The 144,179-nt window shown below is 44.0% G+C and overlaps 1 long non-coding RNA gene across 4 annotated transcripts; it reads left to right on the top strand.

The window, feature by feature from the left end:
• LOC110257857 lies at nt 32,592-105,711 on the top strand. Of its 4 annotated transcripts, XR_002340876.1 has the most exons (5): nt 32,592-33,818; nt 33,952-34,041; nt 103,357-103,529; nt 104,075-104,212; nt 105,043-105,711. It is a non-coding gene; the product is annotated as an uncharacterized LOC110257857 (long non-coding RNA). The 4 variants fall into 4 exon arrangements; XR_002340875.1 differs by having other exon boundaries at nt 32,594-33,818; nt 104,075-105,711; XR_002340877.1 differs by lacking the exons at nt 103,357-103,529; nt 104,075-104,212; nt 105,043-105,711 and adding an exon at nt 65,246-65,900 and having other exon boundaries at nt 32,600-33,818.

Raw genomic sequence — 144,179 nt, 5'->3', positions numbered from 1 at the left:
TACAAATATATGTCACCATTTTTTATTGATTTTGGACTTTTTTTTTTCTGTGAAGGAAATGGTGTTAAATTATAATAAATGGTGTCAACTAAAACAAATAGCACAAAACCCATTAAGAAGGCATTTGCTGCAGAACTTGGTTTGATTTGTTGGCATCAGTTGAAATCATGTCAAAATAATGTCTTTGGAAACCAAATAAAAATTTGTTTGCAAATTTGTCTGCAGCAAGCATTTCTAGAGCACAAAAATCCTTAAGAATCAATATGGTTTTATTCAGTATGCAAATGGACCGAAAAGCATTAGGGCAAAAATTCCATTGCTGAATTATATGATAGGGCTAGTGAATTAATAAATAATAATAGATGATAAATAATATAGTGACTGAATTAGATAATACATTTATGAAGAAGTAGAGGGAGAAAAAGATTAAGGGGAATAGTCTTGGGAGAAGATCAATTTTCAGATAAGCTAAACTAACATTTTATATTCAGAAAATTAATGGAGTTTAGTCCAGTAACTCACAAAGTCCAGTTCAACTAAATTTCACTGGGGCCTTTCAAAAAGGAAAGGAGATGCAAAATGCTTAGTTCTGAAGTGATCACTATTTGAGTTCTAATATTACTCAGCCTGCATCTATAATTTGCGTAACTGTGTTTGCCTTCCAGGTAATTGGGAATTTAATTGCTATCAGAATAAAGTTGGAGTCTTATTTGCAAATGATGTCAGTGCAGATGAGAGGCCTGTAGTTGCAGATGGGCTTCAACATATACCAAGGCCTCTTCTGCCTTCTACTCTCCACTTTCTCCTTTGACTGCCTTGCAGCAGGATTTAAAACAAAATGCCTCACCCGTGGTATTTAAGCTAAGCCTTCCCTTCTTGCCCCCGCCACCCACCCACTCTGCTTTCCACCTCCCACAGTTCCCTTTTCCCTCCTTACCCACTCCCACACACACCCACTTCCCAGGCCAGGGGGCCAACCTGTGCCATAGTAGTGACAACACCAGATCCTGAACTGCTAGGCCAACAGGGAACTCCCCTGGTATAGTTAAAGGAGCTAATTTGATAAACTAGTTAATGTCTTGATCTCTTATCTCTCTCTCCTAGGAAGTTTATTTTTGCAAAGTAAAAAAACAACACACAACCAAAAAACCAAAACAAAGCAACCCCCCTCCCAGCTGAATTTCAACCACCAATTACAGTCACTATAGTATTTAAGAAAATAAAAGGGCACTTTAATGCCCCCCTCTCCCTACAATGAAGTAAGAAGGATGGATTATGGAATAAAGGATGGTCATTTTAATTGCATGCAGTTAGTTTTATGACAAACTCACAGACCTTATTTTTCTAATTTTGTAAAAAAAAAAAAAAAAAATCACTGAAACTTCAGCATGGCCCAGCACTATTTTGAAAACTGGTGTTGGAAAGCTGTTATTTTAAACTGATGGCATTGCTGTGGTGTTCAGAAGTGAGGGCTTTGGTTCTTGTCACTCATTTTCTGTGGTGGAGTGAAGTGCCATGATGGAACAAAGCAGGAAGGGGCTGTGGGGCTCATCTTAGGGATCAGACAGTAACCACAGGCTCTGGGGTAAAGTACAAAGAACGAGTGGTGTACAGGAAAGACGAATAAGGCCTGATCGTTGGGGAAGAGTGGTAGAGGGGGGGACCCAAGGGCTTTACAAACCCGGCTGCTCAGGGGAAAATGCCTATAGGTTCTTTTCCTGGAGCTCACAACCACTCTGACATGAATGGTTGGAATTGCAGGGCTTTGTATATCGGGGCTGGCCTCTTGGTGTCCACATCACTGTGTGCCGTCCATTTCCGGACTGGATACTGCAATTCCCCTTCCTCTGTGGGGTACCACTGATATTATCCCGCTCCAGCTTGGCAAGACGGCATTTTAAAATTGATTTGAATTTTGCAAAGTGTTCTGTAAGCAAAGTCTTTTAGAATCAGGGAGAGGGAAGTTGCTAAATTATGCATGGTATATGTACATCGTATATTTGTGTGTGTGTGTTTTCCAACTTCCAATAGAGATCATAGCAGTTTCTTTCTTTTTTTTTTTCCTGTTTCCTTTGCCAAAAGAAGGACCAAAAGACCTAAATCAAAGCTCGAACTAAGTGCTGTCAGGGTTCTGGCTTTGGGGGTTGTTAGAAGCATTGCAAAGAAAAATCCAACAGCACAATGCCCTGTTGTTAGTTGTGAGTGAAACCTGAAGACCATCAGAGGGAGTACTTTAGCTGCTGTGGAAGGGCTCAGAGGGAGACAGATAATAAATGTACAACAAACAATCCAATGTCAGAAATGATCACTATTGCAAAATGAGGCTGAAAGCTTTTTTTTTTTTTTTTTTTTTTTTTAGCAATTTCTGCAGAAGAAGTCCCAACTCTGGCTATGGTCAATACTAGCTGGATAATTCTCTGAATCTGGCTAATGTGAAATCTTGCAAGGACAAAGAGGATTTGCTCGCTAACCGGTAAGAGAGGTACTGGTCATGCATGCTTAAATGTGCTAATAGTTTTGGTCTTTAATGGTACCAGTTTAATGAAGATAATGTTATGCATTTTTAATTGTTCGCTTATGATTTGACATTAACCATGTCTTTCTGAGGAATATGGTTTGTTGGCCAGCCCTGACATTAGCTGAAACCTGGATCTTTCAGTTGTCAGTTTCTCCCACATTCCCCTTGCCTTTGCCTTCCAGAGTGCCTTGGTCCTCTATTGATGGCCCCACTTGCAGCTCAGACTACTCCCTACCCCATTCCTAAAGCAAGTTTTTTTTTTTTGGCCGGAAGTTCCCGAGCCAGGGATTGAACCTATGCCACAGCAGTGGTCACAACAGTGACAATGCCAGATCCTTAACCTGCTAGGCCACCAGGGAACTCCTAGATCAATGTATAAAATGACAGAATATACCAGCAACCTCAGACCTCTTTAATGGAACTTGAAACACTGAGCCACGAGTGAGCTTTATGAATTAATCCCCCCCCCCGAATTACAGTATTCCTCACTCCTCTTTCTAGGTGACTTTTTTGGCCTCTCCACAGCATATGGAGTTCCCAGGCCAGGGATCAGATCTAAGCCACAGCAGCTGCAGCAGTGCTGGACCCTTTAATCCACTGTGCCAGACCAGACATCAAATCTGTGTCCTGGTGCTGCAGAGATGCCACGGTCCCATTGTGCCACAGCGGGAACTCCTCCTCCTTCTAGGTGACTTTTGCTTTGATCTCCCACTCTACAGTTTATCTAGTAATTCTGCCTTGTCTCCCTCTAGAACTGTGTCCCCACCCTGAACCTTGCCTCCCTTCGGCCAGTCTTCTCTCTCTCTAGACTCTGCCCCAGCCTACTCCTTGATATCTTATCAGCTGGCAAGACATGGACAAGTCATGATGTTGACAGGCACTGTGCTTGACTTCTGGGTTTTCTGGAATTTCTTGTTACTGGGTTGGATCACTTCCTTCTGATCACTGAAGCTGTGAACACTGCTCTGGAAATCCCAGCTGTCCTGGCTGAGGCCAATCTCCACGTTCCGATCCATTTCCCTCAGGACCTATCCTGGTTAATGGGTCTTTGCTTTGGTCCAGCTTCCTCTTCCAACATACTCTGTGGCCAAATCCATCTATGACTTGTCTTTGTAGATGATGTGATGGGTACCGCAAAAAGCTCCACCCCCAACTCTTCATCAGTGATACCTAAAATCTATTTTATTGCTATTAGGGATTCAGCTCTTCAAGTTAGGGGATTGTATATTCCAGGTGTCTTAGTAAGGGCAGGCTAGGCTAGTTTGTGGTAATGAGTAAAACCATATACGTAATGTCTCAACACAATGGTTTCTTTCTTGCTCACATTCTATGAGTTTTCAGGCTGGCAAAATTGTTCTCCTCCTCACAGTCATTTAGAAATTTGAATTTCCCCCATCTTGTGGCCCATCGATCTCCTAGGGCCTTACTGGCATCTCCATCCAGCTGGTGGAAGAGGGGCGTGAGCCTGAAAGGTCAAACCCTTTTCTTAAAAAGCTTTGGCCTAGAGGTGGTGCCTAGAAGTGATTCTCACATGTCATTGGTCAGATTCAATCACATGGTCACATCTAATTGTGAGGGAGGCTGAGGACTGTGGTATAGGCATGTTACCAGGAAAAAAAAATAGCAGAATAGATTTTGGAGCCTAGCTACAGTCTCTGCTATAGCAAATAGGATAGCACTAATTCATTTTCAGCCTTTGATACCTTAACACAGTTTTGTTCATTAAATTGCTAATACTTTAGGAAGTAGATTACAAAAGAATTAGGGCATAGGCTAGATTAGGGGAGCAAAATAGGAAGGAGTTGCAAATACATGCGTCAGAGATGGGGAAAGTCCAGTTTCTCTGAAATGACAAATTTGGGTGGGTGTGCAGGACTCTTAGAAAGCCAGGGATCAATATGAGGGCACTGGAAATATGAGAGACAAAGGGATGGAAACAAGGTAAAGATGAAAGGATGTCTCAATTTTGTTTCAGGTTAAACCTGGTTCTGTCTTTTTTTTTTTTTTTTTTTTTTTGTCTTTTTTGAGGCTGTACCCGAGGTGTACGGAGGTTCCCAGGCTAGGGGTCCAATCGGAGCTGTAGCCGGCCTACGCCATGGCAATGCCAGATCCGAACAGCATTTGCAGCCTACACCACAGCTCACGGCAACACTGGATCCTTAACCCACTGAGCAAGGCCAGGGATGGAACCTGCGTCCTCATGGATACTAGTGGGGATTGTTAACCACTGAGCCATGACGGGAACTCTTAAACCTGATTCTAATAGCTATATCCAAAATGATTGCCAAATAAGGGTCTTCAAAATGTGAATAACCCAGTTTTGTGCCTATTTCTGCCAGTCACCTGTCTTTGCCAAGGAGTGGGAATGAAATACTTGCAAAATCCTGGTTCTCAGTGTGCTCAATTAGGTTGCTGCTTCTCATAAGCTTCTCTAATTTGGTACCAAACCAAAAGAATTAGAATCCCATGAAATTCACCATCCTTTGATCTTTGCTCAGGTCACAATGAAGCAATAGTTTTCTTACAGCTATCCATTTGATGTCAGGCTGCCCACTGGGAGCCTTATTATGTATCAGGCAAAATCTTTTCATAGGACTAGGTTTTGTTTCCTGATGGATTAGTCACTTGATACAAACAAGGCCCATCCTTCCTTCCTCCACAGCCATACAGACTGTGAAAGATTGATCCATACTGATGACCTATCAATATATCCTTAACCACCTGGGTTGGAGCATGAGTTGATTCATCAGGAAATAGGGAGGTGAGTGGAAGTGTGGAGGTTGCCAAGCAATGAGCCTCAGCTGTTGTCTGCGGAGCTGTTAACAGGGCTGCATCTGATTTGTGTTTAGCTTGAAAGCACCTTGCAAAGGCAGACAAGAGGCAAAGGTCTAGAGATGCAGAGGCACAGAAACCATAGCTTTTGCTTTTTAGCTGGTGTCCTGGATGTGTTCACTGGATGGCAAAAGAGTCATTGAAAATGGATAGTAATGGGCAGTCAGTCCATCCTGGATGAATGGATTTGTAAGGATTTTAAGGCCTTGTTAGCGATAGATGGTTATCCATGCAGCATGACGTGAGGGGTGCTCCAAATATGCTTTTCTTACAGAGACTTTAACCCCATCGTTAAAGATCATCTTTTAAGAACTTTCAAAAGCAATTTAAAAATAGTTTTTAGGAGTTGCCGTTGTGGTGCAGTGGTTGGCGAATCCGACTAGGAACCATGAGGTTGTGGGTTTGATCCCTGCCCTTGCTCAGTGGGTTAACTAACGATTGGGCGTTGCCGTGAGCTGTGGTGTAGGTCGAAAACGCAGCTCGGATCCCGCGTTGCTGTGGCTCTGGTGTAGGCCGGCGGCTACAGCTCCGATTCGACCCCTAGCCTGGGAATCTCCATATGCCTCGGGATTGGCCCAAGAAATGGAAAAAAGACAAAAAAAAATTAGTTTTTAAGTTGAATTATACAATATTACGTTAGTTTTAGGTGTATAGCAAAGAGAGAGAGCAATTTTAATAAACTAAGATTATTTAATAAACACTTATGTAGCACTCACTGTATGCTAGGCACTAAGGACCTTATTAAGTATAGACAGTTATTTCTTATAACAACCCTCTGAGGTAGGTACTGATTTTAGTATCCCCATTTTAGAGATGAGCAAACAGAGAGAGGGGCCCAGCACCACACAGCTAGTGAATGGTGGAGCCAGGACTGCAAACCCAGGCAGTCTGGCTCGTATCTGTGCTCTCAACCATGAAACTATGCTGCTTCTCATAGCATAAGATGTGATCCTTATTTGCAGGATGGGTGACCCATTCTAGCAATTTTTAACCTAATCATACTCTCATCCCTTCCACGTGGTAGAGAGCAGGACTCTGAATATGCTTTGAAGTAAAGGGGCGTAAAAGGGCCCTGCTGAGACTGGTGGGGAAATGATGTGTCAGGATAAGCATCTTGTTAAAGGACTAGATCCACCAGCACCTCTTCTCCCTAAACTGATGTCCTTCAAGAAACTGTGTTTTTACCTCTTTTTTCTAATTCTTATGACCTTGATTCCAGTGATTGTTTTATGTTTATTTTATTTGACTCTATTTTATTTTATATACTCCGAGCAGGATTCCCATTCACCCAGGGAATCGAGAAGGGTTTGGGCTGATCAGAAAGCCCCGGGCGACCATCTTAAAATCAGTCCCTGGTTCTATATTGAGAGTCCGTGTACCCTGCCTTCCAGGAACAGCTCCAGAGGCTGCCTGACAGGATCCAGGATCCATTCCTCCTCCTTGGATACTTTGGTCCTGGATGCTGTGCTTTGATCGCTCAAGGCTCCCATTAGCTTCCTCCCATCTTTGCTTCGTCCTCACACTGTATTTTAGAGGTGATTGACTACCTCCACCATTGACATCACATGGCAAAGGGTCACTGCTGTCTCTCCAGAGTGTGTTCACCCGGTGTCATCGAGCCCATGATTTTCAGTCCACATTTGGCTCTTTCACACGCCCCTGCCTATGGTTTTCCAAAACCTCAATTTTCTATAGTCGATTTACATGTTTCACTAAATATTCCAGAGGATTAGGGGATGGAAAGGGGGAGTGGTGATGATTTTGGTAGGAATTACCTCACCGATCCCTGCCCCTGGAACATCCGCCCCCAGGCATTCAGTCAGTCCCCAGAAATCCAAGCACCTACTATGCACAGGACCCTGCACAAGCCACTGCTTGCCCCAGGCACCCTGAGCTGACCTCATCGACCATGACGTTCCCTGCTCCAAGAAAAAGAAAAGACATCTTGACTGACAAACAGACTTGTTCGTTGCCTGTGTGTAACTGGGGATTCAGCTCCTACTCTTTGGCGCTGAGCTCATCGGCTTCATAATTAATGCTAAAAAGAACAGATTTGGAAAGAACAAGGGAACAAGAGGCTAAGTCTCCAGAGGGAGCCTTAGAAGTAGACTCAGTGCATTTCTCCCACACCATTAATCCCCCACGGTCACACGTGGGGAATACAAATGCCCTTCTCAGGCCCTCGGGTTCAGTTTCACCGTAAGACAATTGACCTATCGCCACTGGGAGGAGCAAAGCCTTGAACAAAGCAGCTGCCGAGAGGACTCTGTCAAGCTGCAAATGAATTATTAATATGGCTCTGAAAGGGAACGGCACCGGAAACCAGGTTCTTTATTATTTACATTAATGAGCTGGAAGACGATGCAGTGAGCCAAAATCCCAAGTTTGGAGAATGAAGAAACAATGCAATCCAACAAGTGTAAATTCAGACTAATAGGTCTCTGAACAGAGCCCAAAGCGGGCAGAGCTTCAGAGCAGGAAAGGGCTAAAGCAGGGTGTCATGTCATTACTGAAATTCCCTACCGTCAGTTTGAGACTGAAGTTCAAACTTCGGAAGGAAGAAAAAGGCCCAGATTGCCTGCTGGATAGACACAAGATAGCACACCCATTAAAGGAGGCGGTATTACCTCTCTGAGAGATGCGTGCCCAGTACAATATGCCGTTCGCCTCTTATCTGGGTTGAACGGTAAATTATTCTAATACAATATCGTATTCTGCTCCTTAGAGAGACTCCACATCTTCACAGCTTGATTGGCAAAGGCGTGTGTGTCTGAGCAGGCTTCCTGTGTACTTCCTCTAATGCTAGATGCTTTCCTGTCGCTGTGCAGAGGGCCCTCTGTCCCGCTGATAGAATGGTCTTTTGTTTAACCCTCTCTGTCTTTGCATCACCCTGTATTCTGACTATTTCACCCTGTAAGCCCAGCCCCCATCCCCCGTGTGGCAATGCCAGCCGGAATCCATCCCCCTGCCTCACAACAACCCCTGCAAGCACCACAGTCACTTGACATGAGAGACGAGGCAACATTTCCACCCCATTAAATTAGATCTGCCTCCAAACTGACATTTCTATTTTTTTGTTGTTATTATTATTTTTTTTTTCTTTTTTGGCCGCCCTGCAGCATACGGATCCTGGGCCAGGGATCAGATCTGAGCCACAGTTGTGACCTACACTACAGCTGTGGCAACTCTCGATCCTTAACCCACTGGCCCCAGTTGGGGATCGATCCTGCATCTCAGTTCTCCCAAGACACCACCAATCCCTTTGTGCCACAGTGGGAACGCTGACATTTCTATTTTGTTTGAATCGTAATTTAGTCTATATTATATCTTTCAGTTTCTGGATATTTGACTACTTGTCTTCCTATGAATTTGTGCCTTTCGCAGAGCTCCCAGTTTCTGTCTTATTCCGGCTTGAAGCGTCTGTGGCCTCTTGGTTATTCTTCACTTATCAGGCTTCTGACCCACTACTTGCCCTCGCTGTCCCCCTTCCCTTTTGCTCTGACTGGCTTGCCTAGCCTGCTTGACCCAGACCCATTGCCGGCTGTGATTTCTAGAACCTGAATAACTGCTACTAAATTTCCTTACCTCGCTGGCCTGCCTTCTCACCTATGTAGTAGCTGAACTTGCTATAACTGATACTTCAAAGTGATGCCATTCTGGATACTTCTCCTTGTACAACCCTGTACTCTTTTTTTCCGATACAGTTTTGCGTCAATCAGAGGAGAAATAGGATAGCTGAGGGGGCGGGGTGTGTGCGCATGTGCATGTGTAAGGATCCCTTTGGAAATTACTTTGATCACTTTCTGTTAAATATCTACAGCAGTAAGGCAGGACTCGATTTTTTTTTTTTTTTTTTTTTTTTTTTTTGGCAATGGCCTCACCCGCGGCATATGGAAGTTCCCAGGCCAGGGATTAAATCGGAGCCTCAGCTATGGCAAGGCTGGATCCTTGAACTCACTGCACCAGTCTGGGATCAAACCCATGCCTCCGCAGCAACCCAAGCTGCTGCAGTTGGATTCCTAACCCACTGCTTCACGGCAGGAACTCCAGGCAGGACATTTTAAAATGATCTTCAATAGTATCAATAATATTGGTTTACAGTGATAGACCTGAGCTGTGACTATCCCAACCTTGAGTCTTGAGTCAGGAAGGCCTTTGGCAAAGCTTGAGAAAGAAGTTTCATTTGATTTAGTTGCTCTTATTAGTGGAGCATAATACAATATATACACATATTTTTGAAGTTGTACCGGTTATGACTGTTAAATGATCTTTGCCATTTTACAGTTTAAAAATTGCTTTAAAATATATTATTTGTTTGACTCCTGTGAACTGAAGTTTGGACTAAATAAGTTGCTGCAGCTGCCGACCCACAGCACCCCTGAGCAGAGCTCAGGGTGAAAATCAGAAGTGAAATAGGAGGATAGCTGAAGGGGGGTGTGGGCTCTGGGCAAATTGGAAGAACAGGTCTTCAGATAGATATTTTTAGGAGGAGATTTTATGTGCCCAATTCTTGCATCTCCTCATATCTAGAAAAACACTAAAATCCTTCAGGGTGCTGTCTGCTCCTTGCGAGTGGTAGTACCCTTCAGGAGATCAGCAGCAAACTGGCTGCATGCACCTCCCCCTCACCTTTATCATATCCTGATATTCCCCCTTTCCTCTTTGGGTGGTATTTCAGATTTGAAATACCTACGCCTGGGCGGTCATTGAGGACAAAGCAAAGAATGTCACGGTCGGTCGTCTGGGAATGCAGTCACCTCCAGGGGTGAGAGCTGCTGAGTCCTGCAGGCTGTGAAAACTCAGGATACTGGCCCTGATAGTGGAGGTGCATATCAAAGGAGTGCTTTCAGTGAGCCCAGGCCTCTTTCGCTCCTGCCACTTGCCCTTTGTTGTAAAAACCCTCGGAGCGGCTTCTCAGGGCTGCCTGAGATGCTATCTCCAGGGCTTAAGTCCTAGTTTTGCCTCAAATAATTTAACTCTCAGGTTGTGCATTTTTTAATCGACACTCCTTTTATTACATTGAAGCAGGTGAAATGGCTGATTTTGAACGTCTGGACCTTCAAAAAAGAAATGGCAATTGCCTAAGGTTCATCCTCATATTTACAGATGAGGAAACTGAGCCTTAGCAAGATCAATTGGCTTCTCCAAGATCACCCATTTACACACTAAGTAGTAGAGCTGGGATTCAAATTCCCCTGTCCCCCTCTCCTTTGCTCCGTTGCTTCCTGCCTGTTTAAGATTCTCTGAAAAAGCACGGGCTGGAGTTCCCGTCGTGGCACAGTGGTTAACGAATCCAACTAGGCACCATGAGGTTGCGGGTTCGATCCCCGGCCTTGCTCAGTGGGTTAACGATCCGGCGTTGCCGTGAGCTGTGGTGTAGGTTGCAGACGCGGCTCGGATCCCGCGTTGCTGTGGCTCTGGCGTAGGCCGGTGGCTACAGCTCCGATTCGACCCCTAGCCTGGGAACCTCCATATGCCGCAGGAGCGGCCCAAAGAAATAGCAACAACAACAACAAAAAAAGACAAAAGACAAAAAAAAAAAAGCACGGGCTATGTGTTCCAGAGCTCAACTATTTGTTTTTAATCTATAGTGCCCCCCCTGGAGTGAATGATTTTGAAATGTCTCAGAAACCTCACTCTGGCCAGGAAAAAAAAAAATTAGCAAAGCCTCACCTGTGTGCTCTCTGCTTTGGAATATGACAGTCTGGATATCTGTCTCACTTTTCTTTCTCCCTTGCTTGCTATTTTTTTTTCTTACTTTGCTTTCTCTCTCTCTCTTTTTTTGGTTACCTTCTCTTATGAGTCTCCATTTCTCTCCAGCCCCGATCTTTTGTCTTGAGCTTCCTTCTCTCTTTGGGGGTCTTTTTCTTGGCCAAGATCTTATTGTACCACCGATCGCAATTCAATTCATCTCACCAAGTAGCATCGCTGAACAGGAAAACTGGAGTGTGGAATCAGACGCCCCAGCAGGGGCTACAGCCCCTTGCTCTCTGAGAGCTTCCTGTTTTGTAACAGGAAGAGTTTCAGGAAGAGGCTGGTGGGTGCCCCGCCCTGCAATGCTGCTAATGCCATCCCAAGGGAACACCCTTCAGACCTGAACAGCCTCCTCTCTCTGCTGGACCACAATATTATCATCAAGTGGTGCTGCACTTAATTAAGTCAAACTGGCGAGCACCGTGCATATTAATGAGCACCCTAATGAGCATTAATTTTTGATGTTCTTCGTTAACAAGCATTATAAACTATGACAAATTTTGGTTTGACTTTGTGCCAAAATGAGGATGAGTGGTTGTTTAAAGCTGTAAATCCAAAAGACTCCCCTGGGACGTGCAGGGCTGCTTCTGAATACTTCTGGAGCTCCCAATGTCAAATAAGACAAATAAATGGCCCGATGTGATTCCCACTGGCCCTCCCCCCACCTGCCTTCATCACACCGTTCTTTTCTAAGCAGCCTCTCTCCTTAAAGCGTGCGCGCAGCACACACACACACACCCCCTCACACATTTACTGAAAACGACTTTTCGCTTTAGACTGTTGGAAAAATGCTCACATCTTGGGAGTTACTAGACCTAGTAATTGCCTGCAAATTTCAGATAATGAAACTTCCAGTTTCAAAACACAAATGCTTGGCAGGGATAAATAGATGGATGGAGAGATGTTTCTTTTAATTGAGAATTGGAAACTTCATTAGATATTTTTTTTTTTTTAAAGAAGCCACATTTTGTTCTACTGCTGGTTGTTGAATAACTGCAAGCAATGATGTGTTTAAGGGACGTGTCCAACCCAGAAGGAAGAATAGGCATGAGGGGAGGGGCAGGAAAATGTCTTTTGGCTCCAAACCTTTTTCCCCCTGTGGGCCTCCCAAGGTGTCCAAATTCCTGTCATTAGATTTCCTCTTTAGGGCTTTTCTCTTTTAATGGAGCTAATGCTTTATATTACCTGGGAGGGGTAACCCATTAGTTACCTAGTAACAGGATTTGATTATTTCATTACATTCATTGCCACCCCGCAGGCTGTGGAATTAAGGGCCTGAGATATAGAATGAGTACTTGTACTTTGTTGGGAGAATAAGGCTGGGATTTCTTCCCAGCCTGATGAGGTGCTCTGGGTAGCCAGAGGGAAGCTATGCGGCAGGAGGTTACCAGGTGTCTGGGTGGGGATGAGCGCTGAATAGCAACTTTTTCCTGCTTTCCAAATTTCCAGAATCTGCCACAAATCTTTCCATGCAAGGCCTACCATAATGGGCATAAAGGGTAGATTGAGAGTGTAGGGATAAGTATATGGCTTTTGGCTTCAGATAGTAATGGGTTCAAGTCCCAGCTCAAACAACTCCTAGCCGTGCCATCTTGGGGACATCCCTTAACTTTTCTGAGCCTCATCTTTCTCATCAGGGAAATGGGACTACCCATAGCAGCACCGATCTCATAGAGTTTATTGTGTGGATTAGTCTGTTGATTTCTTCTCTTTTCTTTTCTTTTTTTTTTTTTTTTTTTTTTTTTTAGGGCGGGACCTGCACCATATGGAAGTTCCCAGGCTAGGAGTCCAATCAGAGCTACAGCTGCTGGCCTATACCACAGCCACAGAAATGCAGGATCTGAGCTGAGTCTGCAACCGGATGGCACAGTTCATGGCAATACCGGATCCTTAACCTACTGAGCGAGGCCAGGGATCGAACCTGCGTCCTCATGGATACTAGTCAGGTGTGTAACCTGCTGAGCCACAACCAGAACTCCCATTGATTTTTGCAAAGAGTTTAGCACAATGGCTGACAGTAAACACTCAAAAAATAGTGGACTATCCTTTTGTAAACTGGTCTTTATGGTCTGATCTGTGGAATATGAAAAGCCTTGAGATTCTCTCTCTCCCTCCCTCCCTCTGTCTCCACTTCTTTTTTTCTTTCTTTGCTTTTTAGGGCCGTACCCATGGCATATAGAAGTTCCCAGGCCAGGGATCCAATCAGAGCTATAAATGACGACTTACACCACAGCCACAGCAACGCTGGATCCGAGCCCTGTCTGCGACCTACACCACAGTTCTGGGCAACGCCAGATCCCTGACCTACTAAGTGAGGCTAGGGATTGAATCCGTGACCTCATGGATACTAGTCAGATTCATTTCCACTAAGCCACTACAGTAACACTTTTTTTTTTTTTTCCCCCTCCACTTTTGTATTGCTCGGTTTTTTTTCATTACTTTGTCATGGATAATCTATGGAATATTTATCTTTCGCACATAGTCTTCCTTCATCAGCCCCTGTGTTCTCAGGTCTCCCCTGGCTCTTTGCTCACTGTGTTTTTATGGATGATTTCAACACTATGCAGGGAAACCCTAAGGAGTTCACAGTACATCTGCTTTCCTGATCATAGGAGGGATCTCAAATCCAAAATGAAATGGCTTTTGAATTAACTGTGACGTTCCTTCCTCTTTTGTTGCCGCCCATAATAAAAGTTGTTCTCACATTATGTTATCTTCTTACCTGCCAGTGATGTGGAACAAATAAACCAGACAGTAATTTGGTACAGAAGAATGAGGTGGGGAAGAAGGGATTGGATTTTGTGGAGATTCTCTCTGTTGCTCTAAAAGCCAAGGGTCCATTTTGGCAGGGCCTGTGGGTATGAAGCCACATTGAACGTGACAGGCACATTTGGTCAGTTGACACCTACTTCCTTTTTCTGTGTTCAGCACAAAGCCAGGTACCCTGGAGCTATTAAGACCTACATACCCTTGGAGTTCCCGTCATGGCACAGTAGAAATGAATCCGACTAGGAACCATGAGGTTGCGGGTTCGATCCCTGGCCTCGCTCAGTGGGTTAGGGATCCGGCATTGCCATGAGCTGTGGTGTAGGTCGCAGATGCAGCTCGGATCTGGCGTTGCTGTGGCTGTGGTGTAGGCCGGTGGCTACAGCTCCGATTAGACCCCTAGCCTGGGAACCTCCATATGCTGCGAGTGCGGCCCTAAAAGGACAAAAGACAACAACAACAACAACAAAAAGACTTATAGACCCTATTCCTGACCTCAAGTTGCTGCAAATCAAGCTTGGAAGTTGAGATTCTTTATTTATTTAATAAACAGTTAAATAATAGTTTATAAAACTATGTGATAAAGACGAAGGGGGGAAAGTTTTCCGGGGAAAATGGGACATGAGCTAGGCCTTCACTTTCCTTAGTTAGGGCAGTTAACCTTTTTTAGTGTGTGTGGTGAGAATGCTTGAGATCTACTCTCAGCGTCTTTCAAGTATACACCACTGTATCATTAACTATAGTCGCCATGCTCTGTATTAGATCTTTAGAACATATTCTTCTTATAACTGAAAATTTTCGACCCTTTGACTTGCATCACCCCATTTGCCCCTCCTGCAAGGCTCTGGCAACCACCATTCTCTTCTCTGTTTCTATGAAATCAGATTTTTTAAAAATATATTCTACATGTAAGTGATACCATATGGTATTTATACTTCTCTGTCTGGCTTATTTCCTTTAGCATAGGGCCCTCCAGATTCATCCATGTTGTTGAAAAAGACAGGATTTCTTTCTTTTTATGGCTGAATACTATTCCATTTCAATGAATAGCCAATGAATGGATAAAGAAAATGTGACATTTTGTTTATCACTTCATCTGATTCAGGTTGTTTTGTATATTGGCTGTAGCGAATGATGCTACAATGAACATGGGGTTATAGATGTCTCTTGAGGATACTGATTTCAATACCTTAGGGGATATACTAGATCATATGGGATTGCTAGAACATAAGGCAGTTCTATTTTTATTTTATTTTATTCTATTTTATTATTTATTATTTTTTTTATTTAGCTTTTTAGGGCTGTACCTGCAGCATTTGGAAGTTCCCAGGCTACAGATTGAATGCGAGCTTCAGCTGCTGGCCTATGTCACAGCCACAGCAACACCAGATCCTTAACCCACGGAGTGAGGTCAGAGATTGAACCCGCATCCTCATGGATACTAGTCAGGTTTTTAACCCTCTGAGCTACAACAGAAACTCCTGGTAGTTCTGGTGGGGATGGAGTAGGCACAGGAGTTTGAGTACCCCCCTAATGCTACACCATACCGGATACCAAGGAGGAGCTACTACTCCCAGAAAGGAAGAGGCGGTCTTTCCCAACCCCCACTCCCTTAGAATGAATGATAAAACTGTAGCCCACCGGATCCTGGGGCAGCACCTCCTTGCCTGCTCGCTTGCATCTCTCACAAGCGTCCTATCCTAATAACTCTATTTCTTGCCTATCACTTTGTCTCTCGCTGAATCCCTTCCTTGCAGAGACATGAAGAACCTGAACCTCAGTGAGTCCAGACACAGGGTGAGTGATTCTAATTTAAAACCGTGGGTTCAAGTCCCAATCTGGGTTTAGGCAGGGTTCGAGTTCCGGCACTTGTGTTCAAGTCCCAGTTTGTGTTCTGGCTAGGTTCAGGCCATTAGCGCTGTCAGTTTCAGTTCTATTTTTAATTTTTTGAGGAACCTCCATGCTATTTTCTACTTAGATCCACCAATTTACATTCCCACCAAGGGCACACAAGTGTTCCCTTTTCTCCATAGCCTCACCAACATTTGTCATTTCTGGTCTTTTTGATAATAGCCATTCTAAAAAGAGGGAGGTGATATTTCATGGTGGTTTTGACTTGCATTTCCTTGATGATTAGTGATGCAGAGCATCTTTTCATGTACCTGTTGACCCTCTGCACATCTTTTTTAGAACATCTCTTCAGTTTTTTGCTCATTTTTTAATTGGATTTATTGATGCTGTGTTGTTTTGTTTTGCTGTTGAGTTGTGTGAGTTCCTTATATAGTTTGGATATTAATATCTTAGCAGATAGATGGTTTGCAGGTATTTTCTCCCATTCTGTAGAATGCCTTTTCATTTTGTTGTTTCTTTCGTTGTGCAGAAGCTTCATTGTTTGATGTATTCCCACTTATTTATTTTTGCTTTTGTTGCTTTTGCTTTTGATGTCACATTCAAAAAACTGTCACTAATACTTGTGTCAACGAGATTGATACCTACGTTTTCTTCTAGGAATTTTTGGTATCGGATCTTACATTTGAGTCTTTAATCCATTCTGACTTAATTTTTGTATGTGGTGTAAGATAGTGGTACAGTTTAATTTTTTGCTGTGGCTGTCCAATTTTTCCCAACACCATTTATTTTTATTTTTAGTCTTTTTTTTTTTTTTTTTTTTTTTTTAAGGGTCAAACCTGTGGCATATGGAAGTTCCCAGGCTAGGGGTCGAATTGGAGCTGTAGCCACCAGCCTACGTCACAGCCACAGCAACTCCAGATCTGAGCCACATCTGTGACCTACGCCACAGCTCACGGCAATGCTGGATCCCTAACCCGCTGAGTGTGGCCAGGGATTGAACCTGTGTTCTCATGGATACTAGTCAGATTCGTTTCCACTGAGCCATGACGGGAACTCCCCCAACACCATTTACTGAAGAGACTGTCCTTTCCCCATTGCATGTTCTTGGCTCCTTTGTCATGAATTAATTGACCATAAGTGTGTGGGTTTATTTCTGGGCTCTCTATTCTATTCCCCTTATCTATGTGTCTGTTTTTTCTTGTGCCAATACCATGCTGTTTTGATTACTGTAGCTTTATAGAGTAGTATGAAGCTACATCTTTGCCAACACTTATCACCTCTTGTCTTTTTGATAGTATGCCGAGGACTTCGACTTTACATGGCAGATAACAGGGAATCATCCTACATTGGGAAACAGGGATGTAGTGGGATTAGAGAGAGAGATAATTGAGGTAGGGACTAGGTGAGAAGCTTTTACAAAAAAAATAATAAAATAAAAATAAAAATAGAACAACAAAAATTAAAAAAAAGAGAGAGAAGCTTTTACAATATCAGGCCTGCTACTAAAGCAAGGTCCAGCAACATCAACATTAGTATTCCCTGGGAATTTGTTAGAAATGCCTTATTTTTCAGGCCTTACACCAGACCTACTGTATAAGTTATCTACTGCTTCATAACAAATTACCTTGAAACTTGGCAGTTGAAAACAACAAACATTTGTCTCACACTTTTGTGGTCAAGAATCCAGGACTGGCTTAGCTAAGTGGTTCCTGCTCAGGGTCTCTCATGAGGTTGTAGTCAAGAATTTTGGCTGGAGCTGTAGTCATCTGAAGTTTTGACAGGAGCGGAAGGACCGGCTTCCAAGCTTACTCATGTGGCTGTTGGCAGGTTCATTATTCACTAGCCGTTGGTTGGACATCTCAACTTTTCACTGTGTTGGCTTCTACATAAGCTGCCTATGTGACTTCTCAACAGGTTAGATGCCTTTCCTCAGAGTGAAGGCTCTAAGATGGAAAGAGAACAACGAAGACAAAGGCCACATTGTCACTTTATTATCTAATCTGAGACATGATATACCATTACTTCTGTCCTATTTTGGGGTCATGTAGACCAACCCTGATTCAATATAGAAGGAGACAACACAGGAAGTGAATACAGGGAGATGGGGATCATTAGAGGTCATCTTGTAGGCTGGTTATCATACCTACTGATTTAGTATCTGCATTTTAACAAACTCTCCAGGTAATAAGTCCGCACATGTTATCCACATTGGCCCAGGCAATATGCCTACAATACCAAATGTAAGGCATATATATGTGGGAAAGGATACATTGATGCATTCAGTGGATCTAGGGGATAAAGTAGAGGGCAAAGTCAAGAGTCCAGTTTCTAGCTTGGGAGATGAAAAATAGGGAGGTTGAGATGAGAAGGGGATGACATGCTCACTTTGACATGCCGAGTTTGAGATCATGAGATATCTAGATTTGAAACTCTGGGGATGCATGGCTGGCATTTTGGTAAAAGACACCCTGGGGAGTCAGTAGCAGAAAGGTAGTGAAATCATGAATGAGTGTAGAAAGTTTGAGACAAATGAGAACACTGAGATGATGGAAAGGAAAGGGGTACTGAAGTTTGTGAGAAGCTAGAGTGGAAGGCATGGAGAATAGAACTTATGGGCCAAAGAAGAGAATAGGTGGGGTTGAGGCCGAGTAGTCTAAGATGCTGGGGAACAGACATCACTTATACCTAAAATCATTTAATTTTTAAAAATAGATATTACTTAAGTGTTCACTATGATATTCAAAAGGTATAAATGTAAGTCTTTGATTCTGTCCATTAGGTAGATATAACTTCTTATGTAACCTCCCAAGTGTATTCTCCGAACAGTTATTTTATTAACAAATTCATAAATAGTACTTATTATGTGTCAGGCACCGTTCTAAGACTTCGAGGAACATTAAGTAATTTAATCCTCAAAAGATAAAAATGCCCCACAAGGTAGGTAATATAATTATTCCCATTTTATAAATGAGGAGATTGAGGCACACAGTTATTAAGTGGTAGAACCAAGATTTAAATCCAAGCTGGTTGACTTCAGTCCACGCTCTTAACCACTATCCTTTGCTTGCTTTCACATACATACATTTCCCCCAGATTTTAGGCAAACTGTAACATACTATTTAATGTTGTTGTGTTCTTTCTTTTTTCACTTCAGTATATATTTTGGAGGGCATTTTCTACCAGTAACATATAGATGTCCAATGTTTGGTTCTACCAAAATTGATAAACAAGTTTCCTGCTGATAAACATTTAAAGTATTTGTAATCCGTTACTACTGCAAAAATACTCCAATTAATATCGTTATACATTTGTCACTTGTTATACCTGAACGTACCTGTAGGATGCATTCCTAAAAGTGGAATTTCTAGGTCCAAAGGTAAGTGCATTTCAAATTTGTTAGATTTGGGCAAATTGACCTTCATACAGGTTGTGTCCATTACTCTCCCTTCAGCAACTTATGGGAGTGCCTGTTTGCCCAACATCTGGACTTTGTAGTCTGTTCTATTGAGGAATTCTTTTTTTGGGGGGGGGGGTACCTGTGGCATGCAGAAGTTGTCGGACCAGAGATGGAACAACAGCCACAGCTGCAGCTGTCAGATCCTTAACCTCCTGAGCCACCAGGGAACACGGAGGAATCTCAATTTTTCAAAGCACTCTTCAGCTTATGAAAAGATTCCTAAGGGAGTTAGCTAAATATTGGGCTGCCTTTTGTATTTGTAAGTGTTTGTTTATACATCATTCAGTCCTTGACAGAGAAGACTGGGGAAGAGAGGGGAGGAGGCAGTGAAACTTAAGACTAATTTGTTAAGAGCAACTACATGTGAGAGTCCCTCTGAAATTGGACTAAAATTGAGTCCATCTGAAATCAGTGAGAAAATAGCAGTTGATTTACAGAAAGGGTAAGGAACCCCCTGTTACTCTAAAATGTGAGCTGCCTCTAGAAACTCACTCACCACTTGCCTTTCCAGAATACGTGCCGTGGATGAGACTGCTGGCTCTGAAGTCAGGCTGTTTGGGTTGAAATCCTAGCTATAAATACTATCAATAGTAATACTTTGAAGAAATGCTGGGGCTGTTCTCTGAGGGCCCCAGTGTACTGCCTAGCACATATATTCTTCCACAGTTCTTTTGGAACATAGCTTGATAGATTTACCTGCTCTAAGTCCAGTTAAATTTGGGCACTTAAACACTTGGTAGATTTGTGGTCTCACTATCACTCCTGCTCGATTGCTTAGAATTCTTCTAGAAGCAGGGCTCCGGACAACTACTGCCAGTAGGTCAAATCCAGCCTATGGTCTATTTTTCTACTCAGATAATATTTTTTTCTTTTTGCGGCCACACCTGTGGCATAGGGAAGGTCCCAGGCTAGGGATGGAATTAGAGTTGCAGCTGCCGGCCTACACCATTGCCATAGCCACAGCCATGTCAGATCTGAGCTGCATCCATGACCTACACCACAGCCTGTGGCAACACTGGATCCTTAACCTATTGAGCGAGGCCAGGGATCAAACTGGCATCCTCATGGATACTGGTGGGGTTCTTGACCCCTGAGCCACAATAGGAACTCCATCTACTCAGATTTTTTAAAAATTGTAAAAAACAAATCAGCCACCGTGAAGAAGATGTGACAGAGACAGTGTATAACATGTAAAACCTAACATATTAACTATTTGGCTTTTTGCGGAAAATGTTTACCAGCCCCTATTCTGAGTATACGTCTGTTCTTTGCTTTTTAAGAATCGTACAAATCTTGCCAGTAACAAAGCGAGATGCCTATTACACTCCAATGCCATATATGTATGGTATAGAAAGAGAGTCTTGTAAGTTTATTCCCCACCATGTAGCTCATCTTACCCTCCTTGTCAACCTGGCAGCTGATGGAGATTTAAAATCTCACCGGAGAATTTCCTTTGCATGACTTTGAGGCAGGATTTGTGTTGAAAATCTGTGTGTTCAAGACAGACTTTGCAGGTTGTGACCCATCCCTGTTGCAGACTCATTTAGAGTAAATCAAGGTAACTAGACATCAATTTATTTTTAAGCCATCTATTTTCTTCTGGTTGGTTTTCTCGTGCGCTCATGATGAATTCTTTCTTTCCTTGGCTCTTCCCCTCCCCCTCCTCCTCCGTGGGCGCGTGCGCGCACATACATGCTCGCCTCAGCTTATAATCTCTGGCGTCTGGAATTCTTTTTCTTGTGTACAGGGGATCACTGAATCATAGACTATTAAAGTAGTTATAATTTCATATAGTATTTGGATAATATTTAAGGAGCTTCGAGATATTTCACACAATTGCATTGTATATCCAATTACACGATTAAACCAAAGCTCTTATTTTACATATCAGATAGATGGAGTCCTAAGAAGTTTAGTGAAATGTCCGAGGTCACAGCCGGGAAGAGACAGAGCTGGACTAGAGGCTAGGTCTCCTGACTGCTGTTTCATTAGCAAAAAATACAGCACCTTTGGGAGTTCCCTGGCGGCTTAGTGGGTTAAGGATCCGATGTTGTCACTGCTGTGGCTCTGGTTACTGCTGTAGCGCTGGTTTGATCCCTGGCCCTGAGGACTTCGGCATGCCATGGGCGTGGCCAAAAAAAAAAAAAATACAGCATTTTCCCTGCTGTGTATGTCTCCTCTTTTCTCTGAGGAGTTGAAAGCAAGCTGGATTGGAAAGGAAATATAAAGGCAGAGGCTGGCATTCTAGCTTGTTCTCTCTTCCTTAGCATTCAGATTGGGCCTTTCCATGTTACAAGTTTCTCTCTCCATACTCCACAGTAAGGAGAAAATATTCCATTCGGTTCTATTCTTTTATTCTTACTTGCTTTATTGTCCTTGGATTGCTAAGACTGCTTACCTTATAGCTTATTTTCCAAACTAATGCTGTCATTGGTTATTAGGAGACAGACCCAGTTCTTTTTTTCTTCCCAAATATTTCCTCATTTCCAATCTCACCTGCAATACAATGAGTCAGATTATCTTTGCTAAAATAGAGAACCCCCTGGTTCTGCTAATCTCAACCTAGGTATATTTTGGCAAGTGGGGGCTGGAATTTCTAGCCTTCACAGTTTTATCTTAACTCCCAGATCTTCCTTGACCCTCATTCTCTCTCTCTGTCTTTCTCTGTCTCCCTCTCTCTCTCCAGGAATATGTCTTAAAGACTACTGTGCAAGTTCTTAGGAAAGGCTTCTTTGTCCATAAATGTGGAGATAAACAGTCTGGAGTGTCTGCTTCATTTTAGAAGCTACTTGGTTCATTCTTTCACATCTCTAGAGACCTAAAAATTGTTTGTTTTTTTCCCAAGGTAGGGCTGATCCTAGTGGTATTTAACAAGTGGAAAATGTGTGCAGAGTGGTAGAGTTTAACTGAAGTGGATAAAGGTTCTTTTAAAAGAAGAAATAAACTCATGAGAATATCTTTGTTCGAATTCAGAGAACTCTCCACATTTTTAGACCGTCTCTTAGGGCTTTTAGTGTCTCATCTCAAATTCCAAGCTTTTCAGGGACCACTTAGCATTAGCTATACCTGTGCAGCCAAATCACTCTGCAGATTTTGCAGACTAAGATAGATCATCAGGAGTTCCTGTTGTGGCTCAGCGGGTTAATAACCTAACATAGTGTCCATGAGGATGATGCAGGTTCGATCCCTGGCCTCACTCAGTGGGTTAAGGATCCGGCATTGCCCCAAGCTGCAGTGTAGGTCACAGAGGCAGTTCAGATCTGGCATGGCTGTGGCTGCGGTGTAGACTGGCAGCTGCAGCTCCAATTAGACCCCTAGCCTGGGAACTTCCGTATGCCATAGGTGCAGCCCTGAGAATGAACAAACAAAAAGATAGATCATCAGTGATTAGTCACAAGTGATGGAGATGTTGAGCAGAGACCAGCTTGAAATAATGAAGCATTTGAATGTTCTATTGCCTGGGATAGGGGTCTTTAGAAGAGCCACTTAAAATCTTAATAGGAATTATTCTTGTGATTTCCATAAATGGTTAGCTGAATATTTCTTTGACTAGATTAAGCAGTCCTCTGATTATCTTGTTTACTGTAGTCACTGGTTGAGTCATCACCAATTCCACGTGTGTGGAGTCCAACATAACGGATCTCTCAGGTAAACCGGGCTCATTGTTTGGATTTCAGGAAGTTATTACAAGAAGTCACTGGCAGATATACCCACAGTCAGACCCTGTGGGGAGGGATGCATCCCTTAAGTGTTTATAAAGGAACAAAAGAGACAGTTGCATTTAGGAGAAATAGCAGATGCTACAAAATGGAGGCATAGGATTTTTTTTTTTTTTTTTCCCCTCAAAAAAGCAAATATCTGCTTCTGGTCACTGGACTTGGCCTCATGCTACCTTTCTGACATTTTTAGTTAACACACATCGATCCAGTGCATATGCAGCCCGGGCACTGCCTCTTCCCAATACTTCACAGGTCCCTTTTCTTCAGTGGCTCTTTAGCTGAAGGGAGAGGTTGGTTGAAGGGTTCTTTGTAGCTCCTGCTGCTGCCGATCATTGGCTTCACTTCGCTTCGCTTCCCCTGTTCATTACTTTGACACTTAATGAGTTGAGATTCACCCTCCGCGCACGGCTTTGCAAGACTGCAGCCTCTAACCAAGCAGCAGGCATTCACGGAGTGCCCTGACATGGATGCACCAGATGCTGAACAACAACTAAGCAAGGAGGCTCTCCTTGGTGATTCTGTCAGCACTGCATTTTGAGACAGTGGAGGGCCCTGAAGGAGGAAATATTTATGCATGCAAAGGATGGTAAGGTGTTCTGGGCCAGGAACCTGTTATGACTCTGGCTTAAAAAAAGAAAAAAATGGAGTTCCCATTGTGGCTTAGTGGGTTAAGAACCTGACATAGTGTCCATGAGGATGCAGGTTTGATCCCTGGCCTCGCTCAGTGGGTTAAGGATCCAGCATTGCTGCACGATATGCTGTAGGTGGCAGATGCAGCTCAGATCTGGTGTTGCCATGGCTGTGGTATAGGCTGGCAGCTGCAGTTCTGATTTGACCCCTAGCCTGGGGACTTCCATATGATATAGGTGTGGCCCTATAAAGAAAAAAAAAGTATTTTTTTGGCAATGTCCAGGGCATGTGGACATTTCAGGTCCAGGAATCAAACCCATTTCACAGCAATGATAATGCCAGATCCTTAACACGCTGAGCCACCAGGGAACTCCAACACCGGCATTTTTAAGTATCAGAGCTTTGGTTTATTGCAGATAAATCTTTATTAGTTAGGCCAGTGATTTCTACTCTTTTGGACTTTCCATACCCCAGCACTTTGATGACAGAAAAATTTTCGAAGAAGGTATCCTGCTAAGATTCCCTTCTAGTGGCTCATTCTCCCTTTCATTCATAGCCTTGAGTGACTGACATAGGCACCCGTACACCTACAAGTTGGAGCTCTATCTGGGCTTGTTTCCTGTTGTAGACTTTCTTCATATCCTCACCATCCATCTTAAGAGCCCTATTCTCTGAGAGCTTTATTCCACTCAATGAAAAAGGATAATTGAGGCACCAGATACATGAACCCATGCCAATCTCTTGATTCTCTCAAGCAAAAATGTCTCCATATAATTTCTTTCTTTTAGTCCTTTCCTTCCTTCCTTCCTTTCTTTTCTGTCTTTCTTTTTGCTTTTTAGGGCCACACCTGAGGCATATGGAAATTCCCAGGCTAGGGTTCGAATCGAAGCTACAGCTGCTGGTCTACTCTACAGCCACAGCAATGCAGAACCTGAGCCTCATCTGTGACCTACACCACAGCTCGTGGCAACACGGGATCCTTAACCCACTGAGCGAGGCCAGGGAATGAACCCACATCATCACGGATACTAGTTGGATTTATTTCTGCTGCACCACAACGGGAACTCCCTCTCCATATAGTTTCAATGCACATGATTCCAGAAGGGTCTGAACGTGGAATATTTGTCTCTGAATTCTCTCGCTGAATGGTGAAACTGTTAGGCATTTGACAAGTCAGTGCAAGAGGATTTTTGATGGTGTGGTGGTGGTCCTTGGTATTTCCTTTTGATATTCCTCAGAAATAACCACCTTTTTAGCCAAGTGCAAAAATTCGAGTGAGCATATTTTATACATTTGGATGCTGTGGCCTAAGTGGTTGCAATTCCTGTCATACTGCATAGAAGCCCAAAGGTTCAAAGAGACACAGTCACTCTAGAGTGGTGGGTAGAGGACCATGCTCTAGCAAAGGCAATGGAAAAAGATCCAGTTCTACAAAAGGAACATCCATTCTATATGGTAACTACTGCCAGTATTCACATTTGCTGCTACTGGAGGGTATACCTACACGCTATAAGCAGGAAAGATTAGCACGCTTCTCATCACCACAGCCAGTCACCAGGGCTCTCAATTCTACCTTGTCAATAACTTTTCCATCTTTCAATGACCATTTCCACAACCTTAGTTAAGATGCTCATTGCCTTAAGCTTGGACAATGGTAGCAGATAACACCTGAGTTTCCCTACTCCCCACCATTGTCTCTGCTTTCTCCCTCCTACGGTCCTCTCTGTGCAGCGCATAATAGATGCTGCAAAATATTTACTCAACTGAATAGAATGCCACAAATTCAGTTTTCCTATAGTGTGGTTATGATTGGATTCTTTTTTACTGAGCTATAATTGACGTATATAATTAGTTTCAGATGATGACTAGGTTCGTTCTCTCTCAAATCCATTCTTTAGCTCTCCATTGTCTGCTGACAAAGGTACAGGATCCATACATGGCCCTCCCCAATCTTTCCAGCTTCTTCTTCCATTGTGCTCCAAGATGGACCTGAAGTTCCTACCACACTCAACTCAGTCTTTATCCTTTCCTCCTGCTCAATGCTTTCGATGTGGACACCGCCACCTTGCTTGAAGTTCCTCCGCTTAGCTCCTTTGCACTGAATCCCAATAACTCTTTAAGGTCTATGTCAAATGCCTTGACCATATTATATAAAATAACCACCTATTCTCAGGACTTCCTAACCTCCCACCCCACATTATTTTACCCTGTGTCATAAGCACCATCTGCAGTGCATTTTACTTGTTTGTTTACTGTGTCCCCTCACCCATTAGAATTTATACTCCATGATAACAGGGACCTTTGTAGTTTTGTTTACTCTTATATATACTCAGTACCTAATAGGTTCTTGATATTTTTGAATGAATACATTAATATCGTAAATCACAAAACTGTACCAAACATCTCAATTGGAAGTTGTAGCTCCCTCCTCTGCAATGTTTGGTACTTTGTATGTATTGCTCTTGTCATAGTGTGCCTTGTATCATCAATATCTGCTTATTTTTTTTAAAAGAAGTTCTTTCTTTCTTTCTTCTTTCTTTCTTTATCTATTGTCTTTTTGCCATTTCTAGGGCCGCTCCCACGGCATATGGAGGTTCCCAGGCTAGGGGTCTAATCGGAGCTGCAGCTGCTGGCTTACGCCAAAGCCACAGCAACGTGGGATCCGAGCCGCGTCTGCAACCTACACCACAGCTCACAGCAACGCCAGATCCCCAACCCAGTGAGCAAGGCCAGGGATCGAACCTGCAACCTCATGGCTCCTAGTTGGATTCATTTCCGCTGTTCCACGACGGGAACTCCAATATCTGCTTATTTTTTATATACCTACATACATCCATGTAGTGTAGTAAGGCTGTAAAAACATTCATTTTTTTTTTGATATTTTATTTTATTTTTATTTTAGTCTTTTTGCCATTTCTTGGGCCGCTCCTGCGGCATATGGAGGTTCCCAGGCTAGGGGTGGAATCGGAGCTGTAGCTGCCAGCCTACGCCAGGGCCACAGCAACGCGGGATCCGAGCTGCGTCTGCAACCTACACCACAGCTCACGGCAACGCCGGATCGTTAACCCACTGAGAAAGGGCAGGGATGGAACCCGCAGCCTCATGGTTCCTAGTCGGATTCGTTAACCACTGCGCCACGATGGGAACTCCTGTGATTCATTTTGAAATAAAAACTGTTAGACAATTAGATATTACCACATACCCAGCACTATGACTAAAAGGTAAAAGAGCAACAAAGTCAAGTGTTAATGATGATCTGTAGGAGTTGGAACTGGAAAACATCGCTTATGGGAATGATAAGATGGTACCACCATTTGAGGAGAAGGGTCTGGCAATTTCTTCTAAGACTAAAAATATATCTACTCTATGACTATTCAATTTCCTACCTAGGTATGTACCCAGGAGATGTGAAAATATATGTCCACCCAAAGACTTGTACACAGATATTCATGGCAGCAGCGCTTATAATAGTCAGAAAGTGGAAATGGTATCCATTGACAGGAGACTAGATAAATAAATTGAGATATATCCATAACCATTTGATAATAAAATGAAACAAAATAACTGAAGTACATAATGTCTTGAATTAATTGTTACACAAAAGAGCATATACCAGGAGTTCCCGTCCTGGCTCAGCAGTTAACGAACCCCACTAGCATCCAAGAGGATGCGGGTTTGATCCCTGGCCTCGCTCAGTGGGTTGAGGATCTAGCGTTGCCATGAGCTGTGGTGTAGGTCGAAGATGCAGCAAGAATCCCATGTTGCCATGGCTGTGGCTTAGGCCGTCGGCTGCAGCTGATTCGACCTCTAGACTGGGAGCCTCCATATGCTGCGGGTGTAGCTCTAAAAAGACAAAAAGACACACACACACACACACAAAGAGAGAAGATACTTTATGATTCCATATGTAGACACCTGGAACAGGAAAAACTAAAGATGGTGGAAGAGTGCAAGATGAGTGGTTGCCTCTAGGGATGAAGGTAGGATTGACTGGGAAGTGGCATGATGGAACTTTCTAGGTGGAATAGATAGCAATGGTCTAAATCTTTATAGGCTTGTGGGTAGTTGAGGTGTATGCATTTGTCAAAGGCAGCAAATGTACATATAAGATTTGTGCGTTTTGTTGTAATTTTACATAAAAAGCTGTGCAAATATTAACTACTAGTTGATGATATTATGCTATAATCATATAGCATATAGATTGAAGTATGTTGATGTCTGCAATTACTATGAAATGCACCAAAATTAAAATGGATGTATGGATGAATAGAAGGATGGATAGATATACAAAACAAATATAGAAAAATGTTAGTAATAGAATTTAGTTGGTGAGTATACCATTTTCAATGTCCTTCAACTTTTCTGTATTTAAAAAATTTTCCAAATAAAATTTTGGAAAAAAAGAAAGATCTGAGTTGGAAGCCTGGCTCTCTGGCACTCACAGTAAGCAACTGGGAAAATCACATAAACACTCTGACTTGCAGTTGCTCTCTCTTTAAATCGGACATGTGCTCATAGTAGCTACCTCACTGCACATTCCTCCTCCTAATCGTTCCCCAATTTATATTTGGGGCCAAAATATCACCATCGTGAATGCAGAGTATGATTTTTTTCTTTTTCTTCTTTCTTTTTTGTCTTTTTTAGGGCCATGCCTGCGACATATGGAGGTTCTCAGGCTAGGGGTCGGATCAGAGCTGCAGCTGCTGGCCTACACCACAGCCACAGCAACGCCAGATCCAAGCCACCTCTGTGACCTACACCACAGCTCATGACAATGCCGGATCCTTAACCCACTAACCGAGGCTAGGGATCGAATCCTCATCCTCTTGGATACTAGTCGGGTTCACTTCCTCTGAGCCTCGACAGGAACTCTCTGATTTTTTTCTAATTCAAAATTTTGTGTTTTCGGAGTTCCTGTCGTAGCTCAGTGGTTAACAAATCCGACTAGGAACCATGAGGTTGTGGGTGCGATCCCTGGCCTTGCTCAGTGGGTTGGGGATCCAGCGTTGCGGTGAGTTGTGTAGGTTGCAGACGCGGCTCAGATCTGGCATTGCTGTGGCTCTGGTGTAGGCCGGCAGCTACAGCTCTGATTCAACCCCTAGCCTGGGAACCTCCATATGCCGCAGGTTTGGCCCTAGAAAAAGACAAAAAGACCAAAAAAGAAAAAAAAAATTTTTTTTGTTTTGTTGCATGTGGAGTTAAAAGAGCCAGGCTTAGGCCACTGATCAGTAAGCTTTAGAGGCTGACATTACTGTGGCAGACTGCTTAATTTGTTTCTATCCACATCTGTCCCTTGGCACACAGGTAAGGTTTTTTGCAAAGACTTTTATCCATTCAAATTTTCAGCAGAAAATGAACCTGACTAGTATCCACGAGGACGCAGGTTGGATCCCAGGCCTCAGTCAGTCGGTTAAGGATCTGGCATTGCTGTGGCTGTGGTGTAGGCTGGCAGGTGGAGCTCCGATTCCAGCCTGGGAACCTCCATATGCCGTGGGTGCAGCCCTAAAAGACAAATAATAATAATAATAATAATAGTGGGGAACTCTGAAACTAGGCCCTTCACATTCCATCCTGCATGCGGCAAAGATTTACTGAGCACTTACTATGGGGGTTCACCCTGTGTGAGGTGCTGGGAGTACAGAGTTGAATAAGACAAAATTTCCGTTTCCCCGAGCCTGCCGTTTCGTGGGAGAAACAAATGGGCAAGCCCGCAATGACCGTGTAGACTGATTCGAGCTGTGAGGGTGGAAAGGACAGGTGGCAGAAGGACTCCAGCCGGTCATTACATAGAACTAGGTGCCCTGAAGTGTTGCCGTTCAGCCCCTGGTACACAGAGGTGACACTTGGAGCCCTGTCTCTGCCGGTTAATTTTCCCTGAGCCAACCGCTGCCTGCCCGTGATCCCTGTGACCCCTGCCACACAACTGTGAGATGACTGGCCGGAGTTCAGGGGTCTGGGGATGGCTGTGGAGGAGAGATGCTAATTGGCCAAGCTGGGCTTGGGATTGACAGGCGTGGCCTTGTTAGCAGTGGGCTGGCTCCTCCCTCCTGTGTGCTCTGCCTTCCAACTCTGCTTCCTGGAGAGGCCTCGAGAAGCAAAGAAGTCAGTTGTTTGCTCTCTGGGTGCCGGGAGTATTCGTCACCCTTGATTTCAGAAATCAGGGCACAAAGAAAATCAGCTTGAAGTGATAGCTCTGACCATTTCAAGAAGAGTGTTCTAGCTTCTTTGATGAGTTTTATGTCCTCCTCTGATCGGGTCCCTCGAGCGTCGGTAGTAGATGGCTTCTCCTACTGGCACTTGACCTTCTAAGCTGTGGAGGGTCGTTCATCACAAATTGTACGGTTAGGTCTGAACACGCATCTTTCAAACACGGGTGGGGGGCAAGTCTCCCGAACATCCCTTTCTCCGTTTCATCTTCATGCCTCCTCCAAGTTCAAACCACTCTGTGGCTCCCAGATTTCAAGTTTTCTCCCCTGCACGCCTCAGTCCTTAACAAGCTGTTGATGTTCCAGGAAATGTCTTTTCCTATGAAAGACACATCACGGCAGCTAAACAGCTGGAGTCCTCTGACAGCAAATCAGCCGGGCCTTGGGGTATCAGTGTGATGAGCAACTCAGCCAGAAAGTGTCTATTCTCTTGCTGAGCAAATGTCATCTCCACCAGGAAGCTGCAAAAGGATGGCGAGAGATTGCACTGAAGTGTCTGTGAGGCTGAGTTCCAAGGGGAAAAAAAAAAAACCTATAAATACAAATATGCCGCAATATGGGAGTGCCTGATTCAAGGGTAAATATATGAATGCACGGCTCTTTAGAATGTTCACGAGCACTATTTACACGCTCTGCACACTAAATGGAATGATTATAAGTAGCGTGTCTTGATACCTTAGTTTAACGCTTGCCTTAACCATATTAATTCGCAGATTTCCCTGTGATGGGCTCTTGCAAGAAATTCGTATTACGGTGGAACTAAACTAAATAAAATGACTGTCCTTTGTACTTGAAGAAAATGGCTACCTACCACCAGCAAGATAAGACTGCTGAGTTTAGCTGTTAATTGGAATTGGTTTACTCTAATCTTTCCATACCCTCGTTAAAGTTAGCAACATCTTTCTGAGCAGAGATTCTCAGGCCAGTTGAAAAAAGAAAAAAGAAAAAATTGTGTGTGTGTGTATAGAGAGAGATAAATATAGATATATACTTGGAGAACTAATATTAAGTTGTCAGAGATTTATTTTGCCATTGTAACAACACACACACACAAACTACCAATTATGATCATTATTTTATGACAGAAAAGGCAGTTTAAAAAGAAGCAAGCAGGAAGGGCCAGAGTATTAAAATTAAAACAACCATTCTGGTTGACTACATTAAAATTATATGACTAACTTTGTAAAAAATTAGAATTAAAAAATAGACAAGTAAAAAAGTAAACACAAAAGCATAATTCGATTTAGCCTTTGTTTTTGTTTTCATTTCACCTTCATCACAGGCTGGCAGAGTTTCATGAGCTGGCATATGGGAACCACAGGTTGAGAGTCTGGGTTGATCCCAACTCTAAGAAATGGTCTAGTGACTAGACCTCTGAATCTGGTCTCTTCACAAACCTCATTCCAAATGGGGAGCTGCCCTCTCGCTCTGACTAGAACACACCCTCTTATTATAGAATTTTGGCAAGGTTTCTAAGCATTAAAAAAAAAGATTTAGGTGTAGCTCGGGTTCTCTAGTCTGTGGACTACTCAGGGAGGGATGCTCCAAAAAGAACAGGATGATTAATGGGATATGAAAATGTGATTGATCAGAAAAATTGTTAGTGTATTACAAAATGAAGCTACTCCTCTCCTATCTTGGAAGAGTGAGTCTTGAGATGGTAAGTCTGAGTTCCCACCGTCATACAGCGGGTTGATGATCTGGCTTGTCTCTGCGGCGTTACCGGGTTGATCCCCAGGCTTGGTGCCGTGGGTTAAGGATCTGGCGTTGCTGCAGCTGTGGCTTGGATTTGATTCTTGGCCTGGGAACTTCCATATGCCACAGGTGTGGCTGAAAAAGCAAAAAAAAAAAAAAAAGAAAAAAAAGAAAAAGTCTTCCAAAATTATACTCTTTGCCCCAATTTCTAATGAAATATTTTGGCATTAAACCAGCTAACCACTTATTATACTGCATGAGGTAATTAAACTTCCTGTATGGTTTTGATTCTCTTTCCATTAGTAGACTCTTTTTGCCTTTATGTTCTGGCACTTGCCAATTTAAATTATTTGATTATTTTGACTATCATGCTGGATTCTCATCCTTCCCTTTACTCTGTGATCAGGATATTAGCGATTCATAGTTGTCCCCTACCTGTTTTTTTGGCCACACCCGCAGCATGTGGAAGTTCCCAGGTCAAGGATGGAATCATCTGAGCTGCAGCTGAGGCATTTGCATCAACACCAGGTCCTCAACTCGCCGCACCACAGTGGGAACTCCCATGGTTGTCCTCTTGTGGTTTTCATCCTGGCACATTCTCCTGCCATATGGTTCTCACTCCCTAGCTTCCTTTACCATGTAGACCTGTGGTACTTAGTTTCCTTCTGGCATATTTCTTAGGCTGAGAGAATTCTGACAACTGTTCTACGTGACATTTTTTTCCCATGTCTCTCACTGTTCTCACTTCTTTTTTTCACAGCAAGATGCAAATGTAGTTCCCCACTAAAAATTCATTTCAATAAACATACGTTTCGGGAGTTCTCTTGGGGAATAGTGGGTTTAGGATCCAGCGTTGTCACTATAGTGGCTCAGGTTGCTGCTGTGACTCAAGTTCGATCCCTGGCCTGGGAAATTCTGCATCCCTGGGCTTGTCCAAAAATAAACAGGAGTTCCCATGGTGGCTCAGAGGTAACGAACCCGACTGGTATCCACGAGGACACAGGTTTGATCCCTGGCCTTGCTCAGTGGGTTAAGGATCCAGCGTTGCCATGAGCTGTGGTGTAGACTGCAGACACAGCTTGGATACCGAGTTGCTGTGGCTCTGCCATAGGCCGGCGACTACAGCTCTGATTTGACCCCTAGCCTGGGAATCTCCATATGCTGCGGGTGCGGCCCTAAAAAGACAAAAGCAAAACAGAACAAACAAACAAGAAAAACCATATATTTGGATCCACCATTGTAAGGCACTGTGTTACATTCTGTGAAGAATCCAGAGGTGAGTGTGGCCCAGTTTCTGCCTCTAAGGAATTTAGGCTTGAGTCGGTGAGGATAAAAAAATCACCCCCATTTCTCTCGAAAGCTAGATCCTAACATTTTCCCAAGGGAGAACTATGAGGAAAAAGAGATTGTATCTAGCTAGGTGACTAGGGTAGGTTCAGAGAGGAGGGAGTAATTGAGCTGGATCTCGAGGGTGTATAGAATTTGGCTAGCTAGGGATGCAGGGAGAAGAGCAGGAGAGCTGGAATTATTTCCTACAATTGGCCCATGCCTAGAAAATTTGGAGTCTCTGACAAAGAGAAAGGAATACAAATTCTACTAATTTTGAAAGGCTCCGTTGATTTAAAATCAGCAAATTATAATCGGCTTATCCGAAGTGTTTTTAATCGTGTTAAGAGTAGAGTGGTGCATAAATTAATTAAAAGAAACACATGGAGTTAATTGGGTTCACACCTGTTAGCTGTGCAATCTTTGGCAGGTTACTCAGCAGACCTATACCTCAGTTCCCCTACCTGTAAAAACTGAGATAATGGTTAAAACGGTGCCTGGCATAGAGTAAGCACGCAATACATTGCTGCCGTTATTACTTGGAACCCGAGCCTGGGTTGAGTTTCATTTTCTCTCTTGAGGTCTCTCTGCCCTTAGGGAGGTCCTGTCGGCTAATCTGCAGACTGACCCCTGAAGTTCTAGGTCCGGGATCTTGGCCTATAGCCATGATCTGGACATCCTGTACCGGGCAGAACTTTGATTTGAAAGATTACCAGGAAAAAGGAGCAAATATGTGTATTCCAAATCATATATACACTGAAAGTCACTTTGCTTGAAGGAGACAGTTTTCCAGATTTAGTCACAAGACTCAGAGCTGTTGCCACCTTCTAGAGCACAGGTGTGAGGCAGCTAGGCGTGGATGTGCGAGTTCCTGGTTTGTTTTTTTTTTTTTCTTCAGCTGATACAAAGAAAGTCTGATCGCTTGGCGCTGATGCCTAACAATAGACAGCAGCTGTGCAACAATTGCTGGGTGGGACCCCGTGTATTTAAATCAGGGAGGTTGCATTGTGGGAGAGGAGCTGAAGCAGTTGCTGCGGCTGGCGGTCCGGCTTTAGGAAGACCAGGTTTGTCGAAATTACCTAAAATACCACCTATGTTATTGGGGGTGGTGGCAGTGTCCTTTTTTAGGGTACAAAAGTGCTCCTTAAAATTGAAGGCGTTTCCTAAGCCCGTTTATGTTATGTGTTCCTACCATAGACCATTGACTGAGAGACGTGAAAAGCGTTTGCGGCTATTGATCATTGAGGTTCCACGAGGAAAATGCAAGTCTTTCGAATTCACGTAAAAGTAGGATTCGCTTTATTTTAATCCTGTTTGCTTATATTTGTTACTGCGTCTAAACTGGTATTACTCGTACGACAGGCAGATAAACTGAGACATGGTGTGTTGGGGCGAGGAATAGTGCTTTTATTTGGGGAAAACTAGCAAACGCACACGATGGTGACTAAGAGAAGCATCTCGCCCAGGTTTGGATGCTGTTTTCTTTTGTGCTCCAAAAAGAGGTGTGTGCTAGGAGGAGGTACGGTCAACAGGCAATAGGTCCTTGTGAATTTCTTTGGTGCCTGCCAGACCCCAGAAGGGATTTGTGACATTTTCGTTCTTGCAGCCATCCAAATGTGGGCCCGGTCGGGATTGAACCTGTGAGCTGAACAAATGTATTGTAGCTTAAGGCTCCAGCATAGGAGGCCGGGTTCCCGGAAATGGGCCATTATGTATATTTTACGCTCTGGCAAGACCCCTTTAGTGATGAACTTGCCTGCCTGTTACCTCACACCCGTTTGTGTGCCCAAGGCACGGTGAGGCCGAAGAAACCTAAATGTTGGAGTCGGGAGCAGGGAAAGGTTTATTGCAGAGCCGAGCCAGGAGAATGGATGGCTCGTGCTCAAAAACCTCAAACTCCCTGACGGTTTCAGGGGAGACGTCTTTATAGGCAACATTTGGGGCAAGGGCTGTGGAGCGTAAGGCTTTCTTCTGCTTAGTTGGTGGTGGGGTAATAGGGCCGTGCTCCAGGAATCTCGTGCTCGTCCTTCCGGAGATGTCCCTGTCTATTCTCCACCTGGATGCCTGGATGGGGGCCTTAGCTCCTACAGAATTCAAAAGATATTATGTATATTCTTTCCCTAGGAACCCTGCCCCTGGTTTTTGATTGATTCAGGTCTTCGCTTCTGCATTGACCTCACTTCCTTGATTAGCAACTGTTTGAACCAGGCTTTGAAACTCTGGGGATGTCTAAGAGGCTAGAGGAAGCCTAACAAAGGAGAAAAAGAGGGGGGAGGGGGCACCGGAAGGATCTCTACCTGGATGAGCCCCCACAGGGTCCTGCTTGGTTTCATGTTTACTTGAGCTAGTGCCACTCAGCAAAAGCAATTGAATACAAAGGTCACAGTTAGATCCAGTAGGGAGTCAGATTTTGCTCTTTCCAATTACATGATGAATTTCTGCAGTGGACTAGGTATGGTCATAAGCTCTGGAGAAACCGGATATTCCCTGTTTTCCGGAATCGTCCCTTCTGGTTGGGGAGGAAATGATGCATAACAGATGTATGAGGTGGCATATGGCTACCAACGTAGGGTTATTGAGGATTGCGTTTTCTTCAACTCTGCGCCCCCAGTGCCTGCTTGACAAATAGTAAGAGGTAAAGATACCTTTTGTGGATCGACAAGAGGGCAATTTCACACAACTCTGCTGGAGTCCAGAGAGTGTGTAAAGTCCAGCCCTTGAAGCAAATGAAAGCCGTCATAGTCTCTTCTGCATGTGGAAAGTAACGGAAGGTCCTTTCTGTCAAAGGAAATCTTGGTGACTCCATTTTGCTCTGGTTTCGCCTTCCTGTGATCCCCAACCCTCCCCTTTCCCTCTTCTCCCATTAACAATGTGTTTCATATTAGCCAATGGGGAAGAGTGTGCGCCCTGACCTGACCCATGGGAAGGGGACAGGTACATCACCTGCGTTAGGGATAAATAGGGGAGGGTCCTTTGTTCGCGCCCTTCTGCAGAAGTAAAGAGCCTTGTCGAGATTTCTCCTTGTCCACGTGTCTCACTTTCTGACACTGACGACCCGAGCCCAGAGTTACTGTAATTTCCAACATGCATCAAGGTCCTCTCACCTCTGAATGAGAGAATGAGTCTGTCTTTGGATGCTGCTGACCCCCCACCCCCGCATTCTGGTCATTTCCTTACATGGTCAGGATCTGTGCTCAGCGGAGGTCTTTAAGATCCATTCTAAGTACTATTAGAGCTTGGCTGCGATAAACAGGTGAGGCAGTGCTGCTGTAGAATTCCCAGAAAACACCTCAGAGGACACCCAAGGAAGATGGAGAACAGCTTTGTTTACACCGGCGGGTCCACGGGGAATCGCTTCCCCATCATGGACCCCGGACAGAAAGGGGGAGATACATTTATAGTGCTTGCTTACGTGTCTAACATGCCACATGAATCTTTAGTAACATGCAGGATACAGAAAGATGTATAGCTGTACAGAATGCCTTGCTTGTTACTTTAATTGTTAATCTCAAGTACAATCTAGCTATTTTTGAATTTCTTCAGAACAATCGGGACCCAGAGTTTCTGAAGTCCTAATGACTTTGTTTTTCTCAGAGCCCTTGTATGAGTCACCTTAAGTTCACCAAGATGGACGGTGGCAGCAAAATGGCTTCACTCCTGTCAAGCTCCCTATTCCCTTTTCCACACCCCTGCAGGGCTAGGACCCTTATATCCCCGTGGCTTCCAATTTTACTTAGGACCAGAAGTGCCTCACTGCTTTCCTCAAGAAACGCCAAATCAAGGGAACAAGTACAGCTGGCCCTAATTTGCTCAGAAGTCGAAGATGGGCTATGTGAGTCAGGGATGAGGTGTGGGGGAAGAAATGACAACAAGTAGAGATGGAGTTGATCGAGGCAACGGGTTTTGAGAAATCTTGGCCAGCAAAGCTGGTTTTTGTTAGTAGGAAAGCAGAATCGTTGGATGAGTTGGCTGGGTTGGAATATCGGGGAGCATTTTGTCCCCTCTCATTCCTAGTCAGGAGGAACATTTGCTCAGTTTGCTTTCTATAACATACAAACCAACCACTGGCAACATGTACAAAGTCAGGAAGACTTGCCTTGACTAGTCTCATGTTTCACTGCCTTCCTAGCATACTTCCTCCTTTTATACCCCTGGTCTGTCCCTTCTTTTTTCCTCCCCTCCTGGATTCCCAGGGCCCACAGCCTTTTTTCCCTGTCCCACCTCTGTTAAATCCTCCAGGAGAGCGCAGAAAACTGTCACGAAGGGAGAATGACTGATGCCAGCTCCAAGAGCCTCTGTACAGAAGGGGACTGATTTGGTTAATGGGGTAAATCTATATGAGTTTTTTGGCATCTTGTAGTTGAGGGGGCGGGTGGGGTGTATGATGGGGGCAATTTGGTTTCTTTACTGATGCACCCTGAGTTTGAATCTCAACAGGCACATGGACTCTCTGCCAAGAGCATAGGCTTGGAAATCAGACCGATTCCTCGCTTAATAGTTGTGTGGTTTTATTTTTTATTTTATTTTTTTGTCTTTTCTAGGGCTGCTCCTGTGGCATATGGAGGTTCCCAAGCTAGGGGTCAAATTGGAGCTATAGCCACAGCAACGCGGGATCCTCAACCCACTGAGCAAGGCCCGGGAACGAAGTGCAACCTCATGGTTCCTAGTCGGATTCGTTAACCACTGAGCCACGACGGGAACTCCAGTTGTGTGGTTTTAAACAAGTTGTATAACCTATCTGTGCCTCAGTTTCCTCCTCTGTAAAATGTGGGTGAAAATAGCTGGCTCACAGTGTTGTTTTAATGAGTTAGTAATGCAATATGATCCTTGGCATGAGTAGAGTGGTCACTCAAGTATTTAGTGTTACAAATACAACCCTATTTATGAAGCTTCTGTGATTGCCTACTGTCTTAGAGAATCAAGTTTTAAACTCTTACTTTGACATTTACAACCCAATACTTTAAGAATGTTTTGGATATTCTTTGCATTCATTCCTTGAATGTAGAGCCTGCGTCTGGTCAGGCTACTCAAGATGGCTGTTCTCTTGCTCTCTTGGGCATATCCCCTGCCCAACCAGTTGCTGCTTCACCTGTACCCTATGCACATGACTGACCTTCCTAGGCCCCAGCTGGTGATTATAGTTATCAAAGGAGTGATGAGGGGTGTGGGCCCCTCTCTGGTTTCCCTGGTAACTAATGAACCAACCTGATGTCAATTCCCCTATAACTGGCGCACTCCCCTTTCCCCTTGGGAGCGTTGACTGCTGACACATCCTGCCTGCTGCACACAGTGGAGGTGTCGCTCTAGGACCTTGCTTCAGAGGGGTAAGGTTCCCCCCTCCATTAAACAACTGATGTCTCTGTCACCAACTCTAGGGTCTTTCTTGGGTCTTAAAGCTGGGCAAGTTCAGGCCTTGTAGGCCTGAGGAATGCAGCCCAACAGCCAAGACTATTAAAGGAAGGAAAGGGCCCTTCCTGGAGAGTTGTGAAATGTGCGTATAAGCATGAGTAAAGCCACCCCTGTTCTGCAGGAAAAAACCCCCCCAATCCAAAATAAGTCCCCTTGACTTTGGGCTAGCCTCAGCTGGTTTGTAGAGGCATGCAAGGGAATCCTGCTAATCTGAACAGCTAAACAATTCTGGTCATAATTAAATTGCTGCCAAAGAGAAGAAATCACACAGTTTTTAAACACAGAGACCCTGAACTAGGACCCAGCCATTCTGACTTTGAATCTGGTGGGTTTTTGGGTCGGGTTTCCTCTTATGCTATGGAAAGGGGGAGACCACCTCTTAATCTAAGAGTGGGCTAAATGTGGGGCTGAATAACGAAACTGACTTTCAGCCATTAACAAATCTGTGGTAATTAATTTCTCAGAGCAACTTGCAATCCCATGGGCTGTCCTAAGGAAAGGGTCACTTAAGTGTAGATGAGAGAAGGAGGCTGTGCCAGGAGGTGTACCAGCTGGCCCTCGGCAATGGGAAGCAGGAGGGGGCCCTGCGCTTGTGGAGAGCTGAGAGCCAGAAACAGAAAGCCCCAAGCAAGATCGCTCTGCCTTTCAGGTGCATTTCATCTGCCTTTAGGGGGTGGTGGGGATGGGGAATATATTGATGGCTGAGATTCAGGGTTGACTTGAAATCTGCTGCAGAGAGGTCACCTAATTCTGATCTTCAGCCACTGGCTGATGCTGAATTCTATATTCAAACAAATTCCTTTTGTAGTTAAAATCTCCACAAATGTGTTTTGTGGGCTGTGCTTAGTTAGCATGCTCGTGAATCATGCTGGTCTATGGATTTACCCTTGCCGGGCTTAGGCAGTGGCGTCTATGGAAAACGGCTTAGATCTTCCACCTATTTCTAGGGTTGTCCTTGGAGAATGTATTTGGATGCTCAGAGTCCCCATCATGGCACTTCATTAGAGCTTGGCCTTGGACTGTCATTTTTAGCTGTGCTTGTCCTGTGTTCTGACACCTCATGAGACGTCCTATTGCTAAATTCTGTGAAATTTAGATAAATTAAAGATTTAGTTCCAGGGAAGAGAATACTCTCATTAGATGGCCAGGGAGATATTTCTTGATCTCCATATACCCAGGAAACCAAATTGATAAGGCAGCTTTAGTGTTATCAGCAAGAATACTTAACACTTATTAGCTGTGTGGCCTTGGTCAAGTGGCTTCCCTGGAGATTGATTTCCCTTCCATAAGGGGATAAATAGCCTATTGTAGTGCTGATGAGAAGGTTTATGAAAGTTCAGGGTAACCTATGAAGTGCAGAAGGAGCTCATCAGAAAAATAACAGTTCAGAGGAGGCCTGATATTACGCAAATGTCAGGTTCTAATATCAGGAGTTAATGGAATGCAGTATGTAAGGGAGGAGGCTCTGATCAGACAGCTTGGCCTCACATGATGGTGCTACCATTTGCTAGCTGTGTGATCTTGTGTGTGAAATGTCGAGGCTCAGTTTTCTTCCCTGTAAAATGGGATTATGATGGAACCCATTTCCATAGCGTAGTTATAAAGCGTTATTAATGCATATTAAGTGCTTAGCACAGAACTTAGCATAATCTATTAGGAACAAAGCATAAAAACGGGATTCCTTGCACTGTGCAGCAATGATCAACTTTCATATGTACAGTCCCACTCGATAGCGCAAGTATTGTCACCATTTACAAAGAGGTTGCTGAGTCCCTTGACTGTCAGCAAGTGGATAATAGGCCTTGGATTGGAACCCAAAGCTCTGGATTCCTTGCTTCTTAAGGCCGAAGTGGATTCTGAGACTGGCCCGATGGCAGCCCAGCAAGGGAGAGCTGTTTGGCCAGGGGCTTCCTCACCGGCAGAAGTCTCCCTCCTCTGCCTGTGTTTGGGCCCTGACCTACCATGTGGGTTATTACCAAGTTTAAGCCATGGTCAGGGCAAATGAGGCTTCTGTCACTTCCTCACTGTTAAGTGACACACCTGAATTGGAGCCCCCTCACTTGGGCTCCTCTTACTACTAAATCCATTTCATCAGGAATTAAGATTTCAGCTTCTTTCTAATTTAAGAATGTTACTGTGCTCTGTAAGCCTTTCCCACGCCTGTTTCTTATGAGGCCAGCTTTTTTTTTTTTTTTTAACTTTGTTAATCACAGCAGATACCTCTGTCATTTGGGGATCTACTCTGTATTAATGAATATGGATTGGACTCTTCCTAATTGTTCTCTGAATACCTCCCAGTTTTCAGGAGGGTAATTGATTTCAATCATCGTCTTTAGTGCACTCTCTACACTCTTGAAGCCTGTAATTTTCAAGTTCAATATTTGTGTGCTCGTACCCTCAGGAGTGCTTCAGTTGGATCCTATTATAATCCTCGAATTCTAACCATCACCAACTTGGAGTATATTTATCATGAAACTGATTTATTTTTTGGTATGGCTGAGCCATGCTTTAAGGTATAACTCCTATACAAAATCTAGATTTTTCTGAAAAGCCAAATTACAGGGGCACTTTTTTTGGCCTTTTACTTATGTATTACTTTTTTAGGTCAAAGCGTAGTTGACTTCTGTGCCATTTTTTTGCTGTACAACATAGCGACCCAGTCATACATATATCTACATTCCTTTTCTTAGATTCTCTTCTATCATGTTCTATCCCAAGTGATTGGATGTAGTTCCCTGAGCTGTACAGAAGGACCTTGTTGTTTATCCATCCTAGATGTCATTGTTTGCATCTATCCACTCCAAACTCCCAAGTTCCCCCTTCCCACCCCCCACCGCCCCGGCAACCACGAGTCTGTTCTCCATGTTTGTAGATCTGTTTCTGTTTGTAGATAGGTTCATTTGTGCCGTATTTTAAGATTCCATGTATAAGTGATATCATATGGTATTTGTCCTTCTCTTCTGACTACACTTAGCATGAGATTCTTTAGTTGCATAAGAACACTTGTAAATCTAACTATAAACAAACTACTTGACTTTAGTAGAGAGTGTATTGAAATATTTCCCATGCCTTTAGCATAAAATAGAGTCTGGGGCGAAGAAACTGAAAGGTCAGATGTTGGGTGTTTACTGTGGATAGTTGGTCAAAGAGAAAACATCTCAGGGAGGAGGTCATTGGGAAGATAATACTTCATTTTAAAATTCAGTTTAACTTCTAGAAATGCAGGTAATAAAATGTATTTGGATACATTTCTACATAATGGTTAGCTCTTTCTATATGAATTTTCCCATATCTTAATTTTTTTTTCCTTTTTTCTCAAGTCCATGTTCTAAGATCTATGGTGATTTACTATTGTATTATTTTGGTTGGGCACACAGCATGTGGAAGTGCTCAGGCCAGGGATCGAACCCATGCCACAGCAGTGACAATGCCAGACCTTTAACCTGCTGAGCTACTAGGGAGCTCCTGTGATTTACTATTTTTCTATGGAATTTGGAGCAACTAATTTTACTCTACACTGGATACCTATTACTAGTTCTGCCTTTAAGAGCTCCAAGCTTCTTACCAGATTTTTGAGGAAGAGTACTTAAATTGAGCAGGGCCCCTTTGATCACTATATTTGTACTAGAATTAACCTCCCTGAGGTTCTTAACTGCCATTCTTCTTTTGCTGGACTATTGCAAAAGCATAAGTGTACTTCTCTCCCCACCTCAACTTATCCCACACACTATTGCCAGAATAATGTCCCCAAGACGTTATGTGTTGCCTTATGTTTTCAATGCCTTCCTGTTAACATTGGCTTGGAATGTTAACATCCCATAATCTAAATTTTGAACTTACCTTTGCAATTCTATGTGCTGTGATTTCCCACGCCATATGCTCCAGCCAAACTATTGTGATTCCTTGAACACTCCATGCAGATTATCTCACATACCTCTGTGTCTACTTAGGCTGCTCCTTCCACCTGTAATAATACCCTTTTCACAACCTCTCTATCTGCATTTTATGTGTCTGCATTTTTAGGGTAAAGTAGGGCCATTGTTGTAAAGTGACCATAGAGGAGAATGGCTTTAAATATTCAGAAGTTCCTTTTTCTCTCATGGGACGGTCCTGTTGTGTTGCAGAATGACAGTGGATGTGCTTTGCATCTTTTCAACCCAGAACTTAGGTTCCTTATAAATGGTCAATTCAATGAATTACTGTTGCACCATCTCCTAAGATGTGATTCTCCTCTGAGTGGTCAAGGCTGGCCCACCTCATCCAGGTTTCCAGCTGGAGGAAGATGGGTCCACACTCTTAAGATTGAGGCCTGGAAGTGGCACATGCTACTTGCCATGTTCCATCAGAAATAACCGCACCCTGGGAGTTCCTGTTGTGGCGCAGCGGAAACGAATCTGACTAGGAACCATGAGGTTGCAGGTTCGATCTCTGGCCTGGCTCAGTGGGTTAAGGATCTGGCATTACTGCGAGCTGTGGTGTAGGTTGCAGACATGGCTTGGATCTGGTGATGCTGTGGCTATGGTGCAGGCTGGCAGCTGTAGCTTCAATTGGACCCCTAGCCTGGGAATCTCCATATGCTGCAGGTACAGCCCTAAAAAGCAATAAACAAGTAAATAAAATAAAGTCACACACTTGCACATAACTTTTTTTTTTTTTTTTTTTTTTTGTCTTTTTGCTATTTCTTTGGGCCACTCCTGCGGCATATGGAGGTTCCCAGGCTAGGGGTTGAGTCGGAGTTGTAGCCACCGGCCTACGCCAGAGCCACAGCAACACGGGATCCGAGCCGCGTCTGCAACCTACACCACAGCTCACGGCCACGCCGGATTGTTAACCCACTGAGCAAGGGCAGGGACCGAACCCGCAACCTCATGGTTCCTAGTCGGATTCGTTAACCACTGCGCCACGACGGGAACTCCACACTTGCACATAACTTTGAGAGGAGCTAGGCAATGTAGTCTAGCCGTGTGTGTGCAAGAAACAGGGCAAATTTTGCTGGTCAACTAGAAGTTTTTGTATCACATGGTTGAAATATGACTCCTGTTAGAGTCTTCATCTTTTTTTTGAGTCCCTTAGCTGAAAGGTATTTCTCCTTCCTCTGAGCTCCCCCAGTCTGGGGCTTCCCTGACTTGATAAGTGTATCAGAAGCACCTGTGGGAGTTCCCGTCGTGGCGCAGTGGTTAACGAATCCGACTAGGAACCATGAGGTTGCAGGTTCGGTCCCTGCCCTTGCTCAGTGGGTTAACAATCCGGCGTGGCCGTGAGCTGTGGTGTAGGTTGCAGACGCGGCTCGGATCCCGCGTTGCTGTGGGTCTGGCGTAGGCCGGTGGCTACAGATCCGATTCAACCCCTAGCCTGGGAACCTCCATATGCCGTGGGAGCGGCCCAAGAAATAGCAACAACAACAAAAAGACAAAAAGACAAAAACAAACAAACAAACAAAAAAAAAAAAAAAAAAAAAAAAGAAGCACCTGTGGCTCTTGTTAAACTACAGAGTCGTGGGATTAACATGTACCTATTATACATAAAATAAACAAGGACCTACTGCATAGCACAGGGTACTATACACAATCTCTTGAATAACCTATAATAGAAAATATCTGAAAAATGATATATATACATGCATACATATATACACATATACATACATATATGTGTGTGTATATATAATATGTAAAATCCCTGTGCTGTGGACTCAAAACTAACACAACATTGTAAATTAACTATACTTCAATAGAAGAGTTAAGATAGCAAAAGGAAGAAAACCTATAGTCTGGACCAGTCAGGGTGGGGCCTGAGGTTCTGTATTTCTGACAAGCTCCCCAGTGATAGCCATGTGGATGCACTGGTCTGCCCAACACACTTTGGGGACAGAGTCGTGAGCCTATTTTGTTCCCCACTTGTGGGTTGTGGTTTTTCGTCCTTCATACTAGCTACTCATATGCACACCTTAACCTTGCTAGGCAATGAACTTGCATAGCAGATGGGGGATGGCCCCCTCTGGCATGTTTCTCACCTGGCCTCTTCTCCAGCACCAAGAATAGGGTCTTGGACCTTGAGAGATCCTTAGGAAATAGGTGCATAACTGCTGAGCGGTATCAACTAATTCAGAATGCTTAGCAGGAACTCTTGCAAGGCCACACGGCCTGTGCCAAGTTCTGGACTATGCTTGGTGTGATCCCTTGTTTGAAAAACGGCCTGTTGGAAGCCCCACTGCCACACAGCCCAGCCAGAGCAAGGGAAAAGCTGCCAGAGAGCTGAGCGGAGTTAAGTGGAATTTAGCAAATGGAAACCACACTTTATCAAGGACTTTTCCCCGCCTGTGCTGTGACTGTTTCAAAGGAAATGCTAATCCCTATGTTTGGAATTCATTTCCAGAGAGCCTCTCTGTTGAACAAGAGTGATTTTTATTTTTATTATTTTTTTTGTGCCCACAGAGCTTCACGAGCCAGTTTGATAAATTTGGTTGAAGAGGTGGCTGTTTTTTTTTTTTTTTTTTTCCACCTGGAAGCACTCGATGATCTTCCACTTGGAAAGTCTCATGTTGGCTTCCAGTTAAAGCTGGATGGGAGTAACTCTTCGGCTTGGCTCGGCTTGGCATCATGTTAGCTTGTTCTTTGCTCCATCCTGACATATGTAGTCGTGTTCTGGGCCCTGAGGGTTGGAGGAGAAGGCGGGGGATGCAGCTGGCTGGAATTGGAAAATCGAGGCTACTTTGTAATGTAGCTTGAGCCACATGGAGCCAAATAAGAAAACCGGAGGTCTCCCACCTCGCTTCTCTTGCAGGCAGGATGAACCCCCTAACTGGAGCTGTTTTCTACTTGGAAATTGTCACACATGAGACAGGGCTGGATTTTCCCTTTGGGGCTTCGTGTGAAAAGATTTCACAAGCAAATGCGTCATGTTACTGAGATTTTAGAGATTTGTAGCCTAGTGGAAATGAGTTTTTTTTTTTTTTTTTTTAATTTTATTGGAGTATAGTTGACTTAAAAGTTTAGTTTCAGTTAGTTTCAGTTGTATAGGAAAGTAATATACCTATAACTTCTTTTCAGATTCTTTTCCCATGTGTGTTGTTACATGGTATCAAGTAGATTTACCCTGTGTTACACAGTAGGTCCTTGTTACCTATTTATATATATATATATATATATGTATATATAGTGTATATTTATATCCTAACCTCTTAATTTATCCCTCCCTCCACCCCCTGGCAACCACAAGTCTGTTCTGTGAGTCTTTATGTTTTGTTAGGTGCTTTTGGATCTTTTTGTTTTTATTAGATTCTATGTATTAGTGATCTCATATGAATTTGTCTTTGACTTCACTTAGTATGATTTCTAGTTCCATCTGTGTTGCTGCAAATGGCATTATTTTTTATGGCCGAGTAATATTCTGTTATATATATGTACCATATCTTCTTTCTCCAATCCTGTTTCTGTTTTTATTAAAGTATAGTTGATTTACGGTGTTGAGTCAATTTCTGCTGTACAGCAAAGTGAGCCAGTCATACATAGGTCTACATTCCCTTTCTTAAATTATCTTCTATCAGTTTCTATCACGAGAGATTGGATATAGTTCCCTGTGCTGTAGAGTAGGACTTCATTGCTTATCCATTCAAAATGTAATAGTTTGCAGAAGAAATGAATTTTAGTCTGTTCGCCCCATGGGTACAACTAACGCACCAATCAGAAGCCCCAGAACTTGAGAGTGGCACCCTCACTTGTCACCAGCAGGCTCGTGCTCGCCTTGGCAGTACCTAATGACTCCAGTAGTAGGCTTTGGATGGAGAAAAGGATATTCAGACTTGGTACCAATTTTTGCTGATTTCCCCCCCCCACCCCCCACGTGCGCCACACTTTCCTTGCTGTGACCCTGTGAAGGTTTACAATATGACCTGTGTCCTGACAAGTTACTGCCCATCATTGTACTTGATTTTGTGAGTATTCCACATTGTTTTGGCCTTCCCTCTTCCTTGGTGGTGAGACCTTTTAGCATCACAACTCAAGAACAATGTTCCAGGAGTTCCCATAGTGGCATAGCAGAAATGAATCCAACTAGGAACCATGGGGTTGTGGGTCCCATCCCTGGCCTCGCTCAGTGGGTAAAGGATCTGGTGTTGCTGTGAGTTGTGGCGTAGGTCGCAGGTGTGGCTCAGATCTGGCATTGCTGTGGCTCTGGCGTAGGCCAGCAGCTATAGCTCTGATTAGACCCCTTGCCTGGGAACCTCCATGTGCCACAGGTGTGGTGCTAAAAAGACAAAAGACAAAAAAAAAAAAATGTTCCATAGGGTCGGGCCTGGGATGAGGCAAGCCAGGTCCCTAGGGAGCAACACTGATGGAGGCGCTCACTTGAAAACGCTGACTGCCCCCCCGCAACTTGCTGGACCTGTGAGTGAAAGCCTCCTGAAATTGTGTCCCCTGGGGCCTGGCTTGTCCAGGTCCTGGTTGTCAAAGCAGAGCGGCCTCACTACCGGCTTCTGAGATCATTAGGAGAACTGCGTCCTTAAAGCCCTCCCAGCCCCCTTTCATTTTGGTAAATGGAGCAATCCCCCACAGCAGATAGGAGCCAATCAAAATGAAACTCGGCAATCATGATTTTATTCACCCCATGTATGTAAACGTCCTTCTCCTCTGCCCTCTATGCTGCAGCTAAACAGTCTTGACGGAGATCTTACAATGAGCATACATTCGCTATTGGCTTTGGGGATCTCCGTGGATTTAACTCTTGACATTGGTCTCTAAGGCCCTTGAATTTTCAGAGCATCATGGCTCTAAGGCCCCTGAATTTTCAGAGCGTCAATGGTACATCTAAATGCAGATAAACACAGCATTCCCCTCCCCGGCCTAACTATAGCCACTTGTAAGGCATACGTGAATACCACCTAATTAGCTGTGACGTGCATTTTGGCATATGTCGGAAGTTAAAGCCACTTCCTTAGAGGAACTCAAACTCCGAATTTATCTTTATTAAGGCCTTGTCCAAATGATAAATATACACTGCCTCCTTGCTATCTACTGCTTGGAAATAAATCACTTTAGGATTGATTTGCTAACGGCTTGCTTCACTGCCAGGGTTCTCTTGCCCCAGAGGTCATGCCGTCCTTCTGCACGGACTCTGATAACCGAACACAAGACACCAAGCTGACCATGCCATGAGCAAAGCGGGGAACCTGGGGTGAGGGGGGCCATTCCTTTCACACTGCTCAGAAAAGAAGTCTTGCAAGGCACAGTGGTCTAGGAAAAAAAACAAAAAAAAGCCTTTCAAACCAGTGTTGATATGAGTGAGCAGATGGGATGGCTTCGTTTGGTGTTTGTGTTGTTTTTTTTTTTCTTTCTTTTTTTTTTTTTTTGCAAAATACTATGAATTCTAGTACTTCAGTCAGGAATTCGAACTCTTCCAGGAGTCTGTCAGGTAATATAAATAAGCACAACTGAGGAGGAGACATTGCAGAGCGGTGAGGGCCTCAGGGAAGCAGAGGATGCGCCTCCCAGCCACTTTAGTCTCCTTTTGCCACATGGGAATGTGAGCCAAATAGATTTTTCTGGTTCTTGAAGAGGAGGTGAATTGATTTTTTTTTTTCCCCCCCTAAAATGATAGTTCCACTTTTAAAAAAGTGTTGGAAAGTGAAAGAAAAATCTTAGGTTGCTACGGGGGAGAAAATAGCCCTGAAGGACAGATCTGTCTCACTAAGTAGAACACTGGCCCATTTGTGATTCCTTGCTCTGGACCACATTTGATTGGGTGACTTTGCAATGGCTCAGCCCGTCATAATTTCATGATTAGGTTGTATATTCTTAAGATGCTAAGATGGTAAAGATTTCCTTTTTTTTTTTTTTTCTTTTTAGGGCATATGGAAGTTGCCAGGCTAGTCAAATCAGAGCTATAGCTGCCAGCCTATACCACAGCAACATGGGATCTGAGCCGAGGCTGTGACCTACACCATAGCTCATGGCAACACCAGATCCCTGACCCACTGAGTGAAGCCAGGGTCAAACCTGCATCGTCATGGATGCTAGTTGGGTTCATTTCTGCTGAGCCACAACGGGAACTCCCAAGATTTGATTCGAGTCAGGTTTACAGTGATCTTTCTCACTGTGCTCATTCAGCTCCTTCTCTGCATGCCGGGCATAACACGACTGGAGACACCTGACTTTCATCAGCAGATCCAACTAACTGTCGTGCCTTTACTTTTAGAGCGAGGCCACAAGAACCCCATGGACGGTCCTGCCTCCTGGGGAAGCAGCCCTGGCAATGGTGCCATCTTAACCAGCTTGGCTTTCTTAAAATTCTTACCTTGCTGGTCTTAACTGCTTGCTTCTTCGCCCTGTGGAATCCTCCTGGCCTCTTCCTGAATTTGTCAGTTGTCGACAAGTAGAGGTGGAGCTCAAGGCCAGGTGTCCACTTCTTGAAGCAATGTGTTGTAAGTTTATTCCTTGGAGGCTGAAGTCACATGTCTTTCAATTGCTTTGCGTGCCTGTATGTTTTATGTCAGCCTGCCCTGCCCTTGTGATCTAAGACCTGAAATGACTTCATGGTCTGTGGAAGTTCAAAGAGATCAAAGATTCTGGTTAATTTCCAGGAGCCTCATATCCTTCCTGGTCACTTGTGCTGTCCCAGTCCCACCCTAGATAAGCGTAGTACGAAACAAAGCCCCCCTCCCTGTCTCTTTCTCCCTCAAACAGTCCTTGGAGCTCAGTAGACCTTCCCCAGCCCCACAGATTTGGTCCCTCTCACTCTCCCTGTTACTCTCCCATTCCCATGTTGTCATGGCGACACTAATTCCGCTCCCCCCACCCCAAATACTGATAGAGCAGCCTTCTCACTCTGCTGTGGCCTTAGTTGCCAGTTAACATTCAGATCAGATCGTTAGGGTTGGGATCACCTTTGTGAACCTGTTCCAAAAACAAACCAAACAACCCCCCCCCCCGCAAACAAACAGCACATTCTTAATAAAAATATCTAGTGCTGAAAAATGTTGTCTTAAAATCTTAGGCTGTCAGAATTTTGCTGTCTGAAATGGTACCAATAACAATGGAACATCTCATTCTTACCCGCACACAGCCTTGATTTCCAGTCTAGTTGTGGGACTTCAGATAAGGGGATTTGGGACACAGCATTCCACATTTGTCTTAGTTCTGCAGTGTCTGAGGAGACAGGATCCTGAGTCCACCTCTCGGCTAATGCTTACCCCTTTATACCCAATCCTGCTCTACCTCGAGATGGTCAAACCATGGCTTCACTTACATTGCACCTACACCCTTCTTCCCACCCTCTGCCTCCTTGATCCAAAATAATGCTGTCCCTTCCTTGCTGGGTGAGGTACTCCATGGTTCCTCAGATGTGCAGCCTTTCTTGCTGTAACCAGTTAATAAACCTAATATCTGACTTCAGGAGGGCCTGGGGTGATCTTTATCAGATGAGCTTTATCAATTTCTGCTCCAAGCACTTAATGGAAGTATTTGCCCCAATACATAGCAGTTTTCTCCCTAAGAGGACTTATCTTGCACTATAACTTTCCATGAAGGCAGAGAATTGTCTTTTTTTCTTCACTACTGCAGAACACTGCTTGGGACATGTTGAAAGAATAAGGGCTATTAACAGATTTCAAAGATCTATAAAATGATCTCTACATTCTTACATAAGAGTGTAAGAATTTTATGTTCGAACTTGTGCCTTGAGGTCTGGAATGAGAAATACCTGGGATAGACCCTGTCTTACTCTGTTTACACCTCTGCAGCAAAATGCAATAGGCTGGGTGGCTTATAAGTAGCAGAACTATATTGCTTACAGTTTTGGAGGCTGGGAAGCCCAAGATCAGGGTGCCAGCATAGTTGGGTTCTAGTGAAGGTCCGCTCTTGCAGACCATGACTTGTATTCTTGCATGGCAGAAGGGGCCACGGAGTTCTTTGGGTCTCTCTTATAAGAGCACTAATCCCATTCATGAGGGTGCCTCTCCCATGACCCAATCACCTCCCAGATGCCCCACCTTCTCATACTCTGGGGGTTAGGATTTTCAACACAAATTTTGGGTGAAATACATTCAGTCTATAGCAGACCCTCCTTCCAACATTGAACTATAGCTGCATGATTTGGAGTAAATGATTGAATCTCTTTACACTTGCTTTTTTTTTTTTTTTTTTTTAAACTGTAAAGTGGGGAAGATGCTACCTGTCTTGCTTGGTAGTTGTGAGGATTAAGTGACATAATTTAAGAGCTTATCATGGAATCTGGCACATGGTAACATGGCAAATGCTAAGTAAATGTCAGCTAATATTTTTTGTTTTTAGCTCCCCTTGGCGTGCATCTTTCTAGATGCCAGGGACTTGTGTATCCCTGGGCCTCTGATAGCATTCAGCACTAAATTTCATTTTGTCCTGTACCAGAGTAACATATGAATGTCGCATTTGTTTAGTTGTAAACTCTGACAGGACGAAGTTGGTGCCTTATTTAGTCATGTATCATTTTAGATAAATACATCTATATATCACTGGCCCATGGTAGACACTCTAAATATTGGTGGCTGGAAAGTCTGCTTAAAAAGGAAGACTAAAGTGAGTGGGCAGAGCCAGGCCTGATGGGTGAATGTGAAGCATGATGTGTGCTGGATGATACTAGAGCATTAACAGCTTCTTCCCCAAAGAGTTGCAGAGATAACAACTGAAGGGGAGGGGTAGGGCCATGAAAGAGCGTTTCTGAGTGCTAGGTGACCCAGCTGAGCATGCATTTGAATGGCCAAGGAGGTAGGTGTGGAGAAACATCGGTCCTCCAATTTCTCTGTTTTTCAGGAATTGCCACTTGAGTCCAGCCTAGCAATTGGAGCAGCTGGGGAACTGTGTGTAGCTAATTTGTAACGAGAGACCATTGGGTTGAGCCGTATTGGAGTTGTGCTTTCCTGGTGACCAAGTGGTGGGAGGGGGCGGGGGTGTGCCACCCTTTCCTGTGCCTTTTAATCCCTCTAGGGTCTGATACTAAAGGCAGAGGAAGCTTGACTTTTGGGCAGGCTGAGCTCTGAGTGGCTCTCCGCTTGGAATACTCATGTTGATAGGGATGGAGTAGGCACAGGTAGCTGTAGAAATCCCAATAAGGGACCATAGATAAAGAGGGAAACTTAGGGGACTTGGGGAGATCACTGTAAGTTAATTAATCGCTCAAAAAAGCCATCAGAAGAGGCAGAGTTGCTTGACACCTGGAGGTGCAAGAATTGCCTCAGGTTGTTGGGTGGGGGATGGGATGAAGCCTGCATTCAGATTCAGACCCAGGGCTGGAGTCTGAGGACCGCCCTTCTGCCGATTTGAATACACACCTTACTGGATACCGAGGAGGAGCTACTACTCCCAGAAAGGAAGAGGCGGTCTTTTCCTACCCCCACTTCCCTGGGAGGATAAAACTGTGGCCCGGCAGAGTCTCCTTGCCTGTCTGCTTGCATCTCTCACAAGCTTCCTGTCTTAATCTATTTCTTGCCTATCACTTTGTCTCTCGCTGAATTCCTTCTATGCGGAGGCATAAAGAACCTGAACCTCAGTGAGTCCGGAGGTGAGTGATTCGAATTTAAAACCGTGGGTTCAAGTCAAGGTTCAGGCCATTAGTGTTGTTAGTTTCAATGGCCACTACTATCTTGGCTCCTCTTGTTGCTGAAACCCGGCCTCTGTCCACCAGTGCCAAATAGAAATGTGGAGACAGAGTTTTGGGTGAAGGAGGTAAAAATAGCTTTTATTGCTTTGCCAGGCAAAGGAGGACACAGTGGGCTAAGGACTTTTTTGTGTCCTCCCTTGGGAGAGATTAAGAAGTGGTTTTTATAGTTTGGAAGTAGAAGATAGGGCCATAAATATGGATCAGGGTAGATGCGTTTTTATTGTCCTTCCAAGTTGGTGTTTAGCGGCCCATGGAATGTTCTGGGGGTTCTCCTCTCTTGTTTTCATTTGTTGTGGGTTTAGTTCTGCAGCAGAACTCAGATATTGTTATGGATATTCCTTGAGGGGGAACCAGGACCCTGTCCCAAGGCTGCACTGTTGGCTTCCTGACGGCTCCTCTCCAGTCTCGGCATCCCCTCCCTTCCCTGATTAGCAACTATTAGAATCTGCCCTTTGGAATTGTGGGAAGGTCATGGAGGCTGAAGCCTATTCCCTAAAAACAGGAAATGGGGGACATAGAAAGGCTTTTGTGCCCAGGAGCCCCTCCTTGGTTATACTCACACGCCCCATTTAGTGCAGGGCTGAGAAAAGGGAATAAGAGCCGAGACCTAGGGGGTGGTAAGATGGCAGGATTTCTTCAACATCCATTTCTTTCATAAATTTACTCCTTTGATTACTTTTTCCTTATTCTCAGTGTCCCAATCCTCTTGAGTATTCTCCACAGGATTACATTTGATGACAACTAAGGTCCCTTTGAACTCATGAAGTGCTAGCAAACTGGATCTCTAGGGGATAAGCCCTGATTGTAACATTTGCCAATTTCTGTGGTGTAAATGTGGTGTAAATATTCCTATCAAGGTGGACTTGGAACTACCAACTTGTTACTGAATGTGGTCTTGGGAGGAGATGTGTGTAATTGGCTTTTGTGGAATGGTGGTGCCGGCTCCAGTATCCTATTGCCTTGAACTTTGACATTTTATGACTGTATGATCTTGGCCTTTTTTCTCTCCATTATCCATACGACACACTTGGAATAACTAAAATACCAAAATTTAACTATAAAGCCCCTTCTCATACTCAAAAACAAGGCGAAAAAGGGAGGTATTTCTTGCATGTTATGTCAAGGACGGGTGCTGGCTGTTAAACCTTCGTAGTAATTAGGGCAGAAGCAGCAGGAAAGACTGTTTTGTAACAGTCTCTGTGAATTGATAAGAGTGTCTCAAAGTTAAGCTTCAGCTGTGCTGGTGGTCATTCCCCTGAGCCACCTTTTATAATAGAGTTGTCTCTCTATTAGCTATGGTAAAGCTGACAGGGAGCAGTGTTATCAACATATAAACAAGTACAACATCATTCACTCTTGGATTTCACCTTTTTGCCATGCCCTCACAACAGCCATCTGAAAAAGTCTTCCCCCTACTTTAACCTAGCAATTTCTGCCAGTAGAAGCTTCTGCGAATTCACTGTGTTTACTCTAGCTTGGAAGACAAGGATGAATGAAACAGAGCTGTGTTTGCTTGCAGCTGGTCCAGGTGGGGGAAGCAGCAGAGAGATGGTTGGAGCAGAGCTTGGCCAGAACTGCTTAACATGTGTGAGCTTGGGTCCTAATTCCTTTTCATGGGTATTTCCTGTTCATTCTTCAGCCTCTGCCCAGATGCCTCCCGCTGTCCCTCCTTTGTTATCTTTGTTACCTAGGTTGGAGCTCTTGCCCAACAGGCTTCTAGTCACTTAGAAAAACTTAAGTCATGGACTAGGACTCTAGTGGCTATTGATATGTATAATGTATCTTCCTCAGAGCAAGAGACTGTGGTGTGCTGGCAAGGGTTTAGGAGCACACTTTCTGGGGAAAAATGTGGGTGGGTTCCTACATTTCACTGATCCATAAAGGATGGGTAGCCCACAATTTAAAATTACGTGTGTATTTATATATGTGTGTGTACATATACATGTGTGTGTGTATATATATATATAAACAATTTAAGTTTCACGTAGCCAGTTTATTCTTCAAAAATAAAGAAAGCCTTCTGTGAGAACTGTATCCATCTCCAACTTATGGTTGTGGTGGAATGAGTGTAGTCCCAGCCATAAGTGTTGTTTGATGTTTTCCATTGTGTTAACGAGTAAAGTGAAAATGAAACCAGAAATACAGGGCAGAATATCATTTACTCACCAGTGATGTTAGCAACCCTTTTGTTGAATTGGATAATAGTTTTCAAATACGGCAAGAAAACGTCCTTCCCTTTGTGTTAGGTACGATGTAATGGCTACAGATCCGACACAGAATGCTTTTAAATTTAATGTGTGTTACTAGCACTTTATCACTTTTTAAAAGTCTAGACCATCAGCAGTATGACAAATGAAGTCTTGATTTCTGGCATTTTTTCAAATTCCCATGTGGTAAATACTCCCAACTACCATTGGAGAGTCACTGAGCTGAACTGTCAAGGTGCAATTGTGATGTGACTGAGCAAGGAGTGGGAAGAGATGGGCAGGGGCATATGCTGTTAGAGCATCTTTCCACCAAACAGATATTAGAGTCACAAATATCCTCGAGGGCAGAGATAATAAGATGCAGTACAAGAACTGGGAAATGTGTTTGGAGTATTACCTTTAGGTTTTTGTCTTTCTGTATTTTTAGGGCCACATTCGCAGCGTACGGAGGTTCCCAGGCTAGGGGTCGAGTCGGATCTGTAGCCTCTGGCCTACGCCACAGCCACAGCAATGCCAGATCTGAGCTGCACCTGTGACCTACACCATAGCTCATAGCAAGGCTGGCTCCTTAACCCACTGAGCAAAGCCAGGGATCGAGCCTGCGTCCTCATGGATACTAGTCAGATTCGTTTCTGCTGAGCCACGACGGGAACTCCTGCATCACCTAATTTTGAACGGTGGCTGTGTTTAACACCTGGCTCACAAAATACCTGAAAATTTATCAATGGACTCTCGTGAATTGGGGTAGGCCATCTCTAGCACATTGGTAAGGAAATGAACTTGGCAGGACTTCTGGGCTAGACACTGCCTGTGTTACTTTGAATATTCCTTAGCTCTTACCTGTCTTAATAATAACAGTATATAATATCAGTACCACTGGTTCTTGTTTTACCTGCTTCTGGCAGGGCTCCAATCCCTGTGTCCCTTAAATCCTTCGGGAAGTCCCAAGTGGGCATCTCACATGGGACAATGATCAAGTCTGCTCTTGGCGTGCATTGGTACTGCTTTGCTGGATGTGAACTAAGTGCTGTGCTTACTCCCTCTCATTAAGGCTCTGCTCACTCTTGCTGCCATTGCTCTGCTGAACTCTTAGGTCTTCTCCTGACCCTGTTGTTCTGGGAAGTGACAACAAATCAGAGTTTTCATGGGGCCAGAGCACCTGAAGAGTTTGTCCCAAAGTAGGGGAGAATGTGCCTCTCTCATTTAATCTTTTTTTTTTTTTTTTTTTTTTTTTTTTGGAAGGGGTCTTCAGGACTGCTGATAACCCTACAATTTTTTTTTGGAATCTATTTCAGAGTTGTTTTTTAAAAATTTTTTTGCTTTTTTTTTTTTTTTTTTTTTTTTTTTTTAATGGCCATACCCATAGCACGTGGACGTTCCCAGGCGGGGGGTCCAATTGGAGCTACAACTGTTGGCCTACACCATAGCCACATTAGATCCGAGCCGAGTCTGCTACCTACACCATAGCTCACAGCAATGCCAGATCCTTCACCTACTGAGGGAGGTCAGGGATCATACCCATAACCTCATGGATTCTAGTCAGATTCGTTTCCGCTCAGCCATGACAGGTATCAGAGCTCTTTGTCTTTTTGTCTTTTGTTGTTGTTGTTGTTGTTGTTGTTGCTATTTCTTGGGCCGCTCCCGTGGCATATGGAGGTTCCCAGGCTAGGGGTCGAATCGGAGCTGCAGCCACCGGCCTACGCCAGAGCCACAGCAACGCAGGATCCGAGCCGCGTCTGCAACCTACACCCACAGCTCACGGCAACGCCGGATCGTTAACCCACTGAGCAAGGGCAGGGACCGAACCCGCAACCTCATGGTTCCTAGTCGGATTCATTAACCACTGCGCCACGATGGGAACTCCCAGAGCTCTTATTTTTAATTTAAATTTTTAAAAACGTAAAAAAATTTTTTTGGCCACACTTGTGGAATGCATAAGTTCCTGGGCCAGGGATTGAACTCTAGCCATAGCAGTGACAATGCCAGCTCCTTAACCTGCTGAGCCACCAGGGAACTCCTAAATAGTTTTTAAATTTATACAAAAGTTGAGATGACAGTACAGGGAGTTTCTCCTATTGTTAACACCTTAGACTGTTGTAGTATTTATATCTTGCACAACTAATGAGTCAATATTAAGGCATTGTTATTAACTAAAGTGCACATTTTTCAGATTTCCTGTTTTTCCTAATGTTAATTTTCTGTTCAAGGATTCCATCCAGGCTACCAAGTTACATTAAATAGTCACATCTCCCTGGATTTTTCTTGGATTCTTCTTGACTGTGGCAATTTTTTTTTTTTTTTTTGTCTTTTTGCCTTTTCTAGGGCCACTTCCGCGGCATATGGAGGTTCCCAGGCTAGGGGTCTAATTGGAGCTGTAGCCGCCAGCCTACACCAGAGCCACAGCAACGTGGGATCCGAGCCACGTCTGCAACCTACATCACAGCTCACGGCAACGCCGGATCCTTAACCCACTGAGCAAGGGCAGGAATCGAACCCGCAACTTCATGGTTCCTAGTCGGATTCGTTAACCACTGCGCCACGATAGGAACTCCTAAGGCTTGTTTTTGATGACCATGACAGTTTGGAGGAGTACTCCTGGTGGGGCTTTTTGTAGAATGCCTCTCAAGATTTGTCTAATGCCTCATGTTTAGACTTGGCTGTGTAGTTTTTTGCAAGGAAGACAACAGAGGTAAAGTGCCATTCTCGTCACATTATATCACAGGTACCTACAGTCAACATGACTTATCACAGTTAGTGTTGAACTTGATCACCCAGCTGAGGTGGTGTTTTGCCATGTTTCTCTCCTATAAAGTTCCTCTTTTTGTGTTGTATTTTTTTTTTTTTTTGTCTTGTTGTTGTTGTTGCTATTTCTTGGGCTGCTCCCGTGGCATATGGAGGTTCCCAGGCTAGGGGTCGAATCGGAGCTGTAGCCACCGGCCTACGCCAGAGCCACAGCTACGCGGGATCCGAGCCGTGTCTGCAACCTACACCACAGCTCACGGCAATGCTGGATCGTTAACCCACTGAGCAAGGGCAGGGACCGAACCTGCAACCTCATGGTTCCTAGTCGGATTCGTTAACCACTGCGCCACGACGGGAACTCCTGTGTTGTGTTTTTTTTTTAAATCGATTTACAATGTTCTGTGAATTTTTGTTGTACAGCAAAGTGATTCAGTCATACATAAATATACACACCTTCTTTTTCTCACATTATCCTCCATCATGTTCCATTACAAGTGATTAGATGTATAATTCCCTGTGCTATACAGCAGGATCTCATTGCCTGTCTACTCCAAATGCAAAAGTTTTCATCTATTAACCCTAGACTCCCAATCCATCCCACTCCCTCCCCCTCCTCCCTGGCGAACATGAGTCTGTCCTATATGTCGAAAAATTCCTCTTTTTATTTTTTCTTTTGAGAGCCGCACCCGTGGCATAGAGGTTCCTAGGCTATAGCAACACAGGATCCGAGCTGCGTCTGCGACCTACACCACAGCTCACGGCAACGCCAGATCCCTAACTCACTGAGCAAGGCCAGGGATCATGGTTCCTAGTTGGATTCGTTAACCACTGCACCATGATGGGAACCCCCCATTTGTTTATTTAATCATTTATCAGTGTGGAGTCATGATATTTATTTTAAACTTTGTGTTATAGCCTAGTAGAGGTAATCCTCATTATTCATGGATTCTGTAGTTTTGTATTTGCCTATTTGCTAAAACTTATTTGTAATTTCCACATGAATTCTTGGGGCACTTTCATGCCCATTTGCAGAAATGTGCAGAGCAACAAAGAACTTGTGTAGCCTGAAGTGCACATTTCCAGCTGACGCTGGACAAGGTGATGCCCTGCCTTCTTGTTTGACCACTTGTATGGTAAACAAGCATCCTTTTCATGGTCTATTTAGCGTCACATTTTCTGCATTTTTTTTTTTTTTTTTTTTTGTGCGTGTGTGTTTTTGATTTCACTGTTTAAAATGTCTTCCAAGCTTAGTGCTGCAGTACTGTCTAGTGTGTTCCTAAATACAAGAAGTTTGGGATGGACAACATACATACGTTAGATAAGCTTTGTTTAGGCATGAATTATAGGCCATGAGTTCAGTGTTAATGATGCAACAATATAAAATAAGTTGTCTTCAAACACAGATAAAATAAGGTTATATATTGATCAGTTAAAGATCAATCGGTTAAAGATTGGAGACTTGAAGGAACCTAATCCTATATTTCCCCCAGGAGTAATGGTTCAGCATTTATCAGTTCAGTGTTGGCAAAGATTTCGTAGAATATAACTGCCATGGTTAATGAACATAGACTTTTCTATTTATTAATTTCTTGCTAAAATGGTTCCCACTTGGGCTATTGGAAGCACTTTCATTTGATTTCATCCTTTTGTCTCTTTGATATACCTTCACCTGTGCGTGTGTGTGTTTGTGTGGGATTTTTTTAAAGCAATTCCTTAATTTCTGGGAATTCCTTAATTTCTTGTCCCATTCCTAGAGTCGGTCATTTTTCCAAGGACCCCTGCTTCCTTTTCTCGGAAAATGGTATTAGAAACCAAGACCTGGGCACCAGGTATGCTTGTTGCCATTGAGGTGCCATTGCTTCCAGGCCCTCTTAGTTGACAGAAGATTTTATATATGTGTGTGTATACATTATTTAATATAAATATGTATAAATTTGACATCTATAAATATTTCTATATATGGGCATAATCTATGTTAAGCTAAACATGAATTCAAATGGATATCTTCAACTTTATTGCCTCATGGATCATTCTAGCCTTTCCCCTTGGTTTCCAACAGCCAGAAATGTGGCTCCCACCATCTGCCATCCATTTACTTAATTGTTCAGTCCTAGTATACATGTATAGTGGTATCAGAATTGTTAACCGGAGTTCTCTTGTGGTACAGTGGATTAAGGATCCAGTGTTGTCTCTGTAGGGACTCGGGTGCTGCTGTGTTGAGAACGTTCCCTGGCCCAGGAACTTCCACAGGCTGTAGGCATGGCCAAAAAAATTGTTAACTCATAGCTCTGTGGGAAATAACTTTCTCAACTTGTGTATGGTGCTTATTTAAGGTTCCTTTTGTCTATAGTATTACAATCTTCACTCATCTCCAAAGACACTTAGCTTAACACTCTTCCTTCCCTGACAGCTTTTAGTACTACTCTTATAATGTCCTTACTTGTTTCAATTCTCCCTACTCAGACATAAGACACTTGGAATTGTGCTAGGAAGCTGATCCAAGTGGGAGCTGTCATATTGTACTTGGGATTTCTGCTGGTGAAGCTATTTTACCTCTCCTGTTCCATCTCCTGATCAAGGTCAATGTGTCTTATTCCTCTCTGTACTCTTCTCCACAAGCATCCTCACCTTAGGCAGAAATAACTTTTTTTATGAGTTCTTTACAAATTGTACCAGATGTTCCCAAACATGTTTGAGTCCTAATTAGATACAAGGTGTGACCCTTGTTCTCCATGCTTCAGCTCATTTAATTTCACTTAATCCTCATACAAATAGTTCCTAAAATTAAGAGTTTACTATTGGCAAGCATTTTTTCCAAGTGTATTAGAAGTGTTAACTTCATTAAACCTCAAAATGAAGGTAGATCTATGTGGTAGGGTTTATTAATAATTTGCCATTTTACAGATGAGAAACAGAAGTTCAGAGGTTAAGTAACTTAAGGTCATACACCTCAAAGTCTGTGCTCTTTCTATGATACAACACTGCTTCAAGTTACATAGGACTTAAAAGGTGGCTCTAATGATTTTAAAAAACAAAGTTAATTTTTAACTGTATGTGTCTTTTTCTTTTTTAAGAGAACACTTTAGAAAGTTAGGTTATTGTTGACTATGGGGCAACATAAGGAAATCTAGATCCCAATGCATTGTATTTCTTATATAATTTGTCATGCATCTTGCTAAATAGCTCTTGGTGTGCCCATACTCTTTAGTCAGGGTAATTGAGCAGAAAATCCACAAACAGAGGGACTATTGCTGCAGAACACCAGAAACTATTTTCCTAGTTCTATTCCTTTCTATCCTTAGCCATTTTTGAGATATTTATTGAATTGAAATATGTTTACACCTACTGAGCACTCTCTTTGTGTAGGTACTGTGTTGGGTACTAGCAGGGAATAGAGAAATGAGTTGGGGATGGTTCCACAACTTTTCAGCTTGATGGTGAATAACAGGGTGTATCTAAAATACAATTTCAACTAATATGGAAAGGAAGAAATTCTGACTTATTACCAGCCCAACGTGCTTATTTTGGGGGCTTGATCTTCTGTGCTATACTAGACTCATTTTTTTTTTTGCTTTTGTTTTTGCTTTTTAGGCCTGAATCCATGGCATATGGAAGTTCTCAGGCTAGGGGTTGAATTGGAGCCGCAGCTGCTGGCCTGCACCACAGCTATGGCAATACCATATCTGAGCCGTTTCTATGACCTACACCACAGCTCACAGCAAAGCCAGATCCTTAATCAGCTGAGCAGGGCCAGGGATCAAACCTGAATCCTCATGGATACTAACTAGTTGGATTTGTTAGCACTGAGCCACAATGGGAACTCCTGATTCATCTTAACATTAGAGAGACTCTGAGTACCAATGACCTGGGCCTATTGGGAATATCCTCAAACTTGGAGGGCAGCCTGAGCTTCCAAAGTGGCTGTGGATAACCCACATTATAGCACATTACAAGTTGGCTCTGGGCCTCTGTAGAGGGTCAGTGGTCCCAGTCCAGCAGAGGGCCAGATGCCGTGCTTTGTGCTTGCCCAACACTGAGGAACAGCCTGAGCTTTGACTAATTTCCTCTTGGCTCCCAGACCTCCCACCCTTCTTTCAGGTTTGCATTTCCTTGCTATCTCACCATCCGCTCTTTCTCTCCCCAGTCTAATTAGTAGACTGGTGGGAGGTAGCCTCAGAAAGGGTAGGGTTTTCCCTCAGAACCCATTCTTTGCAGCAATCCAGCTATTTGGGCTTTAATTGGCTTCAGAGGTCCCCTCAGTGCTTTGTCCTCTGTGCATCAGGAAGTTAATTACTTAATAAACCAAATGGGAGTCTTTCAAAAATGCAACGTTAGCTCTTCTCTTAGAGCACAACTTGGGCCAGGCTCGAGTACTCCAGTGACTGTGAAAACCAGCTGAAGACAAACGTGTGAAGCTGGAGAAGTTTGTGTTGAGTGCTCCAAACATAGGAGTCCTATTTCACAGTATGGCTTCTTATAGGCCCCCATGAACCCTCCCTACAGCTCCTCCTGGGGCTAGCCCTTTCCCTGCCTGTCCCCAGGCTTTGACCTTTTTGTTTTTGATTCCTTCCCTTAGAATATATGTGCTCTGTGTTTCATTTCTAGGAGGACCTGCTCACTTAATCCGATAAAGGAAATTATGGTAGCATCAACCACTGACACGATGTAACCCAGAGCTGTAAGGCATTCTGCTAAATGTATAAAAATCCACTAAATCCACCCAATAATCCTATGAGGTTGATTGTTCTTATTATAGCTGTTAAACAGATGAAGAAATCAAGGCCCAGAGAGATTAAGTGGCTTGTCTAAGATCCCACAGCTAGCAAGCAGTGGAGCTAGGATTTGAATCTAGGTTGTCTGGTGCTGGAGCCCGCGGTCTACAAATCCCCAAATTGTAATGCCAAGTGTGTTTTTACTACTGATGGGTAATGACCTCTTGCTGAGGCATGTTTGTATTCTTTCCTAATCTTTCCCCATACATTACTGAACACACAGAGCGCCCACACATCTACTGAGTACCTACTATGAACTAGATGTCTTAACAGTGACATTGGATGTCTTAATCCTAGGAGTGCTTAATGTCGCATCATGAAAGGATTAAAAAACAATTAAGTGTCAAATGGCTTAGCAGTGATTGTAACTATGCTGGTATTTGAGGAAGCGGAATTGTGCTAGGGCTGGATAGGTAGAGATGAAAGAGGCAGAAGGTGTTTTTTGGCATGGAAGGCTAACACAGCAAGAGGAGAATTGAGACGGTGAGAAGGAGCTGTAAGGAGATGGACTTGGCGAGCACAGTGAATTTCAAGTCCCTATGTAACTAGGCCTAGAACCTCCCAGACTCTGGCAGTAGCTCTTCCTGCTACCTCTGCCAAGGACTACCTCTAGCAAGAAAGGTGCATTGTTTTTCTAATAATGGGTAACATTTATCAAGTGCATGGTTCTACGGTGTTTACAAGAATTTATTAATCCCCAAAATAACCTTATGAAAATGAAACTGTTAGTCCTCCCACCTTAGTTGAGGAAACAGAGATGTAAGGATGCTAAGAAACTTGTCCAAGATCACATGGTTGGTAGGAAGCAGGGCTAGAAAATGAACACAGGGAGGCTGGCTCCAGAGAATGTGATCTTAACCATAAAGCAATACTTCTTCTGTTCGGGCTGTAGGACTCCTGGGTAGGCGCTTATAGTCCTTTTGTATGCTCCTCTCCTGGCTTGTTAAGCCAGACCTTGGATTTGAAAGGACTACTTCTGTCCTTTGTATCTATGACCTAGACCAGAAGCAGACCAAGTGGCCTTGAATTGTTTTCCCTTTGGGGCCAAACCTTGGTTTTGGCCCTCAGTGTCATCCCAACTCTTGTGAAATGCAGCACAGAAAAACAAAATCAAAGAAAGTAGGGTCCTCCCTCCTAAAGTCTATAGCAGATCTGGCTTTATTTGTCCTTGCTAGGTTTCCTTACCATGAACTCAACCATGATCCCGTTGGGCCTTACAAGTGATAAGAGTCCTTCCTGTTAGATACCTGAAGAGGAAGACTTAATTCCAAGAGAGAAGCAGTGGAAAGAGCATTTTTCTTAGTCTATTGACATATATAACCCTTTTTTTTCTTCCACCAAAAGTTGTACCTTCCAACATGGTGGATGGGTTGGGCTCCTAGAGGCCATTTTGACCCTCAGCCTTAACAAGAACTTCTATATTGTAGACTTAGACAAGATGGAGAGAAAGCCTTGCACTCTCCTTTGGCAATAGGGCAAAGCCACTATTACTCCCCAGTTGGTTGCTGTGTATAACCAAGAGGGTTAACACTCCAACCTGTTGTCACCCAGGAGTGTTGGGTTTTTCTTTTAATGAAGGACCTCAGTGGAGAGTCCCAGTTGTACCACTGCATCTCTGAATCTGCCTTTCTAATCCTTGACACCTGGGCCCAGTGACGTGGGCGTTGAGGCCGTTAAAACTTCTGTTAACATCTCTTTCACGTACCCCCTCCCCTAAAGCTTCTGTAATTCGTCCACACAGGGAGTTACTTCTATTAAATTTACCAAAGTGGGACAGAAAGCTGCCTCTTTTTTTATGCACAGCTATGTTAGAACACACTCTCCAGAGAGGAGTTAATACATACATTGCCCCAAATTGAGCCCCCACCCAGAACAAGTCAACACTGAAACCCTCTGTCCAGGAGTTCCTATCATGGTGCAGTGGAAACAAGTCCGACCAGGAACCATGAGGTTGCAGGTTCGATCCCTGGCCTTGCTCAGTGGGTTAGGAATCCTGTGTGGATGTGGCGTAGGCTGGTAGCTGTAGCTCCGATTGAACCCATGGCCTGGGAACCTCCATATGCTGCAGGAGTAGCCCTAAAAAAAAAAAAACCCTCTGTCCATTATCAAGTGCATTCTTGTTCTCAAAGAGAGTTGAAAGTTCTAAGAAAGTGCAACAAAATCTTCCCCCCTCCCTTCCCTTGTTTGCACAGAAATAGGCTTTATTTAGCAGGCAGTAGGTGGCCATTACAAGTTCTTAAGCAGCATGATACAAGTGGTGATACAGGAGGGTTGATCTGGCAAGCGCCTACTAATACTCTGCAGGCTGTGTGGTTGGTCTGTCACAACCACTTGCCTCTGCTGTTGAGGTGTGAAAGCCATAGGTAGTAGGTAAAGGGATAAGTGTGGCTGTGTTCCCATAAAATTTTAGTGGCGGGCTGGCTTTCATTCATGGGCTGGAGTTTGCACAGAAGGAATGGAGTAGAACTCTCTGTCGGTCTCGCCAATAAGCAAAGTCATGCCTTGAACAGGGAACGAGGGGTTGCAGAGAGGCCACGTGTATTATCCTAACAGAAGCTTTTGCGGGGATATCAGAAACCTGGGAAATGCTAGTTCCTTCTAATGGGTACTAGTTACAGAGAGAAGGTGACTTGGAAGAGTTTTGTGGAGAGATGCTGATCTTTGGAGATGCTGCCTTTGAGGCAAAAGCAGGATGTCCAAGTAAATGTCCCCTTTGTCTTGTGTACAGCTCTTCTCCATGTTCAGTGACTTCACAAGGATGATAGATTGACATTGGTTGTGGTGGTGGGGTACTGACAGTATGGCATTTGGCAAAAGCTAGAAATGAGAGGTCCCTTGCCCTCACCAGCCTAGCACTGCATCTAGGAGATGTGAAGTGTGCATCTGAGGTGGACTTGCAGGTTCAGCCCCCTGAGTGAGTCATGGACTTGGGGGAGAGAAGTGATGTTTTGGCAGTGGATGGGTCTTCTAAGCATGAGCTGGAAAAGAGCAAAGGAAATGAGGCAAGATACTTGGGAAATAGTCACAGAATTGGGGAATAGTCTGTAGAATAAGAAGGCAGCAGAGGCTTGGAAGAAAGATGGGAAAGTAGGAGAATGGGGAAGAGACAGTGTCAGAGGAAGGGCTATCCTTTGCTTCCTATGATGCTAGGCCCCTTACTTGCAGTTAATTACTGAAAAGCCTACATCCTCTTGAATAGGAATGAGTTGAGTAGAGGGGGAAAGAGATGGGGGGCGGGGGTGGGGTGGTAGTGGTGGGTGTGGTGTGTGTGTGTGCATGCTGTGGACCTTCCAAATAGTCCCAAGGTTTGTCCCTTTAAGCCTTCCTACTTGGTCCTACACGCTATTTCAAACAAGATCAAGGCAGCTAGTACTATATCAGCTGCCCCCAATTCTAACAATGCCCAACACTAAATATTTAAAAGCCCTGAATTTCACAGTATTCCACTTTAACTCAAAGAATCTAGCTGGGTTATAAAGCCTTGGACTGCAGTCCTAGCTGAGAAATATAGCAGAGAAAGAATCCCTCAAACAAAAGGCTGAGCCTGTTAACTCCTCTCACATGCTAGAGATCAATTAATGCCCACACTAGTTCGTTTGGAGGTGTGCCATCCCTGAGTCTATGGTCCTCTATCCTGGGGAGTTTTGAAGCTCATGGAATTCTGCCACCCATGTTGTCTAAGGGCCCTGGAGTGCTGCTCCTGATTCTGGAACTCACTTTGCTTTTTCCCAGGGCTAAATCCTTGCAAAGCCCTAGACACTGAAAATAAAGCTCTTGAGGTGCAGATCGTGGCCCTAGACACAAACCCGACGATACCTGATGAAGCCGCATGGAAGGCTGCAGACACCAGTGCTGGTCAGGCCCACCCAGACCTTCAGTGTCTTAATATGTTACTTTAGTCCCCAAAGGCTACTCTTCGTGTTTATCCCCTAAGTTTTCTGGTATGTGTTGGAGATTTGTGAGGCTAATCTGTCTACATGTCTACTTGGCTCTACCCAATTGCCAATAAACACAAGGAATTTGATGGAGATCAATGTCCTACATTTTAATACCTCTTGTTAGTGATGATAAAGTTTATTCAATGATGGTCTGGTAGATGTTTTCTATCATATTTAATCCTTATATCAACCTTATGAGGTAGATGTTATTAATAGTCCCATTTTATAGAAGAGAAGATGAATGGACAAAAATGTTAAAATAACTTATCCAAGGTTACTCAGGAGGTGGCAGAGCCAAGATAAAAACCTCCGTGACCTAACTTCACACATCGTATCATCTCCTGCCCATATCTAAACAGATTCTTTGTTAAAGATGGACCAGAGGATGTGCTTTAGGTGTGAGATAGAAAGGGGCTTCTTCGAATCCGACTAGGAACCATGAGGTTGCGGGTTCGGTCCCTGCCCTTGCTCAGTGGGTTAACGATCCGGCGTTGCCGTGAGCTGTGGTGTAGGTTGCAGACGCGGCTCGGATCCCGCGTTGCTGTGGCTCTGGCGTAGGCCGGGGGCTACAGCTCCGATTCGACCCCTAGCCTGGGAACCTCCATATGCCGCGGAAGTGGCCCAAGAAATAGCAACAATAGCAACAACAACAACAACAACAACAACAAAAAAGACAAAAAGACAAAAAAAAAAAAAAAAGAAAGGGGCTTCTGACTATCTCCGATGAAAAATAGATCTAGCCTTTGATGCTGAAAAATAGAGGATATGTTTTGCAATTGAGAGTCCCTACCCATATGGGGTTTCTGAATGGAGTCCAGAAGCTGGGAAAGTGCTAGGGACAAAGAGAGACAGTCCAACATTAACCTCTCGGTGAAGCTGACCCTAAACCTTCTGGTTAATGGTGCCCAATCAATGTTCTTCCTACTTTGAGGAGGAGCTCATGTGGTCTTTAATTCTGTTCCCTTCTAAGCACTGGAGCAGTGGTCCCTCCCCGCATGGAGATACGAGGCAGGGAATAGTGTATGCAGAGGGGCTGCTACGTAGTAGATAACACAGGCATGTTGACTGTGTCCCATTTAAATAGACCCAGTCTGCTCATACACATGTACACGACAACGCATTCTTCCCTTGACTTTCAAAATTTCCGTCTCCCCACTGTTTAACTGATCTGACTTGCCATTCTTCAGTCTTGCCTATTTTGATTCTCTATTGTGGTTCTCTTGTGGGGGAAGAATCAGACAATAGAGTAATGTCAGATAAGTGCCAAGAAGAAAATAAAACATGCTAGGAGTTCCCGTGGTGGCACAGAGGTTAACAAATCCGACTAGGAACCATGAGGTTGCGGGTTCGGTCCCTGCCCTTGCTCAGTGGGTTGAGGATCCAGCATTGCCATGAGCTGTGGTGTGGGTTGCAGACGTGGCTTGGATCCCACCTGGCTGTGGTTCTGGCGTAGGCCGGCAGCTACAGCTCTGATTGGACCCCTAGCCTGGGAACCTCCATATGCTGCGGGAGCGGCCCAAGAAATAGCAAAAAGACAAAAAAACAAAAAACAAAAAACAAAACAAAGAAAAACATGCTAATGGCAGAGTGAGTGGCTCAGGGATTGGGCACCATTAGCAGGCCATCAGAGAAGGAGGTGACCTTTGGGCTGAAACCTGAGTTGGGGAAGGACTTAGCCAGGCAAAGAGAGGAGAAGAGGGTCCCAGACAGGAGGAACCGCAGGAGTATAGACTCCAGGCTGGGAATGAGTTGGCAGGTCTAAAGAACAGAAAGAACAGTGTGGACAGAGCCTAGTGATGGGGAGGGGGTGGGTATATGACGTTAAGTTGGAGAAGCAGCAGAGTCTGGATCACTCAGAGCCTCATTAGCCATGACATGCAGCTTGGATTTGATTCCAAGGTCAGTAGGGAGTCCCTATTGGGTGTACCAGCCCGGCTTCTGAGGGTTGCCTTTGGGCCCCCTTGTTTTCTCGCGTCCTGCTTGCTGTAGTGAATGACGCCTGGTTTTCACTGTCCCATGGAACCTCTTGGATCTCTCTTGGTCTAGAACCATCCATTCTGAGCTGTCATTGGCCTTACCCAGTTTTGCTGCTCCCTGCTCAGGCTCTGACTGGGCGCTTCTCATTGTTCTCAACAGGGGGGCCCAGCCAGAACTGGGGGTCAAGTCAGAAAAAGCCTTCCTCTGAGATGAAAGATCATATGACTTTTCCTGGAGTGGATGCGTGCAATTTTTCCTGAAGCAGTGCCCTAGGACAGATGAGGGAAGGTGCAGCCATGGGCAAGGGTGTATCTGAGGACCAGACAGGCCAGTAGTCCCAGGACGGCGTCCATTTCAAAGGGAATGAATGGCAGAGACCCTGTAGTATCTGTCATTTCAGCGTGTGCTTCATGAGAACATGGCAGGATGATGGTAGCTCTTGGTGTCTAAGAAGGAGGTTTGTTAGAGACTGAGATGCCTCCTGTGTGTGAGGAACAGAGGCTGTGTGTGCTGGCTTTGAGTCCTTAGAAAAACAAGTCTTTGACGTGCAGCAAGAATTTTTTTGGTTTTGCCAGAGTGGCGGTAAAATTGGCTGCAGGCCTCTCTAGTCCCTCTTTGTCAGATTCTCTGTGCACCAACTGCCATCTTATTGCCAAAGAGAACCACTTCCAACAGTTCACAAAGTGTTTTTTGAATAGCTCTTAAAAATCAATGCCAAGTTGTAAATACTATTCTCATTTAATAGCTGCACCTGTGGCATATGAAAGATCCCAGGCTAGGGGTCAAATCGGAGCTGCAGATGCGTTGTACACTACAGCCACAGCAGCACCAGATTCAAGCTGCATCTGTGACCTACACTGCAACTTGTGGCGATGCCGGATCCTTAACCACTGAATGAGGCCAGGGATTGAACACGCATTCTCACAGAGACGATGTTAAGTCCTTAATCCCCTGAGCCACAACGGGATTCTTGTGCTGCTACTTTCTTTCTTTCTTTTTTTTTTTTTTGGTCTTTTTGCCTTTTCTAGGGCTAGGGGTTTAATCAGAGCTATAGCTGTCGGCCCATGCCAGAGCCACAGCAACGCGGGATCCAAGCCACATCTATGACCTACGTCACAGCCACAGCAACGCTGGATCCTTAACACACTGAGCAAGGCCAGGGATCAAATCTGCAACCTCATGGTTCCTAGTCGGATTCATTAACCACTGAGCCACGATGGGAACTCCACTACATTTTTTTTTTAAATACAGATGAGAAAATCCAGGCCCAAAAGTATTAAATTACATGAAGCCATGAACCTAGATTTATTTATTTTTATTTTATTTTTTTAAAGATTTTTATTTTTTCCATTATAGCTGGTTTACTGTGTTCTGTCAGGTGGCAGGGGCAAACCACAGCAGTTGTTACTGACTCCAGAGGTGGGCGTGGCCCACTACCACTAGGGGTCCCTGAACAAGCACCACTTGGGTTCCCAATCACCTCAGAGGGCACCACAGAGGAGGGCATTTGGACTGAAACTAGATCTAAATGGCCATAGTTTGTTTTATTTTCTCTTCTTGAGCGTTGAGTTTGGTGTTTTTCCTAGACACCTGGCTAGTGGGGCTGAATGTTCAGGTGCTTAGGACTATCCCACCATCTATTGATCACTTGGTGGTCCAGTTTATCAGCCTGTTCATTTGAGTTGGGCTACTAGGGACCAGCCATGGAGATTGGGGATGTTGACAGAACCAAGGTCCTGTAGAGTGCCAGACCTTGGATTGTGGTGACCTTACCAAGATGTGGACACCCTCACAAGGCCTGGCTGGAAAATAATCTGCTGACCTTTTCCAAACTCTTAACTGCAAGATCGCTCAACTGTTTCCACTTTGTTTTCAAGCTACTTGAAAAAGAAGAAACAACTCTTAATTTCACTGAGCTGTTAGCCAGCTGGAGATGGCAGTATGGCATGGGGAGCTGGTTAAAATGAGGTGGTGGTTTAAAAACCAGGAGCCAATTGACCTTAACTGTGTTTCCTCCAGCTTTTATATGTCATTGTTGAAGTTGTAGGAAAGTGATTTGCTGGCCTCGGCTCTGGAGAGGGTTTTATATATTGTTCATGTGGTCATAATTCTCACCCATTTTCCTTTCATACTTTTCAGTTAGGGGAATAATTACTGCCTTGGGTTCCTGCTTTTGGGGTATTCTTAAGTGATTCACTCAACAGCCAGGTCTGTCTGTCCTTCCTTCCTTCCTTCCTTCCTTTCTCCTTTTAACATCTCTTTGTTTAGAAGAAAGAAATCAATTTTTGAATTGATTTCAAATTGCATTTGAATTTGGAAAATTAAAACAGATGAACAGCAAAATACCATTATTTTTAGAGCTCATAAGACAAAGCCTGGCTGACTTGGGGTTTTGACTATTGGTTCTTATAACAAATGGCTCCTTTAAGATGGCACCAAAGTCAATACTAATGGTTATTATGATTAAGTACTGCTCCCTTGGCGTCCGTTTCCTGCTCTCCGGCTTCCCTCTCCTCTCTCTGATGCACACACATGGATTCTGTAAATTCAAATGTCCCTGAGATGCACACAGGCCAAGGAGAGAAAGTTTGTAGCTGGCACTTGCACCTCCCTTTCTGTGTCTTACCTCTGCCTGACAACTATGCCTCATAGCTCTACCCCACCCCCAACCTTGGTTGCCCCATCTCCTTAGTCTGCACTCCCTCTGTCTTCAAACTTAAGACATTTCAACACATTTTAAGATTCTCCTCCGGTCTGACCTCTTCCTCAGTTCGCTTATCCTTGGCCCACACTTTTAAGGACCCTGCTCTCTGCCAGGTGAAAATGAGATCAAATGCCCGCACTGAAGGTTCATAATGGTTTTCAATGTATTTTGTCTCTCAGCATCACCCAAGGGTGTGACCAGTAGTGGTATTTTCAGGCGCCTGTGTGGGTGGCCCAGAGAGAAAGCAGAGATACTGTTTAAGGTGCCTCCTGTAACAACTCATATTTGGACAGGACTCTACATTTTGCCAATTCTTTTCACACTCATCATCTCTTTCTTCACAAATGGTATTGTGATGTGGGTGATCTTATAGAAAAAAACAAAGAAACCGAGGCTTAGCGATTAAGCAGTTTTGTCTTAGGTTATGCAGCTAGTAAATGGCTAAGCTAACACTGGAATCCTGATCACTTGATTTGAAATTCTCTATGCTTTTGGCTCTACGACACTGCCTCACAATTTATCTCAATTTTTCGAAAACTAATTTGGCATGGTCCTATGGGGAATGCAGTGATGAATGAAGGAGAAATAGCCATGTCTTCACTAGAGCTTATTATATTCTAATTATATAGGGAATATAAGTATATGGAGACATAGACAAAGTATGAGTGAATGTATTTTTATTTTTTTACTTTTTTTGGTCTTTTTAGGGCCACACCCGTGGCATATGGAGGTTCCCAGGCTAGGGGTCAAATCAGAGCTGTAGCCACCAGCCTATGCCACAGCTATGCCACATTCAAGCTGTGTCCACAACCTACACCACAGCTCATGGCAATGCTGGATCCTTAACCCGCTGAGCAAGGCCAGGGATTGAACCTGTATCCTCATGGATCCTAGTCAGATTCGTTTACACTGAGCCATGATGGGAACTCTGTGAATATATTTTTAAAGTTATAAATTATGAGAAGTGCTGTGAAAGAAAGTTGAGGTAAGGAATACTGGCGGAGGAGTTTCTCTAGATAGGTCTCTTGGAGTTGTGTGACGTTTAGGCTGAGGCCCGAGACCACGAAGGAGTGAGTAGTGAGGGGTGGGTGGTGAAAAAAGGCTTTGAGGCATATTCATAGCACACAAATGGCTGCCTGCTGCACTCACTCTTTGTCCTCAGGAACCATGTTCTGTACATGCAGATGCTTTTTAGTGCTTGAGGATGTCTCATCGGGAATTGTTACACTATCATGCCAACCATATACACCAGTTCCTTTACACACTGGGCTTTATTTTCTTGCTTACTTTAAGAAGGCCCTTAGGAATTCTAATGTGGCACAGTAGCCTAGGGATCTGGTAGTTGTCACTATAGTAACTTGGGTTGTTGCTGTGGCCCGGGTTAGGTCCCTGATCAGGGAATTTCTACATGCTGCAGGCATGCTGCTCCCCCCAACAAAAGGGCCTTGGGAATTAGCCTTTAAAAAAAATTTTTTTTTTCCAGAAGAACTTCCCAAGGTTTGCTGTTGAATTTGGCCATTTTTCCCAAGATGCACCTTTAGCCTCTCCTGTCATTTTTGCAAGTACTGTGTCCCAAAGACAAGATAGGGGATGGCTTAGGCAAACCTATGCCCACTGCTGGAGATGCAGCTTGTAGAGGCCACACTGACAAGGGGCCACAAGGATATGACCAGCTGGAATACTGTATGTGAAAAACTGCATAGTGAAGAACAGATCGGTTGTTGTCTGGGTTTGGACTTGGGCATCTTTTGCCAACTGGGTTCTATCCCACTATGATGGGTGGGCACCTTATACTTTAGAGGTGCTATCTTGACAATGCAAGGACATTAGGTTAACCTGTTGACCTAACTCATTCACTGGTAGCCTTCCTTTCCAGATTTTTTTTTTTTTTTTTTTTTTTTTTTGCTTGGGGGTTGTGGGGATGAGCTCAGATGTGGCGTATGGAAGTTCCCAGGCTAGGAGTAGAATTGGAGCTGCACCTGCCAGCCTACATCACAGCCACAGCAATGCCAGATCAGAGCCTCCCTGGATCCTTAACGTACTGAGCAAGGCTAGAGAGTGAACCCACATCCTCATGGATAATACTGGGTTCATTTCTGCTGAGCTACAAAAGGAATATTCAGATATTTGTGAATTTCCAGATATTTCTAAACCAAACAATTGAGCCTTAGCTGTGTGCCCCTCTCTGAACCAGGCAGAAGTATCACCATCATAGTCCATGTCTTTGAGGCAGCTATAGTGTCCACGAGGAGACAACATAAATATGTTTAACAAATGGAGAAGAGTCCAGTGTTCCTTCAAATGCTAGATGCTGGCATAGAAGAGCACATGAACAGCTCAAGAAAGGAGCAGGCCTTTTTCCTGGAAGCTGTCAGGTTGGATGAGGGCTTCTGAAGGGTGGTTGAGGTTGGATTTGTGGAGAGTAAATACAGAGGGACATCCCAGGAGGGTGGCCTTGCTGTGCCCAAGTTAGAACCAATTGGCTTTTTGGAGGTGGGAGCCCTGCTGCGGCGAGTGAGGACTAACGCACAGAAGCGGGTGGTCCAGGGACAGCCCTGTGCTGCTAAAGCCCTGAGGCGAGAAGTGCTCTTGGTCAGTTTCACTCATCCTCCTCAGGTTCTAAATTGCACCTCCAGACTTTTCTTTCCTCCTTCAGGGATACTCTTATTAAAGTTTGTGCTGATGTTAACCTAGATACAAAGAGTGATGGGCATATGTGTGTGTGTGTGTGTTGAAGGAATGATGAGGTCAGAGTTCCAGCAAATCACTTTCTTTACGGTGGATACTTCCCAAGGATTGCCATGAACTTTATCCTTCAAGGATGGTTCTGGTATTAACAGGGGGGCGCTTTGGAATGAACGTAATTGAGGCTCCAGGCGGGGAAAGGGCTGCGGGGGAGAGGGGCCGATCGCAAGTGCAGAAGCTTGGAGCACAACTCAGAACACTACCTAGCAGCTTTAGAGCCCGCCACCAACACTCTGGGGCCACATAAGGAGCAGGAGACATGGTCCATGCTCTCTCAAGCCATCTGGTGGTGTAGCTGCAAAGACAGAGTGCACAGACAGAAATAGCATCAGATGGCAGGAGCGGCAGACGTATTCCATGTACTCCATAGGAAATCTAGGGAGGCAGATGGGGATTGGCTAAGAGGATGGCCTTTGAACCATTAGAGCTGTTACAATGGCAGAAGGGCTGCCGCCTCATGGCGTGCCAACCTTCCTTCCAGCAGAGGTGTTCAAAGGTGGGTGGCCTCTCTGCCTGGGATGTTACCATCCAAACAGAGTATAATCTGCACGCCTTCCAACCTCCTACCCACTCCCAGAGTCTGGGAGTTTGCAGCTTCATGCTTTTTACTTGACCTCATGCTTGGAGGACCATGTGAGCCACCTGTGGTGACAGCCAAGGCTTGACCAATAGATTGGAAGGGCACCCTAGACAAAGAATCAATCTGTCCTCTGGCTCGGCAGTGAGATCTGCGCCTGGCTGGGAAGAAGAAAGGCTGCTGAAGGCAGTGCTGGCTGGAATGCTGGAGGGTGGCTCTGGGAAAGAGGTGCCAGCCTTCTCCCTTCACAGGCAGGTGTCGGCCAAATGCAGGGTGAGTCGTCTCACCCTGGGAGGTACTTTTATGCCCAACGCCTGGGAAGCACTAGAACTAAAACATAGCCAGAGGGATTCAGCTGCTGATTTGGCTCTGCAAACCTTCTCATCCAGCTAATAAGGAAGGCCTGATGGAAAGTGGAGCAGGGAAATTCAAAAACAGAGGAAATGGCAATAAATAACCACAGCAACCTCCCACCCACTCCAGAAGCTAAGGCCCAGGCCCCCTACTCCTGTGAGGAAAATGAGGCTCGGGGAATGGGATTGAGTCTTCGGAGTTGAATTCTGGGGGCCTTCCCTGGTTAGGTTCCCCAAGCTGGGAAAGATTGCTTTTTCATTTTTTTCCTAAGAGCCATACCCATTGCATATGGAGGTTCCTAGGCTAGGGGTTGAATCAGAGCTGCTGCTGCCGGCCTGCACCATAGCCACACAGGATCCCAGCCACATCTGTGACCTACACCATAGCTCATGGCAGCGCTGGATCCTTCATCCACTGAGTGAGGCCAGGATTCGAACCTGCATCCTCATGGATCCTAGTTGGGTTCGTTAACCACTGAGCCACGACGGGAACTCCAAAAAAGATGCTTCTTAATGGTCTCTGGGGACTAAGGCTCCACTGAAAACAAAACCCACTTCCCAGGCCTTTGCTAAGCTGCAGTAAGATTCTTGGAGCCAGGCTGACTGAGCTCCCTTAGAGGGAGATAAGCTCTCACTCAAGTTTTCATAGATTTCTCCAGGGGCATGACAAGGAGGCTGAAAACCCAGAAAGGTCTTCTTGCTTCTTACGGATGCAGTTTTTGGCCAAGGTCTGGTTCTCCACCAGGTCTGAAGGAATTGTCACAATGATTCATATTCATGGCTGGTCCAGTTTAAATTTTCACAAGTGACAGAAACTCCAAGGGACTTGCTTGGGGGTGAAGTGGGGAACTGGACTCCGAAGTCAACCTGAAGGCAAGGGATCTGACATTTATTGAGAGCCTGCTATACATCTAACCTAAAGGTTAGGTATATCCTGGCTCATTTTAGCACCTCTCTACTTTTGAGGCTCTGCTGTTAGCCATACATTTGATTTTCTTTGTGCCCCACCTCTTAGGGAGAATGTATTGAGTATGTGGGTGTCTGTATGAAGAGGGAGAGAAAACGCCCCTAGAACTTGACTTCTGACAACCACGTGCTTTATGGTGGTCTCAGATCTGGCCTGAACTGTCGACAGCATCTTCTCTGGCCTCAGTTTCTCTGGCAGGGCATCTTAGAAATTGCCGGGGCACCCAAGAACTTTCTGGGGCAGTCTGGATTATTGAGGGCTGCCTCTGCTCCGCATGACTTAGGAGAAGCCTTTTGTTTACTCCAAGCTGAAGGGACTTGACATATTAACTGCTCAGGGCCAGCTGTGTTCCGGAGAGCCCTCGTGGCAGGTTACTTAAGTTTTCTGTGCCTGGGAGGTGCCCAAGCACGTAGCTGTGATTTTGCTACACTTTTCATAGGATTTGAAAATCTGAGGCTCCAAAGGCTCTGCCTGATACGTACACCTCCCTGGCATCTTCATCATTTCTGGGCTCTGCTTTTCCTCTCCCCTTTTCTCCTTGTTGAAATATGTTTCTAATCTTCCAGGCCTCTCCAACAGATCAGTGTTTCCGGCTTCAGTGGTCCCGGCGGAGTCACTCATTCTGTATTTAATGTATTCTGTGCTTTAAATGGGCCTGTTAATTACTCCCACCTCACTCTGAATTTACTAATTTATTGATCAAATTTCTTTGTGTGCATGTGAGTTTTATTTTGTATATGCAAAGAATTTATTTGGATCGATTTTATTGACCCCCCCCCTTGTCCCCCACCTCTGCCTCCCAGGATCCTTTCCCAAACTTTAATTAAGTCTCTGGGAAGTCTCTTTGCTTAAAGGGGAACCTCTTGCTTCCTCCTTTTGTGAGCACGAATGGCATCTGAGGACTCAGGGCCGAGGTGGGTCTCACCACATTCTCAAGCAGGTGGATAGTTGAAAGGGAAATTAAGAGTTGAACTAGGGTAGCAGCTCTTAAAAGTGTGGTCCCCAGACCAGGAGCCTCAGGGTCACTTGGGAGCTTGTTAGAAAAGCAGATTCTCAGACTCCATTTCAGAACTACTGAATCAGAAACTCTGGCAGTGGGACCCAGCAATCTGTGTTTTAACAAGTCCTTTAGGGGATTCTGACGCCTACTAGAAATGGAGAAACGCTGCTTTACGGCAATGCTTCTTAGCCACAGCACTACTGACATTTGGCACCAGAGGATTGATTCTTTGTTGGTGGGGCCGGCCCGTGCACTGCATGCTTTATAGCAGCCCACAGGCCTCTACTTGCTGGATGCCAGGGGCACGTCCCCAGGAATTGCCAGATGTCATCAGGGAGGTGAATAATTCCCAGGTGAGGACCACTGAACTAAGGGTTCGACCACCCTCCTTTCCTGCTCTAGAACTTTGTCCTCTGTATTTCACTTGAGGATTCACGCATCACATAAAAGCAACTAAGAGTAAGGACATACCTCATGGCCCCTAGCATACGGTCTTGTTGTATGTTTCATATGTATATATTTCCTATCCCCAGCTATTCTGTCTTGGGCCAGGCAGATAATAAGCCCAAAGCCCAATTTATTTATTTCTGGGGGGCTACACTTATGGCTTGCGGAAGTTCCTGGCTCAGGGATCAAACCTGTGCCATAGCAGTGATGATGTCCTTAACTGCTTGGCCACCAAGGATCTCCTGCCTGATTTATTTTTTTTAATCTTTTCAGGGCCACACCCACAGCCTATGGAAGTTCCCAGGCTAGGGGTCAAATTGGAGCTGCAACTCCTGGCCTATGCCACAGCCATAGCCACGCCAGATCTGAGCCACGTCTGTGACCTACACCATAGCTCATTGGCAACACCAGATCCTTAACCCACTGAGTGAGGCCTCATGGATACTAATTGGGTTCATGACTGCCGAGCCATGATGGGAACTCCCTGTCTGGATTTGTTTTTAACAGTTCACTTAGTTACCTAGGATGAATGCCCTGTTTCTTGGCTTTTGTACAAAACTCCTGAACTCTTCCAAAGAGCGATCTGATTTTTCATGTCCCCCAGAGACTTGAGAGCATTTCCAGGCTGTGAGAGGAGTGGGTGGTAGATGGAGACAGTGTCCTCATTAAGAAGGGCAGTGGGAGGAGGTGGCAGCCTCTGCTCCTGCCTCTCTCCCTGCTCAGAGCACCGGAATATCCAAGTGCCACTGTGAGGGGGACAGGTGGGAGTTACCCTCTGTGCCTGGAGTAAATGGGTTTGGCCTAACCAATTTGCCTTTGCACAGAAGTCTTCCTCCTCCTGCATGCTGCTTCCTGTCTGCATATCTTTCCCCTTCATACCAGGTCCATGGCAAGCCTGCCAATCCCAAATGACTCCATTTCCACTCCTTAGGAGGCATGACTGTTAGTCTAGAGGCCACGATACAGACTGAAGGAGAGGCTGGGAGGATGGTGCTGCCACTGTCCACTCCGTCATCTGGTCTACCGTGGACGTACCAGTCAGAGGGGTCGTCATGGAAACCAGCCTCCTGCCACAGAAGAGGGCCAGAACATGTAGCTTTTCTCCATAGACCAATCTGAGAGATGGACTGTCTGCTCCTGAGTGGTACCACAAGCCCCCAGGGCACCCCTCTCCTCAGCCCAGGCCAGGTGACCAATGAAGAGGCAGCCCGCTGGGGACTTTGCACAGTGCCAGTCTAGCCAGGCCCTAAAACATGACTGGGATAAGCTGGCAATAAGGTGCTAGTTTGCTCAGGTTTTCATACGCAGCTTCATAGAACTAGTGACAGGCAAATTGGTTCTGCTCCTTCCAAAGTAGACAACATCCTCACGCCCACGTTAAAAAGAACCCAAACAAACACCACCACTACCACAAAGTCAGTCAGTTGAAATATGAGCCCTAATCACGTAGCGCTCAGTGCTCACTGGTAGCAGCAACAGCAGATTTATTAACCAAACTTTAATCCCTTAAATAGGACTGAATTTGTTTGGTTCAGAAATTCGCAAAAGAAAAAATGGACAGCATGAGTGAGGGGAAGCAGAAAACATACTGCTAAAATAGCCTTGGCCCCTGGGAGGAAATTAATCAAAGATGGTTTTTGTTAATAGCCAATCAGTTTTACCCCGCCCCCGCTAAATTACTGCCAGACAAATATTTAGAAAAGCATGCCTGAAGCACCCCCAGATCTCATGCTTTCCCTGCTCAGGTCTGTAGGAAAGCATCTAAAAATGCAACTGCATTCGCTAGCTCGGGGAATAAACCTTTCAGCCTCCTACCTTCTCTCTGCCTGTGCCACACCTGGCTCTGTAGGTATCTGTGTCTTAAGGCACTCTTGGGTGCCTGTCTTGGCTCTGCCTTCTCACTTTAGTGTCTTTAGACTTCATAGCCTGGTTTCCATGGAAGCTGCTGGTAGGAATTGCCCTACGCCCCCACCTTCAGAAATTCGGTCCATGTGCACCTGCAGCAGCAATGAAGCTCAGTCGCAAACTCAGGTGTGCATAAAATGTAGCTTTCTTTTTCTTTTAAGTTGGGAGAGAAAGAATGCAGACTCAGAATTTTTAATTAAGTGTACTACTCAAAGTAGAGAAGAGAAGTACCCACTAGCTAGAGGCCGAGGCCCACCATGTCCCTGACCCTTACCTGCAAATGATGGGCTGTCGTTATATATGAGTACAACCTATGGGTCCTTCCCAAGAATTGTATTGCAGCAGCAGGAGATGCAAGTTCTTGTATCCTTAGATGGAGGTGGTGAGACCTTGATATTCAGCAGGGTATAAGAAAGTAGTCGTAAGTTAGCAAATTTCCAAAAGGCTGTCTAAAAGAGGGGCTGCTAACATCCATTTGAAAGGGGGATCATTGTTGTCTAGGGAGATACTGGAGATCATTCTGCTGACACTTGGTGTCTTATTACAGAAATGGGACCGTGCCTTTTAGTAGAGGAGCTAATTTCTTCTTCATACTCTATCCTCTGTGGATTGAGTTCACACATATATAACCAAGGGTTATATATACTTGTTCACCTCACCATGAGAGACCTTCAGGGGAGATGGACAAGGTGGAGGCAGGGAAGGGAGTTCTTCCTGGTGTGTGATGACAATTGTGGTGGTAAGCTAAGTGGATGTGGTGAAGGCGACTCTGGGTGGCATTAATTAGCTCTGCTGCCCCCCCCCCTCCAGCTCATGTAATGAACCCTGAGGTTATCTGCCCATGTGTTTCTTTGCGCTTATTGTGGTCCTCACCTCAGAGAGTCCTGGATGCCAAAAATGATGTCCATTTCCTTTCTACGGTAAAAACACCACAGGCTTTAGGAGTTCCCGTCGTGGCGCAGTGGTTAACGAATCCAACTAGGAACCATGAGGTTGCGGGTTCAGTCCCTGCCCTTGCTCAGTGGGTTAAGGATCTGGCGTTGCCGTGAGCTGTGGTGTAGGTTGCAGACGCGGCTTGGATCCCGCGTTGCTGTGGCTTTGGCGTAGGCCGGTGGCTACAGCTCCGATTCGACCCCTAGCCTGGGAACCTCCATATGCCACGGGAGCGGCCCAAGAAATAGCTTTAAAAAAAAAAAAAAAGAAAAGAAAAAAAAAAACACCACAGGCTTTGAAAACCTGGGGGTTGCCATCTAGGTTTTGAGATCTTCGGGTGTGTCTCTGTTTTGCAGAGGAGTCAGGTTTGCCCTGTCTTACGGGCTTGTGGCTTGAGTTATTGGCTCTCTGGTTCACAGGTCGGGTGGGCTCATAATTAGATCTGTTTCTATTGGGCACTCTGGGGTCTGCAGAGCTAAGTGGGTGTACTGTGGACTGCATATATATATATATATATGCATATATACATATATACACACACACATACATATTTGGAGAGCAGCTCTAGGGAAGGTGATTAGGTAGCGAAGGTGGAGCCCGCATGAGTGGGATTAGTGTCTGTTAGACTCTAGCGATGCCCTCACCTCCTTCCACCAAGTGGGGATGCAGCAGGAAAGCCATGTATGAACTCTGGAAGCAGCCTCTCACCAGACACTGCATCCACTGAAGCCTTGACCTTGGACTTCTCAGTCTCCCGAACTGTAAGAAAATGTTGGTCCAAGTCACTCAGAGTGCACTATTCTGTTACAGCAGTCTGAACCAGGGGATTTCATAAGTTGTTTCCCCCCCCCTGAGTTTTTTGAGGTGGTTTCTTTTCTGGAATTCCTTTGCATAGGCCTAGTTTCCTGGCTGGCGCAGATAACTTGGTGTGGAGTTCAGTGTTGGTCTGGCAGCCTGCACCTGTGCTGAAAAGAAATGTAGACACTTGCCCTTGACTATGAGACTGCGATGTATCCTTTGGCATTTGAGGGGAAGTGCTGGGCTGTGAGCTGGAGGACAATTTTGTGAAGGCTGAGTGTGACTTGCAGCTCACAGGCTCATCATAATTTGAAGGGCTCAGGTCAGGTAAGGCCTGTTTCATGGCAAAATGTACTTAATCCTTAATGTCACATTTTGGTTTGCTTCTGCTTTGCCAGAGCCTTGAGAGCGGTAAAGAAAATGGGTTTGAAGGGTGATTTTTTTTTTTTTTTTTTTTTTTAAATACAGCTTTAAGTACATGTTGGAAGTTTTATACCATAAAACAAAAACCTTAGTCTGAGTTCATGTTAAGAGGGATTTGTCAGAGAAGAAATTTTTGGAGCATTTTATTTATGTTTGGCTTCATCCACAGCATATGGAGGTTCCCCGTCAGGGATCGAATCCGAGCTGCAGCTGCGGTAACACTACTAGATCTTAACCCACTGTGCCGGGCCAGGGATTGAACCTGCATCATTGGAGAGACAATGCCAGATCCTTAATCTGCTGCCTCACAGTGGGAACTCCACTTGGAACATTTAAAAAACAATGGTAATGGCATCATCCTTACTATAGAGGAAAGCTTTGCGCCATCTATTTAAAAAAAAAAAAAAAAAAAAAAAAAAGTGGAGTTCCCGTTGTGGCGCAGTGGTTAACGAATCCGACTGGGGACCATGAGGTTGTGGGTTCGGTCCCTGCGCTTGATAAGTGGGTTAACGATCCGGCGTTGCCGTGAGCTGTGGTGTAGGTTGCAGACGCAGCTCGGATCCCGCGTTGCTGTGGCTCTGGCGTAGGCCAGTGGCTACAGTTCCGATTGGACCCCTAGCCTGGGAACCTCCATATGCCGCGGGAGCAGCCCAAATAATAGCAAAAAAAGACCAAAAAAAAAAAAAAAATAAAAGACCGGACCGTCTCCATTTTTGCGCAAAAAAAAAAAAGTCACACAAGTAAGGGGAGTGTCCCACTTCCCAGAAACAGTCAATAAAATCAATTTACAAGGAGGCAAAGTTCCTGTATCACATACGTAGCAGCTTCCCTGCATTGTAAGCAGCACAAAGAGGGGAGCACATACACACTGAGAAATTGCTATATTAGAAAATCTCGGTAGAATTTCAACATTTTAAATGTTTCATTATATTCTCCCCATACATGGATGCTTTAAATGAGACTCTGGGCTAGGACAAGGGGATGGACATAGAGGTGACAGGATTCCGGTCACAGTACAGTGAACGGGATTTAGAGGAGACAGGTTGCTGCCCAAGCAGGCTTTTTCTTAGGCCCCACTGTGTGGATGGGACAGGAAGGACCTGGGGATGGAACAGAAGGGCATCTCTTGTGAGCTGACGGTCTGTGGGGGAAGCAGAGTTAACAGCTGTGTCACCTCAAGCATGTCCCTTTTTAGTGTTTTAGCTATCTGATCTATCAGACAAACCTGCCTGGGCACTAAACATTTCCTAATAAAATCTATAAGAAGCTCCCTGGTGGCTCAGTGGGTTAAGGACCTGGTGTTGTCACTGCTGTGGCTCAGGTTGGTGTTGTAGTGCGGGTTCATTCCCTGGTTCAGGAACTTCTGCATGCTGTGGGTATGGCTTTAAAAAAAAAAAAAAAAAAAAAAGCGTAAGGGTTTTAGGTGTTTCAATACTGAAAATAACAAGATTTCATTTTGAAATCATAATTCCAAATTACCCATTTCAAATTTGATTTACAAGGCTGTCACTAATAGGGCACATTCTTTCATGTGTCACAAACGTGTAAAATATCAAATATGCATAGCTTTCTTAACACAAAAATAAAAATGTACTGGGGTTACTTCTTGTCAATAGCTCTCTACCTAATTCTGAAGCATCCCACATAAGAAATTACCATACCAGATAAGTTAGGATATTTACCACGGCAGATTCAGGCCTGGAGGCTGGCTAGATTCTCATTCATGACTCTGAAAGGCATCTTGAATCTTGAACCCTATTTATGATGATTCTGTGAGTGATTCCATAACTTAAGGGGTGAGTGTTCACCTTAATAACCCACTTCCCTGGATTAAAGTTTTATACTTTACGTAATATGTCTGCAGCTTCCATCTGGTTGATAAAACCTTATGATAGATAGATATATTTTTCTTTTTAGGGCTGCACTTGCGGCATAGGGAGATTCCCAGGCTAGGGGGCAAATCCGAGCTATAGCTGCTGGTCCCGCCACAGCAACTCGGAATACGAGCCGTCTCTGTGACCTACACCACAGCTCATGGTAATGCCGGGTCCTTAACCCACTGAGCAAGGCCAGGGGTCAAACCTGTGTCCTCATGGATGCTAGTCAGATTTGTTTCTGCTGAGCCATGGCAGAAACTCCAAATGTTATGATATATTCATGTATTTCTCCTCACTCAAAAAAACTTGGATAGAATCCTGAGGTATGTTAATAATTTTTGCATTCATTCATATTCTTAGAGCCGTATAAATCTTAATACTTAAACTTATGCAGACTGAATTCTAAATAATTCATTTAGCTTTGTCTAATTGGGGACCGGTTTATGGGCCACTCTGGTACTCTTTTGGGGTCAGAAAAGAACCTTCCAACTGATGGATTTACCATTCTAATTTCTATATTCCCCATTGATAAATTCACAGTGCTTTATAAATTATTAGAAATGCATTTTAGGAGTTCTCTTTGTGGCTCAGTGGGTTAAGAACCTGACATGGCGTCTGTGAGGATGTGGGTTCGATCCCTGGCCTTGCTCGGTGGGTTAAGGATCCAGCGTTGCTGTGGCTCTGGTGTAGGCCTGCAGCTGCAGTTCCAATTCCATCCTCCTAGCCTGGGAACTTCTACATGCTGCAGATGCAGCCCTAAAAAGGAGGGGGGGGGTGGAGGAAAGAAATGCTTTCTATTTTGTTAACCTCCTGTTGTAATTTGTTACCGTTTCTCTTTCGTGTTAATCACTATTAGACATATGACTTCTCATATATTTAACTACAGTCATTTATTTTCTCTTTTTAAAAAATCACTTTCTTGAGGTATGATTGATCACAACTTTGGCCAGTGGAATCTTTCACATTTGCCCCTGTGTCCTTCTCACACGACCCACTAATCATTGAAACCTTTGTTGCTTTCTGGTACAAGATTTTTCAGGCTCATCATTTGCCTTTCTGCACAAGAGGTGAAATCGTTCATTTTTCCAAGGAGCAAGGCCTGGTTCTTTTTAGTGTAAGAATAGTATCAGAGACCAGAATCTGAGCACTAGGGGGCACTGTGGGGGTTTCATTGGTCCTGGGTCATTTTAAAGAACAGAGCCAGAAAAAGATGTGTGCTTTTTCTTATTTCATATTGATATTTCCAATTCTCGTCTAATGGTATAGAATTCCTTCATAAATGTTTGATTCTTGACACAATAAATATAATTACTTCTTTGCTTAATCTGGGAAAACAAGAGTTCTAAAATAACAATACAGTATTGAAACAAATGATAAAGCTATTGAATAAAGTTCAAGATTTTCAGTACAGTTCCTTTTATTCTTAGCTGCATCCCACTAAGAACGTGCAGTCAGATTTCTTTATTCTCAAGTCACTCAGCTCCTCAATCTGTGTGGTTAAATAAGAATTTGTCTGAGGGTTTTGTTCAGTTATTTGTTTGCCATCAAGTTGAAGGCCTTGACTTTGAGCAGTTGATAGTTCTTTAAATGAACGTTTCTATTCTTTTTTTTTTTTTTTTTTTTTCTTTTTCTGGCGGAAATAGAAATTAAAGGAAGGAGGAGGGTCTACTTACTTGTCTATCTGAAAGATGGTGGAAAATTTCAGACTCTCTTCACAGGGTTCTGTTCCATATGCAGTGGTACAAATATGCACCTATGTGATTTCTGGCTGAATAAACCAATTCTGACTTTAGTTTCCAGTAATGTTAGAACTTCATATTTCCAAATACATATATTTCTTAGCCTACTGAATTCTGTCCTTACCTTAAAACTACTTAATTTTTTGCTCTTTGCTGAGTTACATACACTTCTCCTTTTTATATCATTGCAATATTCCCTTAACAATTACACACATTCTCTGTACAATTTGCAGTATATAAAATGACTTTTCCAATTACTATTATTTTAGTGAAGTCACATTATCTTTAATTATCCTACTGAGGATAGATAATGACAGAATTCCATGTGACTAAAAAATCCACTACCTGTAAATAGAAGTTCTCTGAAGGTTTTGCCCCAAACTCTTGATTTGTGGCTCACAATTCAGATTTTTCACTTTGTAAATATATTACCAGTATCCTTACTTAATCCTTCCTATTATAGAACTTTAGTTTCTTAGAGGCTTTTGGATAGGTACCTTAATGCTGATATAAATGCAGATTTCTAAAAGCCAATTAAGGGAGTTCCCATCATGGCTCAGCAGAAACAAACCCGACTAGTATCCATGAGGATGCAGGTTCAATCCCTGGCCTCGCTCAGTGGGTTAAGGATCTGGCATTTCCATGGGCTATGGTGTAGGTCGCAGATGCAGTTCGGATATGGCGTGGCTATGGTTGTGGTGCAGGCCAGCAGCTGCAGCTCCGATTTGACCCCTAGCCAGGGAATTTCCATATGTTGTGGATGTGGCCCTAAAAAGACAAAAATAAATAAAATAAAAGCCAATTAAAAATGTTAGAAAATATAATTAGTACATAAAAGTACTTGAAAATATATGTTGAAATTTACACAGAAGCTTCAGTTAGATTTTTTTCCTGTAGATTTGAAACATGTCCAGATTATCTGTGTCTGCTAGAATCTGAGACCAGTTTAAAATTATAACAGTTTCCACTGAGATCACAAGTTTTATATTTATACAAAGCTCTAGATATCTTCAGTACAGAAGATACTTGCAGGGGATCAAATACGCCTCCATTCCTGATTTTGCCTTCTGTTGGCACTGTGCAAAATTGCATTCTTGAATATTAAGGTAAACAAAAAACCATCTTTATTTTAATGATTTTTATTGTTTTCACTATAGTTGGTTTACAGTGTTGTGTCAATTTTCTACTGTACAGCAAGGTGACCCAGTAAAAACCATCTATTTTAATTATACTGTGTGCTTTTCAATCACCTTTTGGAATTTAAAAGGTATTCAATACTAAATTCCCACATGAATTATACATATTAAAAATTATACATATTCAAGGAGTTCCCGTCGTGGCGCAGTGGTTAATGAATCCGACTAGGAACCATGAGGTTGCGGGTTCGGTCCCTGCCCTTGCTCAGTGGGTTAACGATCTGGTGTTGCCATGAGCTGTGGTGTAGGTTGCAGACGCAGCTCGGATTCCGCGTTGCCGTGGCTCTGGCGTAGGCCGGTGGCTACAGCTCCGATTCGACCCCTAACCTGGGAATCTCCATATGCCGCGGGAGCGGCCCAAAGAAATAGCAAAAATACAAAAAAAAAAAAAAAAAAAAAAAAAATTCAAGATAAGTCTTTTATTGCCAAGAAAGATTAAAGATGAAGTGGCTCGTTATAAGATTTTGTCTATGGCCTGTAGTCCACCTCTGCCTTTTTTTTGGGGGGGGGGTGCTATTTCCTGTCAGGAAATTGGGGCATTGGCCTCTTGATATCTCCTGAGGAGCACCCATAGATAGAGACAGCAGGGTGCGCCTAATGGGGAATATTCACAACAAAACTACACTGACAGGCAAGATTTCTACTTGAAATGGCAAAGCCTTTCTGGGCTGATAAGGACTCAGGTAAACATTCCCAGGCAGCAGGGGAGGTGAGGAGGAGGAAGGGGGCCTTACCAGCACGCACTTGCTCTGCATCCGCTCATCCATCCCCACCTCTCACTCTGGGTCTGGGTTACCTTTTTCTTCCGGGGAGTCTTGCTCTCTTCTCCTGCAGCCTCAATCTGACAGCTGGGGTCTCTGGATTCTTCTTTCTTGACGATCCACAGATCTCCTCCTCTGGCATCTCTCAGGAGGTAGGGGAGAGAGCATCCCTCTCTTATTTTCTCCAGCGGTGGAGAAGGGGGACCTGTCTCTCTTCATAGTCTGGCTAAGACATCTTGTCTCGACCAGAGAATTCTTCTCCTAAGAGCTTCAGTTTGGGAACTTGAAAGCCAGAATGGTGGGCTGCTTAACTCTGTTTTCTATCCTGCCACATGACCTCTTTTGAGACGAGAAGCACAGAACAGCTACTTACCTGCTGGGATGAGGGGAAAGGAAGGAGAAAAATGCTACCTGGAATCTACCCTCACCTTCGAGATTAATAATAAAAATCATCACAGTCATACATGAAACCCCACAGAAGGGATTCCATCTTTTGAGGACACCGTAAAACTGAGGTGCTTCTGGGCTCCAAAGATTCTGTAAGGACAGTGTTAGAAGGAGACCTTTAGATAATTTTTTTTTTTTTTTAAATCAGGAAGTACATTGGCTGACAGTATTAGGGAGAATTCAGGAAAGTTCCCAAGTTTCCACATTTAGAAGTTGTATTTATTTTTTATTTTTATTTATTTTTTTTGTCTTTTTGCTATTTCTTGGGCCGCTCCCACGGCATATGGAGGTTCCCAGGCTAGGGGTCCAATCGGAGCTGTAGCTGCCAGCCTACGCCAGAGCCACAGCAACGCGGGATCCGAGCCGCGTCTGCAACCTACACCACAGCTCACGGCAACGCCGGATCGTTAACCCACTGAGCAAGGGCAGGGATCGAACCTGCAACCTCATGGTTTCTAGTCGGATTCGGTAATCACTGCGCCACCACGGGAACTCCCTAGAAGTTGTATTTAGCATCTTATTACTCCAAAAGACCATTTATCTTCTCTGTTGGATTGTTTTTCTTTTGGAGAAAGTTGCTGGAAAAAGAGAGGATTCCCCGGCTATTGGGGAATGTTTGAAAAAAGTTTTCAATTCTTATTCCACCCCTCCAGGGACCTCAGGGAGAGGGAGAACGAGCCATTTCCATCTCTAGGATGGCTACTCTCCCCTATGACTGCCCCCACATCATACATGCCTAGAGAGAAGATAGAAAAGCAGCACTCTGGGAGATGACAAAACGTAGAAAAATCTTTCCATGGAAAACCATTTCTTTCAGCTTTGTGATGAGGGCTGGGGAAGCTGGTAGGTTGTGGCCTGGTGGTGGAGGGGAGAAGGCATCTGTAAGCAAATCTGTGTCAGGGGAAAGAAGTGTGATATGCAAGAAAGGAATATTCAGTGGAGAGTGAGAAGGGCTAGCCTGCATGTGGCCACCTCTTTGGCAATGGAGCCAAGCAGTGCATGGCACATAGTATGTATGTCCCTTAAAAAAGATCCTTGGATGCCCAGGTATGACCACATCCTAGGATGGCAATGATAAACTGAAAGCCAATGGAGGAAAATAGACAAGCTGCCCTCAATGCCGTGAGGCAAGGGAACTGCAGCATCTAAGAAATACTCGGGTAAGAAAAAGATTCAAGGACATTAATGCAAGTAAAGTTGCCAACTGATTAGATACTCTTATAATTTCCCCAAAGCCTCGAGGAGATTGATCCTATCAATAAGCCTATATTTTATACTTTATTCTAAAAGGTGGAAACTATGTCAAACTAGATACATTAGAGCTTGTTAAGGGTCTGATAGTAACTTGGTGAAACTATTACCTACTCAAAAAAAAGTAAAACCAATATGCTTAGCATACAGAACAAAATTGGAGAAAGATTGTCCCGAAGCTCTTGGGCCATGATGTGGGGAGGGGCATTTGCACAGGCTAACTTGTCCCAAAGTCTGTTAAAGTCACAAGCATTTACTGTGTGTTTAGCAATTACGGAGCACACTTATGCTAATGAGACCAGATTTACAGATTAGCAATGCATTTTAACGATTTAATTATAATCCCGAAGTGATATACAAGGGATGAAATTGTACATTGCAATGCTGTTAGTAATTGGAGCTGCTTTGCTTTCTTATTTTTTAAAGGTGTAGACACACGGGCGGGGGAGAGGAAGGAAATTTATAGGAGTTCTAGGAATGATCATGCAACAGATCCCTGGCTTATAATAAAATAACTAGAGCAGAAAAACTGCAGCACTGTAAACACAATAGAAGGGATTTCCAAGGAAGTGTTGAGTTTCTGAAAGGATAAACGGAGGAAGGGGCCATCTATCTCTAAATGCCACCCCCTCGTAAGAGCCGGTCAATGAAGGATTTCGTTGAAAGCAGTATTTAACCAGTGTGAGGCCTAGGAAGCCACTAAGGGTCAAAGATAACATTGGTAAATAGCTTTTAAGAAAGTCGTTTATCTGAATTGCTTATTTAGCGTTTACTGTCATTTGAGAGCAGCTCTCTGGAGGAGGCAGGAAGCGTGATATAGGGGTTTAGTGGAAAGGAGAGGAGAGCGAGTTGCAGGAGGAGGGAGAGACTTTTTCCATCTTTCTGGCCTACAGCCTGAGGGCATCAGGGCCAGGGGACAGATGGACCAAAACCAAACTTTATCCACTTCCGCATCTGCCTCTAATTAGTCTTATTTACTTTAGCAGGAAACTGGAAACTAGAAAAAGTCCTTTACATTTTTATAACACTTTCTTTTTTTTTTTTTTTTTTTTTTTTTTTGTCTTTTGTTGTTGTTGCTATTTCTTGGGCCGCTCCCGCGGCATATGGAGGTTCCCAGGCTAGGGGTCTAATCGGAGCTGTAGCCACCGGCCTACGCCAGAGCCACAGCAACGCAGGATCCGAGCCGCGTCTGCAACCTACACCACAGCTCACGGCAACGCCGGATCGTTAACCCACTGAGCAAGGGCAGGGACCGAACCCGCAACCTCATGGTTCCTAGTTGGATTCGTTAACCACTGCGCCACGACGGGAACTCCAACACTTTCTAACTTTGTAAGGGAGCTCTCAAGGCACAAGGAATTGGGTAGGTACTTAAAGAAATGCATTGCCAACTGGAAACAACACTTAACCATTCTATGTGGCTAGCATTTTTCCTGTATTATAACTGACCTATGACACTCTGTTCCGGGTGCATAACTCAGTGATTTGATATCTCTATACATTATGAAAAGATCACCATGATGAGTCAAGCTACCGTCTGTCACCATGGAAAGGTATCGCAGCAATATTTACTATATTACCCATGCTGTACATTTCATTCCCGTGACACAAAATAAACTGGAAGTTTGTACCTCTTAAGCTTCCTCACCTCTCTGTTCACCTCTCCTCCCTGGCAACCACCTGTTTGTTCTCTGTAGCTATGAATCTGTTTTGTTTGTTCATTTGTTACTTAGATTTCACATATAAGTGAAATGATAGGATATTTGTCTTTCTCTGAGATTTTCACTTATCATAATATCCTCTGGGCCCATTCATGTTTGAGCATATGGTAAGATTTTTTTTTTTTTTTTGGCTGAGTAATATCCCATCATACATATATACATAAACATGTGTGTGTGAATATATATGTGTGTGTTATACTATATCTTTATCCATTTGTTTATTGATGGACATGTAGGTTGCTTCATATCTTGGTTATTGTACATAATACTGCAGTGTACATAGAGGTGCATATATCATTTCAAATTAGTACTTTTGTTAACTTTGGAAAAATACCCAGGAGCAGCATTGCTGGATTGTGGGGTAGTTCTATTTTTAATTTTTTGAGGAGCCTCCGTGCTCTTGTAGTGCTGGTTGCACTAATTTATATTTCCACCAACAGTGAAGGAGGGTTCTCTCTTCTCCACAACCTCCCCAACACTTGTTTTTTCTTGTTTTTTTTTTTTTTTTTTTTTAAAATTTATTTTTATTTTTTTAAACAGCCATTCTGACAGGTGAGGTGAGAGATCTCATTGTGGTTTTGATTTGCAGTTCTCTGATGGTTAGTGATGTTGAACATCTTTTCACGTGTCTCTTGATCATCTGTATGTCTTTGAAAAAGTGTATTCAGGTCCTCTGCTCTTTTTTTTTAATTGGTCGTTTGTATTTTTGATGTGGAGTTGTGTGAATTCTTTGTATATTTTGGAGACTAATCCTGAACACACATATTTGCAAAAACCTTGTATTCAGTAGGCTGCCCACCTGATGTCAAAGAGTATATGGGCTATGTTTTTCTAGGAGTTTTATGGTTTCAGGTCTTTCATTTAATTAAGTCTTTAATCCATTTTGAGTTTATTTTTGTGTATGGTATGAGAAATGGTCCACTTTAATTCTTTTCCTTGTAGCTGTCCAGTTTCCTAGCATGACTTACTGAAGAGAGTATCTTTTTCCTATTACATATTCTTGTCTCCTTTGTCATTGATTTATTGCCATGTAAGTATGGGTTCATTTCTGGGCTCTATACTGTTCCATTGATCTATAGTTCTGTTTTTGTGCATACATACTGCATTACTGTAGCTTTGTAGTATAGTTTGAAATCAGCAGGTGTGATATCTTCAGCTTTATTCTTCCTGTTCAAGTTTGTTTTGCCTATTCAGGTAGAATCTTTGTTTCCATGCAAATTTTAGGATTATTTGTTCTAGTTTGTGAAAAATGCCATTGGTATTTTGATAAGGATTGCATTGAATTCTGTAGGTTGCCTAGGGTAGTATCTTCATTTTAACTATTCTGTAATTTATGTTGCATGGTGTACCTTTCCATTTGTTTTGTGTCATCTTTAATTTCCTTCATCAGTGTTTTCTAAGCATAAGTATTTTACCTCCTTGGTTAGGTTCATTCCTAGGTATTTCATTCTTTTGATGCAGCTGTAAATAAGATATCCTTAATTTGTCTTTCTGATATGTTAGTGTATAGAAATGCAATAGATTTCTGTATATTAATTTTGTGTCCTGCTGTTTTGAGTCTCACTAAAGGTTTATTAGTTTTGTTTATCTTTTCAATGAATCAGGTCTCTCTTTCACCTTTTTCTTGTTTTGTCTCTATTTCATTTATTTCTGCTCTAATCATTATTGCTTCTTTCCGTCTAGTAAATTTGGATTTTGTGCTTTTTCTCATTCTTTTCAGTGTAAGGTTAGGTTGTTCATTTGAGATTTTTCTTATTTCCCGGGGTAGGCGTGTATAGCTATAAACTTCCTTAGCACTGCTATTGTTGCATTTCCTAGATTTTTGGATCATCGTGTTTTTGTTTTTATTCTTTCTAAAATTTTATTTTATTTTATTTTTTTTTTGCTTTTCAGGGTCACACCCACAGCATATAGAGGTTCTCAGGCTAGGAGTCGAATTGGAGCTATGGTTGCCTGCCTACACCACAGCCACAGCACCATCAGACCTGAGCTGCACCTGTGACCTACACCACAGCTCATGGCAATGCTGGATCCTAACCCACTGAGCAAGACCAGGGATTGAACCTGTGTCCTCATGGATGTTAGATTCGTTTCCACTGAGCCACAAAGGGAATTCCCTCTCTAGGTATTTTTAAATTTCCTCTTTGCTTTCTTCAGTGACCACTGGTTGTTTAGTAGCATATTTAGTCTCCACATGTTTGTGCTTTTTGTAGTCTCTGTCTTTTTGTTTTTGTTTTCCTTTCCCTTATAAGTTGATTTCTAGTCTCATAGCATTTTGGTCAGAAAAATGCTTCGTAAGATTTTAGTCTTTTTATTTTTTAAAGTTTTAATCTTTATTTTTTTGGTTTTTTAGGCTGCACCCACAGCATATGGAATCCCAGGTGAGGGGTCGAATCAGAGCTGCAGTTGCCAGCCTACACCATAGCCACAGCAAAATGGGATCCAAGATGCACCTGTGACCTACACCACAGCTTATGGCAACACTGGATTCTTAACCCACTGAGCGAGACAAGGGATCAAACACACATCCTCATGGATACTAGTTGGGTTCATTTCCATTGAGCCACAAAGGGAATTCCAGATTTTAGTCCTTGTAAATTATTGAGCGTTGTTTTGTCACTTAGTATGTGATCTATCCTGAAGAATGTTCCATGTACACTTGAAAAGAATGTGGTTCTGTTATTGGATGGAATGGTGTGTGCGTATATTACACTGTTTTAAGGCCAGTGTTTGCTTATCTATTTTCTGTCTGGAAGATCTCTGCCTTGTTGTAAGTGGGATGTTAGAGTCCCCTGCTATTATTGTGTTTCTATCAATTCCTCCTTTTCTTGTTGACATGTGCTTTGTATATTTAGGTGTTTATGTTGAGTGCATATATATTTACAATTGTTTTATCATCTTGTTGGATTGATCTTTTTATCATTATGTAAATGTACTTTGTCTCATTACAGGCTTTTATAGGCCTTCTTTTTGTTTCCATTCACATGGTATGTACCTTTTTCCATTCCCTCACTTTCAGTCTGTGTGTGTCTTTGGATCTGAAGTGAAAGCTCTTGTAGGCAGTATATTTATGGGTTTTGTTTTTTTTTTTTTTTGTCTTTTTTTTTGCTATTTCTTTGGGCCGCTCCCACGGCATATGGAGGTTCCCAGGCTAGGGGTCGAATTGGAGCTGTAGCCACCGGCCTACACCAGAGCCACAGCAACGCGGGATCCGAGCTGTGTCTGCGACCTACACCACAGCTCACGGCAACGCCGGATCGTTAACCCACTGAGCAAGGGCAGGGATCGAACCCACAACCTCATGGTTCCTAGTCGGATTCGCTAACCACTGCACCACGACGGGAACTCCCTTTTTGTTTTTTTAAATCCACTCAGCTACTTTATCTTTTGATTGAAGCATGTAGTTCATTTACATTTAAAGTAATTATTATGTATGTACCTACTTGCCATTTTGTTGTTTTTGTAGTTTTCTTTTTGTTACCTCTTTTGCTCTTTTGTCATTTGATGACTGTTTTTAGTGTTATATTTAGATTTCTATATCTTTTTTGTGTATATTATAGATTTTTGGTTTGGTTTTCATGAGGTTTATATATAAAACTCTAATATTAAGCTGATGATCTCTTAAGTTGAACATGTTTTAACAGCATTTTTACTCCCCTTACCACATGTGGAGGAATATTAAGCAGTGTGCTGTTTACTTTCTGGCTATTTAGAGAATTTCCAGGTATTTTTTTTGTCACTTGTAATTTAGTGCCATTGTGGAAAAGGAATATAATTTTTATGACTTTTTATGACTACACCACAGCTCATGGCAATGCTGGATCCTTAACCCACTGAGTGAAACCAGGGATCAAATCCGCATCCTCATGGATACTAGCTGGGTTCTTAACCTGTTGAGCCACAATGGGAACTCCCCTTGATGCTTTTAAAATTTTCTTCTTTTTTATTGTCATTTTAATTACAATATGTCTTGATGTGGATCTCTCTGTGTTCATCTTGTCTGGGACTTTGTGCTTCTGTTTCCTTTCCCAGTTGGGGAGGTTTTCAGCTATCATTTCTTCAACTAAACTCTGCCTCTTTCCTCTCTTTTTCTTCTAAGCCCCCTATATTGCAAATGTTAGTATGCTTGATGTTGTTCCAAAGCTTCCTTAACACTATCCTCAGTTTTTCAAATTCCTTTTACATTTTTTTCTCTTCAGCTTGGGTGATTTTTCACCATTCTGTCTTGTAGTTTGCTGAGCTGTTCCTCTGTATTTTCTAATCTACTGTTGGTTCCTTCTAGTGCATTTTTAATTTCAGTTATTACATTGTTCGTTTCTTTATATTTTCTAAGGCTTTTTTAAACTCCTCATTGCGTTCATCCATTTTTCTTCTGAGTTTCCTTGAGCATCTTTGTGATCATTACCATGAGCCCTTTATCATGTAGATTGCGTATCTTCCTTTGGTTAGTTCTTCTAGGGTTCTATCTCATTTCTTTTTTTTTTTTTTGTCTTTTGTTGTTGTTGTTACTATTTCTTGGGCCGCTCCCGCGGCATTATTGTTGTTGTTGCCATTGCTTGGGCCGCTCCCGCGGCATATGGAGGTTCCCAGGCTAGGGGTTGAATCGGAGCTGTAGCCACCGGCCTACGCCAGAGCCACAGCAACGCGGGATCCGAGCCGCGTCTGCGGCCTACACCACAGCTCACGGCAACGCCGGATCGTCAACCCACTGAGCAAGGGCAGGGACCGAACCCGCAACCTCATGGTTCCTAGTCGGATTCGTTAACCACTGCGCCACGACGGGAACTCCTCTCATTTCTTTATTTAGAACATATTCCTCTGTTGCCTCATTTTGCCTAATTCTCTGTTTACCTGTGTGTATTAGGTAGATTGGTTATGTTTCTTGATCTTGGAGAGGTGGCCTTATATATAGGACATATCCTATGGGGCCCAGTATACTATCCTCTGGTCATCAAAACTATAGGCTCTAGGACCTATATTGGCTTCATGGGTTCTTCTGTTGTGGAAGAGCTGACTGCTGTTGGTTGCATTGGTAGGTGGAGCTGGACTCTGCCCAGGTTGCCTTGTGTGTAGTATTCTGGCTCACTGGTGGGTAGAGATGGATCCTGGCATACTGGCTATAGGGCCAGGGGGTTTCTAGAACAGGTAGGTGCCTGCCTACTGTTGAGTGGGGCTGGGTTCCTGCATGGTTGGCTGATTGGCCTGGGTTGTCCATGAACTGGTGCCACTTGGCTGGTGGATGGGTAACCTCCCAGTGCTAATAGGTTAGAGGACTCCAAAATTGTGCTTGTCAATATCAGTGTCCTCATGGCAGAAGTAGCTCCCCAAATTGGCTGCCACTAGCATCTGTGTCCCCAGGGAAGCATCTCAATTGCCTTTTGCCGCTTTAGGAAGCTCTTCAAGATCAACAGGTAGATCTAACTCAGACTCCTTTGAAATTACTTCCTCTGTGCTGGGTCTTAGAACATGTGATATTTTGCTTATGCCATTTTAGATCAGAATCTCTATTTCCTTACAGACTTCTGGCTCTCCCATACACAATCCCCACTGGTATTCAAAACCACATATTCTAAAGCCTCATCTTGGACTGGGAAGGCTGATGTGGGACTTGTATTCCTCACTCCTTGGGGAGAACCTCTGTAATTGTGACTATCCTCCCATTTGTGGGTCACCTCCCTGGTGGTTGGGTCTTGGCTATACCATGTCTTCATTCTTCATCCTGCCTACCTGTCTGTGGTTTCTTCTCTATATCTTCTGTTGTAGAAAATGTTCTGTTAGTCTTCACGTCATTCTCATTGTTAGTTGCTCTGTATATAGTTGTAATTTTGGTGCGCCCATGGGAGATGATAAGTTCCAGGTCTTTTTACTCTACCATCTTGACCCTGGATTGCATTTTAACAACCAGTCTATCAAAATGTAATTGAAATATGTAATATGACTTCACATATTTAAAATATAGTATTGATGTTTTTATAAATATATATAACCTATGAAACCATCACCACAATCAAGAAGACAAGCACATCTAACATTTCCAAAAGTTTCCTTATGTCACTTTGTAATTCACCCCTCCCTGTTTTCCTTCCTCTCATTTTTTTCCCTTCAATTTGGGTTTTATATGCTCTTCCAGTTTTTTAAGTTTGAAGTGGAAGTCATTGATTTGCCAACTATCTTCTTTTGTAACTTACGCATTTTAGTGTCATAAACTTCCCTCCAAGTGTGGCTTTGTTGGTAACCCCAAACTTGGATAGGTTGTGTTTTATATTTTAATTTGGTTCAAAACCTTTTTCTAATTTTTCTTTTGAATTTTTCTTTGATGCATGGGTGTCAAATGTCAAATAATGTATTACTTACTTTCTAGGTAGTAGAGAACTTCTAGGTATTTTTCTGTTACTTACAAATTAGTGCCATTGTGGACAAGGAATGTAATTTTTATGACTTGAAGGCTTTGAAATTTCAGGACTTGTTTTATGGTCCGTAATATGGTCTGTCTTTGTAAGTTTCTATGTGCATAATGAAAAGAATTAGTATTCTGCTGTTGAGTGGGATGTTCTATAAATAACAATTTGGTAAAGTTGGTTGGCAGTGTTGTTAAAATATTTTACATCTTGATTTTCTGCCTATTACCTCTATCAACTGTTGAGAGGGAAGTGTTGGAATCTCTAGCTACAATTGTGGATTTGTCTGTTTCCTTGCAGTTCTTTCAGTTGGTTTCATACACAGATCTTCCTCAACTTATGATGGTGTTACATCCCTATTAACCCACTCTAAGTAGAAAACAGTAACTCAAATGCATTTAACATACCTAACCTACTGAACATTATAGCTTAGCCTAGCCTACCTTAAAAGTACTCAGACACACATTATCCGACAGTTGGACAAAATAATCTAACACAAAGCTGATTTTATAATTGTGGAATATCTCATGTAATTTATTAAATACTGAAAGTGAAAAAACAGAATGGTTGTATGGGTACAGAATGGTGGTAAGTTTATCATTTGTCTTCCCTTGTGATCAACCTGGCTGACGGGGAGCTACAGCTGGCTGCTGCTGCCCAGCAACACAAGAGCGTGTCATAGCACATATCACTAGCCTGAGAAAAGATCGAAATTTAAAAGGCAAAATACGGTTCCTCTTGAATACATATCACTTTTTCACTACTGTAAAGTCAGAAAATCATACGTTGAGTCATCATAAGTCAGGGACCATCTGTATAATAACACTCTGTTAATAGGTGCATAGATACTTAGGATTGTTATGTAATATAGATGAATTTACTTCCTTATCCTTATGAAATGACTTTCTTTACTCCTGGTAGTAGTCCGATGATAATTTTTCTGATGTTGATATAGACACTCAACTTATTCTTTTGATTAATGTTAACATGATATATATTTCTATCCTTTTACTTCTAACCTATTTATATATTTAGATATGAAATATGTTTCTTAGAGGCAGCATATAGTCGAGTTTTGCTTTTTTTATTCAATCTCATAGTCCCTTTTAATTTAGGTATTTAGACCATTTACACATAATATGGTTAGGTTCAAATCTATCATCTTGCTATTTTCTATTTGTCCCATCTGTTTGGTTTTCATTTCCTCCTTTTCTGCATTATTTTGGGTTAATTGAAAATTTTTTTTTTTTTTTTTGTCTTTTTGCCATTTCTTGGGCCGCTCCCGCGGCATATGGAGGTTCCCAGGCTAGGGGTCGAATCGGAGCTGTAGCCACTGGCCTATGCCAGAGCCACAGCAACGTGGGGTCTGAGCTGCGTCTGCAGCCTACACCACAGCTCACAGCGATGCTGGATCGTTAACCCACTGAGCAAGGGCAGGGACCGAACCCGCAACCTCATGGTTCCTAGTCGGATTCGTTAACCACTGTGCCACGACGGGAACTCCTGAATATTTTTTAACAGTTTTATTTATTTCCTTTTTTAGCTTATTATCTGTGACTCTTTAATTTTTGTGTTGCTTTAGGGTTTGTAGTAAATATCTTTAACCAAAGTCTACCTTCAAGTTATATTCCACCACTTCATATGTGGTACAAGAGCTTTACAAGTTTAAAGAGATTTTTGAAATAAAATATATTCCATATAAAAATATTCCATATATTTTCCCATATAGTTTCCATTTTCTTTATTCCTTTATATATATCCAGATTTCCATCTGGCATCATTTTCCATCTTCATGACACTAACTGGTAGTAAGGTTTTCTTAGTCCCAGAAGAAGGCTCTTGGGGACGAGGAATAAATAATTGTTGTTGCACATATAAAAATCAAATTTTGGTTTCGGGGTTAATGACCTTCAGGGATAAACTTCACTCAGGAGGAGTAGAAAAGTCTGAACTCTGCTTGGAGGATTTCAGATGTAATTACCTTAAAGAAAAGAGCATTGGACAGTTATCAGAGAATATATAAGAAGTCTTGGCCTTGACGCTGTCTGACATGACCCATTTGGGATGGGTTAATCAGATTCAAACATGGCAAAATAATTCTGAGCAGTGTAATCGACAGGTTTATATAACCTCAACCAGGTGACCAATATGGATAATATTTTGAGTGCATGGTGTGGAAAAAGAGAAATCAAAAGTAAGGTCTCTGCTAACCTTCTTCAGGTGGTCGTAATAATCCATATTGGAGCAGATGAGGTTTTTTTTTTTTTGTTTAACTTAAAAAAAATTTCTATGGCCACACCTATGGCATATGAAAGTTCCTAGGATAGGGGTTGAGTCGAACCTCAGTTGCAACCAGATCTTTTTAACCTACTGCTCTGGGCTGGGGATTTAACCTATACCTCTGCAGCTACCTAAGCTGCTGCAGTTGGATCCTTAACCCACTGTGCCATAGTAGGAACTCCCTGGAGCTGATGAGGTTTTACTATGGTACTGGCAATGAGGAGCAAAGAAATTAATATAAAGAAGGTAGAATCAAAATAACTTAAAGACTAATGTGATATGAGGGAAGGGAACAGATTTTTGGACATTTCTTGAACATTCAAGAAGTATACGTGTCTGTTCTAATTTCCAGGGTATCATTTCAATTTAGTAAGTCTTTTATAACAATAATGGTCTTCAGAAAGCTGTCAGCTTCCAATGTGATTACCTGAAGTCATCAGATTGAAACCAAATCTTTGGCCTTACCATAGAGACAGAGTTACCCTCAATTTCCATTTTACCCTTCTTCCACAGTCATAGAATCATTAGCTTCTTTTTTAACTTCTGATCATCCCCAAAAAGAACTACTTTATTGTTGTTCAACATGGCCCTATAAGGCCAATGGGCTGATCGTAGAACTTTATGGTAGTTTGGGGGAATCTTCTTGCCATGGTCACAGCATGCAGAAGTTCCCCTGACCAGAGATTGAACCTGTACTACAGCAGTGACAATGCCAGATCTTTAAACTGAGCCACAAGGGAACTCCTGGGGAACCTTTATTAAAACTGGCATGTTCTCTTTTTTCTCTTTCTTCTTCTCATTCTCATCCAATTCCTGGATGAATGTGAGGTCCCTGAGGACTTAATAGGCCATAGCCACAACGAGGTTTAGATTGCCTACCTCCAGATTTTCATGTGTATCAGAGAAATAAACCATCTTGTTTGAACCACAGATATTTGGGGTCAGAATTACAGCCAAACCTAGTTTTACTTGATACATCTAGGTTGCTGCATATTGAAATTAAGAACAGTCATCACATCTTTCTCTCTTGTCTAAATATTTTTATAGGCCTTGGCCTATAAAAAGCTTTCAGTTATGTTCCCATGTAAATACTCATCCCCACCTCAGGTAAACTGGGAAAAGAGAGACCTTTTTTTTCTATTTGTGTTTTTGATTGGTGATACTCTAGAATGAAGTCACAGAAGGAGTTAAATGACTCGTTGAAATCATATATGAACTTTGAGAGATAACAGGGGCTGTAGGGGAGGACTTGGTGCTGCCTGGACAATTCATATATCCCTGCTATTTTATGTAATGGGATGAACATCATTTGAGAAGACTGGTTTCCCTGGTTCTTAGTGTATACGTTTTCTATTGCCACAAATGCCTGGCAGAATAACTGGCTCCAAAGATGTCCACATCCTAATCTCCAGAACCTGGGAACACATTGCCTTACACGGCGTGAAATGGAGTTTGAGGATGTAATTAGGCATATTGCCAAGATCATTTTGGTTTATCTTGGTGCTCTCAGGGGAATCACGAAGATACTTTTAAGAAGGTGTGACATAAGAAGCAAAGGTCAGAGAGATGGACCCTTGAAGGTGGAGAAAGGGACCCTAAGCCACGGCAGGCCAAGTGGCTTCTGGAAGCTGGAAAAAGCAAGGAAACTGCTTCCTCGCTCGAGCTTCCATAAGGAATGCAGCTCTGCCAGCATGATTTAGGAATTCTGACCTTGAGAATTGTTAAGGTGATATGTGTTGTTTTAGATCACTGAGTTTGTGGTGATATGCTATAGCAGCACAGGAAACTGCTATGCTGTGTAACAAGTTACCACAGAGTTAAAATAGCACAGATTTTTTTATCTCCGTTTCCCTAGGGTAGAAGTTTGGGCATGGCTTGAGTAAGTCTGCCCAGTGTCTCACAAGGCTGCTGTAAAGGTATCAGCCAAGTGTGTTCTCATTGGAAATCTCAACTGGGAGGTAATCCATTCTGAAGGTCATTGAGTTGTCACTAGACTTAATCTTGAAGCCACGGAACTTCTTGTCTCTGGACCAGAGGCCACTTTCAGCAACTAGAGCCTATCTGTAATTTCTTGTCATGTGGCCCTCTATGTAGGCCTGTGTGTGTGTGTGCGCATGTGTAACCACAGGCGTGACATCCAGTCCTCATTGCTGCATAACTATAATGTAGCCTATTCCTAAACCAGACAGCTTTTGTCATATTCTATTACATAGAAGCGAATTGTGGGTCTTGCCCATACTCAAGGGAAGGGATTATAAAGGGTCTGAACATGGGGTCTATCCTAAGGTCCGTTTGCCATATTTGATGTTAAAAAAAATCGCAATAATTAGTCCTATCAGTTGCTGTTTAGTAAGGTTGAGAATCGGGCAGAGCTTTGAGCTTGGCAGAAATGGGAAAGCTAAAGTCCATGAGAACATATGTTCCTCAAAATAACTTGTGCTGGAAAGTTCCTAACAATTCACTTTGTGACAGTTGTAGAACCGATCAATAAATGAGTGTTGCTTTGGATGAATAGACAACAGAAATGAGAAGGAAGATTCTAAAACTATTCAAGCATTTGAATGACCCTCTAAAACATAATTGTGAGCACAAAAAACTAGACTTGAGAACACATACTGCAGGATTCAATTTGTATCAAATACCAGAGCAGATGAAATTAATCTGCACTGGTAGAAGTCAACATAGTCATGACCTTGGGTGGTAGTGACTGGAGAGGAGCTGGGAGTTTGGGGGTTGCTAACAGTGTTTTTATTTTTGATCTGTGTGTCAGTTACACGGATGTGTCTCATTTGGGAAAATTCACTCCACTGGACACTTAGGATTTGTGCCTTATCCTGTCTATATTTTATTTATTTAATTTTATTTTTTTGTCTTTTTAGGGCCGCGCCCGTGGCATACGGAGGTTCCCAGGCGAGGGGTGTAATCAGGGCTGTAGCTGCCAGCCTATGTCACAGCCACAGCGAGGCCAGATCTGCCAGATCCGAGCTGCATTGGCAACCTACACCACAGCTCGTGGCAACGCTGGATCCTTAACCCACTGACTGAGACCAGGGACGGAACCTGAAACCTCATGGTTTCTAGTTGGATTCGTTTCTGCTGCACCACGATGGGAACTCCTATTTATTTATTTATATTTTCAATCTCAATTAAAAGATTCTCTTAAACACCCCCTCCAACAAAAAAAGGAAAAAGAAATGATTTTGACAGGCGGCGCCCAGGGAGAGGTGTGGGAATGGCCTAAGGGCAGGGTGGCAGGGTAGAGGGAACTGGCATCTGTTCAGGAAAGGAAGCTGGATTCTGGTCACAGTGCTGCCTGGGGTGCAGGGGGCATGTTGTTAGAAGACTTCCAGGGTTCCCCACGCTCTGCATTCAGTCCCCAGTGGAGGTAGCCTTGAGGGTGCAGTTGGTGACCGCACCCCCCTGTAAACAAGGACATTTTTGAAAGGAAGTGGTCTGTCGGTGGGCAAGATGGATCCCCCACCCCTAGAGGTCGCTGACAAAGTAGCAGTCTGGACTCAAGGAGCCTTCTGTGCCAGTGAGAAACGATCTCAGCTGGGTTCCTGTGAGGTCTTTTTGTGTGCTCACCATAATCTGTCAGCTGATGCTTGGGGAGAGCAGCGGGGCCTAAAAGTGGAACACAGACTCACAAAGGCTTTCTGAGGCAATTAGGTGCCCCGATGGAGCGTTCTGGTTTGCGGCTTCAAGTCACGGGCTTCATCTTGGCCTTGGCAGACCTCGTTATTTACTTTCAGGACTCTACTTCCCACTGGAGTCCAGAGGAAGCAGCAAGAGGATGGCACAAAGCCAGAGTCCTTCACGAGGAGCTCTTTATCTTCCTTTTACAGAAGCCCTGTGCAGAAAGAGCAACTCTGACTGTCCCTTAAGCAAGCTTCATTGTCAAAGGCTCAATAGAATTCTCCTTCTGAACAAAGGGAGATACATTTCTTTATCTCTCTAATTAATGCTTAGACTTTAAAAAAAAAAAAAAAAGTCTTCAGACTGCAGCCTTGAGGATGAACTACCTGAAAAGAGTATTATTTGGGGGGAGGAAAAAAAAAAAGAGTTGGTGCTGTCTCTGCTGTATGGATTTTCACATCAATCAGGGAGCTTGATAAGTAGAGATTCAGGGAACAAAAAAATTCTGGGGGGTGTATTCTGCCCCAGCCTAGACATTCGGGCTCCACTTCGCATTATCTAGCAGTCCAATCGGTTGAAATGGAGCAAATGCAGACCACTGCGAGCCACACTAAATGTGTGTTGTACCAACCACTGTTTAATATGTGCACTGCTTTCTGCCTTGTGCCAAAAGACCAATCATCAAAATACAGTGTGCTGGTGGGGAGTGGAAACAAGTACAGAATGCATTCAAACTTTCTGTCTCCCAGATCAATTCTAAATTGACCCTGCTGGCTTAGGGAACTCTGCGCATGGATCTGCTAAAGCTTATCTTGGCGAATAAATCTCTCTCCCTTCCACCCCTCCCCCCACATCGTGCCCCTATTCTTTCTGCTTCTTTTTGTCTTGCTGTCTGTTGCCTGCTTCTTTCTGGGTGACTGGACCGCACCATCTGCCTTGCCACATTTCAACCTGTGATCATTTGAATATCTTGCAGGAGCCACAAAACGAGTAAAAATCAGACTATGGCAAGACTAAGTGATTGGCATTTTACTTGATGAAACATCTCAAAATAGTTTAGCAACAAGACATAGGATCTTTGTTACACTCATGGCCAAGAATGTTCTAGAAATTGAATGGTTGTGGGCTTGGACTCTGTACATAACTGTTAACCCTCAACTGTGAGAGAGACTGTGGATGTGAAGTGATAAGTACAGAAGGAAGAGAAGCCAGGTAGCAGAGTAAATGCTTTCTATTGTGCTTCCTCAGAGAATATGAGAGATATTTCTATAACTCAGGTGAGGCCTGTCTTCGCTGGACTCTCCTTCTGAAACCAAAGGATTCTCTCCAGAGTCAGCAAATTCAGGTTTTGTGGTGGCGGTGTTACTGCACCTTCTTGCCAGAAATTCCAGTCTTGTCTCCTTTTTGATTGAAATCTTTCTTCCCCAGAACACCTGGTCCAGGGTGTCCCTTCGGCCCCATTCTTGGTGAGAGGCTGGCAGAGTTACCCTGTGCCCAGGCATTCCTGTGGGTGTCCACCCAGAAAAGTTCAGCTGGTTGGGAAGTTTGGGACGTGAATATTCATGATCTAACCCAGCAACACTGACATTGTCTGTGGACACACCCCTTCAAACCTGCCCACATGGCCTTCACCCCAGAGGAGCTGTTCTTCTGAACTGTTGCAAATCAGCTCACTTTCTGCATTAACCCTGTGGGGTTTTCTTTGCTTACTTCAAAGACTCTCTCTTGCATGAAGCTTCTAGTTGGAATTTTTTTGCTTTTGAATTTTAGGGTGCCTGTCAAACACAGATTCTGCCATCCAAGCCATCCTGTTTGGGAATTCAAGGACAATGAGGCATGAAGTTGCATGAAACTTCTAGATAAAGACATCAATATCATGGCCCCAACTAACCAAAAGACAGTGTTACCCACCCACCCCCCAAAAAAGAAAGAAATTCGAAGAGGTAGGTAAGGGGACAGCTGGGAAGCCAGTCCTTGCCTTCTGGTGTAGACAAATACAGCACGCCACCCCCTCACCCTCCCCAGACTTGCCACTTTTCCCATCTGGCCACAAGTATTAAAATGATAACGAGAGCCCGCAACCACAGGCTTCATCCCTGTAACCTGAGCTCTCCTATCCTCGTGTATATACACACACCAAACTCCTTTGAATTCTTTCATTATAGGACTCCATTCCCGAAAGTTCCATCCTCAGCCTCCTTCTCTGACAAATACCCAGGGGAAAGGGGGTACACTGCACTGGCCCCTAGGTCTGCCCTGACTACTCCCATGAGGCCTCCTCCTGTCACACACTCGTCAACTATTCTATTCCCCTTTAGGCTTCTCTCGCTGAGAGAATTCTCTGGAAGTTTTAAAAATCCAAACTTCTGTGTTCTGACTGACAAGCTTGTATTTCTCCCCTTTTCAGCACCACCCCCCCTTCATCCTGGGGTTAATGACTTGCACAGCTATCATTTTTTTCTTCATTCCCATATCTCTTCACCGCCAGGGCCAGCCGTAAACAGAACTGTGAGGTATTTATGGAGCCGTCAGTGTCCTCCAGCACTACACAAGCAGGATCTCATTTAAGCCCCGTGATGTCATCGTTATCACTGTGACACAGGCGAGGACATGGATTCCCACAGAGGTTAAGTAACTGGTCCGGGATTAAGTGACAGAGCTAAGGCTGCCTCTTACCCAGCTCCCTGCACAGGGTGTGGCAGAGCCCAGCCCCAGGGGTGCTGCCCACCTCTTCCCTTCCTTTGCCTTGCACCCCCTCCTCAACTCTGCCATGGCTGCCTGGCACCCTTGGGTTTCCTCAGGACCTTGGCACCTTGGGACGTGATTCTTATCTATTTGACATCTTCTGGAGGGATATGGGAGCTGGGAAAAGGCATCAGAAAGAGACACCTCTAGGTGGGCTCCTTGGGTTTATATAGTTTCCGGTTCAGGGATAGACCTTGAGGTGACATGTTCTTTGCTCCTGAAATCATGTGATGGGGACGAGGGCCTACTCTAATCCTATGCAAGGCTAGGCTGGAAACCATACTTGACATGTTTTGAAGCCTTACAATTTGTTGATGCTGCTTCTCCCCCTAAGATCTGAGGGCCAACTCCATGTCTATTTTCCCACGTCTTTGATTTCCTTGTGCTTACCAGGGGAGCCATTCCATTCTCTTGTGTTTCCTAGTTAGTTCTATCTACTTCTCATTGCCCCTCCATTCCATAACCTTACTAAATCCCGGGGACCACATCCCACGTCATCTAGCACAGTACCTTACTTTAGGTTGATGCCTCAGATAGCTTTGTCTAGTTGAAACACAGTCTAAAGGATGAATGCCAGTCACAATTTGAGATTTGGAGGCAGGCTAGATCCCTCCATACAGGTCATAAGGTAGGCTCTAGCTTCAAGAGAACACTGATTCTTTCTTCATCTTTGCCCCTCTATGACTCCTTGCTTCCCTCTCTCCTTACCAGACCGTCTGATGTGAGGCCCAGAGCAGGCTGGAAAAGATAAAGAAATCCAAAAGTGAAATCTTGGCACGAAAGCAGCGTGCTTTGAATCAGCTCTATACATTAATAACAGGAACTGGTGAAAGGGGCATTCTTCAGGCTGAAAGCAAAGTCCTGAGATTAATAGCTTCTAGATGCCTGATGGATACCACTGTCTCTTTTGGGGCCTGGAGGGCGGGGATAAAAGCAGTCTCTGGATTCATCTGTGATCATGGACTTTCACTCAGATCACAACGCAGGGAAAGCCTCGAAGAGGAGCTGTCTTCGTGTGCTTCCTGTTCCCGAGTAGCCAAATCTCTGAATAATTCGGGGTCATGGTAATTGCGGGCACACAGACGGTGGCCAATGCTAGAGATCAAGCCTCTGGCCAACGGTGCATTAGTAGCCAGTTGTCGGGGGACGAGCCGTGACACGGCTGCAGCTGGGTCTTGCTTTCATTTGTTTATGTGCTGAAAGTCTGGAGGGGACACCTGGTTGGGAGAACGGCAGCTAAGGAAACAAGCCTCGGCCAGCTCTCACTGTGGTGGCTGAGGCTTCATCATCCATGGCACTCATAGATATTTTAACAAGAGTCTAATAATGTAGTGAGAGGTGTGAGGTGGGCCCGGTTGCCGACATCACATGCTCCTGAAGTAGCAGGGGGGTGGGTGGGTGGGAACTAGCTCAGATTTTCAGTTGGCATCTGCTTTTTTTTTTTTTTTTTTTTTTTTTCCTTTTTCTTTTTTAGGGCCACACCTGCAGCATATGGAATTTCCTAGGCTAGGGATCATCAGTTCAGAACCGTAGCTGCCGGCCTACGCCACAGCCACGTCGGGTCTGAGCTGCCATGTACCCATGGCTTCCTTCCAGAAGACAGATCCCTTCTCCTTCCTTCTTTAATTTTGGTCCTTGTATGTTTACAGCGAGTTGCCCATGTGGATACCTGATATTATGCTAGTCATCCCCAGCGAATCACCTTGATGGACAAGGTTTGGGGTGTTTCCTGACTGCCTGGGGTAGAAGTTTAATTAGACACCTAATCAGCAGCTCCACGTGTAGTCTGACATGTTAAAAAATGTATCCTCTGCCATTACTATAAGGGATGCCTGAGCATAGCTATTGCTTTGGACCTTTAAACTTACCGATTGATCTCTAAAAAAGAACTTTTTCTGTGGCACCAGTGTATCTCCAACAGATGGTTTATTAAGTAAAAATCAGCTTTAAAACAAACATGTCACAATTATTTTATTCTCTGCAGCAGAATTCCTACTGTTGATGAACCCCTAATTAGAATTTGGTTCTGGCACGGAATGAAAAACAGAGACATACTGTGGGGACAGGGTGCCAAAAATAGCCCGCTGAGCAGCACCAAAGATCAGAGCAGCCCCGCCTCAGGTTTTCTTTAGGCTCCTTTTCTCTTGTTTCATATGGAGGAGACCATTTGTGGTCAAGCGCTGGAAATGCTGAGGGGCTTGGGACAAACCAGCAGTGAGGTGAGAGCCGGGATTTCTGACTTCTGTTCTGGGTATGATGGAATCAACAAGGTCCCTTGACTAACTCTCTCTAATCCCCCAGATTAGCATTGTTAAGGTGTCTCTAGAACTTTCTTGCTGAAAGTCCCACAGTTCTAGGGAGGAGTGACATCGGCAATGACAAAATGGCTAAAACTGACTGCACATTGGCTATGAGATGGGATCTGTGCTAAAACCTATACATACATTACTTCATAGTAATGCTGGTCAAACCCCGTGAGATATGGGCTATTATTTCCCTGGTTTGCAGATGGTAAAACGGAGGCACACAGTGGTTAAGGTCAGACACCTAGTAGGTGATAGAGCTGGCATCCGAACCCAGCTCTGACTTCTAACCGTTATATTTCTTGCCTGACAGAGTTGAGTGTGACCATTTGGCCACCAAGGCCCCATAACATCCTAGGCTGGATTTGGCCATTGGATTAGCAGCCACTCACCTGTGTGCCTGATTTAAAGTCACATGGAGAATTTCCCATGTGGCTCAGTAGTAACAATCCTGACTAGTAACCATGAGGATGCAGGTTCGATCCTTGGTCTCACTCAGTGGGTTAAAGGAGCCTGCGTTGCTGTGAGCTGCAGCGTAGGCCGGCAGCTGCAGCTCCAATTCAACCCCTATCCTGGGACCTCCATGTGCTGCGAGTGTAGCCCCAAAAAGCAAAAAAAAAAAAAAAAAAAGTTATATGGGACAGGGGAGCTTGAATGGGTCCATGTGTGTTCGTATCTCTGTGTATAGAAAGATTAAGTCCAGAGCAAAGAGCCACACCTCATCTATTGAAGTACCACACTAGAAAATCCTCAATAATTGCAATGAAGGATATCTTGAATATCCCTGAAATTAGGTTTTACCACTGGCAATTCCTCATCAAGTAGCTTTACTGGCTCAGAGACTAAAATCGGTGCACACTCTTCTCTGGAAGCACACTGACTGCCTCCTCATTGGCTGCATTGAAACATGGAGTTTGAAAAATCTACCCAGGCTGGAGAATAGCCACCAGCCCTCGCAGGGGGCGGGAGGGGCGAACCAAAGCAGCCTTGGTCCCAGGGGATGCCACTGCAAAAGGACCTCAGGTGGTCAGCAAAATTATCAGCTTCTGAAAGGTAGCCTTTTCTCTGAGTTGGGGCACCAGGCACGCTTGGCTTCTAACTCACCAGATGGCAGGCGGTATTGGGCCGGGCTGCTCTGCTCAGTCTCTAGTGTGATGTGGCACTTAATGCTGTGGAGTTATTTCCTTACTCAATTAAAAAAAAATACCCTGCTCTAAATCCTCATCTGTTTCTCTCCACCAGCCCACCCCCCCTGCCAATCCCCTAGGCACTAAGTGCATTTTCTGCTTTGCTCCTTGCCTGTCCTTTCTTGTTGCTTTTTTCTTTTTTCTTTTTTTGTTTTAAACCTTTTCCCCTCTGACTTAAGAGCGCAGCAGCAGAAGGGAGCCCAGTTACATTCCCCGGGCTTGGATTCTCCCAAAGCAGACCTCTGGGATCTGGCCATTCCTTTTCCTAGGAAGCCTTTTGGTTCTTTCTCTCCTGCTACCTTTTCCAGGATTCCACCCTCCTCAGAGTTCTTGAAGGCAGCAAACAAAATCAACAAAAAACTGTGGTACTCCCTTAGGAGACCCATTGGTTTGCTTTCTATAGCGCTTCACCTTCTGCTTAGTTCTTCTGAGTCTCGAATCCCATCTGCTCTCTGGTTGTGCTCATGTGTAGTTGCTCAACTAATCACTTTCAGTGTTTTTATCACCCGGCTCCCCTGCTTGGGATCCCCCCAGTGTGTGGGAACTTCCTGAACTTGGGAAGCCTCTCAGGTCCCAAACATCTCCCCTGTATGTCCACTGCAGAGCATGAGGTCCTAAGAATTGAGAACTTGAGTGGAGCATTGAGAATTGGCTCCTGCAGTCCCCAGAGAGCAACGCTAATGGTTCCTGGGATAGTTCTGGCATGAATTTATGAGTGTTGGTCTCTCTACAGTTTGCATCAGGATGACTTTTTTTTTTTTCTTCCTTTTTATGGCCGCACCTGTGGCGTATGAAAGTTCCCAGGCTAGTGGTTGAATTGGGGCTATAGCTGCTGGCCTATGCCACAGCCACAGCCTTGGTTAAGGATCTGGCATTGTCACTGCTGTGGCTTGAGTTTGATCCCTGGCCTGGGAATTTCTGTATGCCATGGCAGCAGCCACAAAACAAACCAAAAAAAACCCTTCCTGGACAGTGCACACAGCAATTTGAGAACTATTGCCATCAGGTTCTTAAGCAGGGAAGAACCATGGTCAGAACATTCTTTTTTTTTTTTAATCTTTTTAGGGCTGCACCCTCGGCATATGGAGGTTCCCAGGCTAGGAGTTGAACTTGAGCTACAGCTGCTGGCCTTCACCAGAGCCACAGCAATGCGGGATCCGAGCCACATCTGCGACCTACACCACAGGTCATGGCAACACTGGATCCTTAACCCACTGAGCGAGGCCAGGGATTGAACCTGCAAACTCATGGTTCCTAGTTGGATTTGTTTCTGCTGCACCACGATGGGAACTCCCATTTTTTTTTTTTTTTTAAAGAAAAGTCTGGTGACAATGTGGAGGTTTTCCGGCCTGGGACAAAGCAAAGATTCAGGTAGGAAAAGCCACTTAACAAACTGCTGTAGGAGGGGCAAAAATAACAGGTCACCTGTGGCGATCAATAGCAGGTTCTGCTATTAGATGTTAGGGAAGAAGTTGGAAGTCTGGAGTAAACGGCTGATGTTTCCGAAACTTCTCAGGCCTCTCCCCTAGAAGTTTCCATTTGTTGCTCTAAAAGATATTTTAGAGGGCTGTTGATTGACTCAGGTCCATCACAGGGAAAGGTCTCACCTCTCCTGTTTATACCAGAGTTCAGAGGTAGAGTGTCTCATCTCCATGAAGGGTTGCGACTGTAGCAGTGGATGCAATTAGTGGCTCTCAAAGTGAGGGCCTCTGATCACCTGCAGTGGAATCAGCTGAGATGCTGATTAAAATGTAGGTTCCTGGGCCTCCCCTCAGACCTACTGAATGAGAACTGGGGCCCTCACATTTGCATTATAAGCAGCTGTCCAGGTGACACTGTTTTATCATAAAGTCTGAAAAGCATTGTGCTACAGCGTTATGTGTTTTGACACTTGGAATTTCTTTGCCTCTTTTGTGCCCATAGAAATCTCTGATCTACTTACCCCCCACCCCGCCAAGATGCAAGGCTTTCTGTTGCTATGGGGATGAGATATGGGTTGAAATCATGGTTGGGGTACAGGGGAGAACTGGGGAGCATGGAGATGCAGCAGCTTGACCGGAGGTGGGGGGGAGGGACGTACCTAGGGTTTGTACTTAAAATGCTGTGCATTTGAGTCGAGGTTGCACAAAGGCAGGAAGCCTAGGACCAACTGACCGCTAAATCCCCCAGGCCAGATGTCTGACTGCATTCAGCCAGGAATTCACCCCCAGAGCAATCACGTTTGGGAATGAAGATTGGAGAGCAGGGCAGGGCTCTGGAGTAGAGAGTGAGACCAAATGCCTGCTCAGCTGACACGTGCCTGGATTCTCCTTCCTGCTCTCATTGCTCCTGGGAACCCTATCCCATCTTCAGCAGCATGGCACCTTGCCCAGGGCCTAACAACAGCCCCCTGATGCCCTCCCTGCCCCCCTTTTTTTAGGCGCACAGGGGTGATCTTTCCTGGGCTTTTTGGTTGAAATCCTCAAAGGCCTTGGAGTAGATAGCAGGGAGCAGTCTATATGCCTTGCAGGACTCAGGCTACACGAAGGTCTGTCTGGGGCAAAGTGAGGCCCGGGGACCACCACATCAGCTCAGATTGCTGTAACCAAATTCCATGGACTGGTTGGCCTAAACCTTTCTTTTCTTTTCTTTTTTTTTTTTTTTTTACCGTTCTGGAGGCTGGAGGTCTGAGCTCAAGGCACTAGCATGATAGGGCTCTGGTGACCATTCTCTTCCTCTCTTGTACACGGCACATCTGCCCACTCCTCACATGGCCTTTGAGCACTCTAGAGGGAGAGGTTCTCCCTGTTTTTATAAGTCCACTAATCCTATCAGATTAGCAGCCCACATTATATCCTCATTCAGCTCTAATTATGTCCTAAAGGCCCCATCTCTAAATATAGTCACACAGTGTTGGGGGTGGGGCGGGGCGGGTTAGGGCTTTGACATAGGAATTTGGCCAAGACACACTTGAATCTATAGCTCTCAGCATCACCTGCGTGTGTGTGTGTGTGTGTGTGTTTGAAAGGCTTCACTCTCCATGTCATCGGTCAAGCTCTCTACCAGAGCAGAGCCACAGAATCTGTAGGCACTTTTGGTGATTCAGACACTGTTTTCAAAGGTACACTCCGGGTGATTCATGTGATGTCACTGTTTTTGAAGCTGGTTTTATTTTCACCCTGTTATTATCACTTGGTGGGTAGCACAGTCTCTGTTTCATTATTTATTTTTGGCTGAGGCAGGCCTTCTTTTGTGTGTCCTGAACCAGTAATTGTCAAAATTTTCATCTGAATCTTGTTAAAACGCACATTCTGATTCAGCGGGTCTGGGGCGGAGCCCGAGGTTCTGCATTTCTAACATAACAGGCTCCTGGGTGATGCCGTTGCTGCTGCTAGTCCATGATCCACAACTTTTGAGGAGCAAGATCCTAAACCATTTTGCCAAGTTTAAAGGTGTGCCTCTGGAGTTCCCGTCGTGGCGCAGTGGTTAACGAATCCGACTAGGAACCATGAGGTTGCAGGTTCGATCCCTGGGCTTGCTCAGTGGGTTAACGATCCGGCGTTGCCGTGAGCTGTGGTGTAGGTTGCAGACGCGGCTCAGATCCTGCGTTGCTGTGGCTGTGGCGTAGGCTGGTGGCTACAGCTCCGATTCGACCCCTACCCTGGGAACCTCCATATGCCGCGGGAGCGGCCCAAAGAAATAGCCAAAAAAAAAAAAAAAAAAAAAGTGTGCCTCTAATTCAGGGATAGCAAATTCAGGTGTACTCACTGGCCAGGCCAGTAAGGATTTGGAAATGTGTGGAACTACCAGAGGTCACATGCGCAGGGCCTGATAGATCCTGTAGGCATTCAGTGACACACTTTTAGAACATGTTGGCCTGGCCAAATAGGCAACAAGCTGCTCCCATCAGAGGCAACTGATTTGCAACCCCTTTGCTCGGACAACTGTTTTAAGATTTGTCAATACGTATTTATTTTCCCATCCACTCGCTTTATGGTTTTTTAGATTCAACCACAATCCCTTTCACGCTTCCTCTCCCGACTCTTAATTGGCACTGCCTGCAGCTGCTTTGTAAGCATTTTTAAGGGTTGTTATTTTAAAATATGTATTTCCTATGTAAACAACAGGATGTAACTCTTGAAGGGCAGGGACCAAGCCTCATTTCTTTGGTTTCCTCTCCATAATGTTTAGTTCGGTGTTCAGCCCACAGTGGGCACTTGGTCACTGATGGCTAATTGACTCACTGTCAGGACCAGGACAGCACTTCAGAAGAGAAGTGAGTTCACTGGGATGGCTGAGATTTGGAGATAAGGACCACATCCTATGTGATCAGCATACAGTTCCTCTTAGTTCGAAGAAGGCAAGCCAGGATTTTTTTTTTTTTTTTTTTTTTTTTGAACATTGGATTTTTCCAGTATTAGAACACAGGCGAGGCTTGCTCAATTGCTATTGTTTTGAATTTAGCAGGATGTGTTGTGTTTGCAGCTTCTGAACTTAACTCTATCTGCTATTTTTGGAGCTCTTCATTAAATGGATTGTTGATATGTAAATACACAAGTTGCTATGCAAAATTGCTCTAATTTTCTCGTGAACTTACTTCCTGCAGTTTGTGAAAAGGCATTTTTTTTATGTCCCCCACGTTCGGGAATATTTTAAGTACTTGCAGCTAAATTGTGCTAAACCAATTGTCAAAACTTGGGAGTGTACCATAAAAGAAAATTGATACAGACAAAATCAACTCATTTGCATGGTCTCGTGTTTATTCATATGTATGCAAATGTATCTGTGTGTCATAGATATACGCACATTGCGTTATGGCTAAAGATTCAACTGGAGTTAATGACCATACCCAGGGAAGAACTATTAGCAAATCAATTAAGAACCTGTCTGTCCTGCTATGGTAAAACAGTCATTTGTTAGCTTAAAGAGGAGCTCTTTCCGTCACTGAAAATTGTGATTCTGTAGAATATTAGCCGACTTCTGCTAGAAAGGAGACGTCTGTTCAAATAAGTAAAAGGTTGTAGATGACTAGTCAACCAAAGAAGTGTAAACATGAACTGAATTGAGTACTTTATGATTCCCTGCTTTTTCTTTTGTTCAATAACTGTTGCTTAACAGAAAGCCTCCTCTGTGTCACACATAGTACTGGGTACAGAGTGAACAAAGGGGTTATGGTAGTGAATAAGGATGTCTGTGGTGCTTGCCTTCTTGAAACTTACATCAATCCATGTTCTGTCATCAGTGTATGTGTGTAGTAGATCCTTTGGGCTGCTATGAGGAAAATACAGACTCAGCAGCTTAAACAAGAAATGTTTCTCACAGTTTTGGAGGCTGGGAAGTCCCAGATCAAGGTGCTGGCAGATTCAGTGTCTGTTGAGAGCTCTTTTGGTTCATAGATGGCTGTTCTTGCTGTAACTTCACGTGGCAGAAGGGGAGAGAGGGGGCTATCTGAGATGACTTTTATAAGGGCATTAACCCCTCAGGACTTTCTCACCTCTCAAATGCCTCACCAATCACCTTGGAGGTTGGGTTTCAATGGAAGAATTTTGGTAGGAGGGGAGTACACAAATATTGAGTGATATATTCAATCTCTAGCAGTGTATATTTACATATTACAGTAATTATAACAATCTTAGGTATTTTCTGAATTACACAGTTGGAAGATGCCTTGAAGTGCCATTTATCTTATTCTACCATCCTTCAGGAAGCTGGAAGAACTTGGGTGTGTTCACCCTGAGAGATGAACCCCACTCATGTCTTCCTGGCACTCATCATTTCTGTGTATACCCATCTGACATCTTTGAACTATAAGTTCCAAGCATTTGTCTGTGTGTTTTTCCTGGTGTCTGGTGCCCATGTGACCTATGCCAGGGAGTTAACACATCTCTCCTGACCAGTGAAGCAGCCCTCACCAGTTGGTGGTAAATACCCCAACTTCTTCCCACTCTGTTGGGCTAACCCTGAGGAATGCTCTGTACAACCTTTCAGAGGTCCCTAGTGGGACTGAGCCCCAGTTACCCACAATGGTGCCCTGTTCAGTAGTCACTCTATGTCAGCTTCCTTTTCTCCCAGCAACACCTCCCTATTTTCCTACTAGTACTTCCTGGGATCAACCCCCCATACACCACTTGTATCACATTCTTATCTCGGGGTCAACTTCTGGGGGAAACCAGCCTAGGTCATGTATCAACCCATGGCTATACAAGGATACGTGGTGGAATTGTATAGTCACGGACAGATTTATTTTGAAGATCACATATAATGCAAAATACATGGTTCATAGGCAAATAGAATTACATTGTTTATTTTTATCAAAACATTTAGATGTACATGATTAGCTAATTGGGTGTGCCTGTTGTAGTCTTTATCTTTGAGAAAAAGTGAAATTCTTTTGTGATCTGGATAGTAGAACCCCACTTTTGGTTGGGCAATTTCACAGTGCTGTGTGTTGGAATTTGCAAAAAGCCAGCCGGTACCTTTTAAGATGATGAAATCTTGTGTTAGGGTCTGGCTAACTCTTTTAATCCCTTCGCATCCCTCTCCCCCTAGAACCCAGGTCTTCCTGGAGTAGAGTGTTGCCCTGGATGGTTACTACATAACCCAGAGCTCACCTCCTTTTGTTGGTTTCATTTTCTGTTGTCTTTTGTTGCTATTTTCTCTGCCTACAGCCTATGGCTGTTTTCTTCTATCTTGACTGGAATCTAACCCCTAGTTTTATAGACATGGTGTCTAGAATTTCCCTTTGCAGCCCCATAAAGTCGCTGCATATATTTCTCTCTTTATTGGTAGTGAGAAAGTCATCTGATTTTTATCAGACTTTAAGTATTCTGGTCTATGAATAATATAATGTGGGGAATGAAAACAGACAAGCAAAAAATGGTTGGGCTTATGGGCAGGACTGAACACTTAACATGAACTTTTTATGCTTGTACATTTTATGTACATGTACTAGGATTTATTTACCGCTCTCATTTTAACTTCATTCTTCTCACCAGTACCCTGCAACTCTTAAGATTCTTTCCTTTGTGGACTTGAACTTGGGCATTCCCAGGTAAAGAAGCAGAAGAGAAAGCTCCCTGACTAGCAAGGGGGATTTGGCTCTGCTTATTATAGCCTTTGCTGTACAGGCAATACTTGATGTTGCCTGCCCAGTTGCTGGTCTGGATACTCAAACTCTTTGCCTTTTCCTACAAACGTCTTAGTTCAGCAAGTTGGCTTAGACTTTGGAGCCCTGTCTGGTCTTCATTTTTTGTTGCTGTTGTTGTTGTTGTTGTTGCTATTTCTTGGGCCGCTCCTGCGGCATATGGAGGTTCCCAGGCTAGGGGTCGAATCGGAGCTGTAGCCACCGGCCTATGCCAGAGCCACAGCAACGTGAGATCCGAGCCGCGTCTGCAACCTACACCACAGCTCACGGCAACGCCGGATCGTTAACCCACTGAGCAAGGGCAGGGACCGAACCCGCAACCTCATGGTTCCTAGTGGGATTTGTTAACCACTGCGCTACGACGGGAACTCCCCATTTTTTATATTCAATATCCTGGCCTACCCACTACCTGTTTGAGTTCTTGGACATCATAGGTATTGGATAGGTATTTCTCAAATATTAGATATATTCCTCGACTCCTGCTTACATGATCCTTCTAAGGCTTGTATGGCATCTAAGACCTGAACCCTTGACCAGTGACTGCAAACTTTGCCTTGAACTCAAGCTCCTGGTGGATTTCCCAGGGTGAGCTCTACTGTCTGAATCCTTCCCTTCTCCCGCCCCCTGAGCCTAGCCTCAGTTGCCTGGAGTTCCAGTTCCTTATTTTGTACCACGACTTGCTGACTGGCTGTGATGCTGACAGTCCAATACAGATAAGGAAACTGGAATGTTCCCAATAAGGGAGCAAGTTATCAAATCTGAGATCTGCAATTCAGTTTACACTTTTATTGTGAAGGATAATTATGCCTCTGCTTAAGTAAGACCCTGCGCATTGAGTGCAGATGTCAGAGCAAGAAAGTGTTGACTAAGACTGGGTTCCTGCTGTGAAGTGCACGATGTGTGAAATTCTAGCATATGTGCAGAAATTTAAACCCATCATTTACTGACAGGCAATAATTACTTTAATGAAGTCAGGAGACTATTTCAAACAGGCAATTAGAGTTAACAATAAAACTGTAAACAGGACCCTAATTAATGAATTTTAAAACTGTACTTTGTGAAAGCTATGAGCTATAAAAAGGAGAAGAATAACTCATATTATCAAATCCTTACGTTATGCTGGGCACTGTGCCAGGCTCTTTATACGTATTTTCTTTAATCCTCACAACAACTCTGAGGTGAACACTAGTACTATGCCCATTTTGCAGATGAAACTGAGCCTTGGAGGTGAAGCACATTTCCCAATGTCACATTGCTTAGCATGATTTAAATGTTGGCTAGTTTGGCTCTAGAACCCGAGCTCTTAACTATGACACCTAGCTTATATAGCCTATATAACACATAGGTAAAACCCATTTCCCAGTTGTGTTTGTCGGCGTGTGCCAATAGGAAGCACATGGTTCATTTGGAAGAACATAACCCTTTTGAGGAAAGACCATTCATAAATGGGCTATTGACAGAGCTATAGGTATAAAGGATCCACAAAGAGGAGCATAGTCATGTAAAAGGGAGCTGTTACTGTCTAAGTTGAAGGGACAAGAGGAGGGAACAGTTAGAAGCACTGGGAAGAAGAGACTCAGCTAGATTTCAGTCTGGAGGCACAATCAGACCAAGGCAGCCTTGCAGGGAGGAAGCCAGGAGAATAAATCACCTCACCTTCCTCCCTCTGTCCAGTTTCCTTTCTGGGCTCTCCATTGGCCAGACCTCATGAGGAAGGCAGACGGTATTGTCATGCTTACCTGGTAACTGCTGGAACAACACACACAACTATAGAGTAAACTTGCTTCTGAGATCCAAAGAAGCCTACCAAGCATGTGCCTCTTTCTTGGGGGTGGGAAGTATAAAGCAAAGCCACTTGTCCCTTACTTTAGAAAGGATAGCCAGACATGTCCCAGATTGTTAAACCTTCTAAAAACATCACCAATATGGCATGCCCCTGAACTTTTGTAGAATTTATCTTCTACCCTCTGGCATACATATATCTTTCAGAGGCGAACAGGCTTCTTGCTGCCTCCTTATCATCAAGTCATTAGCCATATGTTACCATGTAAAGGAGCGGCAGGATGCTATGGGGCCTCTGGACTATATTAAGACAGAGAGAATGAGGATTGACACAGCCCTGGGGTGTCTTAGTGAAGATATACCATTGTTCCTACCATGTAGATTCAAACTGCTTGTAATTTGCCTTAATGATTGAGAGGGAAAAGAAAGCATTTTCCAGGTCAATAGCTGCCTACCAGGTGCCAAGGAGTATTTTGATTTTATGTACTAAAGAAACCATGTCTGGAAGCATAGTCGTGATTGGTATTCCCATGTGATTAAGTTCATGACATTTGCTATCATTCACTCATTGTTTTGGTGTCTTTCAAGTCTTTGATGGTGTCGGTCTTTTCAGTTTCCCTGGAATTGCGGTATGTCATTTGGTGTCCTCTTGTTGGGGAGGAAGCAGTTCCAGGAACTTGCATTTGACTCATCCTACTCCCATAGTCCTCCCTGCCTGGGCCAGGGAACAGAGGAGAATCCTCTGATTACTGACTGTGCTACTCCAATGCCAGCTCCTCTGAGACTGGGAAAACAACTATAGGAGGGGGCTTCTGTCCCACTGGGCTGATTGTTAGACCAAGACTCCATCTATCACCTGACTTCCCATAGCCCCTGTTCTGACAGGTGGACCGCTGAGGCACTTTGGTTTCTGGGAATCAGTGTTAGGTTCAGAGCCTATAAGAATCCCACAAAGAACTGGATAGTTTTCTTCCCTAAAGTAGGGTCACAATTACCTCTTGACACACACACACACAAAAAGGAGTTCCCGTCGTGGCGCAGTGGTTAACGAATCCGACTAGGAACCATGAGGTTGCGGGTTCGATCCCTGCCCTTGCTCAGTGGGTCAAGGTTCCGGCGTTGCCGTGAGCTGTGGTGTGGGTTGCAGACGAAGCTGGGATCTGGTGTTGCTGTGGCTGTGGTGTAGGCCGGCCACTAGAGCTCTGATTAGACCCCTAGCCTGGGAACCTCCATACGCCGTGGGTGCAGCCCTAGAAAAGACAAAAAAAAAAAAAAAAAAAAAAAAAAAAGACAAAAAAAAACAATTACCTCTTGAGAAGGCTTAGAGAAGGTTTACATTTACTCGTGTGGCCTCGAGGGCTTCACACCCATGAATTGACTTAAGTTGGGATGTTGTAAAAGAGGCCATGAATTGTCACTTTAGTGAGTTGACTTAGGCAGAAAAAATCTTAGTCGACTAAGCAAAAATCTATGTATGCCAAGCAGCCTGTTGGTAGACTTGATGTATTTCATTTTTGAGAACTCCATGAGCAATTAAGCATCTCCACAGATGGCAGGTCAGTGCTCTGATTACCATCTTGTTCCTGGGTCTTAGTGTGTAAATTGGACCTACCAGGTCACTGAATGATTGACCCCATGCTGCCAGTTATTCTCACTGAGAACAGGACACCCAATCCCACGGTAGCATTCCCTACCATCATCTATGACCTACAGAGGACAGCCATCACAGAACTCTTTGAGGTTGATGATGCTCCCAATGCTTCTCGTAATGCCTTGATGAAGGAAATGCTGTCCAGGCCCTCATGGACCATTGCTGTGGCCATTTGACCTCTCAGGACATTGCCTCTACCTGAATTTTATTCAATGCTGTGCTAGGTAGTAATTTGAGTGATTATGATGCCATTGCATGCCACAGATTACCTATTCCTATCTTTCTCCTCAGCAATGTTATTCCAATGCTCTTCCACATGAGCAAATCAATCTCAGAATCGCACTTCTGAAAGTCTGTTTCATGGGGCCACTTAAGGAATCATTACTATATCAGCAAGATCCTAACTGAAAACAATTGGAAAGTTGGCATGATTGTGGAAGGTTTTTTTAATGAAGGGATTGTTTACAGAGGCGGAGGTGTGAAGAAACTACAAGGGATTGTGGAGCAAGGCAAGTGTGGTAGCAGTGAAGGCATTACCAGCCTTAAACTCATGGAATGAAGGGATGGGGCAGTTAGCAAATCTTGGAAGGGAAGACTGGCGTAAAGGGAGACTATTTTGAGAGGAGCAGTGGCCTTTGGGTAAGGGACACAGTCAGGCCAGAGCAACTTTATGGGGAGGAAGCCAGAGAATTAAATACCCTGATCTTCCTTCCTTCCTTCTCCTGATCTCCAGCTGGAGATCGCATTGGCCAAGTTTAGCCAGAAGCCAGAGGGAAGGGAGCCAGCTGATAAGGTCCTTACAGGTCACCTTCTGAAGGTGGAGAGCAGGATGAAGACTGGAGAGTAGATCTAGAGGGGCCAATGGAATTATCTGTCATACTCTGTATGAATAGAACATCCTCATCTACCAACGTGTTCTGCTTAGGTTCAGATAGCTTTCTACAACTTTCAGCCACTCAGAAATGGGGAAACCTGTACTAGGTAGGGGGCGTTAGGCCTTTCTAGATGGTTATAACAGTTACCATTTAATGTCTCCTGAGCCCAGTCACTATTTTCTTTATTCTGTTGAGCTTAAGCCACTTGACATTTATTTACATGACACTGTCTTCTCAGAGTGATCATTCATAAATGTGCCTAAAATTTTTCTCTAACTTAGCATTTTTATCCCCCACTCCTCAAATCTTTTTCATTTCTGTCAAAAAACGCCCCAACCGGAAATTGGGATCATCTTTGTTGTAGCCATCTTGTCATCTATCATCAAGCCAGTCGCCAATTAGTTAATTTTTCCTCTAATTTCCTTTACAGCTCCAATTTTTCTCTCTCTCTCCTATTGTAACCACTCTAATGCAAACCTTTATCACTTCCCACCTGGATTTTGGTGATAGAGCTTTTTTTTTTTTTTTTTTTTTTTTTTTTTTAAAGTTACACCTGTCACAGTCCACTGTTAAAAAAAAAAAAATTCTCAATACAAGAAAAAATTGTAAGTTTTATTGAAGTATACAAGTCTGTGATAATTTCTGCTGTACAACAAAGTGACCCAGTCATATATATACACATATCCATTCTCTGATTCTTTTCTCACATAGATAATCACAGAATACTGGGTAGAGTTCCCTGTGCTATACAGCAGGTCCCTGTTGGCCATTTGTTCCATATACCTCAGTGTGCATATGCTGGTCCCAACCCCCTAGTCCATCTCTCCCCTCTCCTCCTCTTTTTGTTGAAAGAAATCAAAGATGACAAAATCAGGTGATAGCCCCTCACTGGTCACAATAACCTTCTGAGATGGTTATTTTGAACATGAAACAACTCTCTCTCTCTCTTTTTTTTTTTTTTTTTAAATCAACGAGTCCTCAGTATCTCCGGGAACAGAGCCATACTCCTTAGCATGGCATTCAGCTGCCACCTTTCTTTCCAAACTTGTCTATCAATAGTTTTGCCAGGCAGCTCCAATAAAACCACTCAGTTCCTTATGCTCTGTGCCTGTTAAATGTATTTCCCCTTGAATGTGTTGTCTCAAGTTGTTCCTTCTTTTTGGAATGGTCTCTTTTCTTCCTCTCCAGTTGTCTAAGTCCTATTCTTCACTCTAAGACTCTGCTCAACTCCTGTTCACTGCCCCCTGCCAAAATGCCTGTACTCAAACTTCTGTTAGATCGTCTACATTCTCATAACACTTGTTACCTGTTAATGGACATGGTTAAATAAAACTAGTACCTATTTCCTAGGGCTTTTATTTTATTTTCATTTTTTTATTACTCAAATGAATTTATCATATCTGTAGTTGTATAATGATCATAACAATCTGATTTCACAGGATTTCCATCCCACAGCCCAAGCACATCCCCCCACCCCCCAAACTGTCTTCTCCGGAGACCATAAGTTTTTCAATGTCTGTGAGTCAGCATCTGTTCTGCAAAGAAGTTCCGTCTGTCCTTTTTTCAGATTCCACATGTCAGTGAAAGCATTTGATGTTGGTGTCTCATTGTATGGCTGACTTCACTTAGCATGATAGTTTCTAGGTCCATCCATGTTGCTAAAAATGCTGGTATTTCGTTCTTTTTGATGGCTGAGTAATATTCCATTGTGTCTATGTACCACGTCTTCTGCATCCACTCCTCTGTCGATGGACATTTAGGTTGTCTCCATGTCTTGGCTATTGTAAATAGTGCTGCAATGAACACTGGAGTACATGTATCTTTGCGAGTCGTGGTTTTCTCTGGGTAGATGCCCAGGAGTGGGATTGCTGGATCAAATGGTAGTTCTATGTTTAGTTTTCTGAGGAATCTCCATACTGCTTTCCACAGTGGTTGCCCCAATTTCCAATCCCACCAAGAGTGTACTAGGGTTCCTTTTTCTCCACCCCTTTCCAGCACTTATTGTTTGTAGACTTTTGGATGATGGCCATTCTGGCTGGTGTAAGGTGGTACCTCAGAGTGGTTTTGATTTGCATGTCTCTAATAATGAGTGACGCTGAACATCTTTTCATGTGTTTCTTGGCCATCTGTATGTCTTCTTTGGAGAATTGTCTGTTTAGATCTTCTGCCCATTTTTTGATTGCCCATTCTGGTTGTTTGTTTTTTTGGTATGGAGCTGCAGAAGGTGTTTATAAATTTTGGAGATGAATCCCTTGTCAGTTGATTCATTTGCAAAGATTTTCTCCCATTCTGTGGGTTGTCTTTCTGTGTTGTTTAGGGTTTCCTTTGCTGTGCAGAAACTTTGAAGTTTGATGAGGTCTTTTAAAAATGGCACTCTTAAAGGTTTGTCGTGAGGCTTAAATAAGTTAATATCTATACACTTTTTAGAATAATGCATGGTACATAGCTGAAATTTATTGAGAGCTTACTATCAGGAGTTCTCTTGGGGTGCAGTGGGTTAAGGATCCTGTGCTGTCACTGCTGGGGTGTGGGTTTGATCCCTGGCCTGGGAAGTTCTACATGCTGTGGGTTTGGCACCCCCCCACATTTTAGCAATCAAAATTGTTATTTATGATTATGATTACAACTAATTCGGCAATTAGTATAGTACTTTGTGTTGTTGCTTTGCATTTATATGGAATATTCCCTGGTTAAATTAGACTACCATCCCTATGAGGGAAGAGTATGGATTCTTAACCAACTGCTGTATTTTCAAAATTTAGCATAGAGTCTGGCAGAGGGCGGGCCTGAATATAGGCTTTTGTGTAGTTGACTTTGATGGTGGTCAAAACGGTGCCTGCTGCTCTGTTCTTGGCTGCTTGTGGAAAGTGGCTGCAATATATCAGTTTGTAAAATGTTTGATTGCGATGTAAAGCTGGTACATACTTGCTGGTACATACTTCACAGACAACTTAGTTCCACATCATCTTCTTCCTGATGGTAGAACAGGTTCAAGGGAGAGGAAGGACTTGCCCAAATCCAAGCCGCCTGTTCAGGACAGAGTCAGGGCTAGACTCTGACTCTGTGCATTCCAGATCAGTGAATTGAACAGGAATTTCCTGAGCACGTACTACACATCAGGTACAGTGCTAGTTGTTGGGGACATATCTGTGATCAGGACAGAGTCGCATCCTTTCACGCCATTTACTTTTTAATGGTGGGAGAGGCATAAACATATAGGCGAGCAAACAAAAATAAAGGGATAGTGGCTCTGCAGGAAACAGGGGGATTAAAGGACTAACAGTCAAGACACAGGCGTCTGAGGTCTTCTGAGGCCACAGTTAATGTGAGTCCTGCATGAGGAGGAGGAGACAACCAAGGGAAGATCTGGGCAAAGATGATTTCAGGTGTGAGGAGGAAGAACTGCAAAGGCCCTGAGGTAGAGCTGAGCCTAGTGCGGTTATAGGAATTATAAGTTTGGCTGGTGAAGCCAAAACCTGGTGTACCAATGAGAAAATGATAGGATTTGAGGTCCGGAAGCTAGGTGGAAGTCTAGGCACATACAGCTCTGTAGGCTATAGTAACGGCTTTCTGTTTGAGTTTTATGACCCTATTCTTTAAAATGATCATTTAGGCTGTTGTATGAAATAACAATCTATACAGAGAAGGACATGGGTGTGTCAGAAAAATTATTGGAAACATGGAACTCAGTCAAATAGGTTACTGAGCTCTTCTCAGTACAGTCCCGGACTTGATTTTCTATTATCTAGGCAGCTGTATACCCTTCTGAAACAGAGGATAACTTGTAGATTTTTTCCAATAGGCAAATGACATTTTGCCATTCCTATTGTACCCCCCCCCCCAAAACCAATGTTTATGGTTATGGCATTGTTGGATATTAACTAGTTTTGTATCTAACCCATAAAATAATATCCTACCATTACTAGAAATACTTAGCTTTTCAAATGGCCTTTGGACCAGATTTAAGATCTTACTGGTTCCTGCATTAAACAGTGCGTTGGCCCAAATCTTTGACATGTGTTTATTTGAAGCATGAGTTTATCTTATTGAATATTAAACTGGAACAAGTGAAGGAGGCAGATTAGAGAGCAGTTGGAGTAGTCCAGGTGAGCCTTGACAATGTCTTGGACTAGTGAACATGGTTGGAAGGGACTGGATTTCTTATATGTTAGAGGTAGAGCCAACAGGGTTTCTGGCTAATGGAACATGGAATATCAAGGAAATGGCAATCAAGAAAGATTCCTAGATTTTTTTTGGCCTAAGTTACTGCTAGTGCCATTAACTGAAGTGGGAAAGACGGGAGGTCGAAAAGATTGGCAGAGGCTGTGAGGTGGAAAATCAAAAGTCCACTTTTCGATAGGCCAGGTCAAAAAGTGTCAATTAGACATCTATGTGGAAATGTGAAATAGGCTCTGGGATACATGAGTCTAGAACTTCAGAAAGAAATCTGGGTTAAAGACTTAGCTGTCACTTGAATTGAAGTGATGTCTAAAGCCTGGGCCTGGGCGGAGCTGGAGTTCTTAAGGAAATTTAGAAAAATGGATATTATTAGGCTCCATTACATATGCAGAACATTGAGGGCAAGGTCTAGGACTCCTTAATTCTATTACATGATCCAAGTGATGACTTTGACACCAAGAAATAGATATCTAGACAGTTTGGCAAGCTCTTCTCTGTTAAGGTCCAGATAGTAAATATTTTAGGCTTTTTGGGCTATACAGTCTATACCAGATCTGCCACTGTAGCAGGAAAGCAGCCATAGACAACATGTAACACTTGACCACAGCTGTGTTCCAATAAAATTTTATTTATGAATCTAAAATTTTAATTTTATGTAATTATCCTGTGTCATAAAATATTTTTCTTTCTTTTTTTCTTATTTGGCTACACTCAGGGCATGTGGAAGTTCCTGGCCGAGGGACTGAGCTCGCACCACAGCAGCGACCTGAGCCACTGCAGTGACCATGCCAGATCCCTAACTCACTGTGCCACAAAAGAACTCCATATTTTTCTTTTTTAAATATTCATTTTAATAGATACATATATTTTTATCTTTTTGCCATTTTCTTGGGCCGCACCCGTGGCATATGGAGGTTCCCAGGCTAGGGGTCTAATCGGAGCTGTAGCCACCGACCTACACCAGAGCCACAGCAACGCGGGATCCGAGCCGCGTCTGCGACCTACACCACAGCTCACGGCAATGCGGGATCTTTAACCCACTGAGCAAGGCCAGGGATCGAACCTGCAACCTCATGGTTCCTAGTTGGATTTGTTAACCACTGAGCCACGATGGGAACTCCTCATTTTAATATTTTTAGATCTCACATATAAGGGAAAATTATATAGGATTTATCTTTCTCTGACTTATTAAGTATGATACCCTTAAGATCCATCTATGTTGCTGCAAAGGGCAATGTTTTTTTAATGGCTAAGTAGTATTTCAGTGTGTGTGTGTCCCCCCGTCCATCCCTGTCCATTCATCTGTTGATGAATACTTAATGTTTCTTCTGTATTTCGGTTGTTGTAAATAATGGTACTGTGATCTTTGGGGTGCGTGTACCTTTTCAAATTACTGTTTTCATTTTCTTTGGATATATGCCCAGGAGTGGAACTGCTGGATTGTATGGCAGTTCTGTTTTCAGTTTTTTGAGAAACCTCCATACTGTTTTCCACAGTGGCTGCATGAATTTACATTCCCACCAACAGTGTACAAGACTTCTCTTTTCTACACATCCTGGACAACATTTGTTATTTGTGGTCTTTTTGGTAATAGCTGTTCTGACACGTGTGAGGTAATATCTCACTATGTTTTTTTTTTTTTCCCCTGCCATACCTGTGGCACGTGGAAGTTCCCGGGCCAGGGATCGAACCCGAGCTGCTGCAGTGACAACGTGGGATTCTTAACCCTCTGCATCTCCAGGGAGTTCCTCCTTGTGGTTTTGACTTGAAATTCTCTTGATGGTTAATGATGTTGAACATCTTTTCATATGCCTCTTGGCCATCATCAATATGATATCTTTGGAGAGATGTCTATTTAGGTCTTGTGCCTATTTTTAAAATTGGATTGTTACTGTTTTTGGTCTTGAGTTGTATGAGCTGTTTGTTTATTTTGGATATTAAGCCCTTATCTGTCATATAATTTGCAAATATTTTCTCCCATTCAATACGTTGTCTTTTCTTTTTGTTGATGGCTTGCTTTTGCTTTGCAACAGCTTTTAAGTTGAATTGGGCCCTGATTTTAAAATTTTTGCCTTTGTTTTCTTTGCTTTAGAATATGGATTCCCCCCCTCCCAAAAAAAAGCAGTGCCGCTATTTATTCGAAAGTGTGTTCTGCCTATGTTTTCTAGTATTTATGGTTTCTGGTCATACGTTTAAGTCTTTAATCCATTTTTACTTAATTTTTGTATATGGTGTCCAGTTTTCCCAGCATTATTATTGCAGAGACTGTCTTTTCCACATTGTGTATTCTTGCCGCCTTTGTTTTTTTCTTTTTTCTTTTTCTTTTTTTTTTTTTTGTCTTTTTGCCATTTCTTGGGCTGCTCCTGAGGCATATGGAGGTTCCCAGGCTAGGGGTTGAATTGGAGCTGTAACCACTGGCCTACACCAGAGTCAGCAACGTGGAATCCGAGCTGCGTCTGCAACCTACACCACAGCTCACAGCAACGCCGGATCGTTTAACCCACTGAGCAAGACCAGGAATCGAACCCACAACCTCATGATTCCTAGTTGGATTCATTAACCACTGAGCCAGATGGGAACTCCATTCTTGCCTCCTTTGTCATAGAGTAATTGACACTAAGTGTTTTGGGTTTATTTCTGGGCTTTCTGATCTGTTCCATTGATCTATGCCTGCATTTTGTGCCAGTTCCTGTAGCTTTGTAGCATAGTCTGGAACCAGGGACTGATTTCCTCGAGGTTTGTTTTTCTTACTCAAGATTGTTTTGACAACACGAGGCCTTTTATGTTTCCATATAAATTTCAAAATTCCAGTTTTGTGAAAAATATTATTGGCATCTTGACAGGGATTGCATTGACTCTGTAGATTGCCTTGGGTAGTATGCTCCTTTTAATAATAATTCTTCCAATCCATGAACATGGTGTATCTTTCCATCTGTTTGTGTCATCTTCAATTTCTTTGATCAATGTCCTAAAGATTTCCAAGTACAGCTCTTTTACCTCCTTAGGAAGGTTTATTTCCTAGATATTTTAGTCTTTTTGATGCAATTTTAAATGAGATTGTTTCCTTAATTTCTTTAATCGTTTTTTTAGTGTATAGAAATGCAAAAGATTCCTATATACTGTATATCCTGCAACTTATGCTGAAATCACTGATGAGCTCTAGTAGGTTTTTGGTGGTATCTTTAGGATTTTCTATGTATAATATCTTGCCATCTGCAAACAGTGACAGTTTTACTTCTTATTTTCAATTTCAATTCTTATTTCTTTTGTCTGATTGCTGTGGTCAGGAATTCCAGTTCTATGTTGAATGATGTGTTGAGAATTGGCATCCTTGTCTTGTTCCTGATCTTAGAGGAAATGGCATTCAGCTTTTCACTGTTGAGTATGATGTTAGCTATGGGCTCATCATATATTCCTTTTATTATGTTGAAATATGTTGCCTCTATACCCACATTGTTGAGAATTTTTATCATAAATGGATGTTGAATTTTGTCAGAAGTTTTCCTGCATCTATTAAGATGCTCATATGGTTTTTACTGTTCAATTTTTAAATGTGGGGTATCACACTGATTTTACAGATAGTGAACCATCCTTACATCCCTGGGATAAATCCAGCTTGATCATGGTGTATTATCCTTTTAACATATTGGTGGATTCTGTTTACTAATATATTGCTGAAGATTTTTGCATCTATGTTCAGTGGCCTTGATCTGTAATTTTCTTGGTGATATCTTTGTCCGGTTTTAGTATCAGGGATGCTGACCTTATAGAATGAGTTGGAAAGCATTTCATCCTCTGCAATCTTTGGGAATAATTTGACGAGGATAGGTGTTAACTTTTCTCTAAATGTTTCATTAGAATTCACCCATGTGCCAGCTGGTCTTGGATTTCTGGGCATTTAAAAAATTTTCTTCCCACTGTATAGCACTGGGAACTATAATCACTTGTGATGGAGCATGATGGAGAATAATGTGAGAGTATGTGTGTATGACTGGGTCACTTTGCTGTACAGTAGAAAATTAACAGAACAGTATAAACCAACCATTATGGAAAAAAATAAAAATCATAAAGAACAAAAAGTAATTTTCTGATTCAATTTTGTAACTAGTAATTGGTTTGTTCATATTTTCTATTTCTCTGTGGTTCAGTCTTAGGAGATGGTACATTTTGAGGCACTTGTTCATTTCTTCTAACTTGCCCAATTTATTGGTATGTTAGTGTTTATAAAAATCTCTCATCATTTGTATTTATGCGGTGTCAGTTGTAACTTCTATTTTTTCATTTCTGAGTTTATTGACTTGGAGCCCCTCTTTTTCTTGAGTCTGGCTCAGTTATCTAATTTTTTCTTATCATTTCTAAGCATTACCTCTTAATCTTGTAAGTTCGTTTCATTTATTTTTGCTCTGATCGTTGCAATTTATTTCCTTCTAACTTTAGGTTTTATTTTTCTTTATCTAGTTTTTTTAGGTATAAGGTTAGGTTTTTTTTTTCCCCCCCCCCTCATTTTCTGAGGTAGGTTTGTTTTGCTGTAAACTTCCCTCTTAGAACTGCTTCTCCTGTATCTCATAGATTTTGGTTTTTTGTGTTTTCATTTTCATTTGTCTCTGAGTATTTTGTGATTTTTTTTTTCCCCCTTTGATTTCTTCCATGATCCATTGTTTTGTAGCATATTTTTTAGGTTGCACATGTTTGTGTCTTTTGAGTTTATTTCCTATTAGTTGATTTCTAGTCTTATGGCACTGTGCTCTGAAAAGATGTTTGATATGATTTAAATTTCCTTAAATTTGCCGAGGTTCATTCTGTGGTCTAGCATATTATCTCTCTTGGAGAATGTTGCATGTGCACTTTAAAAGAATATATATTCTACTGCTTTTGGATAAAGGTTCTCCAGTTGTTCTAGTGTGTCATTTAGGGCCAGCATTTCCCTATTTTCTGTCTTGGATGATTTGTCTATTGATGTAAGTGGGTGTTAAAGGCCCCTAATATAGGGGCTCCTATGTTGGGTGCATATATATTTAAAATTTTTATATTTTCTTCGCCACAGCAGTGATACTGCTGGATCTTAATCTGCTAGGCCACCAGGAAACTCCTCATGATAATTTTTTGGACATCCTGTTTTACATATTTTTGTGTGTATCCCTTGATTGCTAACTATAGATAATTTTACTACTTTTGTCTTTCAACCTTTCTACTAGCTTTGTATGTGGTTGAGTACCTCTACTGTATATTTGCCTTTACCAATGAGTTTTATCCTTCCATAGTCTTTGTTTCTAGTTGTGGCCTTTTCTTTTACACTTAGAGAAATCCCTTTGACACCTCTTATAAAAATGGTTTCATGGTGCAAAACTCTTTTAGGTTTTTCTTAGCTGGAACACTTTTGATATCTCCATCAAATATGAATGAAAGCTTTGCCGAGTTAGAGCATTCTTGGTTGTAGGTTTCCACTTCACTTTAAATATATTGTGCCACTCTCTCTGGCCTGCAGAGCTTCTGCTGAAAAGTCAGCTGATAGTCTTATGGGAGTTTCCTTGTATGTAACTTGTTGCTTTTCCTTTGCTGTTTTTAATATTCTCTTTATATTTAATTTTTGCCAGTTTAATTATAATGTGTCTTGGTATGGATTTCTTTTGATTGATCTGTTTAGTACTCTCTGTGGTTCCTGGATCTGGGTGTCTGTTACCTTTCACAAGGTAACAAAGTTTTCAGCTATTCTGTCTTCAAATATGTTTTCTGCCACTTTCTCTCTCCCCTTTCTGGGACCCCTATAATGCAAATGTTAGTACTCTGAATGTTGTCTCAGAAATCTCAAACTATCCTCATTTTTCTTTTCTGTTCAGCCTCAGTCATTTCCACTATTCTGTCTTCCTCTCACTGATTGTTCCTCTGTATCATCTATTCTGTTGGTTACTTCTAGTGGTATTTTTCACTTCAGCTACCGTATCCTTCATTTCTGTTTGTTTTTTCTTTATATTTTCAAATTCTTTGTTAATAACTTCTAACTTCTCACTCTATTCACCCATTATTCTTTCAAATTCTTGGTCTTTATGATTATTATCTTGAGCTCTTTCTTGGGTAGATACCTATCTCTACTTCAGTTAGTTCTTCTTGTAGGCTTTTATTTTATTTCTTTGGAACACGTTCCTCTGTCTCATTTTTGGTAATTTGCTGTTTTTACTTCTGTGTACCAGTTCGGTTATGGTTCTCAATCTTGGAGGAGTAGCCTTTTGAAAGAGCCGTCCTATGCATCTGCATCCTATGATCACACTCCCCTCTGGTCACCAGACCTATTTGCTCTAGGGTTGCCCCCTATTTGCTCTAGACTTGTACATTCTTATGTTGTGGTAGGCTGACCATTTTGAGTGCTCTGGTAGGGATGGCTTGTCTCCTGTTCAGCTGGTTGCTAGTCCCTGCCTGGCTGCTGCTTGGTAGGGCTGGGTCATGAGGCTGGTGAACCTTGGGGCTATACTGGCTTATTTGTGGGCAGAGCTGTTTTCTGGGGTGGGTGATTGTGGAGCTGGTGTTCCTGGATCTAGTGTTGACATGCTGTGGGTGGAGCCTGTTCCTGACATAACTGACATTGGTTCTGGTATGTCCCAATGCTGGTGCTGACCTGTTGGTGAGTAGTACTAGATCCTGGGGCAGCTGGCTGAGGAGTCCAAAGTATGTCAGAGCTGGTGTTCATCTGCTGGTGGTCACAGTAGGGTCATGCTAGGGCCCAATGCTGGTATCTGCCACCCCAACCCTAACCCTAACCCAGGGAATCCCAGGGCTAGTGCTAGCTCACTGGTGGTTGGAGCCATATCTCAACCTGATCTCTGGCTGTAGGTCCTTGTGGTTCCAAAGGTGGTGTCAGCTCATTGATGGGTAAGGTTGGATTCTGGGGCCACTGGCTGAGGGAACCAAGCTGTCCCAGTGCTGGAGTCAGACTGCTGGTAGGAGGGTCCAGAGCCCAGAACTTTCCGGGATTGGTGTCAGACCTCTGGCATGTTAGCTGGGTACTGACAGGGCAGGCTGCTGGGTTGCAGTGTTCCTTGGGCCAGTGTTGTACTGCTGGTGGGTGGCTTCTGGGTCCAGGAGATCTTGGGATTGGTTCCTGCCCCTGGGTGGGTCAAGGTGGAGCCTGAGACTAGTGCTAGGCCACTGGTAGACAAAGCCTTGTCCTGGGGTCTCTGACTGCAGGACCCAGGAGTCCTAGATCTGGTGTCAGACGATTGGTAGGTAGGGTTAGGTCCTGAGGCAGCTGGCTGTGGGGCCTATGATATCCCAAAGTGTGTTGTATTGGCCAGCTGGTGAGTGGGGCTATTTCCTGGGATGGCTGGCTGAGGGTCCTACAATGTATCAGAGCTGGTATTGGGCTATTGCTGATCAGCACTGTGGCCCACTGGTTCCTAGGGCTGGTGTTGTCCTGCTGATAGGGTGGCTAGGACTGCAGGGTTGTGGTTGTCATGGGGCTAGTGCCCACCCACTGGTAGGTGGAGCTGGGGCCCAGGGTCTCTGGCTGTAGGGCCCTGAGAGTCCTTGGTCTAGTGCTTGTGCACACGGTTGTATAGAGCTGAATCCTGGGGCCCCTGGTGGACCTGGCTGCATCCAAGGGTGGCTGTGGGCTCAGCCTGCTTGCTGTTGGGTGGGACTGTGTCCCCATCCAGCTAGATCCTTGGCCTGAGGCATCCCAGTACTTGTGTCTACTGGCTGGTAAGAGTGGATGGGACTGAGTCCTGAGGCTGATAAGCTAAAGAGAGGGTTCCACAATGGTATTTGCCAGCACCAGTGGCCATGTGGTATAAGAACCTCCCCAACATGGCTGCTGCCAGTGTCTATATCCCTAGGGTGAGCTTCAGTTACTTCCTTCCTCTCCAGGAGGCTCTCCAAGATCAGCAGGTAAGTCTGACTTGGGCTCTTTTTTTTTCTTTCTTTCAAATTACTGCTTTTGTCCTGTGTGCTGGGGAATGTGAGATTATGTGCATGCCCTTTAAGAGTGGAGTCTGTATTTCCCACAGCCCTCTGCATCTCCTAAAAGTAAGTCCTGCTGGTCCTTCAAAGCCAAATGTTCTGGGGCTCATCTTCCTGGTGTGGGACTCCTGGGCTGAGGAGCCTCCGGAGGTGCTCAGACCCCTTGCTCCTTGGGGGAGAACCTCTGCAATTGTAACCATTCTCCCATTTATAGGTTGCCCACTGAGGGTTATGGGGTGGGATTTTGGAGACCCCAGATCTAAATCAGAGGAACTGTAATGGATTCTCCAGGGAAGCAGAACCAGTAGGATGTATATATAATAGAGAGAAACACAGATTTGTTGTAAGGAGTTGGCTCACATGATTGTAGAGGCTGAGAAGTCCCAAATTCTGTAGCTAGGTGGAGAACCAGGAGAGCTGATGGTGTCTTTTCTTTTCTTTTTCTTTTCTTTCTTTTCTTTCTTTGTGTGTGTGTGTGTGTGTGTGTTTAGGGCCACACCCATGGCATATGGAAATTCCCAGGCTAGGGGTTGAACCTGAGCTGTAGCCTCTGGCCTATGCCACAGCAATGCCAGATCCAAGCTGCATCTGTGACCTACACCACAGCTCACAGCAATGCCAGATCCTTAACCCACTGAGCGAGGCCAGGGATCGAACCTGCATTCTTGTGGATGCTAGTCAGATTTGTTTCCCAAGAGCCACAATGGGAACTCCTGATGGTGTTCTTATAGTCCAAGTCTTAAGGCCTGAGCATCCAGAGAGCTGGTGGTGTAGGTTCCAATCCAAAAGTTGGCAGGCTCAAGACCCAAGGATGGCCAATATTTTAGTTCAAGGGCAAAAGTAGGAATGAGACCAATAGCATAGCTTAAGAACTCCAGCAGGAGGAATTTCCCCTTCTCAACATGAACCTCAGCCCCTGTGCTCTATTCAGACCATCACCTGATTAGATGAGGCCCACCTATGTCAGGCAGTGCCTTCTGCTTTACTCACTTCTCATGTTACTCTCATCCAAACATAACCCTCATAGAAACATCCTGAGTAATGTTTGATTGGGCACCCTCTGGCCCAGTCAAATTGATAAAATCAACCCTGATAGGGAAAATATTTTATTAGTTAAATCTGTTTATTTCTCTGTGCTTTAGGAAATTGTGTTGTTACCTCGAAGGTGAAGCATAAGTGTAGCACTGAGATGATGGCCAACTTCCAACGTTTGAAAGCTTCTAGATCTGCTCATGGCATGCCCCAAGCCACACTCTATGTTCTGGGCTACCTCACTATACTTTATACTGTTAAGTGCTTTTAGATCTTTAAATACTTTTATATCAATCCACTTTTCTTATTAAAGAAATTCTGCTCTTACACAAAGAGAAATATTGCTGACAAATGTAAGCAGATGGAAACATTTTTGAAATAAGAGAGCAACGGACTCTGAGAGGAAAACATTTTAGGAAGCTGGTATTCTAAGAAAAATTAAAAAAAAAAGGCATAACATTGTAAACCAACTATACTCTAATAAAAATTAAAAAAAATAAAAATTAGATCACAGCAACAGCAAAAGAAAGCTGTACAGCTTTATTATGTTTGCTTAAGTGGAGGTATACTTCAAGCCATTTGCTTCCTCACCCTGATCAATGAGGATTTCTGCTTGTTAGGTAAGCAAAATCTCTAATTGTGTTAATCTTCTTGGGTGATAATTTGGTTGAAGCAGGGTGAGTCGGAAGGCTAAACTATTTCGGGCCATGTGTCCATTTCATTTTTCATCCTAGATCTTTTTATTTGCTCTGGCTCCAAATCTCTTACATTTTTCTCTTAAGATGTGCAAGTAAGAGAAAAGAGACTGATACTAGGCAAAGGTCATTGTGGGTGGGGAGCGTGGGGGCTCCTGCACAAAACTGCTTTGCTCGGTGCCTCTGGAGCATGGCAGATGCCAGTTAGAGCCCCAGAGCTGTGAGGCCAGCTGAAGGCGGGGCCAATAGCAGAGAAGATAATTAGTCCCTGCCTGCCATCTTCCACCCTCACAGTCCCCTGTAGTCAGCGTCCTGTATATAAAACGCGTCTCTGAGGTCTGTGGGTGGCTGGGGATAGAGGCAGAGAAGCCTCCTGTGATGCGTTTGGCCGTGGCTGGCCCAGAGGAGAGCTCTATGGAGGTTTTCTTAAAAAATCAAGGGAGGAGAGAGAAAACATTTGCAGAATGACAAGTAGCGGAGCTGTGTCAGGGCAGCCAAAGTCAGAACAAAGGCGAGATCCTGGAATGCTCTGGAGCCTTCTCATTTGACACAATCAACTCCCCCACCTCCATCCCCCAATTTTGTGCCTACCTCTTGCTCCTGTATCTTTAATTTAAAGGCAGTTGGCTCGTTACACACTGGAAGCCCAAGGGGCCAGGGAGAATGAGATAATGCTAGAAAGGTCTGCACAGGGGGATCCCACAAAGTGGAGTTGTTTGAATAACAAAAAGCAAAGAGAACAATAGGAGACCAATCGCAAGGAATGGGGCCAAGCCGAGGCACCCTGTAACATTGGAAGAGAGATGCGGGAAGTGGCATGTGAAGCCACTGTGGTTTCTCTAAAAGTTGGCCTTTGCTTTTTTTGTCTCTCAAAAGGTGTCAACTTAAGAAAACCTTACAGCTCCTGTGGGCTACTGGCTCTCAAAGGGAAATGAATTATTTAGGAGTCTGATGAATAGTTCATCAAACCTCCCTCCACCAGGGTTGCTGCTTTGGCTCAGAGTAATTGGCCAGGAGTGGAAGGAGGGCAGGCCCTTTCCTTGAGGATCCCCCCCCCCCCCCCGCCCCGCTTCTGAGGGGCAGAGTTGGGAGGGTGAGGGTGACTGCCTGGGGTGGATCCCTCATCTCAAATGGGAAGAACCGACAGGTCGAGCTAAAAACAGAGGTCATTCCCAGGAGAGGCCTGCAGGGGGAGCCAGTGCCCTACAGTGGAACACGCTCTCTTCCTAAGGGAGCCTCTTCCCTGGGAGAGCTCCAGGAAGCCTGGGTTACGCCCTGAATCCCTATCTCCCATCCAGTGGAGCAGGCACCAGGTGCTTTCAGGCCATTTCTGCCTCCTCGTTTCCTGATTGCAGGCCCTGGGGGCTATTGGGGTCTGGAGGGTGAAGGTTTTCTAATGGAGAAATGCACCGCAGCATCTAGCCACAAAGCTGTGCCTCCGAGGCTGCCTCTGAACAGCCTCATGGTACCCCTAGTCTTCCCTCCTCCGCCCCGCTTCCTGTCTGTCACGCACAGCACCCACTAACCGTGGAGCCACATACTTAATGGAAGTAGTCAAAGGGATGGGCCCAGCCTTAGGAAAACAGATTTCAGACTGGAGAAGCGGCATCTTTTTAAAGGCAAAGAAAGAAACAACGTGATCAGAGTTTACATAATCACTGGTAGGCCTGGCGAAAGACCAAAACTATACTGGCCTCAGCCTGATCAGTAGGTGAGGAGAGAGGCAGTTTAATTGAGTGAGTCTCTTTAGTCTGTCACATATGGGTTCAAATCAGGGCTCTGTTCCTGAGCTGTTTGGCCCCAGACCCATTACATAACCCCTCTGAACCCCAGTTTTCTTCCATGTCTGTAGCTCAGGGTTGGAGAGCATGAGGATGAGACGAGCTAACTTTTGTAATGTCCTTGGCCTATTATTGTAAGCTTTTGACGAATGCTAGCTGTTGCTGTTGTTATATTATTATCTTGTTCTACTCGCAGATTTGTCATAGATCATGTGGGGAACTGGGCAGAAGAATTTGAATGGCTCTGGGAAAATTCACTCCTTACTGTTGGAGAAAACCATTCATGTCCAGTTCAGACGTCTTCTCCCTCTTCTAGGCACTGGATGGCTTTTCTGATCGAACTGCTGTTGCCATTCTAGTTTTCTCTCCTCATGCCTGCCTCTTGGACGGTTTTTCCTTCTGCTCTCCCTCTTGTGTCCTGGGAAAATTTTTTTCTGAAGGGTCGTGAATGTCTGCTTTGCAGCACCATAGTCTGTTTAATAACAGAACTTGCATTTACATTACTCAGCCCCGTTGGCCCAAACTTCATTGCCTACTGTTCCAAACCTGACTTCACACAAAGAAGAAGAAGAATTTAACAACACACGCATGCACAAATAACAGTGTGTCCCGGTTGACTCCCATTCTTCCAAAAAGTTTAGAAAATCATTTAGTATATATACTCCTAATAAGTTGCCCATCAGCTCCGAGACAGTTCTGCGAAAAAACAGCTGCAGTTATTTCACTCAAAGTAATGGATTAGGATGATAAATCTGACAAGACCTGCCCAGCAAAGGTGACGTTGAGCTAACACAGTTCTTCTCCGTTATTTGGAATGGCCTCTTTTGACAAGGGGCAAGTGTGCCGAGTCAGAGCAGGTTATGTCTCCCAGTGACCAAGAAAACCTGCAAGCATGAGGTGGTCGTGTGCGGGGAGCTCAGTTGACACAGGAGCCTGGCAATTGTGGCTGGATGTTTTTTCCTGCTCAGTGACTTGGAGGCAGCAAACTGGCCTTGACGCCAGAGGCTCAGATAATATCAAATCATCCTCAGGCTTCCGTGTCTGGGGCTCAAGGTCTCTGTGGCCGGGAGGCTTCCAAATGCCCACTAATAGGTCTGGTTGTGTTCATTCACTCCTTAACCCTCCGTTTACCCCTAGCATCCACGATAATTCTAGGCACTGGCCCTACGGAAAGGACTGGAACATGTTCTCTGCCCTAAGGGAGCTCAGAGTAGTCATGGAGACAGGCCTGAGTAATGAATGAGTCTAGGTTAAGAGCCAAGTACTGACTATGTCTGGCAAACTGCTGTGGTGGGTCCTCTGTGCCATCTGCCTTGAATTAGCTGGCCGGGGCAGAGCGAGGAACAAAAAATAAAACATAATTTCACTTGTTGAGTGCTGCCTTTGGGCCAGGCACTTTACACATATTACCTCATTTAATCCTCGCAGCAACTGTATTAGCCAGGGCTGCTATAACTAGGTGGCTCTTAACAATGGTATTTCATTTTTTTTTCAGTGTTCTGGAGGCTGGGAAATCTAAGATCAGAGTGCTGGCCAATTCTGTTCCTGGTGATGGCTCCCTTGTTGGCTTGCAGACAGCTGCCTTCTGCACTCCTTCGGCCTTAACCTTAGTTGTAGACGGAGGGCGGGTGAGGGGCACTCTCTTCCTCTTCTTATCAGGCCACAGTCTTCCCAGATAAGCACCCCGCCTTTATGACCTCATCTAACCTTCATCACTTCCTAAAGACCCTATCTCCACATATATTGGGGATTAGGGCTTCTGCATGTGAATTTGGGGGCGTGGGGTTGGGAATACAGTTGAGTCCATAGCAGCAAGCCTGCGCCTTACACATTTTTATCCTCATTTTCCGGATGGGGGAACAGAGGCTCAGAGAGGTTTAGTGACTTCCCCAAAGTTACACAGGCGAGAAAAGTTGCTGAGATGGGATTCTAGGTCTGACTGTAAGGGCAGCTGCTTCCTGCCTGTTAGCCTTTGCATTAGTGGCACCTCCCATGCCACAGGGTGGTAAATTTTCAGTTACTGTGAGAAGACTCTGCTATCTGGACTAATCAGAGGTGGTAGCCTATTTTTTTTTTTTTTTTTAAAGTAACGGGGCCCTCACCCCTGAAAGTGTTAAGAGGTCAGATGCTGTAGAGGAGTCTTGGGAACTGAGTGGCAGGTTGTACAGAAGCACTGATTTTTCCACGTGTGCCTCGTGAGGATGTGGGCTCTGGGATGCCCAGAGCTACCCCCACTGCATTCAGAGCCACTCTGTGTCCATCTATTACGATAACAAAATTCCAGAGTTTATTAGGCACTTTCCAGGTACTGTTTTTACAAGCTTCCTCTGTCTTTATTTCTTTAATTGGCATAGCAATGCTTTGAGGTTAGGTACTGTTATTAGTCCTATTTTACAGGTAGCCCAAAGCAGACATGGAGAAGTGAAGCAACGTGTCCAAGGTCATGCAGGTAGGGTAAGGGGTAGAGCTGGGATTTGAACTTGGGCTGTCTGACAAGTGTTCCCTATGCAGTATGCCGACTACCTTCCCAATTTTATTAGAAGTGATGAGTTCTCTCTGCAAGAATTGATAAGAACGAGGAGTGATACAGATGAACGAGGAATGATATGGGTGCACATCTTTGAGGATTCCTCTAATTATGTCCCCTGGAGGCTTCCAGTTTTCATTGGGGCAGTAACCCTGTGACTTTCTCTACCCAGCTGCATTAAGACCTTGGCCTCAAACTCTGACTGCAAATTTGATTCTTGCCCTTGGCTTTGGTAAGCCAAGACTTGCTGGATTTGACCCTGGTTCTTCCTGTAAACTGGAAAAGTGCTGCAGCCCAACTAGGTCTTCTGGTTCCAGACCTTGCTCTCCTGGCTTGTGGCCCTTGACTCTCTCATCCATGCCATCTCTATACATGAAACCAGCTGATCCCCAGTCCCACCCAGTTTGAGCCAAAACTGGGATTAAGGTCCGTTGGACACAGCTGGTGAACTGGTGGAGCCTGGGAGCCCTCCAGGGAGGATGCTTCCCCTGGGAAGCAGGAGCCATGCGCGAGGGAGGGGCCTGGCCCAGTGAGAAAGGCCTGGTCATCAGATGGGAGGGGAACAGTCACTGTGCAGCACGATGGACCTTCTCTCAGAGGTGTCTCCCTGCCAAGACAGCCATGCACTCACGCCTCAGTGCTGTGGAGAATAGGAGGGAGGTACAGAAAAAGTCAAGGGCGCTGCTTCCTGCGAACTCTAGGTGACACCTGGACCCTGGCAGTGTGGCTTAAGAATGGCTCCGACAGGGTCAAACCTGAATGACAAAGTCAGTCATTTAGTTATCGCTATGGATTGAATGCCCAGGGTGTTTAGAGTCTAGTAGTTGCCTTTCTGCTGAGTACAGGATATATGTTTTTGTTGGAAAGGGAATATTGAGTAGGGGATGGACGCGGTGTTTATCCAGCACTGTCAGTGAAGGAAGAGAATAAAAATCCAGGACTCAACAGAGTGTGTGTGAGCAGAAAGCGCCTAAATGCATGAGAACTGCGTCTACCCCTGCTGTCAGAGGTCGTTTCCCTACTTTCTAAACAGGGCTATTAATATCCACCTTGCTGCGTTGTTGGGTGGATCAGAGCAACAACTACATACATGGAGATGAAATGCCTACTTTAGCGTCTATCCCAGAAGGGCACTGATAAATGGAAGCCCTTATTCATGATTATCATAATTAGTAGTAGTAGCATTATTGTTATTCATGCTCACATGACTCTAAAGACTGTGTGAATCATGGGTATGTTTTGTTTGTCGGTACCAACTTTAGGAGCTTAAATCTGTGTGATGGTCTCATTGCATATGCTCTGGGTGTTCTTTGGGTCTATCTATCTGGATAGGCAGTGCCCTGAGAGCAGGAATTGCCATCAGATTTTGAAACATGCTATGACAGCGAATGTCTACCCAGCTCTATTAGAACCTGCCATTAGACACAGGGCTGCCTGCAGGCTGGCTACAAGTCCCCACCACTAGACTGTAGGTCTCTCCAAGGACATAAATAGCATCTCCACCCTCCTTTTTATTACTGGTTGGTGAATTTGTATTGCTGTGGGGCTGAAGTGGGGTGAGAAGGCAGGAAGGGAATGGACACAGAGAGAGAGGGTCCAGAAACCTCATTGGAGCTGAAATTCTATGGAATAGCAAAAACCGCTTCATCCTCCAATATCTCCCAGCTAGCAAGTGTCCCCAGACGCTGCATGAGGATGTTTGCCTTTGTCTTTAAGCCTGGGCACATCTTAGGACCTATTGGATCCATGTGCTTCCTGATTGATTTACATTTAACACATCAAAATGTTGTTTTTGTAAGAGATTTGATACCCAAAAAGCATGCTGAGCTGCTTTTATGAACATTTCAAAGCCTTTTTCTTTGACGGTATTGAAACCTCATTGAAACCTCGGTGGTGCCTTCTGTTGTTTCTGGCCTTAGAGTGCCAGAGGGTTCTGGAATAGTAGAGTGTCCTGGGATGGCCTGTCCCGTGGAGCCTGTGCGACTGGTGATCTGGAGGCGGTGGGAGACTGAAGGGCGGGCGTTGTGGGTCAGTGTGGATGGGGTATGTGCTTTGTGAATGATGGCTAGAGAGGCAGCTGAAGTCCCAAATATCACCTGTTAAAACCTAGTTTTTTTTTTTTTTTTTTTTTTAAAAACCCCTGATTCAGGTCTTATTAGCTCAGTTTGTAGCAGGAGGTGCCTGTGTGAAGAGTAGGAGGATTGTAAGGCAGCAGGGGCCATCCGAGTTGGCTGAGCATTAGGTACAAAGCCGCAGTCTCAGGATCCTAAGGGCAAATGCCCCTGAGTGGAGCAGGTGGGCAGAAGGTATTGAAGAGGGCTGGGCACTCTGGGAAGTGGAGCATATGTGATCCAGCTACAGCTGGTACAACAAAACTGAACGTCAGTGGGCCTGGCACACCACACAGGTTTCCAGCTTTCAGAATTGTGGTCTAATCGCACCCACAAATTTGTCAGCAAGGCAACTTAGGCTGGAGAACTGTGAAGTGGCTGGTCAGAAGGTTCTCTGCTAATAAATGGCAGAAAGAGACTTGAACGTGGAGGGTTTGGAGTGTAGGCACTTCAAGTCTGGTGCTTTCTGTCATGGCACTAGGCTGCCTCCTTAGATTGAAACCTTATCCATCAAAAAAAAAAAAAAGAGACGTATACCTGACTACAATGAAAGAAACCCGTGAGGGAACCCAGTGCCAGTGGTTTGGTGGGGAGAAGATGGAAAAACTCTCAGAGGGCGGGAAAATGGAAAAGCGGGAGTTCCCATTGTGGCTCAGTGGTTAACGAATCCAACTAGGAACCATGAGGTTGTGGGTTCAATCCCTGCCCTTGCTCAGTGGGTTAACGATCCGGCGTTGCCGTGAGCTGTGGTGTAGGTGGCAAACGCGGCTCGGATCCCGCGTTGCTGTGGCTCTGTCGTGGGCTGGCAGCTACAGCTCCGATTCGACCCCTAGCCTGGGAATCTCCATATGCCGCGGGAGTGGCCCAAGAAGTGGCAAAAAAGAAAAAAAAAATAAATAAATAAATAAAAAAAAAGGAAAAGTGGCCTGGGTGTCAGAGGTGAGGAAAGGAAAAGTAGGGCACACTCATCAAAAGCCCGGGAACCTGGGCCTTGAGACACTTCTGGACCAAAGATGACAAAACTCAAGAGAGCCTTAAGGTCTGACATGAAAGCAGGTGGGTGATGGCAGCAGGCAGCCCTGCTGACATATTCCAGGTGGGGGTTCGAGACGGACATTTAGCCATGGTTACTAGGTGAGTTAGCACTTGAAGAGCATCCCTGGAACTCCCTAAGCCAAGATTTGGAAGAGAGAATATTTGCATTCACCCTGAGGCTTTGATGTTGAGCAATGTCACGTGCGTACACGCAGAGACTCCTGTGCATCTAGAGCCGCAAGTTATACACTGCTGCGTGCCTCAGATCAGATATTTGACTGACAAGAAAATGAGTTATACTGCGCAAGTATCTGATGTCACCTCCATAGATATATATATATATAGCTACAATTTGACAGACGGCTTCTTCTGAGGAAAATTGTACCATCCGCAGGCCTCGTGGTCCCCATTTAATTGCTGTCTAATTTTTACACACGGTTAGCAGTTGATATTCTGTGCACCTGTGAGGTGCCATTTCAGGACCTCTGTTTTCCGAACCGACTGTGTGGTACAATTTTGGGAGCTGACAGTGTTCAATAACACCCCCAACGCCCCTCCTGCCCAAGAATCAACATTCAGTTACATTTATGGAGCCCATAAAGTGGATTCATTCAGGGACGTAGTCAACTTCTACGTATTGGGGAGGTATGTTCAAATCTCGGCCCACAAATTTAGGTTTCTATTGTGCAACTTAATTGTTTTTGTGACTCCTCCTACCTTGCAGAATGCAGAGCTCCGTGTCCTTTTATTCAACGATAACTCCCTCTTTTCTCAGCGTCCTGAATCCTGGGGAGCCCTCTGGTCCTTGGTGTCATCTCCCAGGCATGTTGCACCTTTGACACCCTCCACCTGTCTCCTCGGCTCTAATGGCTTTCTGCCATACTTCCAGGCTTCATGGGAGGACTTGGAAATCCTTCTCCTTTCAGGCCACCATCAGGCTCCGAACTTTCCCTTCCTCTTCCTTCTTCAAGCTTCTGGTCAGGAAGCAGGTTGCAAAGATCCTCTCATTGGTACCTGTCTCCTCCTCTCGCTGCGAAGGGTCTTTTCTTGTCTGGGGGAATCGAGATGCTTCTCTTTTCAGTAAACAGAATGACTTGGCCCTCTGTCCTCTCTAGTGTCCTCAGAACCTAAACTTTGGGACACGAAAACAGATTGCCTCCGCCTTCCACTTCTGTTTCGTGTCTTCTCTCCCTGAAGAAATGGACATAGAGCTGCTAGAGTTGGGAAGACTGGTGGTGGTTGGGGCAGAGGCTGCACCATCAGGAGGAAACTGGCTTCAAATGGCATCATCCTTATCTAAGACCTAAATAATCCAAATTCATTGTGAGCAGCAGCAGCATTTCTTCTTTGTTACCTGATACTCCTCTTGAGCTGTCCTGTGCACTGAGAGTTTTACTTCTCCAGGTGGTACTGTCCTTAAGCCCCAGAGCTGCTGGGATTTGGGGGTGTGGTATCAGGAGCAGTCTATGGCCCGGGAACTGGGCAAAGGAACCCACAGAGTGGTCGCGCAATGCCAGATCTTCCTTGCTCCTCCGCCCACTTTCGTGTCCAGCGCAGTTACCGCCTGACATAATGCTGCGGTTTAGTGAATTCCATTGTGAAAGGATTAAGCTCCTCTTAAAGTGTCGGGAAGAAGCAGCTTTTGCATACGTCTTGGCTTGCGGAAGAGTTCTAGTTGGAAGTCCAGAATATCTTTGCCAATCTTTGGAAACCTTAACACTTCTGATTGCAAAGCGTGTGTGTGTGTCTGAGCAAATGCCTTGGTGCACACAGAAGGAAAACAGAGCAAAGAACCAATTAGAGCTGTGTAGGGGGTAATAGAAAGATCCTCAGATTTCAGAAAATCAGTAACTACTTGAATTCTGGGGAGGAGCACCAGAAAGGAGCTGATGCTTGGTGGGTTAATCTAGGAAGCTGGACTTTGTCTTCAGGGATGGACGGGGAAGGAAAGAAGCTGTAGATATTAATTCAAGCTCATCACCCCTTCTTTGCTCTCCCCCCACCTTACCTCCTCGTCCCATGGTGAGAAATCATGATCATGCGCCTCACTTGGAAGAGGGGGTAATGGAAGCCTGGGGAGAGGAAATGACTTTCTCAGCTAACTGTCGGCAGAGGTTGAAGGACCCACCAGTGCTGGCTCCCAGGCTGCTCTCACAAATGCGCGTCCAAAGCCGATGCTGACTGCTTAACTCGGCCAGGCAGAGTCTTTGTGCTAATGAGAGAGACCAAGGTGGTAGGTTTCTTCTAATTTGGGCCAGGTTGCTTTTCTCTGCTCCTGGCTATTGAATGAACCCAGGCCTTAGGTTTTTTTTTTTGTTTGTTTCTTGTTTTTTGCTTTTTAGGGCCGCACCTGCGGTATACGGAGGTTCCCAGGCTAGGGGTCAAATTGGAGCTATAGCTGCCGGCCTACACCACAGCAGCATCAGATCCGAGCCATATCTTCAACCTACACCACAGCTCACGGCAACGCCAGATCCCTAACCCACTGAGTGGGGCCAGGGATCGAATCCGCAGTGTTCATGGTTCCTAGTTGGATTCATTTCTGCTGCGCCACGAGGGGAACTCCCAGGCCTTACGCTTTTTAACCCTAAACTTAATTTCTGTCTTAACCTCATCTGAGGCCCTAACTATGATCATAGGCTCAGCTGTAGCCCCTGTCACAGGTTGAGTCCCTAAACCCTGGCCAGCTACCTCAGGTACATAAAAGGGACCAGGAAAGAAGATAAGGATGTTGTAGTGTGTCTCTTATTATTTCTACTTAACAAAAAAAATGCTTATTTTGCTCATAGGACAAGAACGACCAGTTTTAATGCCTTTTTTTTTTTTCTTCCCTTTATCTTGGAAGCCACAGGGCTGATTGTGAGGGTATGAGAACTGCTACCCTTGGTTCTGAGGATAGAAATGGGAATTAAAGTGTAAGATCTCTCTGAAAAGGTATCTGGTTTTCTTTGTCTTTGTTAGAGACAAACAACCAATTTTGTCGAGTTTGTCTTGTTCTGGTTTCATTTTTTTTTTTTTTTTTTTTTTAATTTTCTTTTTTGGCTGCCCTGTGGCATATGGTGCTTCCAGGCCAGGGATCAGATTTGAGCTACAGTTGTGAACTACACCTCAGCTGTGGCAACACAGGATCCTTTATTTTTTTTTTTTTAGTTAAAAATTTTTTTTTTGTCTTTTTAGGGCCGCACCTGAGGCATATGGAGGTTCCCAGGCTCGGGGTTGAATTGGAGCTGTTGCTGCTGGCCTACGCCACAGCAACATGGAATCCGAGCCACATCTGCGACCTACACCACAGCTCACGGCAACACCGGATCCCCAACCCACTGAGCAAGGCCGGGGATCGAACCCCCAGCCTCATGGTTCCTAGTCGGATTTGTTTCCCCTGCACCACGATGGGAACTCAACAATGGATCCTTTAACCCATTGTCTTGGGCTGGGGTTCCAGCCTGCATCTGCTGTGGAGACGCTGCAGTCCTGTTGCACTACAGTGGGAACTCCTTGCTCTGCTTTCTTATGTTTAAGATTCCAAGGCCAATGATCACCAGAGCAGTTTGTGAAAATGGCACCTGGTACTAAAAGCTTCTCTCATTCTTCAATCATTTACCCTACTGGTGTGAGAC

The sequence above is a fragment of the Sus scrofa genome, chromosome X (genome assembly GCF_000003025.6).
Source record: "Sus scrofa isolate TJ Tabasco breed Duroc chromosome X, Sscrofa11.1, whole genome shotgun sequence".
NCBI classification, from domain to species: domain Eukaryota; kingdom Metazoa; phylum Chordata; class Mammalia; order Artiodactyla; family Suidae; genus Sus; species Sus scrofa.
Note: the sequence above shows the minus strand (reverse complement) of the source record. Positions and strands in the feature narration are given on the sequence as shown.